The sequence below is a fragment of the Paroedura picta genome, chromosome 2 (genome assembly GCF_049243985.1).
Source record: "Paroedura picta isolate Pp20150507F chromosome 2, Ppicta_v3.0, whole genome shotgun sequence".
Classification (NCBI taxonomy): domain Eukaryota; kingdom Metazoa; phylum Chordata; class Lepidosauria; order Squamata; family Gekkonidae; genus Paroedura; species Paroedura picta.
In genome coordinates, this window is record NC_135370.1 from 32704542 (window position 1) to 32848720 (window position 144179).

At 45.2% G+C, this 144179-nt stretch overlaps 3 long non-coding RNA genes across 3 annotated transcripts; 1 reads left to right on the forward strand and 2 right to left on the reverse strand.

Moving 5' to 3' along the window:
* Positions 1-30398: 30398 nt before the first annotated feature.
* On the reverse strand, positions 30399-100045 carry LOC143829174 (uncharacterized). Its single transcript, XR_013228019.1, has 3 exons — positions 99967-100045; positions 42569-42659; positions 30399-30525 (listed from the first exon to the last, which is right to left on the reverse strand). It is a non-coding gene; the product is annotated as an uncharacterized LOC143829174 (long non-coding RNA).
* Positions 97259-116836, forward strand: LOC143829173 (uncharacterized). Its single transcript, XR_013228018.1, has 3 exons — positions 97259-97372; positions 106033-106261; positions 114972-116836. It is a non-coding gene; the product is annotated as an uncharacterized LOC143829173 (long non-coding RNA).
* Positions 116837-123994: 7158 nt separating this feature from the next.
* Positions 123995-136839, reverse strand: LOC143828630 (uncharacterized). The gene is made up of 3 exons (XR_013227776.1): positions 136795-136839; positions 127909-128110; positions 123995-126918 (listed from the first exon to the last, which is right to left on the reverse strand). It is a non-coding gene; the product is annotated as an uncharacterized LOC143828630 (long non-coding RNA).
* Between the last annotated feature and the right edge of the window lie 7340 nt (positions 136840-144179).

Consider the following 144179-nt stretch of genomic DNA (forward strand, 5'->3'; position numbering starts at 1 on the left):
ATAATAATAATAATAATAATAATAATAATAATAATAATAATACTGGCTTTTGCCCTAAAAATCTTGTATGTGTGCAGATCTGGGCTTTCTGAGAATACATTAGGAATGCTTGAACTGGTTCAGTTTGTGTCCTGTTCACCAGTTGCAGTCAGAGACCTGATAGTTTGTTGATCACGTTGCAGATGTTCAGTAAGTTGGTTCTAGAGATGTGTGCTATGGTTTCGATAAGCTGGAACGTGCCCAAATCAATGCTGATTTGGGTACTTTTTGTCTGATTTGGCAATTTGGATGTGATTTGGCTAGTAGCTACTCTATTATAGCCTATGCAGCCGTTAAAGTCAATGGGAAATGCCCTTTTGTCTGTTTCGTGGTCTAGGACAGTGGTCCCCAACCCATGGTCCGAAGACCAGCATCGGTTCGAAGACCAGCACCGGTCTGCAGATCCGTCGGTACCAGGCCGCAGCTCCTCCTCGTCCTCCTCCTTGGGGGCTGCCCTGCCACTCTGCCGCTGCCTCGCCTTTGGTGCTCTCTGGCGGCCACCGTGGCTGGGGCTCCCCCTCGGCGTGGCACTGCGCAGCTGCTGCTGGCAGCGCCCTCCAGTGGGCGGCAGGGGCAAGTCAGGGGCAAGTGGAGCAGGGGCTCAGGCAGCGGCATGCCCCTTGGCAAAAGACTACCCCCTCCCGGTCCACAGTTAAATTGTCAAGGGTTGACCTGTCCCTGGTGATTAAAAGGTTGGGGACCACTGGTCTAGGAGGTAGGAGTTTCAGGCAGAGACACCAAATTTGCAGGACAGCTGCAGGAATCTTTCCATACAAGAACCCCCAAGTTTCAAAAAGATTGGACCAGGGGGGTCTAATTCTGCGGGCACCCAAAGAGGGTGCCCCCACCCAACCACCATTGTTTCCTATGATGGGAAAGGAAGAACAGAGAATCCCTTTCCCCCCTGCGCACATCCCTGTTTCATTATATTCCTTACTAACCATATGCTACAGAGTGACTGTCTTTTTGTGTGTGCGCATTCTGGCCCCGCCCAATTGAGTCTTCCTAACCCTCCCCATCCTTGCTGTGTAACCGCTCTGCTCAGCAGGCAATTGTTTAAATAGGCAATTTGATCACTCTCAAATCATATGAATCAGTCGTAAATAAATGCAATATTAATAAAATCCTACCCTTCAGTGTTCATCTAAGTAGTCCTCAGTGATGCTAATGGCTGTAGATCAGTTTGAATTGGCAGCATCTTTGTGTGTGTGTGCGTTTGTGCGCGCGTGTGCACATTGGGGGAAACCTGATGCAAACTGGTTCGTGGATGCTCAGCGCAAAATGAACAGACTGAGTGATTGGTTCACACCTGATTGCCACCTTTGAATACAGTAGGTTTGATAGCTGATCGTATGCGTGGTGAAATTTGCAGCACCTCAGAAATAGATATTATTTATGGTAATGTTCACAGCAGAAAGAAACAGGCAGGAGGTAAGCCTGCATTTTGGCAGGCTGCCAGCATTCGAATGAAAGTATTTAAGATTTCTTTTTGAATTTCAGGATTTAAACTTTATCAGTATGGACTGGTGGGGTTTCTCTGTTGGGAATATTATGCTGTTGGAAAATCTAATTGGTCTTGGTTGATTTAAAGAATATCGTCAGTGTCTGTTTGAAAAGGAATATTCAGTTTATTAAGAACTAGAGGTATAAGTAGATGTATAAGAGCCACACGGATACACAAATGTTTAGGCTGATCCTGCATTGAGCAGGGGGTGGCCTGTATGGCCCTTCTCAAACCTATTCTTCTTCTTCTTCTTCTTCTTCTTCTTCTTCTTCTTCTTCTTCTTCTTCTTATTATTATTATTATTATTATTATTATTATTATTATTATTATTATTATTATTCAATTTATTTCCCACCACTCCCTACAGGCTCGTGGCAGGTAACAATAGTCTTAAAATCCCCCGTTAAAAGACTATAAAAATACCCAACATGGCGGAAAATACCACTCTCCCCTAACCGAACAAGGGCATTGGGGGATGGAGAGTGATGATGACTACTTCAAACCCCCCAGGGGGGCAATGTTCTTCCTTGCCAATCCCAGCCTCAACCATAGACCTGGCGGAAGAGCTCCGTTTTACAGGCCCTGCGGAACGCTGACAGCTCCCACAGGGCCCTCAGCTCACCTGGGAGCTCATTCCACCAGGTGGGGGCCAGGACAGAGAAAGCCCAGGCCCTGGTTGAGGCTAGGCGCGCTTCTCTAGGGCCGGGAATGATCAGTAGGTTTTCTCCCGCAGAGCGTAGAGCCCGCAGAGCGTAGAGCGTAGGGGCACATAGGTGACAGGCGGTCCCTCAGGTATGTGGGCCCCAACCCGCGTAAAGCCTTAAAGGTTAAAACCAAAACCTTGAACCAGATCCAGACAGCAATTGGCAACCAGTGCAGCTGCCTCAGCACCGGCTGGATGTTGGCCCTCCAAGGTGTCGCAGTGAGGACCCTAGCAGCTGCATTTTGCACTAGCTGAAGTTTCCGGATCAAGGACAAGGGCAGGCCCGCGTAGAGCAAGTTACAATTATTGTTACAATGTTGTTATATTTATTTTTTATTAGCCTTGCCACTAATGAAACTACTGAGAAAACACTGTTCAGCCCGCTGCACGTTTTGGCAAGTCGTCTCTGTGAATTCTGCAATGGAAAAAGAAAAGGATTTATTAACGGAAATGTGTAATTAACATTTGGTGTAGCTGGCGTTCGGTATTTTCCTCTCAGTAGCACTGGGCTCCAGGCTGTAGCTCTTAAGTTTGAACTGAATTCAGAATTGAAACTCCCCTTCCCGAAAGCGATCATCTGAACATGAGGTCACCCTTTGGAACTAAGCTCTGGGCTTGTCTGGATTCACTGTTGAGGTTTATCTGCAACAAAGACCCTCTTGATCTTTCACACGGCTGCTTTCTCATGAGCTATCTGCACAGGGCACAGGCAGCCACATTGCCCTTCTCCTTTCCAATGCTGGAGCACCTGGATGGTGCAATGGCAACAGCCAAGGTGGAAAGGATCCTGGGAAATGTAGTTCTTCATGGTATTGTGTGCAAAAGATTCTTCTCAGCACCTCTGTTGAGCAATGAGGGAAGGGAGTAAGAGAAGGAGAGGGAGAAGGAGGGAGGGAGGGAGGAGACATAGAGAGGCAGACAGACAGACAGACAGACAGACAGACAGACAGACAGACAGAAGTTATCCTAATTCCCGCCTCGCCACTTGATCGAATGCCATCTTTTAATGTTTTAATGTGTTAAGGGGATTTTGGGGGTTGCGTTGTTTTATTGTTTTATTGTAAACCGCTGTAAGTCTCTTTGAGAGTGGCGGTATACAAGTCCAAAAATAAAATAAAAAATAAATTAAATAAAGAATCTAGCCAATGGACTTGCTAAGCAGTTTGCAGAAGGGGAACAATTGCCATTTACACTTGCATTATTTTGCAAAGTTCTGTGAGTGCTTAGATTTTTTGTTAGTTTTTTTTTTTTTTTTGCTGTTGCTGAGAATTTGCCGAGATAGATCACAGAAAATGGGTGGGAAACGAGACAAGCTGTTAGGATTTATTTATCTCTACTCGTGTTAAATCTGCCCTTTGGCATGCATGTAAAATGCACCTATGACACCTCTTAGAATGGAACTCTTCTACAGACAGGCAATTTCAGAATTTAAAAACAAAAATTGGTTGGAAAATCTGAATAACGATGGTTATGTATGAATAAGTGACTTCCCCCCCCAGCATTCTGCTCTGTTGCACAGAAGATACAAATATATTTGATATTTGTCTGAAACGGTACCCAGTATATCCAGTAAGATTTATCCAGCTACCCTTTAAGAACTTTGTGACTCGTTTCCATTTTCTGTCTGCATGCTTGCCCAAATGCTATTCAAAATTGGCTTAATTCTGCTGTGATTCTAATTAGCAATATCCCCCCTTTCGTTCTAGAAAAGTGCACAGGCAGCCACAAGTTTTAGATTGTAAATTATCCATCCATTAAAAATCCGATTTCCTTGTACTGCCTGTTCAATTCATTTAGAAGCTGGGGCCGGGGGGGGGGGGAGGGGAGAGGAATGGCTGGTGGGGGGGGCATATAAGAGACCTTGGCACAGCACAGAATTATGCAATGTCATGAGCACATTAACATTTGGATCAAAATTTTACATTGTGTCAACTCAGTAAACAGTATAAATGATTCAGATTTGCAATAAATAATTGTCTATTAATACTCTGGCATGGTGTAGCAAATTAAAGTCTCACTCCAGTAAGCACAGTTGTAAGTTGCAGCCGGGGCCGAAAGAAAGCCACCACTTTGCAGCAAAAGGCTGGAAAGAGAGCTCAGAAACATCTCTCTAGCTGCAGACCAGATTTAAACAGGAGAGATTAACAGCAGCTGGGTGCAGAGCCACCGTTGAAGCTGTAGCGCTCAAGTCAGAGACAGCCCAACAAAGGCCTTGTTGAGCAGAATGGGCACAATTGGGAGGACCAAATTGCTGCCAGCTGCAGCATCTTAGATGTGGTTTTGTTTTATTCTTCCTGTCTTATGGATACATGTTGGGCATGGCCAAACTCCTGGTCCTAGACCTATGTAGCTCATGGTCCACAAGGTTCCTGTTTGCTCACTTATGGCAAGAATGGGAACTGGGACCAAAGGAGGGGGTGTGTCATCCTGGAGAGAAAAATCAAAAAGAAAAATAAGGGATTTCTTACAGTTCCTATAACATAGGGATGCCAGGCTCCTACCAGGGGTGGGAGAACCCCTGATTTGGCATCCTTCCCCTGCTTTGTTTCAGAAAGTATGAGGAAATCCCCCCCAACAACCTTGGGGGGGGATTTCCTCATACTTTTATTGTATTCCCACTGTAAGGTAAATTTCTCCTCCAAAATTAAACTCTATCCCACCCAGTCACTGGGAGTGACAGGGAAGGAATAGAGCAGTCTTTTCACTAAAACCCCTTAGTCAGAATGGCACTGAGGCATTTTTATAAGTCATCAAATAAAATATATTATTGACAAAGAGGTGAGGGATGTTGGGACTGAGGAATTGTTTTACTTTTTACAGTTTTTTAGTTCTAATTCTCAGGCTGTTCAAATATTTACAGGCTTTTCTTTCAGATGTTAAAGTCCCTTTTAAACGGAAAGGTTTCTCGACTGTGTTGTATCCCCAAACACATTTATTTTTTCTTCGAACTTTGTTTTCTATAAAGTTCCCCCAGAACTCTCCTTAGTTCCTAGAAAGTGGGCACAACTTTCTCCCTTCCTGGGTGACCCACAACTTTCTCTCCTTTCTGAGGTGATTGAAGCTCACTAGACAATATGAACCAGGACAACAGTTGGATTCTGAGACTGGTCAGACAACTCTTTAGCTGAAAAACTCCTCTGAGGGAAAACTCTAGTGCAGGGGTAGTCAAACTGCGGCCCTCCAGATGTCCATGGACTACAATTCCCAGGAGCGAATGCTGGCAGGGGCTCCTGGGAATTGTAGTCCATGGACATCTGGAGGGCCGCAGTTTGACTACCCCTGCTCTAGTGAGAGTATTTGGTTTTTGTTTGACAGGGCTAATCCACACAGTGACTGGTCATCCTGGACAGTGATTTGGCAGAGGGAATTTGAGTAGACAGGTGTTTGCTCCCCAATTAAGCCAAAGTGTGAGGTAAACTCTTCCAAGAAAGAGAAGGTGGAATTTAACCCCTCATTCACTACTGCTGTTGATTTCAGCACCTCAAACCTCATTTTCTGAGTGCTGTCCATCACAACTGGCATGTTAGATATTTTAAAATATTTACATTATATTTATTTTATTATTTTATTGCATTGTCGTAAGCCAGTTGGGGTCCCATTAGGGAGAAAAGTTGTCAATGGATATACCAACTATTGAAACCATTCAGCCCAATCCTAAGGCATGATGTTCAATGGGATTTAATGGGACACATGCTTAGGACCACATCTATAACCTCCCTTTTATGCCAGCTACACTACACTTGATCTTAGTTAAAAAACTGATAGCCAAATAGTCAAATTAGGGCTTTTTTGCCCAACCCCAGTGAGTCACACTGAGAGAAAAACCTTTTTATATTTTTACTGCAGAAGAAATATAGACACAGGGGAATTCCCAAATCTGTGCAGAGAACAATAGGATTACATCATATTAAATACTGTGGGAAGGCCCTTGGAGGTTGGGCTTACAGGATGAGCCAATAGCCTGGGGTCTCTACCTCCCCACTCTACCTCCCAGGGGAATACCCTGCAGCCCTTACGCCAGCCTTCCAGGAACTGCTGAGAGGTCAAAAAAGCTGCTTGCATGCTTCCCCCCCCCCAACCTCCAATTGTTTATATAAACGGTAGTGATACAATCGTCTTCCATTTCTCTAGCCCTGAGAAGGATAATCTCAGCTATAAAATAAACTTTGGTCTTGTGAGAGAGCTTATAAAAAACTCCATTCCAAAGAAGAACAGGCTGTTTTCTCTGCCAGGTAAGAACCAAAGACTTGAACCAGGACAGGATGTAGAATTATAGCCAATCCCTAATAACTATATGATCAATCAGAAGGTTGCAATCATTTTCTTTGCCACCAGGCCATCAAGAGGAGCAATGGGTGCTTGTACACAAACTAAATAATGCACTTTCAATCCTCTTTGCAACTGGATTTTACTGTGGCTCATTCCACACACATTGGATAATATACTTTCAGTGTGCTTTCACCGCTGGATTTTCCTGTGCAAAACTGGAGAATGATATTGTTAGAATATGCAAGATCTGTACATGATTCTAAAACATATTAAGAATATCCTGCAGGGACATTAGAGGAGATGTGTATGTACCATAGTTAGAATGGGAACTTCCTGATGATTTTCAAATATTCTCCTCCAGCATCCTGATTGGCTCATCTGGAGACTTCCTGCTCCTTTGAGCACACTTCCTTCCTGCTTGCCTCCAGAACAGATTAACTAGAGGACAGTTAGACTCTCCTGTCTCCTGCTCACAAAGTTACTTTCTTTCTTAATAAAACTATTTTATTTCTTAAGCACCCTTTGCGCTGCACTCTCTTGTCTATTTAAACTCTGCTAATAGGTATAAACTATGTTGGGTCCCACTGGGGAGAAAGGTGGAATAGAAATAAATAAATGCATAATACTACGTACATGTGGAAATCTGATGTTTTTGTGCATGTACTGATTACTCCGTAGAGAAAATAAATGCAGATATATACTCATCCGACATATCTATTCCACTATATATTTCTGGTAAGGCCTTGGAGCCTCATGGCTTCAGTGCCACTCAGTGCTTAACAGCCACTCAGGATGGCTGTCCCACCTCTGAGTGCCTCCTCCTCCAACTGGCTTGCCTGTCTGTCCAGCGGCCAGCCAATCACTTCTGTCCCCCCCCCAACCACCCCCTCCTCCTTCCACTTCCCTTCAAGGCTTGGAGGCTGCAGATCCCTGCTGTGTGAGAGCTGCCCCTGCCAGTGAGTTCCATAACAGCTGCCTGTAGCCTTTCCAGGTCCTGGATTAAGGGGGAGGCCGTCCGCAGAGTTCTTCTACTCCACCCCCTAATCTAGCGCCCATTGTATTCCTGAATGCAACGGGCTTGGCCTCTAGTACACAATAAAGCGGATAATATAATCCCAACTTTCTAGCTTTTCCAAGATGTGGAATTACTTTTTGTTCTTCTCTCATGTTAACAAAGCCTGGCTCTCCACTTCATATGTTTCCAGACATTTTGAAAATATAGAGAGGGGAGCAAAACTTTTTTTCCCTCCAGGTTTTTGACAAAAATGGAAATATATGCAATAATTACTTCCTTATCCAACCTGAACGTATTTTTACAACTGGAAGAAAATCATTTAGGACGGCTAACATGTAAAACAGAACTATTTGCCAAGGTTATGAAATTAAGTATAAATGCCTTAGTTTCCTACAAGCTAAACCGTGAATTGACACAGTATCACAGTAAGCTCCACAAATTGTTGCACCGAATGCTGCATTAACAAATGTACTTTCACTTTTGCCATATGAGGGATGGAAAAACATCAAAATCAAAGTTTTGTATTGAACAAAAGAAAATATATGATTAGGGCAGACCAGGGTGTAAACTGCACGGAGCTTTTATTCCAACCTCAGATCGATTCAGTCCCTGCCCTCTACACAGAATGCGATTTCCGTTTGGATTTTGGGCGATTTAAATTTTCCTTTTGCAGCAAGAAGGATTGATCCGGAGTGACCCTACCTTTATTGTGCAATATCTTAGAGTGCTTTTAATGCTCAATATCTGGATTGGGAAAGAAAACTCCATGGTAGAGAACCTCTGATAGGCCACACCTGGTCATGTGACAAACTTGCCTTAAAGGAGAAGCTCCTAATTTCTCTCAACTTCTGTCGGTCCTGGATTTTTCCTCGCTCCTCTGCCTTTTTCGATCTTCTCTCCCCCCCCCTCCAAGAAAAGAAAGAGACTCCCTGCCTGGCTCCTCTCCCCTCCCCTTCAAGAAAAGAAAGAAAGAGGCTTGGCTCTCCCCCCCCTTCTGACCTACCCTAACCACGTGCAGAAGACTTTCCTGTTTCAATGGGGGGGGGGGAGAAAGATCCGAGTTCAAAGCTATCTGAATTCAACAGGATTGACAATGGAATAAAGAAAGTAAGTGCAGACTCTGCCCTAGTCTCATATAAAGAGCCTCTTGTGGCACAGAGTGGAAAGCTCTGCCCATGAGGCTGGGAGTTCAATCCCAGCAGCCGGCTCAAGGTTGATTCAGCCTTCCATCCTTCCGAGGTCAGTAAAATGAGTACCCAGCTTGCAGGGGGGGGGGGTAAACGGTAATGACTGGGGAAGGCACTGGCAAACCACCCCATATTGAGTCTGCCATGAAAACGCTAGAGAGTGTCACCCCAAGGGTCAGACATGACTCGGTACTTGCACAGGGTATACCTTTACTTTTACCTTTAGTCTCATATAGCGACATTAGGATTACAAGCATATCTCAGTATTGTCAAACTTCATAACAACGATCTCTTCAATAGTGAATGATGATCATATATATTGTGACATATTAACGGTGGATAAAGCTGACTACATTAAAACAGTACAGATATAGTTGAAAATACTGATATTTTGAAAATATATGTAAATGCAGGAATTGTGACGTTATGTAATACCCCAAATCTCAAGTGTTATAGATTCTTGAATATAACCTGATATTAAAAGCATTTTTGTTCATTCCAAAAGATAGTATGGTTTATAAGTTTTTTTCAGTTCATCCCTCCTCCCCTCCAATTTTCAGTTTTATGTTGGGAAATTCTCCCCCCCCCCTCCCCACATGCAGCCCGCTGGGTGACATTGGACCAGTCACCGTTCTCTCAGAATTCTCTCAGCCTCACTTGCCTCACAAGGTATCTGTTGTTAGGAAAGGAAGGGAAAAACAATTGGAAGCTGCTTTGACCATTTCTGCACCAGAGACTTTGTGCTGCACTGAAGGCTGGAGTTTGATCTGGGCCCAAATATTGTTAAACCTCATAACAATAAGCTCTTCAATGGTATATGATGATCATATATATTGTGACATATTAGCGTTGGATAAAGCTGGCCCCATTCAAACAGTACAGGTAATGTTGAAAATATTGATACATTGAAAATCTATGTAAATGCAGGAATTGTGACATTCTGTAATGCCCCAATTCTCAAGTGTTATAGATTCTCGAATGCTCTAACTCTTGAATGCTGTAGATTCTCTAAAGATCTACATTCTTCATATTTTGAATGAATATAACCTGATATTAAAAGCATTTTGTAAATTCCAAAAGATAGTATAGTTTATACGTTTTTTTCAGTTTATCCCTCCTCCCCTCCAGTTTCCAGTTTCCAATATTATATTGGAAAATCCCCCCCCCCCACTTCCACATGCAGCCTGCTGGGTGACGTTGGACCAATCACCGTTGTCTCAGAATTCTTTCAACCTCACCTGCCTCACAAGGTGCCTGTTGTAAGGGGAGGAAGGGAAAAAACAATTGTAAGCCGCTGTGATTGTTTCTGCACCAGAGGTTCACGCTGGGGTGCAGGCTGGAGTTTGATCCGGGGCACGTTGCCCCACCTCTTCCTGCTCCCGCATGGGAGAGCATTTGGCTCAGTGCACCTTGTCTGCCCCATATTTGTGCCTCCACATGGGAGCCGGGGCAGTGAAGTTCCCAGTGTGGAAATTTGAGACTCTTTAACATAGAGAAAGGCAGAGTATAAAAATCTACACGTCTTCCTTTTCACTTTTCTTGGGGCAAACTGGAGAATGCACTTTTAAAAAATCCAGTTTGTTGCTGTTTTTTAGGTCTTCACATTGGCCCATTATGCACGGAGTGGAAGGTCCGCATTCGGGGTGGAGTGGTGGTGGCTAAAATCACAAATTATGCACGCTGCAGGCAGCAACCAGGCGCAGAGTCAATGTATGCCGCCAAAAAAGCCGTGTTAGTGAGATGCGGAAGAAAGTGAAGCTTCCCGGGACCAGGGTGCAACCAGAAGCGGCTCCAGAGTAGCCGCGTGCATAATCGGATACTCTGGGTTTTGCCGCCATTGCATTCCGTCTTGTGCGTAAGCGGTTTGCTTCGCTTCTTCCTCCTCTTCATTCTCCATGCCGCCATTTCAGCGGCCGTGCATAATAGGCCGTTTCTACACATATATACATGAGACTACAAAGGGTGTCCAATTTGAAGGGGGATCTCTGGAACTGCACTCCCCATACTTTCTTTTTCTGCTGGGATCTTTTCTATGGAGCATTTGATATATGCACGCACAAAGAGAGTCTATACAGAATGTTTGTTCTGCCCCTTGTGTTGTGATACTCTCCATTCTTGAATTTTAAAATTCACTTATCCAATGTATCTCTATCACACCTCCAAAATACACATGACTCTGAGGCTCGGCCGTGCTTTGCTCCCATTTTTCAATTTTTTTCTTAGCATATTCTTTTGACAGGACTTAATTGCATAGTTGCTGTGCAATAATGCATGTTATTACATGGCTAACTACACAGTAACTTCACTGGGAGCCGTGGTAATTACAGAGTAAATTGTGTTAATGCCCTTGTTTGGTAACTGTGTAATTACCTTGGGTGACCTGTGCAAATCAGATTCCATCTCATTTTCCTTTACTCAGTCCACAGAACAATGGGAAATGCACGTGAACATGCTTGAGGCTCCTTAAAAGTGTATATTTCCCCGTCCCCTGCCTTTTCGATGCCCCTCAGACATGGATTACAGGTTAGTTTTGGAAACAGCAAGCACCGTGAAACCATCCAAGATTTTAAATTCACAAGTCACCCCTTTCTTTGCAAAAGGGTTGCAATGAGGCAGGAAAGAATGCTGGATAATCCACTTCAAAGGCCAGTCTGTAGACCACAGGGATGCTCTGTAATTTGCTATTATTATCAAATTTTGACACGGGTTTAAAAAATAAAATATGAATCAGATATAGTAATGGCTCATCACTATAACTTTAACTTCCTGCCCCTTCCTCTTGCCCACTTTTATTGTTCAAGTTGTTAGCATAGGCCAGGCTTTCTCAACCAGGATTCTGTGAAGCCCTGCAGTTTCTTGATGGCCCTGGAAGGGTTTCCCTAATGGGTGGGAGTTAATTAATTTTTAATATATGTTTTAAACGTTAAATATTTATCAGATGGTATGACTATATACGGTCAAGTTGACTCACGCTCACCTCCCAAAATGGCCAATGCCGGGTCTGGAGGGGGTGGGAAGAGGAGGAGTTCCAGGTGGGCGTGTCCACAGCTATGGTTCCCAGCCATATTTTGCATGATTGCTCCACTTCTGGGGTTTCTTGAAGCCTGAAGAATGTTTCAGGGGTTTTTCAGTGGTAAAGAAGTTGAGAAAGGCTGGCATAGGCATTTGCAGAGATGTAAGTAGCTATTGGATTCAAATCAGACTCTACTATTTTGTTCTGAAAAGAAGATTAAGCAACAATGGAAAGTTATTGTTGAGACTTTTACTAGGCTGATTAAAAATATAAATAAAATTATTTTGACAGGCCATGGTGAAAAGGTAATTGAATTGGCTGCAAACTGTTGTTCCAATATGCAATATGAGGCTATCAAGAAAAAATAAAATTGCTCTGTTCTTCATTGAGCCTCTACAGCTTGATAATTCCTGAAATCTCGAACTTGTATATTTGATTATATGAAATGTTCTTTTAGCATCGCCTTAAAAAAAATCTATTCCCACGAATGGTGTCGCCTAATTGCCTGATGGGTCATAACCCATATATGCCAACTTCCTCAAAACAGTAATTATGCCTGGAAGGATTTACGATTGAACATTTTGCCTGGCAGCAACATCTTCCAAAAGACACAGATTTCAAGGTATCATTTAGGGCATTTCCGCACATTGCAAAAAAATTAAGTTAAGCATGCATTCTTACACTCTACAAGTGTTGCTGGAAATAGTGGAAGACAGCAACACAGTTTATATGCGACTCTCTTTCACCTGTCAGTCCTCTTTTTCCATTTTTTAAAAGTCCCGCAATGCCCAACAATGTTTTTAAAATTAATAGTTCTCTGTTGAAATGCCTATGCATCTAATCATAGATACATAGTGCTTTTATAATGCCACCCCTTATGGAATCACGAGTCTTGAATTGTTTAAAAATTAATCTTGTTCCTGATTTTTTGGGAGGGGCTGTAGGGAGGTATGTTTTGTGTGACAGCTTTGGGAAAAAATTCTTTTTGCCTTTGCCTGCACACTTGGATGTCTATTCGTTGCTCCAGGTTGTTTGCTAAAAAAAAAAAAACATCCCCAGGAGAAGGGAGAGGGAGGCGGGTGCAAGTGCGGGACATTGGAGGCGGAGATAGCGCTTCTTCACCCCCATACATTTCTTTAGCGTGTAGTGTGCTGGTTGTCTGCTGGGGGAAAGTGCTTTTAGTTTGGGGAATTCATTTTATGTGATTCCCCAACTAGTGCTTCAAAATGGCAGATGTAGTGAGCAATTTGCTGGCCAGATGCAGGAGGTTGGCGAAGTTATACGGAATAAAGCGTCTTCACAAGGTAAGCATTTCACTATATCACATGCAGAAAAGCCCTTAGATTTCCGCTCACACCCTTTTTGCTGGCTGAGATCACAGTTTTTCTATGGCCTTTTTGTTTTGCAGTCATTTGTGCCTGTTCAGCAGGTTGAGTCATCACAGTCCTTCCTGAAAACATAGCACAGTGAAATCAGTTTTTCATGCACTGTCATTCTTACGTAAGTTCTGCTCCCCTTGTCTCTCCTTGTTGTACCATTGCTCCACTCGACAGGCAATTTTAAAAATAAATCAGTTAAATTAGTGACAAGTCATATAAATCAGTTATAAATAAAGGCTATGCTTTTTTAAAGAAAGCAAGTGATCCTGAAGGCAAATGAGATGTAGAGCTGGCTGGCCCTTGCCTTCCTCTGCAGTGTCTTCTTTGGTGATTTCCCTTCCAAAAACAGACCTTATTTATTTATTTATCATACTTCTATACCGCCCTCCCCGGAGGGCTTCACTTCCAGGGTTGGATCAGATCCGCCTATGTCATGCTGGAAGGCGAATGCAGAAATTAAAAGATTAAATGAAGCCATACTAAAATGCAAATCCTGTCTTTATTATTTGTCAGCCTTGTAAGGTTTTGCCAATGGTATTAATACTTATACTGTATATATTAATCCAGCTGGGAATTCCTTAGAATTTCACCTCAAATGTGTTTCTCTGCGTTCATTTTAGCTCTGGCTTTTATAAGGAAAAATCTCCCTTTACCATGCTACTTTTAACCTGCAGGAGAAGATGATGGTTTTTTAAAAGATTATTCTTCAACCAGGGCTGATTGTGCACTTATTTGTTTATTCCGTTGTGGATCCAGCTCAATTCAGATTGATTTGAACTCGGGTCTTCCTCTATCCCCCCTCCCCCTTTAACAGAGAGTGTTCTGCATGTGATTAGGGAAGCTCAGAAGGGGGGGAAACAAGCACAGCAGGAGCCTCTTTCTTTTCGTGAAGGGGGGGGGGAGAGAATTGGAGACAGCAAAGGAGGGAGAATAAATCCGAGGAAAATCTATGCCGAGAGAATTTAAGGCTTCTGGAGCTTCTGATGAGAGAAGTTTGGGCTTCCCCTTTAAGGGAAGCCTTTGAACTGATGCCCTGGCCAATCAGGGCTTTTCTACAGTATTGGAGGCTTGAAGCTGCAAGTTAGCTCGGGAAAAGCAGAGAGCTGCACCTTTACTCATGCTGATTTTTCAAATATCGAGGTTTATATCCACTCCAGGATATTGCGGGGAAAAGGTAGGGTCACTACAGATTAATCATGCTTGTTGAAGAGGAAAAATTTACATCGGCTACAATCAAAATGGAAATCGCATTCAGGGCCATTCTGCACTCGTTCAAAATTGCACAATGGTTGCATATTGAAATCGCTATTGTTTTGCTGTTAGGCACAATGTCATTAACAATCTGCAACACTCCTGAAACCGATTCACAAAAAGCGCTTCATTGTAGCACTTTCAGAGAAATCCCAAAAAGTGGATTCACCCTCCGGAAAGCGCTACACTCTTGCAACCAATCTGCAACACTAGCGGGAAAGTTCTGTGCGTTACCATTGTTGCGGTTTCTGCAAAGTCCCTCCCCCTAGCTCTCTCCTCTGATCTTCCGGCGAAGTGATCGCCATTTTTTTTTCTCGGAGCAAGCGGAGATCAACGCATCGGCGAACCTTCGTTTACCCAGCGAGGCTTCCCTGGCTGCAATCCCTCCCCAGAGCTGTTTAAAGTCACCAAGCACCAAGCAACACACAGCCCCGTTTGCTGGTTTATTTTCCCTTTATTTTTCACTCTATTTTCGGCCGAAAATCGCGCCCGTGCGGGGGGTGTATTTTTTTTTTCACTTAGGGGGAGCGTGGCAATGATGAAATGGCAGCTCAAACACCACCTGCTAGCTAGATGGGTCTCTCCGTTGCAACGAATCAACGCAGATTCGTTGCAACGTGTTTTTTTTTTAAACCTTCCTTAAAGCAAAAGGGGCTTTTCGGGAGCATGATAAAGGACGCCCATTGGCTGCTTGACGGCCAGGGGCGGGACAAAGCTCGGCAATATTGCTTCCTGACTAGCGATTTTTGCCGAGACCGGAAACCTGTGGGAAACGATAGAAACACAACTGGATTCCACTACAAAGGCAGGTATGCATAACGACGAATTCCACTATTTAAAATGGTGTATTTTCGTTCCGCAACCAATTTGCTACATAGATCCTGGTGCGGAATGGCCCTCAGTGTAGACGGCAGGGACTGAATCAACCTGGGATTGGAATAAAAGCTCAATGCAGATTCAGCCCAGGTTGTGAAAAGGGAACTGGAATAGGATTATTTTCAACTGGAAAATGACCAGAGAGGCTATTTCTTACTTCTGCCCTAAGATATAGCTTTCCCAAACAAATTGTGGCTTTAAAGAATCCATTTAATGAGTATTTTGAGTCTTCGTTTTCCATTAAAGTCAACACGCTAGATTTGGAATGAGGAATAATGGAGCCAGCTGAAGTTCAAATATTGTCAGGAAGGGTTAATAAACATGGCTAGAAATATTTTAGAAGCAGTGCTGTGTCTGTTCCTCAAAGTGATGTCATTCCCATTCTCTTTGAATACCCACCAAAACTCAGTGGTTAAAAACCATAGAGATTTGGGGAGGTTTCTAGAGTGTTGGACAAATGCAACATCAGCTCTAGTATCAGGGTGCCATTCCCTGCCCCCTTTTCTTGCACCATGACTCTCAGATGGGCAAGCAGGTAAATGCAGTGGCTGATAAATACCTGGAGGGTAGCCAGTTTGCAAACCTATGACTGTGGTCATTTAAAGGTATAGGTATTCCCTCTGCAAGCACTGAGTCATGTCTGACCCTTGGGGTGACGCCCTCCATGGCAGACTCAATACAGGGTGGCCTTGCCAGTGCCTTCCCCAGGCATAACCTTTTATGAGCCACTAATTTATTTATTTGTTTGTCGTATGGCATGTATGTAACATAGCCAGGAGATCTTAAGTTTGTCTGGCAACCAAGAAAGTGACATTTAGAGGTGATTTGCCAATGCCTGCCCCTGTGTCACAACCCTGATATTCCTTGGAGGTCACCCTTCCAATTGCTAGCCAGGGCCAATCCTGTTTAGCTTCTGAGATCTCCTGGGCTATCCAGGTTGGGCTATGAGCCAGTGTCCCCTAACACTGTACCAAGAACAACATGGGTGTGTATGTGTGTGTGTGTGTGTAAATCAGCAAAGAGGGAGATTATATTGGCCTCTTAGGCATGCTCATCTTACTCCTGATTACATCCTCAGCAGTCGATCCACAAGAACTGGATTTGGCTTGGAAGGGTTGTTCCACACATCTGGCTTTTTTGTTATTTATATGAATATCGCCTCTATTTTGGCAGCTTCTGTAATCTCCCTGGAGGAAAGTCCTGTGTAGACTGTGGTACATTCAAACACGGACTCTTTTTGATTGGCCAAAAATGTCACATGGATTTGTTTCTCATGTTTTGTTCCATCAGTCACAGAAATATTCAAATAGCATAAAAATTGGGCCGAAAATTGCATTCTTACATCACTGCACGAGCTACTGCTTTTTGTTTTCCCTGGAATGACAATGAGGCATTCGTCTTTCTAAGAAATGTCAAGTTAGTAATGGCCATATCGAGCCACTAAAAATATTATTATTTGTTAAAGAGGAAAGTTTACTGTTTCCGACAGGAAAAATTTTCACCTTCTAAATACGGCATTATACTAATAGATTAATATTTGTACTCGTTTTAAAGGCTTTTCCCCTTCAGCCATTGCTGTTCCCAATAATATTTATGTGAAATCACTGCCAAACCCCACAAAGACCTTTTAATTTTTTTAAAAAAAAATTGTCAATATAGTCACTGGGGGAAAAGCTCATAAAATTCAGCTTCACCCACAATCTGGACGCTGGTCTGCCAAGCTCCACATAAATAAATCATCGAGTCATTTTTTGGCATCCTGTGGGCCAGGAGGAATATTTTCCTGAGTAGATTTAAAGAAACATTGTTCCCTAAACCATTCCTGCTGCAAAACACGAAACTGAAGCAATGAATTCTTACTCTGACACTTATTAGAATTTCTGTCGACATAGCCTCTGAATAATAAAATAACAAAGAAAGAACTGTTCATTGTAAAACAATTAGTGACATTGTAATTGTCACAAATAACATGCTCAAAATCACTTACCCTGCTTCTATGGCCCGTTTTCTCTCTAACAAAGTGCTCCACATGCTGGCAATGCGGATTGGTTTGAGGTTTTCAAGGTGCGGCATTTTGAGAGGTTAGATGCTGGCTGGAAGCTGTAACCACACACGGCTGAATGTGGTGCTGTTGTTGTGTTGTAGCAGTAATTCATGACATAATCCAGGGGCGAATAACTGTTGCTCTGCAAAAATAGCACAAATAGCAAAAATAGCAAAGACCTGTGTTCAAGTACTGATCATCCATGAAGCTCAGGAGGACAATACTTGGCAAAGCCAGAGTAAGAGATGCTGAGGCCCTCAAGTGTATTATTACTATAGTAAAACCAACACAAAAACAAAAAAGAAAACTCAAAATTTAATCTTAAATTCTGTATTTAGAGGCACATCATAATGTGAGTCCCTAAACTGTAGTTTACTTAGGTTGTGTGTGAATCCAACTCAAGAAGGAATATAGACTCAGCTCAGATCTTAGTGAACTGGGAGGTAATCTGGGTTCCTTCTTGAGTTAAGAACATAAGAGAAGCCATGTTGAATCAGGCCGGTGGCCCATCCAGTCCAACACTATGTCATACAGAGACCAAAACTCAGGTGCCATCAAGAGGTCCACCAGTGGCAAGTACACAGCTATACTTCCAACCATATTCTCCATGATCACACCACTTCTGGGGTTTCTCAAAGCCTGAAAAATGTTTCAGGAGTTTCTCAGTGGAAAAAAAAGTTGAGAAAGGCTGTCTTATCTCATGGCTGCTGTTCATCTAAGTCTATATGTGGCCAGAGACATGAGATTTCTGACCAAAGGGCTCTTGGCCTTGGCTTGTAGCATGTGAGCTTTGTTGAGCTTACCCAGTAGACCCAAGACAAACCCAGGAGGTTGCTTAGTTGATCTTTTTGTCTGTTCTGTTCCTTTAGATTATATTTAATATTTGTGTAAGCCACTTGGGGTTCCCAGCTAGGGAGGAAAGTGGGGTAAGATGCCTAAATAACTGAAAATAAATACTAAAACTTGCTGCAATATTTTATCTTTATCTGCCTCACAGGAAAGATAAAATGGGGAGACACATCAACTGCCCTCAGCTCTATGGGGAAAGGCTGGGATAAAAATGAATAGATGGTATATTTATGCCTGTGTGGTGGCTGATGTTCATTATTGCATGAGTAGCCGGCTAGTAGCCTCTGGAATGGATTAAAATTGCAGTTTCCTTGACCTTCTAATATATTTTTTAATTTAAGTTTAAAAAAAACATTGGTAGTACTTTATATTTGTTACTCAGTGTGCCAAAAATCAGATTTTCATAACAAAAACTTTGGCTTGGACCCAGTCTAGACATTTCCACAGGCATGGGATTTCTGCTCATGAAGCACAGTTTCTTCAACTCTTCTGATCCTCAGCAGCCATAAATTCCTCCTGAAATCTTGTTCCTGGGGGAGACATGGGCATTTCAAGCTACTGTGGGAGAGGGGTGGCCTTTTTGACATTATAGCCAGGGGAAAAACCATAGAGTTTCCAGCAATTCCTAGAAGGCATGATGTCACTTTCAGGTTTCCCCCCTAAGTGATTCCATGTAAACACGATTTTAAATATCAAGATGAGTAGCTATGTCAGTCTGTCTGTAGCAGTAGAAAATAGTAAGAGTCCAGTAGCAACTGAAAAACCAACAAAATTTGTGGCACAGTATGAGCTTTCGGAAGTATATGATTTTCAGGTATCTGAAGTGTTACACAAATTGGATCAAAGGGAATTGTGGGGAATCATGAATATAGCAAGAGGCTGGGTAACCCAAGATCCTTTCTACCAATTTTTATGGAGTCCATTCTTTGGGAGAAACCCTTCTTAAATGAAGATGACAATTCAGCTTAAACTCAAAGGGATTTATTTGGGGAAAATATGGGGGTACATTCAAAACATGCACAAGCAAAAACATACATACACTAAGTTATCCAGTGGAAAAGATTAGGAAAATACTGTACCTGCCTTGGGTCCAAGTAGCAAAGACACGGGGTTGACAACACCAGGGGTGGAAAGGATTCCAGGTGTGGAGGGATAAACACACACACGCTTTAGGGGGTGTGCAGGAATTGATATAGAATTTGAAATTCCTGGGCCAGCCCCAGTGACTACCCACATCAAGGTAAGTGACTGATGATTGGTTGGGAGTTATGGATGACTCTGATAGGGTGGCTGGCATATGAGGTCACTAGAATGGGAGGTATGAAGTAAGCTCATCAAGCGGAACAATACCTCGGCTAGATGTAATGTGTTGCTAATGCCCCCGTATTGTTTAATCTGGAAGGGCGGGGGGGGGGGGAGGAGTACAATGGGAGACATTTAGGGTAAGAGATGCTGCTAGGCAGAAATGGCACTGGACAAAAGAGACAAAAGAAATTGCAGTTAGTACCTGGGAGAATATACCTTTCCTATTGATAGCCTAAATAAATAGTCTTTGGCGGGGAGAGTGTGATTTCTATAATGTGCACTTTTAGCTCAATCAGTTGAGCAAGCAGGAAATGCTTCTAGTCCAGTTTAGACTGGACGGAAATCGGGCCTGGCTTTCCTAGGCAAGAGAAGAAATCTACTGAAGCCCAAACAAGATGGAGACCTGGCCTGGCTTCCTAGGTATGTTGAGGGGCCCTACTGACTCCATAGTCAGTCTCTGCCAGGCTGGTTTCTGCGTGTACTAACCTGCTCAGAGCTCAGTCACGGGCTTCTGTGCATGAAAGTGTCTCTGTGTCAGGCACCCTTCCATTATGGGCTACCTTTATGGTAACAGAAGCAGTGAGCAGTGAGCCACGAAAGCTCATGCACTGCCACAAATTTTGATGGTGTTTTAGGTACTTGTGGACTGCCATAAAAAAATTCTACTGCCATAAAAAAAATTTCTCTGAACAATGGTAGGAAACAAGAGACTGGGACAATAATTCATAGAATCATAGAGTTGGAAGGGTTCGCCAGGGTCCCCCTTTGGGGGACTAGGAACCATAGAACTAGAATCCATAGATATTTTCCCCTGGAATTTTGGTGTCGTTTGGTTGAAAAAGGCACTCCCAGCTGGCTGGAAATAATGAAACCCGGATAATTCTACAATCCATTAAAAACCCAATAACAAATCCCAAAATAGTACTGGGGGACTTGTAGGCCATTGAATACCTGTATTTATATCCTTCCTGAAATCCTAATTTGAAAAATGTTGCACTTTTTTGTGAGGTGTGTATCCCTTAAGGTAAGACGATGTAACATAAGACACATTCTGTGCACAGCATGGTGGGACGCAGGGCAATGTGGTTGTAGAGTTTCATAGGACCAGTACTAGTATTTCTTCAAATATTTATTTCATCTTTGTTTGCTTTAGAGATTGACGGCATCCATCCATTACAAATTGAACAGCCCTGGGACACTAGCACCTCATTGCAATTGGGAGCAGGCTGGCATAGTCTAACATCACCACCACCCTGGGATAATGTTTGTAAGAAACTTCCTACATAGACAATGTATATGCATTGTCTCTGCATGCCTGATTAGGGTCTCTGCCTATGCACATATACTTTGTGAACTCCTAGGCCTTTTCAGATATTTAGTCAACCAGGCACAGGTATTGTAGAATCATAGAATAACAGAGTTGGAAGGGACCTCCTGGGTCATCTAGTGCAACCCCCCATACAATGCTGGACACAATGCTGGACAACCCTATCGCTCATCCACTGTAATCTGCCACCTCCTTGAACCTTCACACAATCAGCCTCTCCGTCAGATGCTATCCAGCCTCTGTTTAAAAGTTTCCAAAGATGGAGAACCCACCACCTCCCAGAGGAAGCCTCTTCCACTGAGAAACCGCTCTGTCAGGAATGTCTTCTGCATGTTTAGACGAGTTGCCAGCTGCCCTCTTCAGTCCATGGGAGCAAAAATGGTGGGATGTGGAGGGGGGCGGAGGGATCATGGTGCTCTAGGAATTCCCCCATCTCTATGGTAAAACCCACAGAGATGTGGAGGATTACAGAGTGATGTGATGTCATTTCCCGCCCATTTTTCCTTGCCCGTAAGAATGGAGGTAGGGGCTAGGGCAGGGAATTTCCAAGGCAGGCAGTCTGGTAAACCGAGGATGTGGAGTGCAGTTTGTTCCAATCCCATGCCCCACCCCATTCTGTGCACATTAACTGTACACCACTGCAGCATGTTTACAGTCCTACTGTGTTATTCTGAGATGTTTTAGTGTTATGGCTTGTTCCTCTTCTTTAGTTTCATCTCTCCAAATTTGCTTAGAGCTGCTGTAAAATGTAATTGATTTTAATGCTAAATGGGTAGCACAGAATGTTGTTAATGCATTTATTTTATTTCACTCATTTTGTGGCAAAGAAAGAAAGAAAGAAAGAAAGAAAGAAAGAAAGAAAGAAAGAAAGAAAGAAAGAAAGAAAGAAAGAAAGAAAGAAAGAACCCTAAACGTACTGAGGTTAAAGGCAACCAAGAGGTTAAAGACTATTTGCATAAATTAGCAAATTTCACAAATGAATTCATTTGCTGAAAAGTAAGACAGGGGACGCCGTGTGTTAATAATTGACATCCTGTATGAAATGCAATGTTCTCTGGGAGGAAATGGAGCTCTGCTTTACTATTAGAACCAGTGAAGCTGCAAACTCCAGGGGGAGGGGTGGGAGAACATTTGGTTCGGCAAGTTACCACTCTGCATAGCAACGATCTTTCATTTTGATGAAGTTCTTTGTAATAAAACAACCAGTCAGATTTTACCCAGATGGAGAATTTGGGGGGGGGGGGGGGCGGGGACGTAAGGGAAATCCAGTTGTTGACAATATTGGACAGGAAATGAAAATGAAAAGAGGCCTTTCTGACAGGGCACCGTAGCGTCCTGCTCGGGAAACAATCCTTCATTACGCTTTGTTGAATTCTTTTGACTGTCCAGTTTTACCATACACTTTCACAAGCTTACGTTAAGTAGAAATTATAAATGTCTTAATTGGGGGGGGGAGCGGATATCCCTTTGACAGTGTGTGTGTGGGGGGGGGTCCCTGTCACTCACAACTGCAAGGGTTATATTGCACAGCAGGGATAAGTCATCCAGTTAGCTGCCTCCTGCTGTCCCGATCAGTTTAGGAATGCACTACATTGCAAATATTGGTTCTGAGAACAGTTTCTGGAAGTATTGGGCAGTTTCGCTGCGTGTGCCATGAGTACAAATGATGCATTCACCAAGTATGGGGCCCAAATCTGTTTTTAATCATGTTCGCTGGCTAGATTTAAAATTAACTCGGACCGCATTAAAGCATTCCACCCGGGATCTACTTGACCGAGTTCACACCGAGTAAATATGCCGTATCAATTAAAGCTCAATGAACTATCAAGTTTCCTCTGGCCTTAGATGATGATCAAGTGTTATTGTCGTTAATCCAAGTAGAAACCCCAAATTGGACAGAGGCTAGATAAACTCATCACATTGCTTAATATTATTAGGTCTTTGCTAATCCCTTCCTTTGGCTGGTCCTTTTAGATACATAACATTTTTGGATGGAAGCACTTTTTTAGCTGTCCTGTGTAGCAGTGTCTGTATCCAACATGGCAGAATGCTAGTAGAGGATAATGGAAGTATGGAATACAAGTTCTTGCCCAGAAGTGGTAATGAACTATCTGTCATATAATGGAGTGCCGGACCACTGAACTGTTCTACCTTTCAGCCTCAGGTAGACGTGACTTGTCTACCAAATGCCCTGATATGGTTTTGTTTGTTTGTTTTGTACAGGGTACTTGCCTGCTGACTTTGTTTCCATGCAAAGTTGCTTCTATTCCACAGCAAGGAACAGGAACAGTTCCTGCAACCATGTTGATTTTTCTGATGGCTACCATGTTTTTAGGGGCAGACGTGTCACCCTATGCCATTTCAGTTTGTTTTGCTAAGCATAAATAGATCAATATATCTTTCCCTCCCCCCTCTAACCCACCCTTCTTATGAGGCTCAGGACAGGTAACATCAATTCATGAATTATTATTTACATTGAAAAGAGTTCAAAATCCAACCCATCTGCCAACTAGCTAAATCTTTTCCTCCTAATAAAGCAGTAAGAGGGGTTGGGGTGGGCCGAGTCCATGATTAAAACTCATGGAGTGGCCCTCTTCCCCCGAACTGACAGGCAGAGAAGCCAATCGGGAAGTGTGAAGAACCTCCTGATTGGCCTCTCTGCTTGTCAGTCTGCCCCGCACGGCCCAATTGGGCGGCGTGCAAAGCGCGCCTTCCAATTCCGCCCTTGCACCTGCCCTCAACACGGAGCCACCATTCGGCCAACCATCGGCCCAACTTCGCCACTGCACTGCACGCCCGCCTCAACTACCACCCCCCTGGATGTCCCCGCTCCCTGGGACCGTGTCCCCGCCCACCGAAAGGACCCGCCATTTGGCCGGGGATTGCCCCTGAATCACTGCCGCACCGTTCGCCCGCCTCCAGAGGCACTCCCAGAATGGCGCTGCTCCCTGGGTCCATGTCTCCGCCCACCTTGCGGGCCCGCCATTCCCCCATGCTTCGTCCCCAACTCGCTGCCGCAGATGGCCGCCACCAGGACTCCGCAGGTAGCTGGGGGAGCCGCGCATGTAATCCCTGCCCTCCCCATCACCTTCCCTCTCTCCTCCGACGGCGCCCTGGCTCCAGTGGCCGCACCAATGCGCAACCCTTGCCACGGCCTGCCCCCACCCCTTCCAGCCCCCTACTAACACCCATTGCATTTCAGAGTACAATGGCCTATATTTCTAGAATTAAATATTAAGGAGGGTATCCTTTTAGGGGCATGTGTATTTTTCCTTGGTGTCCCAATAGATTTCCTCAGGGATGGCCAGCTGGTTGGATGTAGGTGTTATATTCCTGGCCTCAGTCATAAGCCTGGCCGAATAGCTCTGTCTTTACAGGCCCTGCGGAACTAATGTAATCATCTCTTCCTGTGGATGTGTTGGGCTCTATGAAAGGTAGACAACAGGCAGGCGAACAGTTGGAAAGACAGACATATAGATAGATGACAACATGCAGGTCGATGGATGGATAGACAGACATAAAGACAGACAGACAATGCTGGAAGGTAGATCCAGCATGTGCTTCTTAATGTGTAAGGCCCATGAATTACTGGCCAGGCCCATGGTTGTCATGAAGTCCCGAGGGAGATATACTAAGGAGGATACAGCATGTACATTCCAGTCTTCTAGGTCAGTGGTCCCCAACCTTTTTATCACCGGGGACCACTCAACACTGGGGACCACTCACCGGGGACCACTCAACGCCTTTTACTGAGGCCCGGTGGGGGGGTGTAGTTTATTCCTCTACTCTCAGCCACTGCCCTAGCGCTCTCGATCACTATGGTAATGTTTAAACATCCCTTCAAAATAAGATACAGACACACCACAACAATGAAATGTGTTGTAAAGGGCTGGGGGGGATGAAATAAAGGGCCGGGGGGGGGGGAGAAGGCGTCCTTCGGGGCCCACCTCCAATTAGTTGAAGGACCACATGTGGTCTGCGGCCCACAGGTTGGGGATTGCTATTCTAGGTTTCAGTTGGTAGCACACTAGGCCATGGGAGCCAGGGTACATGCCCTCCAGCTTACTCGGTTGGGTGAGGGAGGATCAGGTTGTAGCTTTGCATTTGAAGTGTACTATGAAGTGCGATTCCTCGCTCACTATAAGACCCTTAAGCCCTGTCTAAACTTACCAATGACAGTGCAAGGTTTGGGGATTCAGATTGACACAGTCATGCTTTCAGTGTTGGACCCATACATTAGGAATTCTGATTTGTCATTGAATTTTGTTCTGTGCCTGTTAAACTCACATCTTTGAGTTCTTTTGGTTTGTTCATGTATCAGGAGTATAAACATTGACTGTTGTTGTTAGGTGCGAAGTCATGTCCGACCTATCGCGACCCCATGGACAATGATCCTCCAGGCCTTCCTGTCCTCTACCATTCCCCGGAGTCCATTGGTAAGACACTGTAAAAAAGCAAGCTTGTTGCAAGGACAGACAGAATGCTACACATCCCCAGTTTGGAGTAATAGCACATACTGTGTTTTCAGGATTGTTTGGGTACAGTGATGAGAGGTACACTAAACTGCAAGTATGCACCATTGAAACGGCGCACAAAAAGAGTCTTGAGGCAACAATAGATATGATCTGATTTAGATTGCTTTTTTACAATGTTTGGGACCCCGATCGGTAACATGGGGTGGGTTTGCAAATGAGCAGAAGAAACTGTGAGTTACATATCTCCCATTACTGCATGAATTTCCTTAGTACTTCTAGTTAAACCAGAATATAGCAGAACACCGCACAGAATAAACTCCTGGAATAATGCCGTCTGATGGACCGACGGGAAAATCTATTCATTCCTAAAACTCAACCAAGCCCTCTCCATTATTCATGAGAAATTTTTTTTTTCAAAAAAAAGGAAGTGTATAAGAAAATGAGGACAAACATTGGTCATAAATTTCATTTCATTCCCTTTCTTTTTCAAAAATTGACCTAAGTCTTAATAGGGCCGTTGAAGGGATGTGTTTATGTGAAAAGAACCAGCCACCGTGAACGCAAATGGTTTGATGGCACAGATTCTGACCCACCATGGCTGCTGTAGCAGCCCCAGAGCTTGTCATCGGAGTGTCACAGATGGATGGGCGCCTGCCTTTTCATGTATGCATGTTGCAAACGCGCTCCATTCCTCCATTCTAATAAGAGTGAATGGCATAAATTATCTCCAATTCTGATGCCGCGCGGAAGCCGCCATCTGGTCTAATATCACGCTGACAATGATATAGAGCCGAACATTCCGTGCTTGGTCTGCTGCGCAGAAAAGGACAATAGGACATATTTTAAAATGTCAGGATCCATCAGACCCGTATTCGGGAGAGGATGCATTTATGAAAATGGATCGTATTAGAGATCTAGCTTGATGCCGATCTGATCATGGATGCTGGGGTGGCGAATTAAATTAAGAACCGATCTGAATTTTTTCTAATTATGGGATGGGTTGGGATTGCTCTCGTTGGGTTCCCCCCCCCCCCATTGCTGAGAAGCTTTATGGAACCCTTTGCGGCAAAGCTTGGGAGGAACCTCCAGTGAGTATAATGCTATGGAGTCCTTCCTTCAAAGCAGACATTTTCTCCAGGGAAACCAATCTCTGTTATCTGGAGATGAACTGTAAAACCGGGGGAAGCCCAGGTTCCACCTGGGGACAGGCATCTCTAGGCAACAGCAATACTATTGCTGGCATTCATAGAATCATAGAGTTGGAAGGGACCTCCAGGGCCATCTAGTCCAATCCCTTGCAGAATGCAGGAAATCCACAACCACTTGCACACCCATGGTGACCCCAATTCCATGCCCAGATGATGTCCCCCTGGCCAGTTTGGCATTGATTTCTGTCATTAAAGGCAGGGGAGGGGGCAGGGCCCTTTGGGGGGCTGTTTTGGCCTTCGAGGGAGGCTCCAGATCCAGCAACAACCACTGGCAGACTGGAGAGAAAGAGCCTAGAACCAAAGATATGTTGGGAGTTGTGTTCACATGCATTAACAAGAAAGACGATTGTGTGCGCCTATTCAGTCAACCAAGCAGCTACTGCTGAAACCCCTTCACCAACTCTTTATGTGGTTTCCCTGTCACATGTGTGCATAGCTTGTGGCTCCAAATTCAAAGATGCTGTATTTGCAAGAGTAAGGCACTCTTCCTTAGGCACTTCTTTGAAGCTTTCTCTGCAGTGATTGGGTTGGCTGAAGAGGCAAGCCACTACCCATTTGTTAACAGCTGCTGGCTTCTTCAGTAGTCAGAGTTCAAAGAGAGTTCAGATTGCCCCACCATCCCCCCTTTATTTCAGCCTAATTAATTGCATTGGGATAATCAGTTTTTAAAAACCTGCTGCTTTCTATTAGTAATTTTTCAAATCTCAGAAGAAGTAGGGCAGGCTTTTTCAACCAGGAGTTTCTTGTTGACCCTGGAAGGGTTTCACGAATGGGTAGGAGTTCATTAATTTTGTATATATTTCTTAAATTTTGTTAAGCATTTGTCATGATATGGCCATATATGGTCATGTCGACCTGCCCTTCCCTCTCTAAATGGCCCATAATGGGCCTGGAGGGGGTGGGAAGGGGAGGGGCCCCGGGTGGGCGTGTACACAGCTATGCTTCCCAACCATATTCTGCATGATCGCTCCACTTCTGGGGTTTCTTGAAGCCTGAGAAAGGCTGAAGTAGAGTGTGCCAGCTATAAAGGAGCCGATTTGTTTGAGGTCCTCCTGACCTTCTCTTCTCCTTTCCTCTGTTTTTAAAGGTGCCTCCAGTGCTGCCTGCCTCCTTTCTACATAGCTGAAGATGGTTAAATCTTTGGAGAAAAAGAGGCACTGATTAATGGCCTTCACTACTGCACCTCAGGCTGTGATCCTGCCAGCTCTCTTAGTTAACCAGGGTCAAGCAAGTTTCAACTTGTGCAGGACTCAAATCTCCACAGAGATGGGGGGGGGGGGTAAACCCACAGTAAATCGCACTGAATCAGAACTATTCTGCAGATATGAGGAATTGTTGAAACGCCTGCTTGTTTATGACCTAAAATATGTGTGGTTAAGGATGCCGTGAATCAGGTATTTAAAATGACAGTGCTCCGAAGAGGTAGTCACCATGTGTAGAAGGAGAAGAGGAAGAGGTCTTATACCCTGCTTTTAACTGTCTGAAGGAATCTCAAAGCAGCTTACAATTGCCTTCCCTTCCTATCATAATAACAGACACACGGAGAGGTAAGTGATACTGAGAGAGCTGTGAGAGAAACTGCTCTGTGAGAACAGCTCTAACAGGACTGTGACAAGCCCAAGGTCACCCAGCAGGCTATATATATGGAGGAGTGGGGAATCCTCGCCAGATTAGAAGCTGCCACTCTTAACACTATACCACGCTGGCTCTATCCTTGGGAAGTGATTCAAGCAGGTCTACGTGGAAGTAAATCCCATGGAATGTTTTACGTATGTGGATGCATATTCTTGCAATAGAGTTCACGCATCTGAGCTTGTGCCTGGACCTGGCTCCTCGGTCCTCAATTGTGATTCGGTAGAATGTAGCAAGCCAACAATCAGTGGAGTATGTTTAATAGCTAATCATATGGATGCGTCAATAACCAGCAGTGTGTCTAAGAGGGCGTGGCCTGAAGCAGTTGGATATGTATATAAAGCCTGGGTGTTCTCTGTTAGGTTTGTGGGTTCAATAGACCCAGGCCCATTCCGCACCAGAATCAATGTGGCAAATTGATTACGGAAAGAAAAAACGCAATTTTAAATAGTGGAATTCGGCGTAACGCATACCTGCCTTTGTAGTGGAATCCAGTTGCGTTTCAATCGTTTCCCACAGGTTTCCGGTCTTGGCAAAAATCGCTAGAAAGGAAGCGATATTTGCCATGCGTTGTCCTGCCCCTGGCCGTCAATCAAGCGAGCAGCCAATGGGCGGTTGTTACCATGCTCCGGAAAAGCCCCTTTGCCTTTAAGAACATGTTTTTTTAAAAAAGAAAAACACGTTGCAACAAATATGCCTTGATTCCTTGATTCCTTGCTTCCTCCTAACGTAGAGACCCATCTAGCTGGCCTGTGAGCTGCCGATTCATTGTTGCCACGCTCCCCCGAGTGAAAAAAAATCCCCCCCCGTGCACGGGCGCGATTTTTGGCCGAAAATAAAGGGAACTTGCAAACGGGGCTGTGTTGTGTTTGGTGACTTGATGCGAGCTTTAAAGCAGCTGTATGGAGGGACTGTAGCCGGAGAAGCCTCGCTGGTTCGTTGCTCTCCGCTCGCTCCGAGAAAAAAAAATGGCGATCGCTTCGCCGGAAGATCAGAGGAGAGAACCAGGGGGAGGGACTCTGCTGAAACCGCAACAATGGTAATGCACAGAACTTTTTCACTAGTGTTGCAGATTGGTTGCAAGAGTGTAGCGCTTTCCAGAGGGTGAATCCACTTTTTGGGATTTCCCTGGAAGCGCTACAACGAAGCGCTTCTAGCGGGACTGTTTCAGGAGTGTGGCAGATTGTGTACGACGTTGTGCATAACTGCATTTTAGTAGAAATTACAATTTGCCACACTCCTGCTACATTAAACTTGTGCGGAATGGACCACAGACTCCAAAGTACTTCAAAAGCAATCAGCTCCTTGTTAAATCCAACACCAACTCCAAACAACAAGCAGGGAACATAGGAAAACATGGATTTAAATGCAGTTTGGCTCGCCCGCCAAAAAACCTGATTGGCCCTTAATGGGAGCTGTTCATCTGTTCCACTATATATTTCTGGGAAGGCCTTGGAGGAGGAGCATGTCTCATGGCTTAAGTGCCACTCAGCGCTTAACACCCACTCAGGGCAGCTGTCCCGCCCCTGAGTGCCTCCTCCTCCAACCGGCTTGCCCGTCTGTCCAGTAGCCAGCCAATCACTTTCCATCCCCCACCCCTGACCTCCTTCCACTTCGCTCGGAGGCTGCAGATCCCTTCCACGTGAGAGCTGCCCCTGCTGGTGAGTTCCCTAACAGCTGCCTGCAGCCTTTCCAGGTCCGGGGGGGGGGGGAGAGGGGGAGGTCATCTGCAGAGTTCTTCTACTCCACTCCCCTAATCTAGTGCTTGTTGTATTCCTGACTGCAACAGGCTTGCCCCCCAGTTTGTCCATAAGTTCCTGATTGGCTGGGTTGGCTGCACAGAACGCCCACATACATAACATTCTTAGTATGACGAAGAGAGCTTGCCCTCAAAAGCTCACACCTTGAATCAATCTTTGTTGGTCTTAAAGGTGCTACTGGACTCTGATTTCATTGTGCTACTTCAGACCAACACGGCTACTCATTTGAATCTATTCTTCCTCTTGCCGTTCAGTTCAGTTTCCCTACTGGTTCCTAAAAGCTCTCTCCACGTTGGAGCTGAAATGTCTGTATCCTGGTTGAACCCAGTGATATAACAGAATCCAAGAGGATGTACTCCCAGGGAAGGATGGCAGCCTACATTTCCTTGCCCGAATAATGTCTCAATGCCTTCAAGGACACTGTTTGCCGCTTGCAACCAAGCAGTGAGTCAAACAGAAAGGTGCTTGAGCGTCTTCGCTTGTTAGTCCGGAGAAGTCGAAAGAAAAGACATCTGATGCTGACCGGAGTTTTCACCTTTTTAGACAAGGTGCTCTCCGTCTGATGAAACACTTCCCTCTGAAGGCGCTTCCAGCATGCAGGACAAATTCTGTTCAGGGGACCGTGTGCAATAAATGGCCGACTTTTCATAGACTGCGGTGGAGACCAGGAACGCAGTGAAGTTTACCAGCTGTAATAAGCAAACGAGAGGTTATGAAACACACCAAGGGGGAAGGGGAGAAACGTTGGAACAATGAAATGGAAGCCGGCTGACGCTTGGGAGGTTGCTGCATTCGTCTTTATTAAAAAGGACTGAAATAATATGCTTTTTTTTTTTCTAGGTCACTGATGGGAACCGTGCAATCCGTCTCCACTCGCTCAGTAGCCTGCTAGCAAACATTTTCCAGTTAATCAATCAGTCAAAATCTTTAACCGCATAAAAGTCTATTGAGGACAAGGTTTTTTTTTTATTTACAAGCCCAGCCTGCTCAGGAAGGCTCGAAAACAACAATCGACATTACGACTCACAGCTATGCAGAGAAACGGCTTTGTATATTGCTAGAAAGCTCTGAAACGCATCCCAAGGCATATATCATCCGTTACATGGAATACCATGGGCATCAAGTGAGACAATGAAGCCAGGAGAGGTCAACGCAGCAACAGATACCTTGTGAAGAATCACAACCAGCTCTGGCCAGTGACTAATATATATATAATAAATTAAACAAATAAACAAACAAATAAATGGCGTGGGGAAGAGAAAGCGAAGACGTAGGTGATGTCATGCATCGCCTAAAATAGGCCAACTCAGAAATTTAGGCAAAAAGATTCAATAGTTTATTTCAGGAAAGAACATTAATTGCTTGAAAGTTCAATCTTCGTCAAGGGAAAGAAAAAGAGGTCATGTAATCCATTCTTTTGTGTGTGTTGGAATGAATGCGTTCACGATAAAAACACAAGCACACATGCATCTCTTGGATGAATGTTATCCAAACCTGTCTCGTGTATATATAAGACAAGGTACATCCAGCACAGTTTGTTCACCTTAACTTAGGCCTTCTCTAGCCTAGCTTGCTGTGCTAGTGGCCAGCCTACCGCAGGGGGTCCTGGAACCTGAGAAGAACTCTTTAAAAGGCTGTGGCCAAAAAGCGGTTGAGAATGGATGCCAAACTGTGGCTCTCCAGATATCTATGGACTGCAACTCCCATGAGCCCCTGCCAGCATATGCTGGTGAAAGGTACATCTCAATATGCATGTATACTGGCAGGGGCTCATGAGAATTGTAGTCCATGGACATCTGGAGAGCCACAGTTTGGCTACCCTTTTAATTAATGTCAATATGTAACTGGGCTCAAATGCCAGAAGCATCTAAATCAGCCGTTCTCAACCCCCCTAATGCCACTACCCCTACAAGCAGGGGTGGCAGCGGCACAAGCACATATGTGGGCCCACACGCAGTGGCCCCTTGCTGCAGCGTTTGCCGTCATGTTGGCCTCCTCCGTGCGGCCCTGGTGATCTCCACGGCTTCCATGAACTTCGAGGCAGTGCGGAGGAGGCCAGAGCCATGCCACTGCCGCCGCTGCACAATCCCTCAAGGGGTTGCAGCCCCCGTGTTGAGAGCCACTGATCCAAATGCTTCGCAGAAGTGAAGGTGTAGTTAACAGGTGGATGTATTGGTTGAGGGCTAACATTCATGTGTAAGGCCCATAATGCACGGAGTGGAAAGTCTGCATTCGGGGTGGAATGGTGGCGGCTAAAATCACCAATTATGCACGCTGCAGGCGGCAACCGGGTGCAGAGTCAACGTATGCCGCCAAAAAAGCCACATTAGCGAGATGCGGAAGAAAGTGGAGCTTCCTGGGACCAGGGCGAAACCAGAAGCGACTCTGGAGTATCTGCGTGCATAATCGGATACTCTGGGTTTTGCCGCCGTTGTGTTCCGTCCCGTGCATAATCGGTTTGCTTCGCTTCTTCCTCCTCCTCGTTCTCCATGCCACCGTTTCTGCGGCCGTGCATAATAGGCCTAAGAAGAACTTGTAAGTGCGACTTTTAGATAGGCTTTGTTACGATAAAAATTTGAAAGAATGAACTAATACTTTTGGGTATTTTAAGAAGGTATACAAGTATCGATAACGTTGTATGGTGTTTAGAGTTATAGGATAATGAGTTGATTAGAAAATTAGCCAAGAATGTTTGCCCGTTTTCAAGTGGGGCAGCTAGGAAATTTTCTTTAAAAACTGTAAATATGGGAAGCTTCTTCTTCGGAGAGCCTCCTTGCTTGCGACTTGCTTATCTTTGGGTAAGATAGTTTAATGGGCTCATGGAATCCTTCCTCCTTTAACTACCTACATAGCAATCATGGATTAATTTTCTGTTCAATATGCGAGCAGTTATGGTGTAATAAAAGGATGCAATGGAGGCAAAGAGTCTCTTGATGGTATTACTTGTGTTCTGTACCCATCAGGAGCCAAAAAAAAAAAGTCATTGAGATGTACCTCTGGCCAGGAATTAAACAATCTGAATGTTAGATCAGGAAAGCTAACTACACATTAGGGGCTTCTTAAGTGCATGCTTGTATCTGAATTAAGCCTGCCTAGAGTCATGCAGAATACCCATTCCTATGAAAGGAGCCACGTCCACATGGAGGTGTGCAAATACACTCCACCACAGTAGCCACAGCAAGTAGTGTGGGAACAGGGGAGCATAGCAGCCACACGCCTCCGTTCCTGAGTTATTTGTGGCTATTGCTTATGTCCTCACCCCTGCTCTTTGCCCCCTGTGCCATCATGTCTGCACAGTGGCGCGGACGCAATGACAATTTGGCCAAGATGGCAGCAGCCAGGAAATCTCCCTTCCCCATCTGTTTCCCTTTTACTGCTGAGCCCTTCTATAAAGCTACAAAATCATAAAGCTGGAAAAGAGGGAACGCTTGAAAGGGCTGAAGGGGAGTTGGGAGGTGAAGAGCTTAATTCTGTCACGTTGAAGGTAGAAATTAACTCTATCCCTCCTCCCTGTGGTGGCTACAGGGAAGCATCCAGATGGTCAAGTTGGTCCAGAATGTGGCTACACAGATCCTCATAGACAGGGGTAGCCAAACTGCTGGCAGGAGCTCATGGGAATTGTAGTCCATGAACACCTGCAGGACCACAGGTTGACTACCCCTGCTCATAGGGACCCAGTGGAGAGCACACATTCAACCAGTGCTCTCACAGCTGCACTCACTCCAGATTGGAGACTGGATCACGTTCAAGTTGTTGGTTCTCACCTTTAAAGCCTAAATGGTCTGGAACCTTCGTATCTCCAAAACCACCTCCTCTATGATATCCCCCCACCCCGCAAGAAACTTAAGATCTAGTGAGCAAGACTTACCCTAGATCCCCAGTCCCAAAGAAGTTCAACTGGCCCAGGTCACCGGAGTAACATGCTTGATGTTTACGCACTTATGCCAGGCAAAACTACTAGTACCTTACCTGTCCTCAGATTGCTTAGCCACAGTCATCTATGTCAGTGGTCCCCAACCTTTTTATCACCGGGGACCACTCAATGCTTGACAATTTTACTGAGGCCCACTGCGCTAACGCTCTCTGACTCTGATCGCTATGGTAATGTTTAAACATCCCTTCAAAATAAGATACAGACACGCCACAACAATGAACTTAAGGAACATTTTATTTTCATGGAAATTTTAACTCATGACAATGACAAATCAATGGGAACCCTGAGCTTGTTTCTCTGCAACGAGATAGTCCCATCTGGGAGTGATGGGAGACAATGACACCCGAAGTGTGTTGTAAAGGGCTGGGGGGGGGATGAAGTAAAGGGCCGGGGGGGGGGGAGAAGGCGTCCTTCGCGGCCCACCTCCAATTAGTCGACGGACCACATGTGGTCCGCTGCCCACAGGTTGGGGATCGCTAATCTATGCAACAGTCACCTCCTGACTAGACTTCTGTAACTTGCTCTACATGAGCCTACCCTTGGCCTTGACCTAGAAATTGCAGCTGGTAAAAAATGCGGCAGCTGCGTTGGTTGCCAGTTGTGGCCCGGATCAATTTCAAGGTTTTAGTGTTAATCTTTAAAGTCATTTGTGCTTTGGGCCCCACATACCTGTGGGGCTGCCTGTCTACTTATGCCCCCCACAGGGCTTTACGCTCAGCGGTAATGAATTTATTGGAGGTCCCTGGCCCAAGAAAGGTTCGCCTGGCCCCTACCTAGTCCTGGCCCCTACCTAGTGGAATGAGTTTCTGGGAGTGCTGAGGGCCCTGTTAGAGCTTTCATGGTTCCACAGAGCTCTTCTGCCAGGCTTTTGGTTGAGGCCAGGGCAAGGAAGATCAGGGGCCCTTCACATAGGCCATCAGCTCCTCCTAGGAAGATCTCCCCTGATTTGTGAGCTGGGAAGGGGCAGGGAGTTTCGCTGTTGAGGGGGTTAATTGGGGATTTTAATATTGTTTTTATGGGTTTTTATTGTTGGGGAGTGGTGGTATAAAAATAAATCTGTTCCTAGGTTGTTTTGCTACTGGTGCAGCTGGAGTCTGGCTCTGCCAAGAGAACTGGTGCTGTCCTTCATAGTGCTATCTCTATCAAATTGGATATTATATCTTAGATCAAAAGGTGTCGACTGCCTGTTGGCAGATATGTTCTGACCTTCTTTTGTAGATAAAAGCCTGTTCTCTGTGGGAAAATGTGCATTTGCTTGTAGCAGGATGGATTGCCTGTATCGGGGGTGGCCATACTGTGGCTCTCCAGATGTCCATGGACATCTAGCATGGTGCTGTCAGGGGCTCATGGTAACTGTAGTCCACAAACATCTGGAGAACCACCTATATGAATCTCAGGCATTACTTAGTAACTTGTTCTTAGCAAAGTTTTTCCTTTTCCGATGTGTCCTGATATGCCCACTTTGAATGAAACAAAACAGCTCTCTGAACTCTTCTCTATAAAAAATGTCTCAGCTAGATTTGCATTCTGTGGAAGCTTATTCCAGGTTTGTGACACCTAACACTTTGCTCTGGAAAAAATAAAGTTTTATATTTTCTCCACAATAAAGGGGGCGGCGGGGATCATGAGCTAGACAAATCATGCACAGATTGGCCATGATGTTATTTGGATTCTCCTTTTTACTGCTGTCCATGGAGGTGGGGAAGACACCCCGCTGCGTGGAAGCAAAGCCATGGTTTCATTAGGGGATCTGCCGTTCTAGTTGAGATGTACCAGTTGCAGTTGTTTTCTGATAAAGTATATAGTGGAGTGGAGGCTGAAGTATCTTGATAAATGTGGGCTAGCCACCTTCTAATTTACCGTGCTGACCTAAGCAAACCGATGTCCTTCTAAATCCATTGAAGTTAATCATCTTAGAAGGGCATAATAATCCTGTTTAGGAATGCAGTGTTAATATCCCAATGTAGCAATTATACACCGGTGGTCCCCTTTTTGTAATTACCAATGAACGGTTTATGTTCCTACCCTCCCTCCATCTTTGCCTAGATGCAAATTGTAATGCAAGGTTGCATACCCCCCCCCCACCTGCACTCTCTCTCTCTCTCTCTCTCTCTCTCTCTCTCTCACCAAGAAGGAAGGGCACTGAAAGATCTTGGATGTTTGAGATAGGATGAGAAAGAACGGCTCAGCTCAAGAAGCAACAAGGACAGATTCCAGGGATGTAAATTCCCATTTGTGTGATCTTTGGAAGAGCAGGTTTCCTAATGTAATGTAAGTGAAATCGGTACCTCGAGGGAAAGATCCGAGTGGGGCGGTGGCGGTGGTGCTTACTTAGCTACCATTTCAGCAAAGAGTACCTTCCCTGCTACACTTCCATGAACTGGAAAATTGCAACTTACAATGTTACCGAAGGGAGGAGCGCTCTGCTGTGCGTCTGTCGCACCAATATTACACTGCTCCATCTGAGCGGGCTGTTTGCATGAACAGTTTGTGTGCGTAGGCGGGGGGGGGTTAAAGGGGCTGGTTTATGATAGCTGGAGCCAACTCTGAGACAGATTAAGTGCTTTGTAGATTGCATTTGAAGCCTTTTTTCTAAAATCGTGGCAGGCATGCTCTCAATGTGATGTCAGTCCTCTGTGGTTGGGTTGCCAAGATTTGTCTGATAAGAAGCCACAGTTCTTTTCACAATGCAGGCAGGCTTCCTTCTTAAACGAGACATTTATTGCAAGGCAGCAATGAGAAAGTATACAAATCATTTGCTTGAAAGGACAAGAGACCCTCGGGGTACCCTGGGTATTGGGTTTTTTGGAGGAAAATCATGCAGCGCTATATGTCATTTGATGCAGTGGCTGCCCCATGCTCACTGGATGGCCCATTCGCCTTGGCCAAGGAAGCTGTTTTGGAAAGGGAGACACTTGAAGAAAGGAAACAAGAAGTTGTCTCTATCTCTTTAGCCGGAAGTGGATGAGAAACAGCTTCATTTTCTTCCTTCCTGTTTAGAAATTGTATATGACGCTAGAGCAGTAATGGACAGTAATGAGAATTAAATGGAAATTAGAATTTTGTTTTTCCCCAGTTTCAAATTTCCTTTATTTCCGTATATTTCATAATACATTAAATTCTATATAAGATAAACAAACAAAAATCCAGTATAAATTTCTATAACAAATTCCTGTTATATAGAGCAGTGGTCCCCAACCATTTTATCACCGGGGACCGGTCAATGCTTGACAATTTTACTGAGGCCCGGGGGGTGGGGGGGTAGTCTTTTGCAGAGGGACGTCGCCGTCTGAGGCCCTGCTTCACTTGCTTTCCCATCGGTGCCCCAGACTTCCCGTCGCCCGCTGTGCAGTGCCATGCTGAGGGGGATGCTGGAGAGCACCATAGGTGAGCCGGCAGCAGAGTGGCAGGGCATTCCCAAGGCATTCCCAAGGCAGCAGTGCCGAGGAGGAGTAGCATCGGATCGGTGCCGACTGACTCACGGACCAGTACCGGTCCCCGGACCGGGGGTTGGGGACCACTGATATAGAGTATGAATGCAGAATAGAAAAGGGGGAATTTATATAATATCGAAAACCTAGGTATGACCTCCGCCTCCTCTAAGTCTTCAGTGTTTGATCTTTATTAAATATTAGTAGTGCTTTGATTGCAAAGAAAGAATAACAGCTTCATAAATCTATGTAAAACATTGGGGTGGGGAGAATAGAATACAATATTCTTTCAAATCAGTCTTTGCTAACTCATAATCTGCAGTCTAAAAGCTGCTGAAACCGTTCCAGACATAGTTAGTTCCATATACTTTAATAATGGACTCCAACCAGGTTGGAAATTTGAATGGGTAGTAATAATCATAGTATTTTATTTATAGCCCACCCATCCCCAAGGGCTCAGGGTGGGTAACAAAATTTTTAAAACAAAATAATTCAGTAAAGCATTATGGGTTTTTGTTGGGACTCTTGCGCTTGGCTTGCATCCCTCCAGAAAATTAGAGCTGCAGACTCAGAGCATTTTGAAAGTATGCAGTTATTAGTTGCCTTTCTGGATGAGGCACAGATCCAGACTGATAGCGCTTTGAGGTTTAAAAAGGAGTAATCTTTAATGGAAAGATTATTTATAAATATATATTATACTAGTAGTAAAACCCATTGCATATTGTAATACAACAGGTGCTAGCTCATGGTTTGGTGTGGGTTTTGTGCCTCACTTGGAAGCTGGCAACCCTAAGAGGAGGTCTCTCTGTGCATGACAATCCTGATCCAAATCAGGTTTATGCACACCTAGGTAGTGTGGCATTCCAGAACATGAACCTACACCTATCTGACAATCTTACCTCCTCTCTGAAATGTGTTCCTGACCCGAAATAGGCCAGGGGCATTATGAGGCTGGTTGGGTGGCTGTGAAAGCATTATACCCTTTTGAGGACTCACTTTCACACCTCAAGGAATTTTTCCAATCCAGGGATAGCCAACCTCCAGGTGGGGCCTGGAGATCCCCTGGAGTTCTTGCTTATCTCCACACTATAAAAATCAGCTCTTCAGGCAGAAAGGGCTGCTTTGGAGGATGGACTCTGAGGCATGATGCCTGTTTGAAGCCTCGCTTCCAAACTTCACTCTCACTGGGCTTAGCTAACATAGTCTGTTGCTTGGCTGGTGATGTCTGCCCTTCTGAAGCCTGAGGCCTACTGCTGGCAACTACAGTCTCTGTTGTTGTCTGAAAGACCAAGTTGTTGCCTAATAAAAAAGTTCCCCCCAAAGTCTTACTGTCTACTTTCCTGTAAAGCTTGAAATCCTGTAAAACTTGAAATTCTGGACCACCTATGCCTTTGATTTCATAGGATCTTCCTGGCAAATACTGATTTTTATTTATCAGTCCAGGTTTGAGCAAAGTCACTTCAGCCCCTATGTCTCTCCAGCCAGTTACTTGTTCCCCATTTACAGTTACAGGGTCTAAATAGTCCTTATTTAGATCTTCCTGCACTTTCCAGACTCACAGGACCCTTGTACCACTCCATCCCAACCTCAGCCTGCAAGCCTCTACCATCGTCTTTATTATCCAGTTGGTCTATCAGTCTGTTTGCTCCAAAAATACAAACTATTGCTGCTCATCTCTAGACTATTTTGATCAGCTCTACAGGCAAAAAAATCTGCCTCTGCAGGAGGCTAGGACTCTGAGGCATTGTACCGTTATGAGGCCCCACCTCCAAACCTCAAGGAATATTTCCAACCCAGGGGTAGCCAACCTCCAGGTGGGGCCTGGAGATCTTCTATAATTACAGCTCATCTCCAGACTATAAATATCAGCTCTCCAGGCAGAAATGTCTACTTTGGAGGATGGACAGGCTGTTGTGCAAAAGAAACATTTGAGCCTCCCACACAGGTTGTTGTGGAGATGAAACACTTGAGGCCCTACACACAGGGTTATTGTGCAGGTGAAACAGGAGGTAAAATAACCCCTGCAACAGCATCCAGTTTTATCTGCACAACAATCCTGCATGGTAGGCCTCAGAGGTTCAGAGAGTGGAGAAGAGACGTGCATGGCTTGTCTCCAGCAGTGAGGCCAGCCACAGCAGTATAGTGTGAGGGGGCTTGTCTGTGGCCTCCCTGTTAGCCAATGGTTAGGCAGAAGGGGAAAGCTTTCCCCCCTCAAAAGGAATGCCCATGCATGCCCTCAGACTCCCCTGCATTGCTCTTGGAAACGCCTCCCTCCCCTAAGTCAGGGGCTGTTAGAGGCTCCCTTCACAGCAGGCCTGAAGGGAGGGGGGGCGCAGAATCCTGAGCAAGAGCAGCAATTGGCCCTGAGTGGGGGAGATTCCACCAACAGGAAGCTTCAGAACCTTCAGCATTTTGTCAGGGTGTATGGTCACGATTTTATGTATAGAGATTTGTCTGCTTCAATCTCTTTACTGAAGCAGAATACAAAAACAGTGTTGTGAAACATCTAAAAAACAGGAACAAAACCAAATTTGCCCGAATCCCTCTCCAACGATGAGATGTTTTCTTGCATCGCTACACTGGTAATCGAGATAGACTTAACTGCCTTCAATGAAGCATCAGCAATGACCCAATTAATCTTTAAACTATGTGCAAAATAGATGTTATAGACACGTGATTATAATGATAAAAGTAGGAGACATTAAAAGGTCATAAACCATAGTTATAAGCATCCTATTGAAAGGCTGGACTCCGTCGTGATCTAGTGCAATTGATTAACTATTTTTCACACCATCTATAAACCATTAATCAGTCTTTTATAAACTATTTATTAGAAGTGTCTCTGTGCAAGATCTCCAAAGGACACAACCCTACAGTGCTGCTAGCAGCACTCATAACAGGGAAGCAGTTCTGATACTGGGGCCGGCATTGGACTCAGATGCCTCTTTAGAGGTTGTCCCATTATAGCACCACCCCTCTACATTGTATTCATAGAAATCATAGAACGATAGAATTGGAAGGGGCCACGCAGGTCATCTAGTCCAACCCTCTACTCCAGTGGTCTCCAACCCCCGGTCCGGGGACCGGTACCGGTCCGCAGATCAGTCGGTACTGGGCCGCAGCTCCTACTTGTCCGCTCCGGCTGCTGCCTCGGGGGCTGCCCTGCCACTCTACCGCCGGCTCACCTTTGGTGCTCTCCAGCGGCCGCCATGGCTGGGGCTCCCCCTCGGCGTAGCACTGTGCAGTTGCTGCTGGCAGCGCCCCCCAGTGAGCAGCAGGAAATCAGGTGCACTGGCTGGAAAGCAAGTGGAGCAGGGGCCCAGGAGGCAGCGACATCCCTCGGCAAAAGACTACCCCCCGGGCCTCAGTAAAATTGTCAAGCGTTGACCGGTCCCCGGTGATAAAAAGGTTGGGGACCACTGCTCTACTCAATGCAGGATTAGCCTAAAGCATCCAGGATAAGTATCTGTCCATCCACTGCTTGAAGACAGCCAGTGAGGTGGAACGTACCACCTCCTTAGGCAGCACATTCCACTGCTGATCTATTCTGACTGTGTGTGTGTGTGGGGGGGATCCTGTTATCTAGACACTATTGTTCTACATATAGTTTAAACCCATTAGTGCTGGTCCTATCCTCTGCTGCCAACAGGAACTCCTCCCTGCCCTCCTCTAAGTGACCTTTCAAATACTTAAAAGAGAGCAATCATGTCCCTTCTCAACCTCCTTTTCTCCAGGCCTTTCCTCATAGGGCTTGGTCCCCAGGCCATGGATCACCACCATGGAAAAAGGGGAGGGGGTTGTCTGGTCTTCCCTGGGCAGTGGTGCCAGAGGGTGCTCTCCTTATACACTCCATGCCACCCTGGCTTCTCCTTCATCTCCTTCCCAATTGTTGTGCCCACCCTCCCACTGACTCCCCTCCAACTCTGCCCACCCCCTTCCCCACTTTTCTGGCCTACCATCCATTCCCGCCTGCTGCTGCTCTGCCCTCATCTTCTGCTTTCTTGCCCAACCATCTGCTTTCTTGCCCAACCAGGTCAATGGCTCCCATAGTCCCTCCCCCAGTCACCTGCAGTGCTACCATCTCAGACTTTCTTGGCAGACCCATAGAGGCACTTGTGGAGACAAATCTCAATCTTTGGGTGATTTTAGCTCCCCTCTATTTTTTAAGTTTTTTATCTTTTCCATTTTTTACACAAACTGAGTTTGCTGTGGAGGCAATCTCCCGTTGGTCTACAGAACCCCAGTCCACAGATTTTAGTATCTACAGATGGGGGCATGTTGACTATGGGATGTATTGATATTTTAAAATGCAATAACTGGTTTAAATTGTGTGAAATTAAAAAATATATAGTCACAATAAGTTAATCTACTTCAGACGATCACTCTTCCAACCCTTTTCCAGTAACATACTTATACACAAACATTACCATATCAAAGAAGACAAGAAAAACAGAATTAATCCTTACAAAAGATAACAGAGAAGCTGGGATGACCAACAGCCTCCAAAAAAGATAATTGCAGCTTTATCAGCCTGTTCTCAAGTAAGTGCTGTCACTGCCTGAATCTTGTGATAAATTGTGTTGATCATATAGGTTACTGAACCCCTATCAGTATCAGAGAGAAGACATTATGTTTTGACAGTGGTCTGGCACCACTGTTGTCAGCCTATGCTAGAGCCAGACTCTACTGCTTTTACTGGCTCATTGAAAGCCTGTTAATAGATTTAAACCAAGCAGACCAAATTCTTATGGATTTAGAGCCCCTCAACGAAATTTCTGGATAAGAAAGGTTTTCTGTTGTTTTGTTGTCTTCTTCCTTTACACGGACGATTATTTTAAATATCTGAAAGTAGAAAACCCCAGTGTGTCAACAAACTGGGAGTTCCTTCTGGCCCATAAACTGGAATTCTATATCAGGATTAAATCACGGTTCAGACGTTTGGTTTGCAGTAAGGTGACAGAATGCAATTTATTGATGTTTAGGAAGGGGCCTCATCTGCATACCTAGGAGGAACTAGGAGGAGGAAGCATGCATGTACAACTGTAACTCAGACCAGAGGCCAACAGAAGGCTTGGCAGAGCCTCTCTAGCAGGCATGGATCTTGTTCACAGGATCGTAGCTAATTAATGTCTCATAGGCAGCAGCAGATGTTTTGGACTGTTTCAGTTTTCGGTACTGAGGATGGCACTCGGGAGCTTTTCTTCCTCTCATTTTTTAATCCTAATATAACTTCTTTGGAAGATCATCGACAAGGCTGTTGAACTTGGCCCTTGACTAGATTCATTAAAAAAAAAAAAGAAACGAGTTTGGGATTCAACACAAATATATCCTGCAAGAGAGACACATTTCCACCAATTGACATCATACCAGTTCATTTGCAGAGAATAAGTGTTGATTGATTTCAGAAGGACGACTCCACAGTCCAGGGCTCTTCTTTAAACCACTGGATTCTGGCTACCTGTTTGGGAGATACAATGGAAACATTCCGGCTTGGCCCATTCTCAAAGCAGTTGGGAGCAAGGTCTTTCATCCTTATCCCCTCACCCCCCACTACTAATTACGGAGCAGCAGGAGTACAAAGCAGACTTAGCAAATCATTCTTTCCATTAGGGAGGTGTTGGGATCAATGCCACTGAGCGTCTCCCCGCCTCTTTATGCAGCTGTTTTCCCCTTGGGAGGTGGCCATTACAGTCCTGGCTGCAACATGGGGCTTCTGTTCTCTTTCCACAAGCACTTGGAAGAAAAACAAAATCGGGTAATGAAAAACACACACGGGAAATGCTTTATTATTTCATCAACCTCACCTACAGAGATCTGGCAGCCCTCTGTGGTTAGGAAGAACTTCTCTCCTCCCCCCCCCCCCCGCTTTCGTTCTCTTCCAGAATATGGTGACTGCTTTGTCATTTCCTGTCAGAACGTTTCCTTTTATTTTCTTCAAACTCCATCCCCTGCTCTCGGCCTCGGGGCCAGCTGTGTGTCTCGACAGCCAAGGGATATCTGTTCAGCAGCGTAGGAAAGCTGGGCGCACTCGGACACCGACACCAAGTACCTCAGATGGTCGCCCTCCAACCTGTCCCTGGATGCGTAAACAGAAAATGTGCAACAGACCAAGGTTTTTAGGCTTCATTCCTAGTACTGTTGAATCGAGAGCTGACATTTTTATTGAAAACATTGTTCCAGACTATGAGTAGTGTAGGATTGATGATGATGATTGGATAGGATTGGATGATGACGACTTAAATCAGCCTGTCATGCTGATTTTTTTGGTGCCCAAGACAGCGAATCCAAGAAAGCGAATTGGTAGTATCAAATCGTACCAGACAGTAGCCTGGGCCCAATGCACCATCCAGCTCCTTATGGCCTTCTGAAAGCTCTTTGCTCTGCAAATTCCAACAGGTTGGTGATCACTGAATCACGTGAAGTACGTCTGGCCTCAGCCAGGGCCTTTTTGGTCCTGGCCCCCACCTGGTGGAATGGGCTCCCAGAAGAGCTAAGGGCCCTGTTGGAGCTATCGCAGTTCTTAGGGCCTGCAAGATAGAGCTCTTTGGCCAGGTGTTTGGATGAGGCCAGGAGAGGAAGATCTGTTGGGCTCCTCTTCCAAGCATCAGCCCTGAGGCATTGGGCTGGGACGGGTCTGTTAAGCTGACTTGCGATTTAGAGGGATTAGTTTTGGTAATTGTATTATTACTACTTTATGGTGCTTTTATGGTTTTCTTTTGTTGTAAACCACTGGCTGAGGGTGGCGGTCAATAAATCTAACAAATAAATGAATAATGCCAGCATCCCAAACCACAGTCACTGGCAAACCACAGCCCTGCCATGGGCAGCTTTAAGAGAGGACCAGGACAGCTGCCTGCAGCCTTTCCAGAGGTCCCGAGGGAGGAGGGAGTGGCCACAGAGTTCTTCCACCCCATCCCAATCTAGCACCCGTTGTATTCCTGAATGCAACAGGCTTGGCCCCTAGTAACATAATATTTATTATATCTTAATATTTATTTACGATATTCCAGCTCTTAACATTAAAAATTCTTTGGTTCTGTGGTTATTAGCTATATATTTCTACTGCACGTACGTATTGTCCTGGCCCACCCCAGCAAAAAAAAAATATTGGCTGATATCCCCTCCACTCCCTAGAGTTGGGGTAGACTAGTATTGTCTTCTGAAAAACAGAGGAGAAACGACGTTATTGTGCAAGGTCATGACTCAGTGTTACCCAACAAATCGTGCATTATAAATTCCCAGTGGATTTAACACTATCAGTCTAGTCCTAAAGAGAGTTACACCTTTAAAGTATACTGAAGTTTGAATTGAGTTCCTAATTGGTCAGCATGACCTATCCTGTACTGATGTTAATTAGCTCTGCTTATCTGGTCTCACACTGCACCTTCCTTGATTAGATCTGGTTCTGTTCTACTCTGCCCATCCATCTTGAGTTGGGAGTGGCCCTCAATGGATTGGATTATCTTGAATTGTTTAAGGGAGTTGTCAAGGGAGCAACCGCGAGCCGCGGCAAGGGAGGCATGGCGGGAGGCACGGCATGCCGGTGGCCTGATGCATCGGAGGTGCTTCGCTGCGCGCAGCTCGTGGTAGCTCCCTTGCCGGCAGGCGGCCAATCGGAGGGCCCAATCGGCAGGCACTTCGCCCCTCCGATTGTCAGTCCGGAGGAAGGGGCCAATAGGCACCCTTCCTCATCACGGACAGAGCCCGCCCTAACTCCTCCCCCCAGCTCTTAGCACATTATTTAGTCCGCGACGCCGTGGATGCCGCGGGCGGTGTTAAGATATATCACCTACTTGTGGCGCAGAGAGCCTCTTGTGGCGCAGAGTGGTAAGCAGCAGAAATGCTGTCTGAAGCGATGTCCATGAGGTTGGGAGTTTGATCCCAGCAGCCGACTCAAGGTTGACTCAGCCTTCCATCCTTCCGAGGTCGGTAAATGAGTACCCAGCTTGCTGGGGGGTAAAACGGTAATGACTGGGGAAGGCACTGGCAATCCACCCCGTATTGAGTCTGCCATGAAAACGCCAGAGGGCATCACCCCGAGGGTCAGACATGACTTGGTGCTTGCACACTTTACCTTTACCTTATATCACCTACTTAAGAAGTTACAGCAAAGCGGATTGGAGATACATTGCAAAGAGAGGCCAGATCTAATAACTAATTAAAGCTAGTAAGTATGAACAAAGATAAATATGAATATCTCCTAGCAGCTGTAATAACCTTGATCTCCTGAGAGCTTGGAACCTAAGCAGGGCCATCCAAAGTTAGGACTTGGATGGAAGATGGGGAGTGTCATGCAGAGGATGGTAATGGTCAACATCTCTCTTCATCTCTTGTCTTGAAAGTCCCATGAGGTGGGATTGTGTGGAGTTGCCATGAGCTGGCTGCCATTCCACAGTAGGCTTTCCCATTCTATCTTGTACTGATGTACACTTCATGCCCCTGATGAGGCGAGGTCACCAAAGCTCAATTTGTTTATTCATCAATGTTTATTTATCTTCAAGATGCCGTAAGGCAGAGAATCTACTTAATATGCAAATGGTCCCAGGATCCATCTCCACCACCTCCAGGTAGCAGGTGATATAAAAGTCTTTAGAATGAGACCCTGTCAGTCTGTTTAGCCCAGGGGTAGTCAAACTGCTGCCCTCCAGATGTCCATGGACTACAATTCCCATAAGCCCCTGCCAGCGAACGGTTTCTCAGTGGAACAGGCTTCCTTAGAAGGTGGTGTGTTCTCCATCTTTGGAAATTTTTAAACAGAGGCTAGATAACCATCTGACAGCTGAATCTGCGAAGGTTTAAGGGGGTGGCAGATTACAGTGGATGAGCGATTGGGATGTGAGTGTCCTGCATAGTGCAGGGGGTTGGACTAGGTGACCCAGGAGGTCCCTTCCAACTCTATGATTCTATGACTTTTCCCCTTCTACCTTAATGGATTCAGCTACAAACTAGGGAACCAGTTGCTACCATTGCTCCCCCCCTCGTGAGCGTGAGTGACCTCTCTAGTGGTTTCTGCACCTGGGAGGGAGTGGAGCGTGCACGCCCACTCATAAACCACTCATACTCCTCTCTTAAACCACATTCTGTCTCTCTCCCCTCCAGTTCTCCTTGAGCCTGCCTGTTAACACAGGTGGTGCTGTCACTTCTGGTGACATGCAATTTCTGAGGAGCGTGGTAGGGAGGCATGGCCAGCTGGCATCACTTCTGGATCTCCCCGAAGCCTGAAAAATTATTTCAGGGGCTCCTCCTTGGTCAAAAGGTTGAAAAAGGCTGGTTAGCAATATACAACTGGTTCGATAGTGGTGGTCTGTAAATCTGTTCCACTTAATATTTCTGGTAAGGCCTAGGAGGAGGAGCTGGTCTCATGGCTTAAGTGCCACTCAGTGCTTAACACCTACTCAGGCAGCTGTCCCACCCCTAAGTGCTTCCTCCTCGAACCAGCTTGCCCATCTGTCCAGCACCCAGCCAATCACCTTCCACCCCCATCACTGACCACGCCCTCCTCCTTCCACTTCCCTCCAAGGCTCAGAGGCTGCTGATCCCTGCCATGTGAAAGCTGCCCCTGGCGGTGAGTTCCCTTCCCAGGGGCCTCCAGCCTGCAGCCTTTCAAGGTCCCAAGGGGAGGGAGAGGCCATCTGCAGAGTTCTTCCATCCACCCCCAATCTAGTGCCCCTTGTATTCCTGAATGCCATTGGCTTTGTCCCTAGTGTAAATAATAAACAAACAAACAGATAATTAAGGCAGCATCGCAGTTAAATGCTAGCATAGTCCCTAGCTGAAAGGCGGCAGTGGGCAGTGTGGTACAAACACAACTTCACTTTACACATGTCATTGGCTGACAATTAATTGTTTTGCTGAGCACTAATAGCAGCACCTGGTTTTACCTGGCCCAGGAGAGTCTTGTAGATGCGGGTCAGACATTCAGTTGCACAATCCCACAATGGAACAGAGGAGGAGAGGCGTATGGATGTTTACGTCTCGAGATATTCTGCATCCTTCCGAAAACCATTTGACAAAGTGCTATTAGTTCACAACACACCACCATTATTGCTCATGACCCGAAGCCCAAATGATTCTCTCCAGGAAGGAAAAGTTGTGAGCACCATAAATGCCTGGGGGTTAGAATGGAGGTGGGGGGGGGGGTTCTTTCCATTAGAGATGGCTTAATACCATTGGCTCTCTTTTTCTTGTCCTTCCTTCCTGTGCTTAACTAGTCCTTTTGCAGGGGGAAAGTGGCCCTCACTTTTGCGGTGGTCTTCGCCACCGTGGAATGCTTTTAAATTTAATGAGGACTCGTCGTAAATAAGGGCACTTTGCTCTGCTTTCTGTCACGGACACCCGCATTTGTATAAAGTATTAAACTCCGAGATAGCCACCAGTCAGGGGGGCAAGCCACTGGTGTTAGCTTGTAAGACAATGAGCAGTCATGCCTTCCTTACTGCTGTCCTTTGAGCTCCAGTGGGACTTGGGGAAGCGATCGATCCTGCTTTTCCACCCTCGTCAGTGGCTATATTTTGAAGAGGATAGATTCAAATGAGTAGCTGTGTTGGTCTGAAGGAGCACAATAAAATCAGAGCCTAGTAGCACCTTTAAGACCAACAAAGATTTATTCAAGGCATGAGCTTTCGAGCGCAAGCACTCTTCGTCTGACGAAGAGTGCTTGCGCTCGAAAGCTCACGCCTTGAATAAATCTTTGTTGGTCTTAAAGGTGCTACTAGGCTCTGATTTTATTGTGCATTTGAAGAAGTTTCTTGCAGCACAGCAGGACACTGCTAGGGTTCATCCAGAAGCTTCTCCTGTTGGGAATCGGGAATATTTATAATATTTATTTATATGTTTAGAATTTTTATACCGCCACTCACGACAAACCGTCTCGGGGCGGTTCACAAAACGAAATCAATAAAATACAATATAAAACCCGTAAAACCTCTTAGTTACACAAATAACCATAGAGAATCGAGACCAGGAACCAGATGGCAGCATAATCTCTCCAACCCAAAAACTGTTCCAGCCAGGCCAGCTTAGATGATCCTATTTATCCTGTCCATCCAGGGGGCGGGTCGTACACACAGGGCGGGATCCACAGATGCCATCTCTGGTCACCGCCCTATCCTCAACCAAGTGCCTATCCCAAGGCTACTAAGAATATTAACAAAATAAATACAAGATATAAAGAAAAGAAAAGTAAAAAGTCTCTTCTTATTATGTTGGTTTATTGTAGCATCCAACCAGAACAGGTTCCAGATATCTCCCGTTTTCAAAGGGAATTTTCCTCATTGGTTGTTCCTCTATTCAGTCTCAAAATGTTAAGTTGTTCCTCTATTCAATTTCAAAATTAAGACTATACCCTGGCCTTTGGCTCTGTACTGTAGGGATGCTGGTAATCCAACTGCTCCCTGTGCCGACAGCAAGAAAGGTTCCTTTGAGATATGGTATTGGAGGAGAGTTTTGCAGATCTCATGGACTGACCAAAAGACAAATAAGGAGGTTCTAAACTAACTCCTCCCTGCGTTGATTTAAACTAGATCAAGCCTGAACTCTCCCTACAAGCCAAAATGACTAACTGAGGCAACTGAACTTTGGTCACATTCTGCGAAGACACTGGAAAAGATAATTGTGCTAGGAAAAGTTGAAGGCAGCAGGAAAAGGGAAACACCCGACTCAGTTGGGTTTGACTCAGTCAAGGAAGCTGTGGCCTTCATTGTGCAAAATTGGAGAAGGGCTGTTAACAATACGATGTTTGGGAGGACATTAAATCACTGGGTCACAACACATTAGAAGCAGATTAAGCGCACAGACGTGGACATTTGATGCTACCTCTTCTTCCTGAGGCGGCTCACAACTTCAAAGAGTACAATAACATTACACAGCCATTAAAAACAGCCCAGAACATAAAAACAATTAAAACATGCCGAAACATAAAAACAAGCAATTAAAAACAGGCCAGAGAACAAAAGCAGTCCTGAAAATAAAAGCAAGCCATTATAAACATGCCCGAGCATTAAAATAAGCCATTAATACAATGTCAGCAAAGAAAAACAGGCCAGAATTTAAAAACAAGCCATTCAGAACAAGGCAGAGCATAAAAAAACCCCGAAGCCCTGAAGAACAAACTAGAGCATTAAAACAAGCAATTTGCAACAATCAAACAGCAACCCATTGCTCAAGCACAGAAAAATGTCAGAATGATTTAGTGTTTGCTTTTCTGCTTGTTCATGCAGCTTGCCAGTTCTGTACAGCATTTGGCAGTGTTCTCCAGGAGAAGATATGTTCTTTCTGTGGGATGATCCTACGCTGTGGCTTCTATGCGGCCGAACCTGCTTCAGGCATCAGGATGCAAAAAGTGTTCGCTGGACACCCTGAATGGCTCAAGCTGCTATGTGCTATCCCACCTCTTCCTTCCTCCCCCAAGAAGGTTGTATTAGTGGACTGGGTATAGTGAGTTCCCTGAATCTGGCATGTATTATACTTTTTATCTTATTGTGATTGTATTTCTTGTGCTTTTAAGGGATAGTTTTAGGGGTTTGCTATGGAGTTTTATGCACTTTTGTAACCCGCCATGAGCCTGGTGGCAGGTAATAAATATAACAACAACAACAACAACAACAACAATAACAATAATAAAGTGCTGATGTGGATGTGGCATAGCGGAACTGCAGAGCAGGAAGTACAATTAAAAACATCGGAGACTAGTTTGCATTGGCCAACAAACAGGATCCATCCTGGGTCGTTTAGATGGTCCAATCAGATTGAACCTGGGGAACTCACATGGGCCAATCATAGGCCTTGGCGGGAACTCTGGACTATACATAGCAGGGGTAGCCAGACTGTGGGTCTCCAGATGTCTGGCCACCCATGGTATATAAGTTGCGGTGGTGGGCTGTTGAGGTTAATTCTCTGGTGGGATGTTAATAAAGAGCTGCTGTTTCAGTCCACGAGTGACTCCGCACCTTATTGATCCCCCTGTTCAATAGATATCATGCTCCCTTTGGAGATGTGGGGGGAGAGGCGGTGGGGGCTGTGCATGTCAACTCTGCCAGGCTAGAAGTGAAGGAGCAGCCCTCCCTGATGGGGACCCCACGAATTTCTGGGGTCACCGCAGGAGGGGATAAACCAGGCTTTCTCAACCAGAGTTTTGCAAAACCCTGGGGTTTCCTGAAGGCCCTGGAAGGGTTTCTCAAATGGATATATATATGGATATATATATATTTTAAATGTTTATTGGGTGATATGACCATATGTAGTCATGTCACTCCAACCATCTCCCTCCCAAAATGGCCGACGATGGGCCTGGAGGAGGTGGGGAGGGGAGGAGCCCTGGGTGGGCGTGTACACTGCTATGCTTCCCAGCCATATTCTGCGTGATCACTCCACTTCTGGGGTTCCTCAATGCCTGAAGAATGTTTCAAGGGTCTGTCAATGGTAAAAACGTTGAGAAAGGCTGCAGCAGAGCCACCGTAGCAAGCAGACCTGGGGCAGTAGGGAAGTAAATGATTCGTCTCTAAGAGCTCACAGAAAGGCCACAGGGGGGCTGGAGTATAGACAGCCCCAACGAGAGCCAGACAGCAGAAGATCCCCATTACTTGGCCCTAATGAAAGGTACTCCATAGATATTGCCTTGTTTTAGGATTTGCAAGGAATTTTAGGATCTTAGAGGCCCAGGCTAGCATCTCTACTTTCCAGGGAAGCATGCTGGGTAACCTTGGGCCTCTCTTTCAGTTTAACCTACCTCACAGGGGTGGTGTGAGGATAAAATAGAGGAAGGGCTAATGATGCTGTGCCCTGCTTTGGGTCTCCGTTAATTAGGTGGGGAAGTGGGGTATAAATAAGTCATCAAGAATGTAAATAAATGTCCTTCTGCAATATAAGCAGAGTTCAGCTCCATCCACATCTTGCTGGCTGTTGTTCTGTCGTCGTGCTGTGGTAACCATTCGCAACTGGGTAGCCGTGTTGTTCTGAAGCATCACAACAAAACAAAATCAGAGTCCAGTGGCACCTTTCAGACCAACAAAGATTTATTCAAGGCGTGAGCTTTCGAAAGCTCACGCCTTGAATAAATCGTTGATGGTCTTAAAGGTGCCACTGGACTGTGATTCACAACTTTGTTTTCCTCTGTGGACAAGGCAAACCAGTTGCAAACTATGGCTAAAGGTAAAGGTATCCCCTGTGCAAGCACCGGGTCATGTCTGACTCTTGGGGTGACGCCCTCCAGCGTTTTCATGGCAGACTCAATACGGGGTGGTTTGCCAGTGCCTTCCCCAGTCATTACCGTTTACCCCCCAGCAAGCTGGGTACTCATTTTCCCGACCTCGGAAGGATGGAAGGCTGAGTCAACCTTGAGCCAGCTGCTGGGACTGAACCCCCAGCCTCATGGGCAGAGTTTCAGACAGCATGTCTGCTGCCTTACCACTCTGCGCCACAAGAGGTTCTCTAAACTATGGCTAGAGGGAAATAATAGCACAAGACCCATGATGTGGTTGCCGGTTTCCCAACCACCAGGTGGGGCCTGGAGATCCCCCAGAATGGCAGCTGATCTCCACATTTCCCTTGGAGATAATGGCTGCTTTGGAGGATAGATGGCACCAAACTATACGGATGTCCCTCCACAGACTCCGCATCCAAATCCCCAGCAATTTCCCAACCAAGAGTCGGCAACCCACGATGTGGGCTACTTATGCGCAAGGATCCCATCAGAGGTTTTAGGAGTCTGAACCAGCAGCCTTCGCTTTGGAGTTCTCCTGCTTCATGCTGCAAATCACCTCCCCCCCCCCCCCCGAGAGCCCTTGGGAAGGAGAAAGTTGGAAATCCAAAGGGGCTGATCATGAAACTCCACTTGTTTAATCAAAGATCTGAACGCTGGAAGGGAACTAAGCAAGCTTGCAGTTTGGGCCTTCTGTGAAGGTAAGGAACAGTTTATGCTTTGCTCCAGGCGAAACTCATTTTCTGTCAGATCAAACCAAGGCACGGAGCCAAACGCAAGTTCATTCTGGGGCTATGGAGTTTACATTTCGTTCATGCTAATGCACGGAAGCAAACTTGGTGTGGGAATTCTGCAGCCGCCCCTGGGTCCCTTTACAGCTCATTGTAAAACCGTTGTAGAACAACGGAGCTGCTCCGTGTGCATGGCTCTTTCCATATTATTCGCTTCTTGTGAAGGCCACACATGCCTGGTATCTACTCCCTCTATCGACCACTGAGCCATGGCCCCTCCCGGGTCGCAGAAGGGAGTAAGGCTGCTTAGGATGTCACAAGGTGCTGGATGGTAGCCGAAGGGTCATGAGGGAGCCGAAGGGTCATGCTGGTGGTAAAAACTGCAGTCTTGTTGTGCTTAAGCTGTTTGGGCACAATATTCCTGAATAGGGAGAAAAATAGATTTGTAGTATTCGGGCCTAGTTAGTCTGGGGCGGGAGAGGAACCCTGTCTTTGTGTATGCCCTGATTTCATGAGCGCATCAGAATTTCTTGACGGCCTGAAAGAAGGGGACTGCTATCTGATAAATGGACATTTTCCATCTGCTCCATCTCGATTTGTTTTGTTACCCTAAAAAATATGTTCTCATAATTTGTTTATTTATTTTACTGGTTGCTCGATGTATTTTGTTTTTTGTCGATGTCTGTGTGTCAAAATTAGACCTCCGAGGAAGACCCAGTGAGGGTCGAAATGCGCCGGGTCTAAAAGGTAAAATTGTACAGTCAATATGATACTTTTCCAGTCACGGTCTGTGGGCTTTGTGTGTGTTTTTAACCTTAAAGAAGAAGAGTTGGTACTTATACTCGCTTTTCTCTACCCAAAGGAGTCTCAAGGCGGCTTACAGTCGCCTTCCCATTCCTCTCCCCACAACAGACACCCTGTGGGGTGGGTGATGCTGAGAGAGCCCTGAGATTCCTGCTCAGTCAGAACAGCTTTATCAGGGCTGTGGCGAGCCCAAGGTCACCCAGCTGGCTGCATGTGGGGGAGCAAGGAAACAAACCTGGCTTGCAAGATTAGAAGTCCACACTCTTAACCACTACACCAAGCTGCGCACAATAAATGTTTATTGAATTTTGTAATCTGTTGTCCACTTTGCACAGACCTCCAACCTTTCAAGTCCTAACTCATTTCAGTTAGGTTTTGTTGTTTTCTGTTCCATCTAACATTTCTCCCCTCCTTGTTCTTTGTGTCAGAAACAAAACCAGAATTGGGAGGGGAGGAGGGTTCCGCATGAGATTGTGTCTATGGGACAGGGCTGTGGATACAGATGGATGGGATATGCTTCAAGCATGTTCAACATACATTTGTTTGTGTGTTTTGACAGCTTTTCTCTGACTTCTCTCCAATGGTATCAAGGATTCTTCCAAAAATACAATTAAATGAATAATAAATTCAGGGGAGGGGGGGAGAAGCATGCTAAATTGCAGTAAACTGCAAGTATAGTTGATTAGAGTAGCGATCCCCAACCTGTGGGCCATGGACCACTTGTGGTCCTTCTACTAATTGGAGGTGGGCCCCGAAGGACGCCTTCTCCCCCCCCCCCGCCCTTTACAACACACTTCGGGTGTCATTGTCTCCCATCACTCGTTACAGAGAAACAAGCTCAGGGTTCCCATTGATTTGTCATTGTCATGAGTTAAAATTTCCATGAAAATAAAATGTTCCTTATGTTCATTGTTGTGGCGTGTCTGTATCTTATTTTGAAGGGATGTTTAAACATTACCATTGCGATCATAGAGCGTTAGGGCAGTGGTTGAGAGTAGAGGAGTAAACTACCCCCCCCCCACCGGGCCTCAGTAAAATTGTCAAGCGTTGAGTGCTCCCCGGTGATAAAAAGGTTGGGGACCACTGAATTAGAGGACTACATCCACCAGGACTGACCCTGGTTTCCAGAGCCGCCTCCTTCAGGGTCATGATCATGAGCTATGATCCAAAGGCTAGGAGCTGAGCTCTTGAACGCTTACCCTTAGGTTCATGGCAGATGGCTGAGTCTTACACATGACTAAAGAAACAGAAAGTCTACCCAGATCTTATTACTGGGCAGAGACATTCCCAAGAATCCTCACCTTTTCTAATACTCATTCTCTTTTCTCGTCTTGATGTGGTTTACACATCACCGTAATCAATGATACTATGTTGATCCAAGGATTGTCTGGCAGGCAAGTGAAGGACTTTGGAGGCAATTTGCCATTGTCTACCTCTGCATCATGACCCCTAGTGCTCCTTGGAGGAACTCCATTCAAATCCTTGAAGGTCTCGCATCCAACTGCTAGCCAGTCCTGTTTAACTTCTGATCTCTGATGGGCTTGGGTTTGCCTGAGGTGTCCAGGTCAGTGCGGTGTGATTGGTTGCAGCCAAAGACAGAGCATTCTCAGTGGTGTCCCTCGGCTTGTAGAATGCCCTGCTCTTTAAGCCTTTCCTGGCAACCATCTTGCTTTCCTGTTGGAATCTACCAAAGCATTTCATTTTACTCATGGTGCATTTCATGACGTTGCTCCATCTTCCAGAACTGTTCTTGTGAATCACTTCTAGCCTGAAGACCTTTTTAGACTGCTCCGTGTTTCATTTACGCTGTAGGTTTTTAAATATTTTTTTACAATTGCTTTGGTTTTAACTATTATTTTAGTCATGAGCCACCACATATAAACTTTCTGAGTAAGCCAAGAAGAAATAGGGCCCAGATTTAATCTTCGGCATTGCTGGCTGAAGGATCTTGAGTAGTACTGCGAAAGAGCTTTCTTTGCCCGAAACTGTGGTGAATGGCTCCTATCAGTCTCTGTAGACGACACCAAAGTAGGTAAATAAATGGTCTGATTCAATATAAGCAAGCTTCATATTTATTTGTCAGCCTTCAAGTCCACATTGGCCAAGTGTGCAGAAATAATGAGATCTGCATTCAATACATCAGGGGTAGTCAACCTGTGGTCCTCCAGATGTTCATGGACTACAATTCCCACAAGCCCCTGCTAGCATATGCTCGTGGGAATTGTAGTTCATGAACATCTGGAGGACCACAGGTTGACTACCCCTGCATTACATCATCAGGCATGAAACCCAAGAATAAAAAACTATATCATGCAGGCTTTTACAAAGAAAGGTGTACATGAGGTATAGGCGCCAAGCTTCTCAGAGATTGTTAATAATAACTGTTAATACTGTTAATTAGTTCATCATGTTGTTTATAGAAGAAGGAGTTGGTTTTTTATACCCCTCCTTTCACCACCTGAAGGAGTCTCAAAATGGCTTCCCATCGTCTTCCCTTCTTCTTCCCTCAACAGACACCCTGTGAAGTCGGTGGGGCTGAGAGAGCTCTGACAGAACTGCTCTGTGAGAACAACTCTAACATGTCTGTGGCTAGTCCAAGGTTACCCAGATGGGTGCATATGGAGCAGCAGGGAATCAAATCCAGCTCATCAGATTAGAAGCCAACCACTCAGAAGAAGAAGAAGAAGAAGAAGAAGAAGAAGAAGAAGAAGAAGAAGAAGAAGAAGAAGAGTTGGTTCTTATAATCCGCTTTTCTCTACCCGAAGGAGGCTCAGATCAGCTTACGGTCACCTTCCCTTTCCTCTCCCCACACCACGCTGTAGATTGCTCAACCTAAATACCCTTGCTTTCATCAAGCACTGACCAATCTGTAGGCAACACAGGTTTCTCAAGGTGGCAGTGATGATAATTCGCCAGCCAGGTCACCAACGCCCAAATTTCCATGCCAAGAAGGTTTTGAGGCAAAGTACAATATAGGCCAGCCAATCTGAATGTTGAAATTCAAGTTTACTTAGTGTAAGCAGAAGTGGTCTAATTAAAACAAATGAATAAGGGAATTAAATGTATCGTATTGAATTTTTTGTCAGGCCCATAAATTATCCTCTCTGCTAGTGAAATTATTAACTGACAGGATCTTCTGGGTGGGTGATGTGTCAACTTAAATTTATTTGATTTCCCCCCCCCCCCTTACTGGAGCAGGTATGGGAACGAAAGTATACAAAGATAGATCAAGGAAACAGTGGAGATAAAAATCCAACAAAGGAGTCTTTCTTCCTAATCCCAGGCGGTTCATGAACACTCATTTTTAAGTGGGATGTAACTACACCATGCATTTGACGTGGCAAATGTTTCATCTGCCTGCTATGAAGTGAGAAGAATATCCACACCTAAACAGAAACCTAAAAAAGCAGGAAAACAGAATTCTGCCTCTAAAATAATCAAATTATTATAGTAATGTCATTAGGGTATTTATGGGGTTTTATTGTGTTTTTATCCTTTTATTGTGTAAACCGCCGTGAGCCCAATTGGGAACGGCGGTATATAAACTCAAATAATAAATAATAAACTCAAATAATAATATTTGGCAGCATGTTACAAAGGACTGGTTTACCATGCAGTTACCTGATCACTAAGGTCAAATTGCCCCAACATGCCAGATTTGCTGGGCAGTCCTAAACCAGATTTACATCCATGTAAGCCCATTGATTGACTGTCTAGGACTGTGTTGTGAATATGAAGTTCTTCATAGGATGAGCTGATATGGGTATTCCTGGGCTTTTGATTCCTTAGGCTGGCATTGCTGCCTTGCGTTTCAGTTGGTTTCATTTTCATTGCTGTCGTCATTAGATTCCTTTATGGTATTGATATGCCATATGTGTGTGTATTTATTTGTTTGTTATTTATTTATTTATTATAATTATATACCGCCTTCCCCAAAGGCTCAGGGTGGTTCACACAAAACAGAACAATACAGAATACTTAGATTAACAATAATGAAAGAAGTGAAACAACGAGCAACACGGAACAGTAGAAAAATGTGGGAAAGAAAAAACAGTGTGAAAATAGTGACCGACAAGTTTGCTTCCAGGGATTGTTGAAGTGGGTATTGTGAGAGTCTCTCCCCATTCAAACAGTTTGCCTAGTACTCTTTACACCTCTCTCTCTCAGGTTCAGGTTACAGGTCAGGTGCCACATGTTGCTGCCCTTCTCATATATCTTATAAAATAGAGAGAGAGCCGTGACCATATCACACCACAGGTCTTCACTCTCACTCAGGCCGATTCTGCACGTGGCCGCAGCGCTGGGCCGATGCTGGTGTGTAGCTGCATAGCTGCATGCTCTGAAGCTTTTTGTGTCACACATTTCAGTGTCGGGTACTCTTGTTTGTGTTGTAATGGTTTTGCTTTACAATGCAATCGTGGTAATTCTAAATAAATAAATAAATAAATATGTATATGTATATGTGTGTGTGTGTGTGTGTGTGTGTGTGTGTGTGATGTGGAGGGGGCGCTCAAATTGTGCTGGAAGGTGATTGGGGAGTTTTCATCACATGGCAATGATTACCAAGTAAAACAAATGGCGGGAAGTTTCGATTTCCTGCCCCTGGGGGCAAACGGAGGAGAACGAGCCAAAGGTTCCCCATGCGGGCAACTACCCCCAGGCCAATAATCAGGGAGAGTTGGAACCTAACCTGTCAATTGCAGGTATATTCATACTGAAGAAGAAGAGTTGGTTTTTATACCCCACTTTTCACTACCCGAAGGAGGCTCAGAGTGGTTTACAATTCCCTTCCCTTCCTGTCCCTACATCAGACACCCTGTGAGGTAGGTGGGGCTGAGAGAGCTCTGTGACCAGCTGGCTGCAGATAGAGGAGGACTGGGGAATTAAACCCAGTTCTCCAGATTAGAGGCCGATGCTCTCAATGACTGTACCACGCTGGCTGGAACAGCAAGCATGCAACTTTTAACCCTTCCTGATTTTTTCTTGTGCACCCACCTGGAAAAAAAAGAAAAGGTGAGGAATAGGTAAAAGCAAATTATTTCAAAATTCCTGATGTCACGACCTCCATTGTGCTATGCATTCCTTTTGCATGAATCCTTGCAGCCTGCCTATCCCATAATGCTTTGTTCACAACATTCTTAGAATGGCACAGACCATCTGTTATCTGCATCGTCCTGTAGAGTTCTGTGGATGCTGCTTTTGGCCAACGTGGAATTGACCTTTAAACAACAGATCTTCTGTAGCAATGACGTTAAATTACATAGGAAGGATACCCCATGTGGTTTGCCTGCCTTACAGATGTTTTCTGAGATGTGTTTTTTGTTAAGGCATTCTTACTTAATCGAATTCGTATCCAGTCCATAGAGCCACTGGCTCTTCTCCAGCCATCCCCCTAACCCAAATACTGACATCCAAAACTGCCTGAATATGGAATAATCAGCATTGCACCTAAGATGCTACAGTTGTTCAATAAATCTGGTACACAGTGTGAAAATGAGCAGAACTTTAGGGGCTGCAAGCTGATCGCTTAAAGGGTTGCAAAGTCCTCATTTGCTATACTATAGATCTAGCTCAGCCTTTCTCGATGTTTTTTAACATTGAGAAACCCTGAAACATTCTTCAGGCTTTGAGGAACCCCAGAAGTGGCACAATCATGCAGAATATGGTTGGGAAGTATAGTTGTGGACACGCCCACCCAGAGCCCCTCCCCTTCCCACCCCCTCCACGCTCCTCATTGGCCAATTTGGGGGGGGGGGCGGTCAACATGACCATATATGGTCATATCACCCAATAAATAGTTAATACATTTTAAAAATATATTAAAAATGAATTAACGCCCACCCATTTGAGAAACCTGTCCATGGCCATCAAGAAACCCCAGGGTTGCCCGAAACCCTTGCTGAGAAAGCTCAACTCGGTCAGTATTCATGCTTTCCACTTATTGCATTTATTTTCCTGTTTTTACATGTTACTAGAAATAGAGAGAACAAAGTCCTTTTTAGAGGTCCTCACTCTCTGTGATGGGAGAAGTGATGGAGAAAGAGTCAAACTGGGAGATAAGGCAAGGCCTCCAGGAGTATTGTAAAAGATGAAGGGGATCCTGGAATCCTGGGAAGGAATTTTTCACCCCAACAAATGTTCCAGCAGAAAAAAGCTCTATGTGTCAGACACTTAGGCCACACTGACGTATGCCCCTTAAAATGTTCTTTTAGGCCTCCTCGTGTGGTGGGTATGCATGTGTGAAAAGCAGAGAGCTTGTTTTAAATGTGCCTTTGGATCGATTCATGGCCAGGCCGGAAGATTGATTTACAATTGCATTTCAGCCTTTCTGTGCTTTACAAGGTACTTGTGATTTCAATCTTAGAAGAGACCGATTGCAGTAGATTCTACAGATCCAGTGAAATTATTACTTCCAGTAGAAACTGGACAATTATGTCAAAAAATATACGGTTCACAATTTGTATAGGGCAGCCTTCTCCCAGGCATCATTTATTTTATTGTCATTATCTACATAGGTGAGATATTTCATGTTTGCAGCATCATACTGAGACATGGATATACATTTGATAGACATTTAAGGATATTTGATTAATTACCTGTGTTTGTTTCAGGGGGTTTTTTTTGGTTGCCTTTACCCACAGTTCTTCTCTTTTATATAAAAAAGCAACCTTTAGCTTAATTTGCTTGATAGATGGTCCTAATTAGGTTTTGGGAAATTATTTATATGCCTTTCATTTATATTAAAGTCACATCTCCTTCTAATGCCCCTTTTCATTCAACCTCACCTAATTCTTAGTCCAGGCTTTCTCAACCAGAGTTTTTCTTGAGAGCCCTGGAAGGGTTTCTCAAATGGGTGGGAGTTAATTATTATTTTTTATATATTTTTTTACATTTGTGAACTATTTATCAGGCAATATGACCAATATTCTGCACGATCCTTCCACTTCTGGGGTTTCTTGAAGCCTGAAGAATGTTTCAGGAGTTTCATAACGAATTTGATGGGCAATAGATTTGAGATAGATGAGAGGAAGTACTTCATTCAACCACATATTCTATTGTGGGGAGGATGTAGCCATGGCCACAAGCTTAGATTTAAGAGGGGATTAGATGGATTCATGGAGGGAAGGTCCATCAGCGGCTAGTAGCCATGGTGAAAAATGGAATTCATACACCTGGATATTCATGTGAAGAGGCAGAATCAGGGGAAGGCCTTGTCTCCTAAGTGCTGTTTGTTCAACCGGAGAGCCAACCTGTGTGAAACAAGTTGGTGGACCAGTAACCTGTGTTAGCAGAGTTCAAATCTGCAAAGAGGAGCAGAGCACCAAACTGCTTGAAAGAATAAAGTAGTTTTATTTAGAAGAGAAACAACTTTGTATAGAAAGAGAGGAGAGAGAGAAGGTCTTAGCTAACTTTTCGGATGGCTTCATTCAGTCTGTTTGGTTGACAAGGAGGAAGACAGTGTACTCAAAGGAGCAGGAAATCTTCAAGCGAGCGAATCTTCAAGCCAATCAGGACACTGTAGGAAAGTATTTGAAAAACATGAGGATGTTCCAATTCTAACTATGCTCCGACGCCCCCTGTAGGATATTCCTAATATGCTCTTGAAACATGCTCACTACAGATCTTGCATATTCCAACAGCCTGATCCAGCAGGACTCTTCTTATATTCTCCGGTCTTTCATTAATACATATCCGATGATAATTAGCATAGGTTATTGCCTCTCTTTTCATCACAGAAGAGCTGGCTTGACCCAACTCATGTTATTCTAAGAACCAAAGTTACTCTGAATTAAAATATTTATAACTTTTTAAAAAGCTTTTGATTTAATTGATATTTGCCCACTACGATGTTGTGCTTGAAGTGACTGTACAATGGACTCTTGGATCCTATTCACTGGTAGACTCAACTGTTAGACTTAACAGTTAAGTAGCTGTACTGGTGTTTATTACTAGTGGCATATTGTGCATTGTGTAGTCCTCGTTAATGTACAGAGCACCGTAGTGATATGACAGGTACATGGCAGAGTTATAGTCATATGGGTTGTGAATGGTGCAGTTGTTGGCCACTGAAAACAATTTCAGCATGGTGAGGACTCCAATGGCTGGCATGCAATATGTGTAAGCCGATTAGCTTGAAATTGTCTCTTGATCCTAGGAGTATCAGGTTACTGTGAGGGAAAGGAGGACAGATCCTTTCTGTTCGCTTCAAGCTATGGTAGATGGGCCTCAAGACGTTAAGAATTTTTTCTGACTTCTCTGTTAATCGATCTAGAATTAATTCTGGATCTACTTTAGAGGAGGTCTAAAGGCCAGGCATCTTTTAAGGGGGCGAGAGCTTTGGGTTTCCCCTGGGGGTGTTTCAAAGTGTTGTTGTCGGCTGCCTTGAACCATGAGGAAAGGCAGGATTATAAAGGTTGTAATGAATAAATAAATACACAAATTTCCAGCTTCAAGTAGCTTTAGACAAGCCATCTTCGGGATACCAACAGAGAATAAGTGACTTTCTGAAGCGGGAAGTAATTTAATTCTGTTCATGTCCAGGTGATTTGTGAGGTAATTATAGCATCACGAAGGTGACAGGAGGCATTTCTTAAGCAAGAACTGGCTCCCATGCTCGGTAGAACTTAGATGTCAACGGGCTCTTTGCGGCCTGATTGGAAAAGACAGCTGAGAGGATTCATTACCTCCATGACTTGCATTCTACTTGAGGGTGGATGGGGTGGGACCGGAGGCCGAGCGATACGGAGCAGAATATGACAGAAGAATCCTTCAGCTTCAAAAAAAGAATATGAAAAGCATTCACTCTAAATAAATCTAAGAGTGTTGCCGCTGGGGTTGCGAGCTAGTGTTGCTAAACAAAGCCATAGGGTTTCTGCTGAATCCTATGCCCACCTTTACGTCGCTTTGAGTTTTTTTAATGGAAGTCATGCCTGTTTTTAAAATTTTTGCTGCTGTTCAGAGCAAGTGTGGGCAAGGGAAATTGGGGCTGTGGGATCCCCAGCTCTACTGGGGGCCTGGTTTGATGGACTCCAGCATTTATTTATTTATTGTTATTTATAGGGTGGATTACACATAATGAGTCGATGAAATGGGTTTTCCCTGATCGGCTGTGGCTCTCCAGGATCTCATGTAGATGTCTTTCCCATCATCTATGACTTGATCCTTTCGACTGGTGATACCAGTGATTAAACTCAGAACCTTCTGCATGCCAAGCAGATGCTCTACTGTTGACTACAGCCCCTCCCTGATCTTCTATTGCCCCTTGCCTGAGGATATACCAAGTGTACCTCTGGCTGTAACTCAGAACATTAATCCACTATCTTTGGTAGGTGCAAAAGCGTCACCACAAACTTGAAAGGAACTCTTAGTATCCAGATAAAACTGAAAATCAGAAACACAGGGCCATACCGCACCTGATTAATATAGTGAAATGTTCACCTTATGCAGATGCCATATTTTTGGTATTTTGCATGATGTTGCCAGCATCCAAGCAACAAACCGGTAGCTACATCCTCTGTTTTAAAGCACTAGATGGGGAATCGCATAAAGTGGATTTCCCAGCCTAAAAAGCACAAGTTACAGGAGAGCAACCAGCAAGCCACACACTAAGGAGATGTGTGGAGCCACCTCCAATTCCCGCCCTCTTGGGGGGGGGAGGGTTGCTTTGCCTGCATGATTTAACGCCTATTCATTGCACCATGCAGTTTGCTTTAAAAAAAAAAGTCCCCAGGAGAAGGGAGAGGGAACTGGCTGCAAGGGCGGGAATTGGAGGTGGAGATAGCACTACTTCAACTCCACACATTTCCTTAGTGTGTGGCTTGCTAGTTTCTGATTTTCAATTTTATCTGTTTTTTTATTAGATTAAGTTTGTTAAAGATTCAAGGCTCATGATTCCATAAGGGGTGGCATTATAAAAAACACTATGCATCTATGATTAGATGCATAAACGTTTCAGTGGAGAAGTTTGCTTAAAAAAAAATTACCTGGCATCGCGGGCCCTTTAAAACTTTGCAAAAGGTGATTGGCTGCCTGGCTTGATTTACAGGTAGAAGAGCGTCACGTGTAAAGCGCATTGTTCTCTTCCGCCATTTCAAGCAGGCATGTGGAGTGCAAGAAGGTGGCCGACAAAAGCAAGAGAACCAGAAGATGACGAATGGCCAGAGGCGAGATAATTTTTAGCGTTACACCATTTTGCTGGCGTAATGCAATTTTTTTTCAATGTGCGGAAATGCCCACAGTTTATTAAAGAGGCCTTGTATGCCACATACATTGTTTATCGGGCTGCAAAATTCTGCCCACTCTCAAGTTCACCCCAAGGTCTCCATGTATTTCCCAATCTAGAACTGGCAACCTTATATACAGGAATCAAAATAAGATCTACCTCAGAGAGTTGTGGTAAGGTATCCTAAGAGAATGGATTTTGAATCATTAGCTTACAGGTAATTCTTAATTTTTATTAATAATAATAATAATAATAATCATCATCATCAGTGTAGAGTTGTTTTTGAAGTCTCCAGGCCTTTTAGGTCCTGGCCCCAACCTGGTGGAATGAGCTCCCGGAGGAGCTGCGGGCCCTATTGGAGCTGTCAGCAAACAGAGCACTTCCGCCAAGTCTATGGTTGAGGCCAGGCAGCAAGGAAGATCAGGGCACCCCCTTAGGAGTAGCAGTAACGAACTCTTATCAGCACCCTCTTGCACTTTCCCCTCTAGGTGGGGTTTTAGGTCCAGGAGGAATTTTTTTTTGCCACAGCATCTTGGTTTTAAGGGGTTGTTTGTATTGTATGTATTGTGGTTTTTATATCGGTTTTAATGGATTGTACTGGGGTTTTTAACTGAGTGTTGTAATCCGCCTCGAGCCTTCAGGGGGAGGTGGGTAATAAATAAAACAACAACAACTTGTGGGCCTTATTCAACTTTCAAAAGCAGACAGTGAGCACCACAACAATACTGTGCGGAACAGGACCAGTCACAAAATGGCGGCCTTGGGGATACAGTTCAGAAGGCTGAGAGTGCCCGCCTCAAAAGCATCCTGGTTCCAAGTTGGTGCTCCCTGCAGATATAAAGATGATGCTTGCTAGGCTTTTCCCACTTGAATAAATTCATAGGAATAGTGTTGGATCTGGGTGGGGAGGAGAGCTACTGGTGGTTATTGGCGTCCTGGTTTGGAAGGACCAGGGGGAGAAAAGGCAGGAAGAGTTGCTTCTGCTTTCCTTTCTTTACGGGATGCTTCTGTAGCTATTTTTCACTCACCGCACTCCCTCCCCTTCCCCAAGCACTACCTCTAAATAAATGTATTGTGTTTTGTTTGTAAAAAGTCATGTGGTTGTCAAATAAACAATGAATTAAAGGACAATGGCCAAGATGAAAGTGTTACATTGAAAGGGCAACTTCCTTTAGAAATCTAAAAATCAATATTGATTATTAGCCGTAAAAGTGCCATAACTCTGAGTCTTTTTCCATGCAAAATGGGGGGAAGTTCCAGTAAAACTACAATAAATTGCGCCTAAGTAATATTTTCATTGAATTCACCATTACTATATTAGGCTTTCAGTTTTTTTTTTAAAGTCATAACTAATTTCACCTAGAATGTAATATTAAGAATAGTATCGGCATAGTGTTATTTTGGCAAATTAGCTTTTACAACCAATATTTCATTAGGCTTTGTAGCAAACCACTTAAAGAATCCCCATGCTTTTAAGGTATTTCTGCTTGTTATCAGTATTTTCCCCCCTTGGCTGTCAAAGCACACATAATCCTGCTCATATTCTACACAGTAGAATCAAGTAGTTTTGATTTACGGCAGGTCCCCATTTCGATAATTAAAGACCAGTGTAAATAGTAAATTCTTTTAGTGACAGTTTTTAGAATAAGTGGGACTTTAATTTTTATTATCAGCCGCCCAGCAACTTGCAGACCTGAGAAATCTTCTATTTTTAGGAACTACAAGGATCACATTTTTTTAAGGAGGAAGTATTTCTGAGGTAAAGCTATGAGTTGAATACCTACATGAGGGGGGAGAGCCTCTTGTGGCACAGAGTGGTAAGGCAGCCGTCTGAAAGCTTTGCCCATGAGGCTGGGAGTTCAATCCCAGCAGCCGGCTCAAGGTTGACTCAGCCTTCCATCCTTCCAAGGTCGGCAAAATGAGTACCCAGCTTGCTGGGGGGTCAACGGTAATGACTGGGGAAGGCACTGGCAAACCACCCCGTATTGAGTCTGCCATGAAAATGCTGGAGGGTGTCACCCCGACGGTCAGACATGACTTGGTGCTTGCACAGGGGATACCTTTACCTTTATGAGGGGGGAAAGTTCCATCAAGCTGCAGCTGACTTATGGCAAAGCTCTGGGATTTTCAAGGCAAAAGACGAATCAAGGTAGTTTTGCCACCTCATAGCAACTTCCTTGGCGGACTTTTTGTGCCCAAGTCAGGTGCCATTTCTGTATCACAAACTCCATTTGTACCATATTTACCCTCTGCTAAGATGGGGGGGGGGGATGGGTTGGAACTCACAGATGTGGTCCTCCACATTAAGTCACTTTCCATGAAGATAGAAAGCATTCCCACCAGCAAGAAGAACAGGTCCCTCGTGCCACCATTCCAGAACAGACCTATGAGATTCAACCCATTGTGTTTAATCGCGAAAATCAGGAAACTTAAAATGAAGATTTGCAGATCCAGTTCCCTAAATGGAGAAGGACGATTAAAATGAGATTTTGCGGTTAAAAATCACAGGGCATCCCTGCACTTAAGCCTTATGTTAGATTACCAAGGGCTGGATCCACTTGAACTGGATCTGACCTTTCATCTTCAGAGACTTTTGAGTACTCTTGCAATATTCAGATAAGGCACCCCGCCTCCATCTGGCACTTTTGATGTCTGTTTCGGGATATTTGGATTCAGTGGGGGAACTCCAAATGCAACTGAGGGATTGTATTAAATAAATTTGCAGAAACCTTCTGTCATTTAACTCTTTCCACCTGGAGCCGGGCTTTTCATCTCTCTACCAAGCAGTGGATCTAATCATAAGGACTTTCATGTATTACCCCCTTTTCATCAAGACTAAAAGATTACTCTTTTGGGGAAGTGGGAAAGTATTAGCTCTTGATTTAAGACAGCTTTTAAGGGGTGAAATTTCCCCCTATTAAACCAGACTTGCAATTCCTGAATGTCCTGTGCTATGTGTGTTTTAGAGCAGGGGTTGTCAACCTGTGGTCTCGAGATGTTCATGGACTACAATTCCCATGAGCCCCCTGCCAGCAAATGCTGGCAGGGGCTCATGGGAATTGTAGTCCATGGACATCTGGAGGACCACAGGTTGACTACCCCTGTTTTAGAGCTTCTCTTGTGCCTCCCCTACCCTGGTCTGAGTAACCCAATCTAACCCGATCACCTCAAATCTTGGAAGCAAAGAAGGGTGAGGCCTGCTCAGTATTTGGAAGGGAGACCACTCAGGCAGGCAACAGCAAGCCACCTCTTAATATCTCTTGCCTTGGAAATCCAGTGAGGTGTCGGCATAAGTCAGTTTTGACTTGACAACGGTTAAATCCGTGGTTTCAGAGATCAGGACACTGGGAGTTCATTTCAGCTCTTTATTGACCCCAGCTCTAGAGTACAGAGAACGAAAACTGAACGGAGGAACCCCCTCCCCGAAAACACCATACAGGTGAGAACAATAGCCGATTCCTGCCAGTGGGCGCTATTGGTCAATTACAGTTTGGCCATGAGCTATTGGCCCACTGCCTCGCTGGTTGGCCCACTCGCTGGTTGGCCCACTGCCTTCAATGGTTGTGCTCCTTTCTCTAGAACCGGACACAGAGGGTGGCTGTGGGGGAGATGTTACCGCATCCTTACCAACTCCCTTGTGTGGTCACACAGGAAGAGGTAGTCTCCCCCACATTATTTAACATCTTTATGTGCCCTGTAGGTCAGCTGGTCCAGAGCTATGGGCTGGGGTGTCATCAATACGCAGATGACACCCAGCTCTATATCCTCATGGATGGCTACCTGGACTTGCTTCCGGATACATTTGCCAGATGTTTGGAAGTTATTGTTAGGTGGTTAGAGCAGAGCTGCCTGAAATTCAATCCCTTCAAGACGGAGGTCCAGTGGCTGAACAGGAAAGGGACAGGATAGGAAGCGCACCTCCCCACCTTTGCCAGGCTTGGCTTAACATCTCTTCCATGGCTAGGAATTTGGGGGTGATTTTGAATGCTTCCCTTTCGATGGAGGCCCAGGTCACAGAAGTAGCGTGCATAGCATTTTTCCACCTTCGCCAAGCACGGCTACTAGTACCCTCCTTGCCCCTGGACTGTCTACCCACACTGATCCATGTGACGGTCACCTCCAGACTGGACTTCTGTAACTTGCTCTGTGCTGGCCTACCCTTGTCCTTGACCTGTAAAATCCATCTGGTACAGAATGCAGTGGCTAGGGTCCTCACTGGCACATCTTGGAGGGCCCATATCCAGCCAGTTCTGAGGCAGCTGCATTGGTTACCAGTTGTGTTCTGGATCAAGGTTTTGGTGTTAACCTTTCAGGCCATTCATGGCTTGGGCCCTGCCTATGTGAAGGACTGATTGTGTCCTTATGCTCCCCGCAGGGCTATTTGCTCTGTGGGTACCAATCTGTTAGAGGTCCCTGGCCCCAGAGAAATACACTTGGCCTCGACCTGGGCCAAGGCTTTTTCTGGCCTGACCCTGACCTAGTGGAAGGAACTTCTGGGAGAGTTCCTGATGGAACTGTTAGCATTCTACAGGGCCTGTAAAAATGGAGCTCTTCCACCAGGTCTTTGGTTGAGGCCGAGTTCTTAAGATCACTGAGCCCCCTCGGGCTACGCTATGTCATCGAGCAAATCCCTCTGATGGTTGACGGGGGTTGGGGGGGGGACTTCACTGTCTTGATGGTTGATTGGGGTTGTTGGTTATAGGGAAGGGGTTTTAATGGGGTATGCTTTTATGTAACCCGCCTTGATCTCTGGAATAATGTGGACTATAAATTGAATAAATAATAATAATGCTAACTCACTGGATCTGGCAATTGGGATCCAGCCACGCATTGACCAGTTGCAGTAGCTGGATTGCAATCCTCAAGCTCAGGTTCTTGGCAGGTCTACAGACACAAAAACAGTTTCCTCTTGCAAGAAGTGCCATTTTCCACCAAATTAGCCTGAGCTCTTGTGGAAGATTCATGGAGCACCCGCAGAAAATGTGTATTTTTATACAATGGAAGTGACTGTAAAGAGTTCAGATCTCGAGAGACCAAAGGTCTGAGAACCAGGCAGATTTGTACGTGACACAGGAGTAGCGACCGAAGAAACTTTTCTCGTGTTCTAGCGTTGCCTATTTGCTGAGCTGATTTCCACAGCGTTTGGAATGGGAATAATGCTAAGAATAAAGGGCACACACCGGGTTGGGGCACTGTCTGAGCTAGGATTGAGAGAGAGAGAGACAGAGAGAGCAGCCCTGTCCTCCTGGTGGTTATACAAAGCAAAACAGGAAGAAAAGAGCGGTCAGCCAGGAAGGAAGGATGTTCCCCTGAGAACAGTGATCTTGGGTAAACAATGGAATAGCATCAGAGCAAACAACAGGACAGATACACAGATTCCTAACATGTCTGTTTTTCTAGTTCTATTGCTGTCTCCGAAATCCTGGTGGTGGCTAGTACCCTTGTGCAGACCATTCTCACTAGCATTTAGAGCTCTCCCCTGATTCCCAACAACAAGTGTGTTCATGTTCTGGCACTACTCCCTAGCATTTGCCATTTGGAACAAACGCCAGCATGATGAATGCTCCTGAGTGACGAATATCACCAATTGTTAGGGCTGCCCCACCACACCACACCCCGGCTGCCAGTCAGCTAGTCAGCAGGAGAAAGAGGAAAGCCCAGGCGATGTCACCAGCAATGTGGTGGTTTATTTTCAGTGCTCACAGGAAGTGACATCATCACATTGGTAATGTCCAGATGACAGTCTGGTATTTGAGTCAAAACTCTATGGTCAAAGACCATTTTACCATGGAGTTTTTAACTAAATGCCAGAGTATCACTGCAATGTCTCATCATGATGATGCCAATTCTGATTCAAGATGAAAGTGACATAGACCTGCTGCTGACAATGTTACCTCCCTCCTACTCCTGGTAAGTCCTCCTATCCCCCCACAGATTGCCAGGATAACCCTGCTAGCTGTGCAGATGCAAAAGCAGCGCATTTACAATCAATGCCTGATCTCATCAGATCTTAGAAGTTAACCAGGCTTGCCCCTGGTTCATACTTGGATGGCATCCCGCCGAGAAGTGCCGACAGTGGCAAACCAACTCTGAGCATCTCTGTTTTAAAACCCTACAGAGTCATCATAAGTCAGCTGTGGCTTGACAGCAAGGCAAAACAATGAGATGATGGTGAACCTGGGGGCTTACACTGTCCATTCAAGCCAGCAATGGCAAGCATGTGTCCTCAATAGCTACCTAGCCAGTGGTCAGGCTGAACGTTCCCCCTGCACCCAAATTGTGATTGGCAAGGAAACGAGGTATTCAACCTGGCACCCAGGGTATTGTCCCAGTCATCCAGCCAGCTTTTCTACTCAGTTTCACCTAATCCCCCTCTTGACTACTGTTCCACAGGCCTCTTGTCTAGATAGACACCACAATCCCACCATAGCCTTTTTGGGTGACCCCTCCTCTATTTTTCATCAGCAGAAAAGCTGGTTGGGTTCAACCCAAGATAGCTTGTAGGGTTGGGTGCTCTGGCACACTCCGGCCGCTTCGGTGAGCACCACAGCCTGAGGCAACCAGCACCACGGAGGAGAGGGGAGGGTCAGTGCCGGCAGCGGCACGCCAGTCAGCACCTGCATGCAGGCGGAGAACTCTGCGCCTGGAGGTGCAGAACTCTGCACCTGCGTGCAGGTGCCAGCTGGCGCGCCGCTTTTGCCCCTCCCCTCTTTGGGCTGCGGTGCTCGCCGAAGCAACCGGAGTAACTTGGAATGCTACCGCCTGTGGGTTTTGTTTTCTTGTTGCAGAAATCGCAGCCCATCTGATTTCCACTCTTCCTGAAATCCAAATGAACCCTGACACAGCTCTGATAATGAATCTTCTGTTTATAGCTGATATCACTCCAAGTCACTAAAACGCTTCCACAGGGAACGATTTTAAGAATCGTACATCCCATTCGGAATGTCGCACAGGACAGTGTAGGGCAGTGATTGCCTCCCTGCCTACTTTGAAGAGCTATTGCTACTTTCATTCAATAAAGATTTCCATTCAACATTTTCATGTTAACATCATTTTAATAGCTCTTTGCTTGTTGTAGCATGATTATTGTATCCATTATGCTTGCATTTGTAATGATCACAGTAACTGTATTTGTAGCCCAAATGAGCTTATAAAATCTATAACTATTATTTATCTAGGAAGCAATGGCCAATATTCATCGCAATTAATATTTCTTTTTTTTTTTACATCAGTAATAGCAACTGGAATTACATATGGATCAGTTATCAGAGACCCACACAGCTGTTCTTTATCCATCAAGATAATCTATGTGTTGAATCATGTTTCTGTGCAGGGAACTCTTTCCTTTTTTGAGCAGGATATATAGAATTCTTCGGAGTCTATCTAATAGTAAAGCCAGAATGTTAGCATTAGCTTTGACTTCATGCCGGTGTTATGGTCCCCACGCTGTAGCACTAAAAATAAAAATCGTTCTGAAGGTGAATAAGGATAGTCATAGATATAGATATAGAGATATATAAAACAATGCAGTAATACCTTCATAGGTTACCAAAGGGAGTCTCAGAACATCCTGACTACTCAGTCTCTGTGCAACTTTAAGACTACAAAACCCATGATGCACAGTGACAGTGAGAAAACAAGTGACTGAAAGCATGTACGGATTTGAATTAAAATGGCCAGCTGATGACGTATTAATGGAATATAAGGTACAAGCACTGGTGAATTATTTCATGGTACAGCTGAGCTGAAAAGAAAGCTGTTTTCAGAAGGGAAATTTAATTGGTGTCAAGGGTTGTTCTAATCTCCCTTTTGGTGTATTTTTCAAGGAACATTGTGAAGGAGATGAAAGTGTTTACTTATTAAGGGAATGCCGTTTCCTTTGCCCTCACAAGCCTTTCCTGGTTAGTTAAGATTACAGTCCTGGGCCGAATCTGCACGGAGCTTTTATTGCAATCCCAGGTCGATTCAGTCCCTGCTGTCTTCACAGAATGAGATTTCCGTTTCGATTTTGGGCAGTTTAAATTTTTCATCTGCAACAAGCATCATAGATCCGGAGTGACCCTACCTTTCCCCCGCAATATCCAGGAGTGGATACAAACCTCGATATTTGGAAAATCAGCATCAGTAAAGGTGTAGCTGTCTGCTTTCCCCGAAATAACTTGTTGCTGCCTCGTGGCTCCAACGCTGTAACAAGGAAATCTGTCCCTGATTGGCTGGGCGCCTAGTTCCTGGTTGTAAGATTTATTTCTTTTTAAAACTTTAATGTGACTGTGCTCCACAATCCACACTTCTTGCAGCAGAAATTTGCCTCATTCTGTGAGAGGCTGCTGCTGTCTCGTCTCTGCTCATCTCGGCTCCCCTGGCCGCCCGCAGATTCAATCCCTGTGAGGTAGGAGAGGCTGAGAGATCAGGGAGGAAGTTCTCTTAATTCTGGGTCCTCCGCTCATCTTGCCCCCCCCCCCCGCTCACATGCAGCCTCGTGCAGATGGGTTTCTGTTTCAAGTCAGTGGGGGGGGGGGGAGTGCAGGAGTGCAGATTCAGTCCTGGAAGCATTGCCTGCTTTCCTTTGCGTTCGACATGAGGGCAAGTTGAATTGGTGGAATATAGGGTTGCCAACTCAGGGTTGGAAAATACTGGGAGACTTTGGGGGTGAAGGCAGGGGTGGGTGGGATTTGGGGAGGGGCTTCAGTAGAGTATAATGCTATGGAGTCCACCTTCCAAAACAGCCATTTTCTCAAGGGGAATTGATGAGCTATAATTCCAGGGGATCCCCAGGTCCTACCTGGGGATGGTATTCCTAGTGGAACAGGATCATGGTGTCATGACTATGACTTCATGATCTCTGGTTTGTAGATGATCCTAGAAATATCATTTTTGGCTCACTGGCCCCCCAGGTCATTCTAAATGTGAAACCCCTTGTGGTGGAAATGATATTTCTAGACTTGGAAGATTAGAGTATTGAAAAGAACACAGGATATTGAAAGAGACCCACCTTGGTGTAGAGAGACCCAGCTTGGTGCAGTGGTTAGGAGTGCAGACTTCTAATCTGGCAAACCGGGTTTGATTCCCCGGTCCTCTGCATGCAGCCCGCTGGGTGATCTTGGGCTCTCCAGTGCACTGATAAAGCTGTTCTGACCCGCAGCCTCACCTACCTCACAGCCTCTCTCAGCCTCACCCACCTCACAGGGTGTCTGTTTGTGGGGAGAGGAATGGGAAGGCTACTGTAAGCTGCTTTGAGACTCCTTCAGATAGATATAAGCGGCATATAAGAACCAACTCTTCTCCTTCTCCTCCTCCTCCTCCTCCTCCTCCTTGTTCTTCTTCTAACAATATGTGTACTTTGGAAATGGTCACTGAAGAAGAGACTCGTAAACTAGCAGCTTACCTGGGAGCTCATTTTGACTGACTGGATTGAATTGTCCGTGATGCCTACCAATACAATTTTTCGAAATAAGAGTAATCGCCATCATCAGCTTCCTTCTTTTCCTCTCTGCATTGCCGGGCTGACGGGTCACCCCCTTTGCTTTGATTTCGAACTCTAAAGCTCAGCAGAGTGTGTTTAAAAGAAGCCCAATGAATTCTGAAATCAGGCTAATGCAGCGCGGCATGAACGCACATACCCCACAGACCTCCCTTCACTGCCATGTTTCACAGAGCGTTGTTCACCGCATGGTTTGTGAGATGCGAAATTGTAATTCATCCCTCGACAGTAACTAATTATTACTGATTACTGAAGAATAAGTCAACAAAGATATTTTCCTGTTTACATTCCTAGCAGAGTGTATCAGAACCATCTGCACTTCCAAGTCCCTTATCCCAAGGGATGAATACTTCACGTTGTTCACTGGGTAGAAGCTTGCAAATCTGCCAGCTCCCTTTGATGCATAGATGCAAAACCGTTCCAGAAACGTGTGGGTGAGTTTAAAGCAAAAGAAACCCAGGATCGTATACAGTGGTCATACACGAGAAAGTAATTTACCCCCGTGGGCAAAGGTTCTCAGAGTACAATATGGGCCTCCCTGGGAAGGTGTGAATTTGAAGAGCAAGGTTGCTTCCCCCACTCCTACTATCAGGTATTTCTTTTTTTTTTTAGACACAAAGCAGAGAATTGGGCCACTGCTTATTTCCTTTAGACCAGTGGTTCTCAACCTTGGGGTCGGGACCCCATTTGGGGTTGCCTGGTCCCTCCCCCGGGGTCACCAGGTTTCCCGCCACCGCGGTGGCAGGCAGCAGCGTGTGGAGGTGTGTGGTGGCAGAGGCGGGTGGAGGCGGCGACCGGTGGCCAGCGGAGCTGGGTGGAGGCGGTGGAGCCATGGCAATGGCTGCCTACACGCCGCTGCGATTGTTGTGCGCATGCATGCGCGCATGTGTTTCCAGCACCCCACTGGCTCCTTCTGCAGCTGCCCAGCCTGCCCAGAGGGTCGCACCGGCACCTGCCGAGGAACGCTTCATTCAGCTCTTTCAGAGCTGGCAAGAAAGCGACCCCCTCCCCCCCGGTTCCGAAGTCGCTCCATCCCACCCGACTCCATCCGGCAAGCCCCACGTGCTCTGCAGCAGGGCCGCTGAGGAACCCCCTGTGGTTAAAAGAAGGGAGAAAGGAGAGAAGCAGTGAGCCAAGGGAGCAGGACAGCGAGCAATGTGGATGTGGTGGTGGCGGCAGCAGCAGCAGCCCCCTCCCCCGGGCAGGGCCCTTGCCCACCTCCAGTCACCTCCTGGCCGGGCAGCCATTTTGTGATTGGTACCGCCAGCTAATGGCAGTTATTTTGTAATGGTGGCCATTGGCTGTTTGCAAAATTCCAAAAGCGTCCACAGGGCAAAGTTGGGAGGCCTTGCTATAGTGTTTCCCATGTTTTGTTATTGGTTCGGTTTGATTTCTGCTCTGTTCTCAGACTGAGAAATGTGTCTTTTGTGTGGCCTGTTTTGGGACCCGTTATGCTTTGGAAGGTTTTCCTGACCTAAAGAGTGTCTCTGTGGCTATATTTGACCACTGCTGTTTACAGTTAAAGATAAAGCTGAGCCAGGCAGATACTTGGAGGCCAGGCCTATCATAGGTATTAGGCATGGTGGTTAAATGGACATAGAGTCCATTTAAAGTTATAAAATGCCATTTTTGGGGACAACAGCTTTGGCCTCTGTACCACACTCCTAAACCTTCCATGGACACCTAGTTGTCCACTGTGAGTATCAATTCCACCTGCTTCACAGGGATGAAAACAGCTGAAGGAGATGACCCATCAGATGACTCAGAGCTGGCAACCCCAGCTGAAAGGCAGAAACAAATGAAAACTCTTCTGCTGTGGAGGCAACAGAAATTAAATGTTTTCTACTATGGAAGCAACAAGCAGTAAGTTCTTCCCCCCAGCTAGTAGATATGAATAGGAGAGAGGCCTCCTTGAGAACTTCAGGTTCCTCATGATCAGAGGCCTTGGTGGCTACAGATGAGAGGAAGGAGGTTATGCTGCCTCTTGTGGCTTTATGATATTAAGGAGTTGATTATTGGTTTTATTGAGGTTTTACTCAGTTTAATGTAACCCACCATGAGTCCATGAGTCCATGGTGGGTTACATAAAATTAAATTGAAATAATAATAATAATAATATAATAATAGTAGTAGTAGTAGTAGTAGTATAATGCCTACTCATGAGTCAAGGAGGCAAAAAGTGGGTATGATTGGAAAATGATAGCTTAATTGTAGACAAAAGTGCAAAAGGGAGATTATTTAGAGCAGCCTTTCTCAACTTTTTTACCATTGTGAAGCCCCTGAAACATTCTTCAGGCTTTGAGAGACCCCAGAAGTGGCACAATCGTGCAGGATATGGTTGGGAAGCAGAGCTGTCTACATGCCCACCTGGGGCCTCTCCCCTTCCCACCCCCTCCAGGCCCATCATCGGCCATTTTGGGAGGGGGGCATGACCATATATAGTCATATCATCTGACAAATGTTTCACACATTTTAATATATATATTAAAAAAGTATTCACTCCCATCCATTCAGGAAACCCTGGTTGAGAAATTCTGAGTTAGACCCAAGCTAGATGTGACAGTATCCTTGTGTCTGATATGAGAACACTGCTGCCATTTTAAAACCTAAACTGGGAGATTTAAAAATACTATGAAAACCTGATCCTTATCAGGCCCACAACCTGATTGGACAAGGAGCTCTTGTCTGCCCCCTCCTCCAAATACACACATAAAACCTTTTTTTCAGGTCTTAAAATAGCCACAGGGAAGGCATGAACAACTGTTCTGAACCCTAAAAACAAAGATACAAGTGTCTTATTTATTAATTACATCCCTTTATGCCCCAAAGCAGCTCACACCCTTCTCCTCTCTTCCATTTTAGACTACAAAATAATCTCTGAGGAAAGGGAGTAATCTACATGGCTCTTGTGGCTGATGGTAACTAGGCATGTTTCAACGCTGTCCATCTGGATTAATTTTCCCCGGGCAGGGAGCTAGTACAGAATGGTCAGGAGCATCCAGATCAGGCAGGGGGCAGAAAGGAGACTACACAGAGAGAGGAGGAAATGGCTTAATTTCCTCATGATGTGTGGAGGGACAGACGGCGTGTCGAGGGGCCAACTGGGGGATTGACAGATGAAGTGAGGCAAGCATCATGGCCGGAGGGGTCTGGCAGGCAGGGCAGAGGAAGAGGCTGAGGGGACACACGAGGAGAGGCGAAAGGCCCATTTCAGCACAAGCGGTTGGGCCTAGCCTTGAAAGGGCTTTGATGTCAGAGGTGGGAAGAGAGAAGCCCAACAGGCAAGAGCCATAAAACCAGCAAGGAGCCTTATACGGCCATGACCCTCCTCTTCCCCTTCCCTGGGCACTTGGATGGCCTCAGAAACAGGCCATAAAGCTAATTTATCTCAGGCCTCAATAAGGAGGCCGTGGTTTGAGAAAGCCTGCTTTTTGGAAGTCCAGTCGGCCCTACACACACTTCTGCACTAGTAGGAAGCCGGATTTCACTGACCCACCAAGCAACTCCCTTCCTGTTCTGGAGCTTTTAATTTACAAAACAAGCCTGACTTAACGGCTTAGTCCCTGGTTCAAACAGCAGCTCAGTTATCGACTCCTAGGCAGTTGTTATCTCTTAGCATCTTCCGTGTTCAACACTGAGGATACTGGCCTACCTTCCAGGGCTTCTGGAAGAATTATTCCAACAATGCATGTGAAGTAACTAGAACGCCCTCAAAATGTTGTTGTTGTTATTGTTATTGTTGTTATTTAGATTTATTGGCTGCCCCTCCCTAGGGACATGCTCAGGGCAGCTAACAACAACAGAAAATATAGAAAACAGGCTAAAAAAACAGTTACGAAACAGCGATACAAAATTTAACTGAATTGTTAATTGTGATTTGCTGTTACACTTTTCTTTTTCAAAGCTCAGCTGCTCCCTTTTTGTCCATGTTTGTCCATGTGGTGCAAAGCATTCAAGACAGACTAGGGAATACATTTTAAGGGGGGGTAATATGTTGTCGGTTGTCCGGGTTGCCGAGCTTCCAGGTGGGGCCTGGAGTTCTAGAATGACTGTTGATCTGCAGACCACATAAGTCAGCTTCCCTCGAGAAAATGGCCGCTTAGGAGGGCGGTACTCTATGACATCACATCCCGACTGAGGCCTTTGCCCTCTCCCTACTCAACAGCTCCAAGCTTCTCCCTGAGATCTCTAGTTATGTCCCTCCCTGGAGTGGTAAGCCCTATGTTTTATCCAATAGTTGCAGCCCACTAAGTCAGGAGTAGTTTTTGTCTGATCTGCATGTGACTTAGAGGCCGTTTCCCTGCCCCCAATTATTCTGGGTTGTCAGGAACTGTTCATATCACAAAGAAGTCAGATGAGCATTCAAAAATCTAAGCATGTTTATTTCTTTTTCTCCTATCCATTTCTGTTATATATAAAATAAAAACGTAAAAAAAGAGGTCAGATGTGATAGATAATTAATACATGGAATCTGCTGCTGTAAGATGGCTACTAGCATAGATAATATTAAAAGCAAACTAAAGTTTACAGCTATTTACCATGATGGCTCAATAAAACCTCCATATCCAGAGGCAGTATACCACTCAATAACCAGTTGCTGGGGAAGCCGCAGCAAGCAAGTGCTGTTCCTTCATGTTTTGCAATCTTTCTTCCCAGTTGCATGTTTGTGCATCAGGAGAAACCAGCTGTTGGACTATGTGGAGTAGGGGTAGTCAAACTGCGGCCCTCCAGATATCCATGGACTACAATTCCCAGGAGCCCCTGCCAGCGAATGCTAGCAGGGACTCATGGGAATTGTAGTCCATGGACATTTGGAGGGCCGCAGTTTGACTATCCCTGATGTGGAGCTTTGGCCTGATCCAATGGGTCTCCTCTTCATCTTGGTGGTTGGATTTCACACATGCACAAGAACAGCTTGGTAGGTTGCATTGATGATGAGTGATAGGTGTACATATGCACCATCCTCTCTAGGAAGAAGAGCTGTTTTTTTATACTCTACTTTTCACTACCTTTTCACTTCCTAGAGGAAGCTACAAAACCTTGCCTTCTCTCCACAACAGACGCCAGGTGCTTGCAAAGGGGCAGTTTGCCCCGCCACTTCCTATATCCTTATGGGGAAGGATTTTCCCCACCGGACCTGGTCCGCCCCAGATCTCTGCCTCTTCACAAAGCACCTAGGGCAGAAAGGTTCTGTCATATGGGGGGGGGGGGAGGCAGCAGCAGCCAGGTTGTTTCTGTTTCATATAATTATAGGATCATAGAGTTGGAAGGTACCTCTAGGGTCATCTAGTCTAACCTATGCAACATTCAGAAAATTCACCTGCCCACCCACAGTGACCCCAATCCCATGCCCCCCCCCAAAAAAACCCAGAATCCCTGGCCAGTCTGGCCTGGAGGAAATTCGCCTCCCAACGAACCCCAAAGTGGTGATCAGCATTTCTCTGGGCATGCAGGAAAGAGCCACAAGAACCAAACATGGGCACAATCCTTCCTGCCCACCCAGTTATAATCTACCTGAATTCACAGAATCAGCATTTCTGTCAGGTGCCTATCTAGCCTTTGCTGGAAAACATCCAAGGAAGGAGAACCCAGCACCTCCTGAAGAAGCCTGTTTCACTGAGGAAATGCTCTGTCAGGAACTTCTGATTTTCCGGATGTTTAGTCAAAAATTATTTTGAATTAATTTCATCCCATTGGTTCTGGTCCGACCCCCTGGGTCAACAGAAAACAACTCTGCACCATCCTCTATGTCAGGAGTAGTCAACCTGTGGTCCTCCAGGTGTTCATGGACTGCAATTCCCATGAGCCCCTGCCATGAAATGCTGGCAGGGGCTCATGGGAATTGTAGTCCATGAACATCTGGAGGACCACAGGTTGACTACCCCTGCTCTATGTGACAGCCCTTCAAGTACTTGAAGATGTCTATCATATCGCCTCTTAGTCATCTTCTCTCATAGTTAAACAGACCAAGCTCCCTCAACTGTTCCTCATCCATCTTGGTCTCCAAACCCCTCACCATCTTTGTTGCCCTCTTCTGAACACGCTCCAGTTTGTCTACTTCCTTCTTCAACTGGAGTGCCCAAAACTGAACACAGTACTCCAGGTGAGCCCGAATCAGAGCAGAGTAAAGCGGTACCATCACCTCCCGTGATCTGGACACGAGACTCCGTTTGATACAGCCCCAAATCCCATTTGCCTTTTTAAGAACACGTTCCTAAACAAAACAAAAAATGCCCCAGGTGGCTGTACTTTACTAGCACCCCACAAATCCTTAAATTGGCTCTGGTACTACCGGCCTTGCAAATCCTGAAACCACTCCTGGACATAAGCTAGGTCCATAGCTGCCTGAGCATGAAAACGGAGGCTTAAAACTAGGCATGCCATGTTGAAAAACCCATGGAACATTTGCACAAATGTTTCAAAGTAACAGCACTCAAAAATGTGCCCGTTTTTTAATTGCACAACAACATCTCCTTGGAAATTAATTTCTCCCTTCAGCTCATCGGTATAAATTCTTCCTTGGAATCTTAACAACAGCGTCGGGTCTGTTATGAATTGCTATCAACACACCTTGCCCCAAAGTGAGCAGGCATGGTGTACAGCAGGGGTAGTCAACCTGTGGTCCTCCAGATGTCCGTGGACTACAATTCCCATGAGCCCCTGCCAGCGTTTGCTGGCAGGGGCTCATGGGAATTGTAGTCCATGGACATCTGGAGGACCACAGGTTGACTACCCCTGCTGTACAGGAAACATCTGGCCACCCCCTCTCAGTATTGTGTTTAAAGAGTGGGGCAGGAGAGGGAACTTCTCCCTCAGTCCACCAGAGGGTAGCCCCTTCCACATCAACGCCCGGAGAATCCCTATTTCCGTGAACTCTCTTTAGCTTAGCTTTCCGCACCTGACTGAGTCCAACCAAGAGGACAGCGATAGAAAAAACGAAGATGGGCTGCACACGTGTGACTGTAAAAAACCTATTTTCTCCTCGCCTTACGTCCGCTTTCATGGAGTTTAATTTCTTAATTTAATATAGAAGATAAAAGAATCGGAGGTCAGTAATTACCTTGGTTATAGCAGAAGAGGAAATTAGCATGCAAAAGCGAAGCGTGAATCTGAAATGACATTCATCCGAGCGGTTTCTCCTCCCCCCACCTCCTTTGCAAAAATGGTGATAGGTTTCCTGCGTAAGCAGAATGAAAAAAGGCCCCTCGGTTGCCGTGCCCTGCAAAAGCATGTCTATTCCGAACAAGTAGCTACATTTCTCTCTCTCTCTCTTTTTAAGATCATGCATAAAGACAGCTACAAAGGCATGGAGCTCGCCAGCTGTTGTTGTTTATGAGACAGAGCGATCTGCAGAATCCGAGAGGATATTTGGCACTAAAACACCCTCGTACCTGATTGTTTCCCCGAACGATTTGCATTGTCTGTCTACCTGCCTCAGACATTAGGGGGAAGGGGAGGATCCGGTCCAGCACCATGCAGAGAATCCCACTCATTAAATGCTTTCTGCCTAGAAGGGAAACTGAAGGCATGGGGGCTCACTAGGGCTGTAGAAGGGCTGCTGGAGAGGGGGGGGAATCCACCACCACCATCACCAGAAAGATGGCTTCGCTCTTTCCCGTCTTGCTCAGGCTTGCAAGACGCTTTTTATCTGGGTACCGCTGGGAAAGCGGCATACTTTAAAGGCAAGGAACGGCAGTGGCGTTATAGGAAAACAGCGGCAGGGTAGGGGAAAGATCTGGTTTCCACGCAGCCACGTCTCTTGGAGATTTAGCCACAGCTGTGTATTGACACCAGTATTCAAGCCAAAAAGAAAGCATTTTAAAGGCCCGTTGATTGCGCTGAGACGGCTTGGCACGCTGCCCTCTTCTGCACCGAAATCCGCGGGACTGGGAAGAATTACATTTTGACTGGCTTGTGGGCTCTCACCACTGTACGTGGGTGGGTGAAAGAGCACAGAAGATCGTAGAAAGAAATAGGTTAAACAGGCCATGGAGATCTTAACCGCAGCTTGTACCATGTATGCATTGTATCCGAGAGCAAATATTATGTATGCTGTGTGTGCGCATTTAAAAAATGTTAAGATGCATTGTAGGGGAGGGGTTTCTATGTTTTTATTCGGTCTGTTTAAAAAAGGGCATGTCCTACAACTATAGTATATCGTATCTTAATTTTTTCCTATAGATGTTAGAGAATTGTCTTGCAGTGTGTTTTCTTAGATTCTGACCCACAAAGGGACTGACTCCTGATTCTTTTGTCAAACAATTTTGTCATTTCCCCCACCTCGCTAGACAACTACAAAAATCTAAGATGGTTGTTTTCAGTTTAGATTACAGGTTAAGACTCTGCAATTTCCATTGAGCGGGTCCCCCCCCCGCCCCCCGCCCTGCACGCGCTTGTTCCTGGCAAGACCACAATATGATGCATATATCTGGAAATCAAATTATTTAGAAATATGACCATGTCATCAAAATAAACCATTTTGAAATGCGCAGCCAGCTCACAAAACAGATTGCATGTGAAAATTGGATAATACTTGGCTGGAGACCCAGCAAGCCGGTGAAATCTAAACTCCAGGGGATTGTTTCATTTTATTCGCCTTGAAATATAAATCTATCTCAACATGATATTTAAAGCTGCTCACAGTGTGAACTCCCAAGCGGCTAAATTTCTTCGCTGACTTTATGAGTCAGCAACAGAGTCTTTGGGCTGACCACCAGGTGGCGCTCTTTGGTAATGGACATCTGTCCATTTCCTCTTGGCCAAAGACTCAGTGGAGAGATGAATAATAGACTGCACCCAGATTTCCGATTCAAGCAGGGAATCTAAGACACAAAGATTAAAAAGAAAAGATAAAGCTTTTACCTGCACTGGTATAATAAAACGGGCTTTAAGAGCCTTGTTACTGCTAGATTTAATAGCGTTCCCATTTTTTTTTACAACCCTTAGACGCCAAAGAGCAGAACATAATATTGTTGTTGAAGCTGTAAATAGCGTTGCAGCCGATCTCTTTTGCACATCGCACACTGTACACTGCCTTTAATCTCTTGTCATCTTCCTCGGTTGACAGGCACTAGGAGCTTGGGGTATGGCTGCTCTTTCCAGAGCTTAGGACAACAACTACGGTTGAGGAATGAAACGAAATTGGAGTCCAATAGCACCTTTAAGACCAACAAAGATTTATTCAAGGCGTGAGCTTTCAAGTGCATGCAATCCTCCTCAGAAAAATGAATGAATCATGTTCATTGGGTTCTGAACAACTGGACACGTTTCTATTTGATTTGCTCTGAGGTGAAACTCTCGGTTCCAAGGGAGCCCCTGAGAGAGAGTGTAAGTCCTTGGGGTTATTTTGAATGATGCTCCGTTCCAATTCCAGCCCTACAAGCGAATGCCGACAGACAGGTGGCCATTTCAAAAACCAACCCGCCATTTGTGAAACAGGCAGAAAGGTTCTTTCTGTTCCCTAGGCTGGCGTTTGAATGAAGACTCTGCTCTACCAGATATCTTCTTATACTGTTTTGTATATAACAGGAAAATACCAATTTCCTTAGAATTCAAAGTCTCCCCTGATGCACAAGTTCTTTTCGGTATTTTAAAATAAAATGTATTTCATAAAACATGAAACAAGTCACAACTTGTTGGACAGGATAAAAAATACTGATTCTGATATGTTAACAAACAGATCACGATCAGTTTAGAATCGGTACTACTCACCCAACTTCAGACTTAAAAACCTCCCACACATGACGGTCTCCATCACTGTCAAATTTATCCTGTCTCCTCCTCAATATCGATCACCACAAGCAAATAATACACAGTATTACACCACATAACTTTGACTGCGATCTCTTGGGGATTAATTCACTTGCAGTGGTTCCACGTTTCTTTCCAGCCAAACCTCTGTGACATTTGGGGCTCTGGCCCAGGTTCAGATCCTCTCTGCTGTGGAAGTTCACTGGATGACCTTGGGCTAAGTCACATTTTCTCAGCCTAACTTACCCCATGGTGGTGTTGTGAGGATAAAATGGAGGAGAGGAGAACAATGCAAGATACTTTGGGTCCCTGCTGGGGAGAAGGGCAGGGTATAAATGAATAAATAAATATATTCATATGAGGGTTCACCATAATTTGGGTGAAACTAGATAGCACTTTGTACCCCCACCATGTGTTACAATTCACTGTCCTTATTGGGGAGATGTGACCCAGAACTACGTGCTTTTTTGGTGATCCAAAAATTCCAAAAAAGAGGATCTACTCCATTGGCTCTGGCCATTCACAGGCGGGGGTAGAGACGGGACTATAGGATAGTTCTAGCTAGCTAATTCTGTGATGGGAGACAGAATGAAAGCCGGCCTTGTGTGTCGGCCGGCGAAACGGCAGGCTGAATGTTCGGGCCGTCTTCATTTTCTAACGCCTTTGGAGTCACCATTTTACCATCTGCCCCGGAAAGCAATAAAATGGTGGCAGTGGAGAAAGAGACATCTGACGTCCCCTACCGTCCTGAATGGCGGCAAGATAGAGGTCCCCCCCCTCCAAAAATGTTGGTGGCGACTTGCAATTAAATGGCAATGAAATTGAAATTCAGCGCGCACGTATACACACACAAAAAGACAAGGAAATGAGGACACAGTTCAGAGGTGCCTCAGCAAAATGCACTGGCTAAAAATTAACCTTGAAATTGAGGGGGAAGAATGTGTCTGTTCGGCTGTAAAAGAAAACCCTCCTGTGAAATACTTCTTAGAACCATCTTAATGTGCTCCCACTATGCTAGCTGTAAATGTGGAGGAAATTTAGACATCCAGTCCTCAATGAGATGACGCTAAACAAGTAAGGGATACATTCCTTTCTTTTATTTCTTTATTTAAAAAATTACACCTGTTTTGTTGAATAAGATGCGCATGCACATTCACGGACAGAAATAAGAATCTGGGGGGGGGGGTACGTTTCACATTTAGACTTCCCAGGTATGGAATTTTCTATGGGATAAATCTGTATATCTGAAGTATAGTTTGTCCAAAATTGTAGCACTCCTCTGGGCTATAACGAAGACACAATTGTCTATGTATGTGTGTTTGTTTATGTGTGTGTGTGGGGGGGGGGTCACTGTCTTTAGAACAAAAACTTTATGCTACCTTGAATGAATCAGGACACCAATATAACATTGGCATCTTTTATCTTTTACACTTTTCAAGGCAGCTTTGCAGACAATAGATGTAAATTAAATACTCCCCTCCAAATATATAAATACATAGCTCAAGAGTAGAAGTGAAACTGCAAATACCTCCTCCTTATGCTCCCCTCACCCCCAAAGGCATTTTGGAACCTGTAAGTAAACATGTCGGACTGATTCCATCACGGGTACAAGCGATGTGCCACCTGGTCATTGATAACCCATTTTATGTCTATCACAGCTAGTTCTGGGGATACTCAGGATAGACCAATGTGTCAGTCCCTGGCATGGGTTATGCATGAAATTAATCATGATTAAAGGGTGTTAGGTAGACTTCGAATCTCGTCGTGCAATCTAACACACCCACGTGAGTGTAAGAACTGCAACAACTTCAGGAGATGTTCCAGAGCAACTGTGGCCTGAAATTAAATAAATTACAATCTAGAGTAAGGTGACCAGATTTTAACATTGGTAAAGCGGGACACCATTGATCGGGGGGGGGGGGTTCTTGAGTAAAGGTTTGGTCTACATGGAGCAACAAAAAGTTTTATAGAACGCATAGAACGCAAAAATAGTATTGTAATATATATTTTTAAATTTCAACATAAGTACAATTTGCCAGGTGCCCCCAGATGTCCCTCCAAAAGTGGGACAATCTGGTCACCTTATTCTAGAGCAATGTGAAATAAGGGATGATTTCTATTTAAGTAGGGCATTTTAAAAAATAAATCGAGTCACGTGATCCTGTAATTTAAAAAAAATATATATATATATATAGTGTAGTATATTATTCTGTAGAAGTAAATCCTTTTCAATTGTTATGGTTTTGAGGATCCTCCTTTGCATAATGGGAGCGTAATAGAAATCCGTTTCAGAGGGTATCTCTCTTGGTCTGCAGTAAAACCATTAGATTCGAGTCTAGGAGCACTCTAGACACCAATTTTGCATTTGATGGAGAGAGTTTTGACTCTCAAAAGCTGATCCCTTGAAACTCTTATTGGTCTCCGCGACGCAGCTAGACTCAAATCTATCCGATGGAAATCTGCCTTTATGTAACTATATTGTGTGGATCTGTACTCTGAAGCGTCATTGTGTACAAACGCACGACAAGTCTGGGTTTTGGATCACGCACACTGAAGCCAGGGGGAAAAAGGTGTTGCCCTGTCTTCACAAAATGGCAGCTACGAATATCGAGAGGCCTGAGCATGGGCCCTTCTTGCAATAAATGCAATGGGAGTGCTAACAATGTAAGGAATGAACGTACGTCTATTTGGCATTAAAGCACAGCTCAAATTGAAGCTTCCTAAGCAGAGATTGGGAATGACATTGGTTGGCTGAGCTTGCCCTCCTGTGTACGCGTACTTGGGCGGAAACGCTATTGAATTTCGCAGCCTATTGTCTACCTAGACTCCAGCCGCCTACGTAGGAGTGGCTTAGTCTGCAAAAGACACCTTTTATGTAGATTTGTTTTATTTATTTATTTATACTTGGATTTGTTTTATGTCGATGGGAGGCAGATCTGATTTTAGTTCTGACATTTTGGATTTCTTTAGACTTGGTCACAAAAGAGATAGTTTATGGTACAGAAGAGGGTGGGGGAAATGGGAGACATCTGGGCAAATCGAATAGAGTGCTTTGCTTTATGCTGAAATGTTCAAACGTGATGAACGTCAGAATTCCTGGGCAAATGCTTTCCGTCTCAGACAAATGTTACAAATGCCTGAAGTCAGAGATACGTCAATCAGTGACTGTTAGTATTCACTGGCCAGGGTCTGAAAAGGGAAGGGATGAGTATTTCTTTTCAAATATCTGCCAGATGTTTGTATGGGACATTCATAAAATTGTGACCATTCAGGTCCAAGAAGTCAGATTTCAACCCTCCTGTCTCAGTGGTGAGACTAAAAAAACCCCACAAAACCAGTCCGGGAGAGTTTTTAGGGGAGTCTGCATCTGCTCAGAATCAAATATTTTAGATTGATTGTTTTAATGTTTCCTTTGCGTTTTAGATGGCTGCTTTTCATGCAGTTCAGACATATTTCCTATTGATGCTTTTAATGTTTATTGGGCTTTCACTCTGCGATTATACGTGGGGACGTATTATTGCTGTAGCCTGCCTTGGGTTCTGGGTTGATCAGGAGAACGGTGGGTTTATAATTATTAGTATAAACAAACAAACAACGGCATAATATTATATAAGGCTGGCAGCAGCCGATAAGAAAGCAAGCAGCTAGTAGGACGCTTAGAGAACAGATGCAGGGGGTTGGAACCAGCCAGAGTCAAAGCACTTCCAAGTCTCACTGGTTTCAATGGGGAAAGTTAAACACGTGTGTAAATCTCTCCTGATAAGATCAACGTGCCGTGTTGATAGGGCTGTTCCCGTATTGTGTTTACCATCCAACGAACGTCCGTTGAAAGTTTCTCTTTTTTTGAAAAAAATTCAGAACTTCATTTTTGCTTTTGAGCAAGGTCTGCCTCTCCACGTTGCCCAGCCGACTTCTCTTATTCCCTGGAAAATATTTGCGGCACCTCTTTGCCTCAATCAAAAGATTTACCAGTGATTTATCAGGGATTTCTGGTCAAGGGACAAATGTGGTGTCAGTAACACGCTAAGCCGGGTAACAAAACCGGGGATTATGGTTATTATTCCGTACAAAAATTAGCCCTCGTGTTCTTAATTGGTGGCATATCCTGTCCAGAGTCTGCCAAGTTTAAATCACGGCCCTTCTCATGTCACCCGGGAGAAGAGGAAGTCTTAAAAAGCCGAGTCTTTCATCCAGCTGTTGTGGCTTTTCTAAGAAAAGACAACAGGAAACAGTAAACACAGCGACACCATGAAAATAATTTTCTGATCCACTATTTCTTTTGGGGTGTTCAAAGAATATGTCGTAGGGCCAGAGAGGAAGCTGTCGTGCCATTAAAAAAAACAGGCCGTCTCAAAGAGCTACCCTTTTGTAAAATGAGCACCCCTTTCCCCCCCTTCCTCCCTCCTTGGCTGCCCGATCTCATAAATCTTCTCTTCCAACCCGGCTCCATCCAAAGGCTGGTTGTGCCTCTCGCATTAATGGCTGGAAACTGTTGTGCATCATGTTCAAAGAGGACACCGAGTAATTTCCTCCCCCCTCCCCAAAAAAAACAACAACTCCTGGTTGCAGGATGCCATTAGAACTGACATCCAGATGTCTGCGGTGTCTGGTACTACGACAGAGCTTGCAAATGGTTCTTCAGGCCCCCTTGGATCTAAACAGCGACCGATAACTTAGATAAACAGCCCTGCCACAAATCTCCAGCGCAAAACAGAGGACTTGTTTTGGGTGGACAAAGGTTTTAAACTTCGGAGCTGGCCAATCATCCCCAGACTTCCAGCTCTCTGGCTCTGTTTTACTACGCCACAAACAAAACAACACAGACAATCAAATGCCCAATCGATCGCATCTCTACCCTTCTCCCATCACTTTAGAGCAGACTTGTTCAACGTTTTTAGCATTGAGAACCCCCTGAAGCATTCTTCGGCCTTTGAGAAGCAGCACAATCGTGCAAAATATGGATGGGGAAGCATAGCTGTAGACACACCCACCCGGGGCCCTTCCCCTTCCCACCCCCTCTAGGCCTGACATTGCCCATTGGGGGTCAACAAGACCATATATGGTCATCCAATAAATGATTAACAAATGTAAAAAAAATATAAACATCAATTAATTCCAACCCATTCAGTAAACGCTTCCAAGGCCATCAAGAAACCCCTGATTGAGAAAACCAGGGCCCATTCTGCACACATAGGATAATGCACTTTCAATGTGCTTTGGCAGCGGATTTTCCTGTGCGGAACAGGGACATCAACTTCTAAAGAGCACTGAAACTGCATTATCTATTGTGTGCAGACTAGGCCCAGGACCGCTGGGACCTCAATCAGTGCTTTATTTTGATCTCAGCAGAATGGTATACGAGGCAAAACTGAACTGAGAACCTCCCCCCCCCCCCGGAAAACCCCAACTTATATACATGAGCAGTCAATGGATCTTCATGCCAGGTCACACTAGTTTCGTGTTTAGACTGACTGGGTCCAGCAGATGGGATCTCACCGCACATTGGTCAAGTTCGGTCCTCGGCAGGTCTACAAACACAACACCGAGGACGCAAGTTGGCTGAGGTGGTTTCTCTCTTGTTGTGTGTATCCTTACCACAAACCTTTATATCTGAGGAAATGTGTGTGCACACAAAAGCTCATACCTTGAACAAAGATTTGTTGGTCTTAAAGGGTGCCATGGGACTCTAACTTTGTTCATACCACAACCCTGTGAGATAGATTAGGCCAAGAGTGGGTGACTGGCCCAAGGCTAGAACACGAGAAGAGCCCTGCTGGATCAGACCAATGGTCCATCTAGTCCCGCATCCTGTTCTACAATGGGGCCAGTCAGTTCCCCTGGGAAGCCAGCATTCACGCTTCCACAGCAAGGTACCAGTAATGATCGACTCAGTAAATCGTACTGCTTGCTTCCTTCTATTGTTGAGAATAGTTCATTTACTCCTGCTTCTGCTTCCTGTTGTTGAACGAATAACTAACCCACAAGGAAGACGATTCCTTTCATTCCGCGACTGTTAAGTCAGGAGTCTTTGCTGAGAGACTTCAACAGAACAGGGACAGGCTACCAGCCCATCACCTTTACCCACATGCTTATTGAGGAAGAACTCCCAAAGCCTTATGGGAAAGGTGTGTTGACGCTATTGCAGAAGGGATGTTCTTCTATTCTCAACGAAGGTCCAGCAATTTGGGTAACAGTTTCATGACAGCCCTGGAAGGGTTTCCCAATTGGGTGGGAGTCAATTCATTTTGAATATATTTTTAAACTTTGTTAAACCTTTATCGAGTGATATGACCATATATGACCATGCCAACTCACCCTCCCCTCCCAAAATGGCCCATGATGGGCCTGGAGGGGGTGAGAAGGGGAGGGGGCCCGAGTGCTTCCCAACCATATTCTGCACGATTGCACCACTTCTTGAAGCCTGAAGAATTTTTCAGGGGCTTCTCAAAGGTAAAAAATTTGAGAAAGGCAGTTCTACACATTTAATCCTTCTAACTTTGTCATTTGTACTGATTTAGCCAGATCAGCCATTAGGAGAGCTGGCTAGCAATTTTCCTAGATCCTCTTGTGTTCTGTCTTTTTTTTTTTTTTAAAGAAGTACACCTGTGTTATTTTTGCTGCTTTCCAGCCCACCAAAAGGGAGTGCAATTTTTGTGAAAAGCTGCACATTACAATTTGGGGATCTGTTATCTTCTAGAATCATAGAATCATAGAAAAATAGAATTGGAAGAGACCTCATGGGTCAGCTAGCATTAAAACAGGGTTCCTCAATGTCGTGGTTCATGGGCAATAGTGGTTGCTTTTTTACAAGGGCTAATGGGGGGGGGGGCAGAATCAGCTACTTCGTTCCATATTTGAAATGCTGAGCCCACAGAGGTGTTTGTTTTTGCTGCCCCCATGACACCCAGCAGATGTTTTTAGGGAGTGGATGGGGCCAGGTAAGGCTTTGCCCTGAAACTCACCTGACTGGCTATTTGAGATTTGGTTGGTTGTGTAGATTTTTTTAGAACGTTGCTTTGGCAGCAGGTACCACCACAGCATGAGGATTTACACCGTGTTACTGCCATGGGAATTATTTTACAGCTGGCTCCACCTCCTGTGGCAGCCATTTTGTTGTTGTGCCTACCATGCTGTGTCCGTATTCCAAATGTGCCTGCAGGCTCAAAAAGGTTGAGGGCCACTGCCTTAGAACATTGGATGAGCAATAGGGTTGTGAGTGGCCTGCATAGTGCAGGGGATTGGACTGGATGACCCAGGAGACCCATTTCTGAAATGCTTGTAAAGCTCAGTAAGTGTTTCTTGTTTCTTTTCTGTAATTTTCTGTTGGAAAATTTTAAAAATTGTGTGAGGAACCTGGTGAACTAGCTATGACGGCTAAATTAACCAACATGGTAAATCAAAGGCCATTTGAGGACTTTCAGACATTGAGACGAATTTCTGAAATGCTTGTAAAGCTCAGTAACTGTTTCTTGTTTCTTTTCTGTAACTTTCTGTTTATTGGGGGAATAATTAAATTCTTAAAAAAAAGAAAAGAAAAAAGAAATACACATGTGTGCATTTATACCTCACTTTCCACGCCAAGGCAGACCCAAAGCAGCTTACAACATTCTCCCCGCATTCATAGTGTGCTCACGACAACCCCATATGATTGGTTGGGCTGGGCACATGCAACTGGCCTGAGCAAACTTCCGTGGCAGTGTGGGAATTTGAGCCCGGGTGTCCCAGAGCCTAGTTCAACAAAGGACTTCACTGTCCCAGCATGCATTTCTGTTATCTCCTTCAGCTCGGTGTCAGGGGAAATGTCACCCTCTGCCTCCCCATTTGCTAAACGAAACTGGGATGAGTCTGGTGACGGCCTCTGGGCTCCAGGAAGGCCTATGACACTGCAAATTCCTGTCACTCCTTGTTGAATTTGGATCTGTTTGGGAGAGGGGGAAAGAAACCCGAGCGAGTGCCATTTGACAGACATGGCTGCATTATTCTTTTTTGACAGAAATTGTATCCTCTGCCTCCCTGCAACAAGTGTTTCCTGTCGCTCAGTTGGCATTCGCCCTCTGTGGAGGCACTTCCGTTTCCATTGACGTCACTGGGAGTTCCCCGTGCGGAACAAGTTGCCAAGTTGACTTTTCAGCTGCAGGCAGAGCCGCGAGAGTGGAAGGGAGAGGCCTTTTGGAGAAGCACTGGTGTTGGTCCTAGATCAGACTACACCCCAGGGAGAACGGAAGGCCATGTCTTTGGCTTTAGGAAGTGAGTCTGCGGAACAACTTGGGAGGGGACGGGACAGCGGCTGTGCTTCCGCACCTGGTGAAAGGATGCATGATGAGAGCCAGCCAGGCATAGTGGTTAAAAGGGGTGGCTTCCAATCAAATCTAATCCCCCACTTCTCCACATGCAGCCAGGTAAGTGACCTTAGACTAGTCACTGTTCTCATAGAGCTATCCTGTCAGGGCTCTCTCAGCCCCACCTTCCTCACAGGGTGTCTGTTGCGGGGAGAGGAAAGGGAAGGCGATTAAGCTGCTTTGAGTCTCCTTCAGTTAGAGAAAAGCGGCATATAAGAACCAAGTCTTCTTCTTCAGTAATATCAGGACTCTCAGCCTCACCACCTCACAGAGTGTCTGTTGTGGGGAGAGGAAAGGGAAGGCGACTGTAAGCTGTTTTGAGACTCCTTCAGTTAGAGAAAAGTGGCATATAAGAACCAACTCTGCTGCTTCAGTAATATCAGGGCTCTCTCAGCCTCACCCACCTCACAGGGTGTCTGTTGTGGGGAGAGGAAAGGGAGGGCGAATGTAAGCCGCTTTGAGACACCTTCGAGGAGAGAAAAGCAGCATATAAGAACCAACTCTTCTTCTTCAGTAATATCAGGGCTCTCTCAGCCTCACCCACCTCACAGGGTGTCTGTTGTGGGGAGAGGAAAGGGAAGGCGACTGTAAGCCGCTTTGAGTCTCCTTCGGGGAGAGAAAAGCGGCATATAAGAACCAACTCTTCTTCTTCTTCAGTAATATCAGGGCTCTCTCAGCCTCACCTCCCTCACAGGGTGTCTGTTGCGGGGAGAGGGAGAGGAGGCAATTAAGCTGCTTCGAGACTCCTTTGGGTAGTGAAATGCAGGGACCAAAAAACAATTCTTTTCCTTTGTAGTCAATGGGATTCCCATGCATGGGCAGGAAATAAGGAAGGTCCAGTCAAGGTACTGCCTCACCACCAGCATAATTTTGCCATCTCTCCAAGAGTCTCTAAGCAGCTTCACATGCTTCATAGTAAATAGTCTAACAGTGGTTCTAATAACACAATTTCAGTGATCTTAAACAACAATACGACACGAACGGTAACTTAACTAAGGCCCTTATAGAGGCCAGACTGGTTCAGGTCATGGAGGGGATGTCTGAGGGGGACCTGTGGTTGGTCTCAGGCAGATGCCTGGTAGAGGAACTCCATTTTGCAGGCCCTGCGGAATCGTGGGAGTTTGGGCAGGGCCCTGATCTCTTCAGGGAGCTCATTCCACCAGGTGAGGATGAGGATAGAAAAAGCCCTGGCCCTTGTTGAGGACCAACGTGCTTCTTTGGGGCCAGGGATCACCAGCCAGTTGGCAGTGGCAGGGCATAGTGCTCTTTTGGGGGCATAGGCGGAGAGACGGTCTCTCAGGTACACTGGGCTCAGTCTGCTTATGGCCTTGAAGGTAAGAACCAAAACCTTAAGCCTAATCCAGAATTCAATTGGGAGCCAGTTGAGTTGTTGAAGTATAGGACCGAAATGGAAGAAAACCCCTGATGCAGAACGCCAGCTGCTGTTTTGGATTGTCACGGTGGCATTCCACACAAAGAAGAAAAAAAGTGACAATCAGTCTTGTGGAAAGGGTCTCTCTCCTCTTTTGCCAACTTAAAACTTCATTAACAGACGTTGAAAAAAGACAAAAGAAACCCTTAGCAGAACAGTGGGAAAAGGCCTGCAGGTCAGGCTCCCTGGGGGGCTTTCAGGAAACAAAATGATGCTTATTTTTGTCAGGACTTTGGAAATATTTTGTTCTCCTTTTGGGCACTTTTAATTATTTGTGAGCTGTCATATAGACATTTCCCACCAGGAAATATATATGCACGTTCCACCAGGCTGATGCCAGGGAAGACAAAGTCCTGGCTCCAGTTAAGGCTAGCAGGTGCTTTTTAACTTTAGTGTTGTAAGCCAATAAAAATAAAAATGAAGGTACCTGGGGCATGCCCACCCCAGGAGGGCCACCGTCAGCCCCCAAGACAGGAAGAATGCTACTGGTGAACACTGAGCAGCCCCAGATCTCAAAAGTGCCTATGGCAACAGTGCTTTTTTGGACTTGAGCGGGTCCCAAATTGTTCTGTGTCTGAACAAAGATCCATTGTGCAAGGCCTGCTGGATCCCCAAACCACAGACACTGCTAATTTCATGCAAATGGTCAAACATATCATGTTCATTTCTGGCAATCCAAAGTGAGCCGTTCTGGGGCTGTCCATCCCTGAATGATTTGGATGCCTGGCGAGCAGGTACTAGGTTGTGTAAGACTGCACCTGTGCAAAAACACAGCAAAACCAAACAGATCAGCAGCTGTTTACTTCGATAAGGACTACTTGGGTGGAAGATGGAGTCAAGACGCAACCAACTTACAACAAAACCCCATAGAGAAAGCAGCCTTTCACAACTTTTTGACCATTGTGATGGCCCAGGGTCTGGTCTGGGCCTTTTAGGATCGTTTGCCTGGTGTGCAGTACCCAAATAGAATGAACACTAGACTGGAAAACCTTTTATGATTTTATTCAACTGCAGATGAACAAAATGACACAGGGGGGTTGGTCCCGAAAGAGCCTGTGTATAGAACAAAGGATTGCATGAGACTGTATAATATTCCATTGAAGGCAGGGAAAGATGATGCTTTTTGGGTCAAACCAATAATCTGGGGTCTCCACCTCCTTGCACATCCCACAGGACCACCCATTGCCATTATGCTAAGTCACCAGGAAAAGGTTACAAAAGTTCTCTGGTTAATATAAACAATTGCATCCGGCTGTGAGAATGGAACATATCAGCCTTGGTAACATTTCAAAATACATTCAAGAACAAGTTTCTGGGCCTTCTGTAACAAAACAGTCTGGTACACCAAGCTTTTCTTTACAGAACAATAATTAAGAAAATATTATTTCACCCCCTACTCCAGGGGTAGTCAAACTGCGGCCCTCCAGATGTCCATGGACTACAATTCCCAGGAGGCCCTGCCAGCGAATAATGGCAGGGGGCTCCTGGGAATTGTAGTCCATGGACATCTGGAGGGCCGTAGTTTGACTACCCCTGCCCTACTCCATCAATTGGGAAACCTCTGAAACATTCTTCAGGCTTTGAGAAACCCCGGAAGTGGAACAACAATGCAGAATATGGATGGGAAGCATGGCTGTGTACCCGCCCACCTGGGGTCCCTCCCCTTCTCACCCCCTTCAGGCCCCTCATTGGCCATTTTGGGAGGAGAGGGCGGGTTGACATGCCCATATAGGGTCATGTCACCCAACAAATGTTTTACAAATTTAAAAAATATATAACAATTAATTAACTTCCACCCATTCAGGTAACCCTTCCAGGGCCATCCAGAAACCCCAGGGTTTCACTCTGGTTTAGATTAACACAGGGTGGTAAGACTTTGTGGAGGGCCACAACCAGTGTGTGGTTATGACCAATTTATATCATTTGTGATTTAACTATCTACTGAGACCTCCGCTGGGGGGAATATGCAGTTTGGTGTAGTGGTTAGGAGTGCAGACTTCTAATCTGGCACGCCGGGTTCAATTCTGCACTCCCCCACATGCAGCCAGCTGGGTGACCTTGGGCTCCCCCCACAGCACTGTTAAAGTTGTTCTGGCCAAGCAGTAATATCAGGGTTCTCTCAGCCTCACCCACCTCACAAGGTGTCTATTGTGGGGAGAGGAAAGGGAAGGGGATTATAAACTGCATTGAGACTCATTCAGGTAGAGAAAAGCGGCATATAAGAAACAACTCTTCTTCCTTCTTCCTCTTCCTCTTCTTCTTCTTCTTCTTCTTCTTCGTGAAAACGGATTCTGCTTCACACCACGCATTACTGTTAGGAAACAATGCGCTGAAACAACCTAACAGGCCACTAACAGGAAGAACAACTGACAAACAGTCTGTCAAAAGCTCAACTGCCTGATTACAACTAGTTTGACAGGGCATTGACCTGAGTGTCTGAGTCTTCCTAATCCCAAATGACCTTGTCTAATTCCTCCCTGCCACCCCCTCCAAAAAAAAAAACTCCTGCACAACTGCATCCATTTCTAGGTTCTCAGTTGCTGGCACTTTCCCAGTTCTAGAAGCCCCGTAGCCCCACTAAAAGTGATCTGGGCTCTGCCAGGGATGGGAATTTGCACTTCCATACCAGAGCCCAAATCTCCGTTCGGAGACGTTTTCTCATACACTGGAGAGTTATGTGTTTCATTATACTATGGGGGACAAGTCCCCTGTCGTTAACTGCAGCAGGCATTTGGAAAAACAGCGCAGGCATGATTTATAGACTCCCACAGGTGTGGTCCGAATAGTTTTAAGGGGACATTGCTGGTGTAAGTTCTGAGTCACAGAAGGGCCTGTTTGCTTCCACTATGCCAGTGAGGATGTTCATAAAAACATCAGGACATCAGAAAGTGCCTTTCCATCAGGACATCTAATGGGGTTTACAATTCAACTTCTGAAAACAAAAAAAACAGTGAGAATCATCACCAGCTATCTCAGGAGTTGAAGGTCCTGACCTGGGTCCTGTCTTCCCCTACAGCAGCCTTTCCCAGATTTTACCATCGAGAAACCCTGGAAAGATTCTTCAGGCTTTGAGAAAGCCCAGAAGTGGTGCCATCGTGCAGAATATGGTGGGGAAGCATAGCTGCGCATACATCCCCTGGGACCCCTCCCCTTCCCACCCCCTCGAGGCCCATCATTGGCCATTTTGGGGGGTCAACATGTCCATATATGGTCATATCACTGATAAATGTTTAACAAAATTCCATAGTCGTTTTTTCCCAAGGGACACCTCTAAATTTCAAAGTGAATTGGGCATCTCTTTAAACCCCAAGTAGTCACCTAACTGTTAGGCATTGATCTTTGTCTATTTAAGGGGGCAAATAAACAGGTAAATAAACTTTTTATTTAAAAAGTTTTTCTGCCGGGCCCTAATGCAGTTGAAAAATTAAAACCACGCGTGCTCGAAAGAATACAGTGAAAAGAGACCAACACGACCCATTCCTTGGATCGCTTTTGAAAAGGAAACATCCAAGGGGGAAAAAAATGAAATTGAAAAAGATTAATTCCATTCCAAACCAAAGCCTCCCCCCTCTCCCCCTTCAGAGTCAGGGGAATATTATTGCCTCCTCTTGGCACAAGCATGAGTTTCGCCACATATGTTCAATGAATAATTATTTAAAATAAAAGGAAGTGACCTTAATAGCAGCTGCAGTAGCCTAGGCCTCAGAACAGCAAGCCAACGGAGGGACGGGGTGGGGAGGGAAGGGAAGGGCAGGGCAGAGGAGGACAGTTGCTCATTGTGGAGAAATGCGGCCCACACCTCAAAACAGACTACTGCGATAGCCACTGGGGGGGGAATAAACAGAACTGGACTACAGCTCGCCTCTTCTCCATTTTCTTTACAATAGCCAGTTCCCTGCCTCCAACACATGTCATTTCTAGTTGTGAATTAATGCACTGAGCAATAAAAGGAAGAAAGTTTGAAAAGGCCAAGGCAAAAAAAAAAAAAAGAGAAAAGAATGCTGTTTGTAAACAGATGTGCCTATTGCACACGTCATCCAAATCTTTTTGACAGCATCCTCCCAGCGTCACCTGACCACCTTCCCAACAATAGCGAGGCCCGTCCACAAAGGAACGAACCAATCCGGCCTCCTTCCCGCACGGCTCTTTCGACACCTCTCGCGTCGTCCGTATCCTGCGCCGCGCATCTGTATGCCTATTAAACTGGATAATCCCTCTGGCCTTTGATACATTTCTGGACATGATTATTTCATTACTCGCCATATATCAGTCGGATCATCATAAAAAAAAGAAGGGGGCCTCGTGACAACCTGCCAAGAGTTTTGTGGCCTTGTAAACACAAAAGTGCTCTAATAAAATTTTATTAAGTGTTAAAAAGTCATAAAAAGTGAAATAACATAAACTACAAAATTTACTGTCCTCAGCAAATGCTGAAAATATTGTCCATAGTAAAATTAAATTAGCATGTAATACGGAGAGAGAGAGAGAGAGAGAGAGAGAGAGAGAATGAGCGAAGAGAGAAAGAGCGAAGCAGCCCGGCTTGGCTTCAAAGATCCGGAGAAATAATAGCATTGCAACTGGTGCGGGGTTTTTTTGGCCTTGCGCTTCCTGAAATTCTTCCCCCTCGTTTTTTTATTTATTTATTTAATTGGGAAAGTCACGTCTCGGTAAATAGGAAGGCTCAGGACGCTGAGTTCCGGGGCCGTTTATGCCCTGCGGCCTGTCGGTGCTTCTTTGAGAGAGAAATAATAATAGTATATTGCAGGCCGGGAATGGAAAGGAAGGCGAGCGAGCCTTCCTCTGGCGCCCACTAGGGTGCGCTGCGTGACTAAGAATCCCCGCGAGGAGGCCCGGCGGAGCTCCTGCCCGGGAAACGGAGCCTACATAGCCCAATGTCGCCTTCAAAGAAATGCTACTTACTATATATATATATATATATATATAAATATATATATATTATTTTTTCCCCTTTTGCGATTTCTTGCAAAGCGAGGGGAGGAGGGGGGGGGGAGACTGAAGTAGGGAAAAGAAAGCCGCGGCGCGCACAGCTCCCTGCTCCTGGGGCAAGGCGTGCAAGGCGAGCGACCCCCGTTGCACAGCCTCCCCCCCCCCCCGCCCGCCCGCCCCCCGTGAGCCACAACTTGAACTCCGCAGGGCGAAGGAGAAGGCGCCGCCGCCTCGCCCCACGCGGACAGGCCGGAGCCCGCCGGGCCAGGTAAGTGGGGCGGCCAGGAGGGCTGGCGCGGGCTTGGGGGCTTGCGGCGGCCCCTGGACTCGACCTGGCTCAGGGGGGCTTGCGGCGGGAGCGGACCCGGCCCGAGGCTCGGACGCCGGGCAGGGGGCGGAGATGCGCGGCTCAGGGGGATGCGACGGCCTGGCGCGGCCGCGGGCTCCCTGGCGCTGTCGACGGGGTTTCTCCCGCGGAAGGCGCCCCCGGGCGAGGGGGAAGCGCGCTCTGCAGCCCGGCGCGCCAGTCGGAGCGGCCCTTTCCACGGCCAGCACCCCGTTCCGCTCAGGGACAAGCACCGTGCAAAGGCACGACCCGACGGGGGCGGCATGGGCGCCGGTGGCCTCCCCGGAAAGGGACCTGGGCCTGCGGAGAGGAGGCTGCGCCGGGCTGGGCCGTGGCGAGGGGCCTGGACGGATGCGCCGCCGTGCATCGGAAATCCGCCCGCGCAGCCCCGCCGGGCCCGAGGCGTGAATGCTGGGAAGCCGGGCGGGCCCGGCGGGGCGCAGCGGCCTTTCCGGCCGGCACATCCTCCGATTGTGTGCGGCGCGCACGGCTGCTCCGCCTGGGCCCTGGCGCAGGACATCCTCTTGGCCCCGGCCCCGGCCCCGGCCTCCCCGCACCTGCTGGGCAAGCCGCCGGGCGCCCCTGGGCCCTGCCCCGAAGCCGGGGACCGGCTGGTCTCTTGGCTGATGTTCAAGGCCAAGAGGGGCCCGGGCGAGCGCCTGCCTCCCGGGGAAGACCTGGCCTCCCCTCCACTCCCCTCCCCTCCTGGGCTCTTCCAGGGCGCAGAGGCAGGAGAGGGACTGTCCCTTGGAGGCCTGCCTGCCTGCCTGCCTCAACTCAGGCGCTGTTTTCAAAAGAAACCTGTGGGGCGCATGCAGGGCTCCAGTTTTTATTTTCAATTTCTGAAGCGTTCCTGAAAGTGAACTTTCTAGGCAAAGCGGAGCCATATGCCCCGATGCAGGTATTTTAGTTGGGAGAACCGATTTCTCTGTCCCCCACCCACCACCACCACCACCACCGTCAAAAGTGTAGCTGTGCTCCAGAGCTCAAGGTTGCCAAGGCCGCATATTGAAACACGTGGGGGGAAAGAGCTTAGTTATGGCTTGCCGAATTGGTCCGGGGAAGCTTCCACACAATGGATTTTAGCCATGTGGGAAGCGCTGGAGTTTTGTCCAAGAAGCTTTAAAAAATTGGGGAAAGGCTGCACAAACTGGAAGCATTGTTTTCATTATGTGCTGAAGACCGATCCTTTGCGTTTGGTTTCGAAAAGGGAGTTCGGAATTGTCCAAAATTGTCCAAAAGTTGCTGGTGGGTTGAAAGACTGGAATCATTCTCATTGGAAGCCTTATTCAATCCTACACAGACTTCTTTACTTGGCAGTTAGCTCCAGTGAAACTCACTTCTGAACTGAGACACATATTAGAACTGGGACATGTGGCAAACATACCAGCTGTTGCAACCTAATCAAAGCTAGATTTTTTTTAAAGAATCACCTCTCTGGATTTCTCTTTTTCTTTCAGTTAAACCAGTCTTGCTTTATGACTTCAGTTGTAGCTTCATAGAACTGAAAGCCGAGTTAAACTTTTTTTGGAGTACTGTTGGTGGATTTTTCAGGCCTGTTTTGAAGAAAGTCCATTCCTGAAAATGTTTTCCTGGGAGTAAGCCCCACTGCATAGACCTTAGTAAGACTCTGAGTAAAATTACTTAGGATGGCCCTGCAGCAATTTGCTAGCTGTTGTTGAGGACCCTGATCCTAAAATCTGTATTTGGATGGAAAGCTGACCAAGTTGCTTCTAAAGTACTTCGATTTTGAGAGCTCTGTTTTTTTAAAAAATGGATGTTTAATAATAATTGAACAAATCGCTGTGAATAAAACTGTTTTCCAAACAGTGGTTCTCTTATTTTAAAAGTTATTTTTGTATTACATAATGCGAAATGAAACTACCAATACCTGCTCATAACAACACTGAGATTGGAGCAGTCGAAGTGTTAGTTTTCCTGCCCCGTCCCAAACAGCATTTTGAAAGAACCCTTACTGAAGTCTTTGGGATTAACATGTAATAGGGGCCAAATATGTGTGCCAGTCTTTGAACACCACAGAGGCATAAAAACCTGGACAAAGTCTTCAAATAAGTGCAGAGAATTTAAAAACTGGCACATCTGATTTCAGAAACGGACTCACCACCTAATCCAGAAACCAGCCAGCCTCTGTTTTGACCTTATTTGTACATACAGGAAATATGCCACCGTCCTTAAAGCTAGTTTAATTTTCTTTGGCTCTGTTGCTTTTTTTTTTCCTTCCCCAATTAACCGATTTGCTGATTGCTTTGCAGCCGGTTTATGGCCCCAAAGCCAAGTGTTTAACATCAGCCATAAGGCCATTGTGTTTATACCAGAGCCATATCTTAGAATGATGCTCTTTGTTTTAAATGGGGAAGCAGAGTTTGTCTGTAACATCCCCAAGAATCCGTTACTTTGGTCAAAGCAGTTTATGCAATATGCCGGGAAAGTTCCCCACCATATTGGACTTTGTAAGAGTCTTTGAGCACTTTACAGATATTGAAAACAAATCTCACCTTGTGGATCCCAGCAGCAAAGTCAATGGCGCCCACGGTCCAGACGAAATTCCCAAGAACTCATTCCAGTGCGCCAATCAAGCACAGAATGGCTGGCTGATCTTGAGGGAGGATGTGCAACTTGTGTGTGGTGGTGGGATGTGTGTGTGTGTTGTTATTTTTTTTACAGAACTACCAGAGAATCCTTTTCTTTGGAAGTGTTGTTAATTCTGTTTGGTAGCACTGGAAAATACGCCAGATGTTTTTAACAATGGCGCCAAAAGGCCAAGTTGACTGTCAATTGTATAAATCTAGTTGAACCCAGAACTGAGAAAGGAAAGGAAGAGGCAGAGGGAAGAAAATAGTCCCAGCCAGAATGAGCAGCTACAGATTTTTACTGGGGTGGGGACTCATATCTCCACATACTAACCTACAGTCCACGTACTAACCTAGAGTCATTTTTCCAAGATCCTTTTAGACTGTAGACTGTTCTCTTTTAAAATCTCACTAAAGCATGCACCATGTTTCTGCAGTAATACAATAGTTACGTTGTTTTTGGATTTTACACCAGTTGTCCCATCCCCCCCTTGCTAAATCCACTAGAATACTTTAGGTCAACAGCATGGTTTTTAGGTTCTGTTTAAAAGATCCATTCCAGACAGATATTTGCCAAATTATTTGTGTTTTTTTCCCCTGCTGAGTAACAATAAGGTCACAGAATGATCAGTCCTCTAAAACAAACAGACTGTGTAAGGTATTTTATGGGTCAGGAAGTGACGCCTGTTTACTGTACAGGTTTGCAACTGTGGAATGCACAGGTTGCATTTGATAAACTGTTTACATTAGAGTACTTGAGGGTATACAAAGTGGAAATCAGTCTTCCTTTAGAAGGAAGGGTGTGCTTGGGATCGCAGCATCGGCTACATGGACCTCGATGAGTGCTAGCCCAATTTAAACAGAGACCTCCAGTTTAGTGGGTTTGAAAACTAGGCAGATAGATCACCAAAAAAGACAGACCTCAATTTTCACCAATTTTGTTTTTAAAAAAGGAATGTCCTTGTGTATTCTTGTTTTTTGTTTTGTTTTTGTTCTGTGAATTTAGAACTATCAAGAATTATACGGAAATAGCAGAATGCCTCTTCCTTTTTTTAAAAAGTGATTTTAATCCAGGCAAACAACTGGGCCTGAAAAACCTTTTGGACTCAGCTGAGAAACTGAACTCACCAAGGATAAAACCACAGAGTTGGAGGGGGGCCATACAGTCCAACTCCCTGCTCAATGCAGGATCAACCTAAAGCATCCATGATCAGTATCTGTCCAGACCACCTGTGTGGAGAACTTTATGAACTTCTGTTTGCTCTGATGGCCAGTTGGGAGCCTCCATGTTTAAAAATGCTTTTGATCACTAAATACTAACCAAATCCTTCTATAAGGGAGTCCCATTGCTTGGGGATTATATGGAAACATTTGGCTTCTCATTGCGGGAGGCTTAGCTGAACTAAGTGGGCCTTGTACTGATCCAGAGAGAGAGTTCTTGTGAGCTATTTTGCCAGTTTGGACTGCGATCCTGAGCATGGGCCAAAAGAATACTTGCGGAAAATCAGTGCCTTCCAGGTCAGCCAGAGAGGAAATAGTCTATTATGTTGGCACTCCACCCTCTCCCCAAGGCCTTGCTTCTCCCATCTTTCCTTTTATCTTCATAGCAACGCCGCAAACTAGGCAGGGTTAGCAGCTGGCTTAGGATCACCCAGGGAGCTTCATGACAAGGTCTGAACTTGGTGTCCTCATTCAGTGTTCTAACCCCCACTGTGCCACCCCGGTAGAAAGCAGAAAGCAGAGTCCTCCATACCTGAATCTCTCTTGGTTGCATGTCAGTTTTTAATTTGACCTCTAGTCCACAATCACAAGGAGGGGAAAATTGACTTTTTAAAATGTCTTCTTGCTTTCCTACTCACTGTTGTCTTCCTTCTCTGTAACCTTCTAACCCCCTCACCCCCCGACTGTTTTTTGTTGGGTTATAAGAGCAAACGTGTTCTTCGTAGCATTGCACAATTTGATTTCCGTGTTTTCTCCTCCCTAAGTCCAGAGTATCCCCCCCCCATGCAAGCAAGCACAGCAGCCATTTAGCATTAAGCAAGCCATAAATCTTTCTGCATAAAGAATACCTTCCAGGACTCTTAGAAGATAGGTTTTTACTGCCATATTCATCCCTAGTGTCAGTCAGGTAACTCCCATGGCATTAAACAGGGCCAAAATGTGAGAACATTATAGAGGCATGTTTGCAGAATAACCGAAGGTCAGGTTTTCCAGCTGTTCTCGCCTTAAACAAGAAACAGACATTTCTGTGGGAATTTAGCCTTTCCTTATGTTGCCAGTTTAGCATATAGCAGGGGTGGCCAAGCTGTGACTCTCCAGATGTCCATGGTCTACAATTCCCATGAGCCTCTGCCAGCACCATGCTGGCAGGAACTCAAGGGAATCGTAGTCCATGGACATCTGGAGAGTCAGAGTTTGGCCACCCCTGGTATATAGAACCCAGGTTCCAATCCACACTCCACCATAAAACTCACTCAGTGGCCATGGGCCAGTCATACTACCATGGAGAGTAGTTGTGAACATAAAAGGGAAACACTGTATGTCCCCCCAACACTGTGGGAGGTGGGTTGGGGGAAAATGTAGCATATAGGTCAAAATAAAGGGCAGCTAAAATAAGTCCATTCAACTCCCATTGGCTTTAATGGAACAGGGTAATCCAGGCTTTTTCAACCAGGATTTTGTGAAAACATGGCGTTTCTTGATGGCCCTGGAAGGGTTTCCCAAATGGGTGGGAGTTAATTTTCCAGATATTTTAAAAATTTGTTAAATATTTATTGGGTGATATCAATATATGGTCATGTTGACCCACCCACTCCTCCCAAAATGGCCAGTGATGGGTCTGGAGGGGGTGGGGAAGGGAGGGGTCCCAGGTGGGCATGTCCACGGCTATGTTTCCCAACCATATTCTGCACCATCGCACCATTTAAGGGGTTTCTCAATGGTAAAAGCACTGAGAAAGTCCAGGTTAAGGACATGCCTGAATTTGTATACCTCCGTATCATATGGGAATGACACCTAGTCTTGCTGACAGATATAACAGGTAATGAGGAGAAGCAGTCATAAGACGTGTATGCACTCTGAGAAGAGTTCACTCTGAACCAAGCCCCTCTGAACACAAAGGCTTTCTTATGTAAATAAAGTGCCAACATGGTGTAGTGCAGGGGTAGTCAATCTGTGGCCCTCCAGAGGGCCATGGACTACAATTCCCACAATCCCCTGCCAGGGTTCGCTGTATGGAAACGGTGGTTAGAGCAGGGATACCCTGCCAGGGGTCTGTGGGACCTCTGGAGAGGATCTGCATCCTTGCAAGAGAGAGCCAGCTTGGTGTAGTGGTTAGGAGTGCGGACTTCTAATCTCGCAAGCTGGGTTTGGTTCCCCACTCTCCCACATGCAGCCAGCTGGATGGACTCGCCACAGCACTGATAAAGCTGTTTTGACCGAGCCTCACCCACCTCACAGGGTGTCTGTTGTGGGGAGAAGACAGGGAAGGCGACTGTAAGCCGCTTTGAGACTCCTTCGGATAGAGAAAAGTGGCATATAAGAAACAACCCTTCTTCTTCTTCGGTAATATCAGGGCTCTCTCAGCCTCACCTCCCTTACAGGGTGTCTGGTGGGGAGAGGAAATGGAAGGCAATTTTAAGCCACTTTGGGACTCCTTCAGGTAGAGAAAAATGGCATATAAGAACCAACTCCTTCTTCCTCCTCTCGTGCATTAATGGATTCACTCAACCACAGACTAGGGAACTGGCCCCTTGTGTTGTTCTCCCTCCCAAGTGTGAGTTCTCTCATAATTTCCGCTCCAGGAAGGGGGCATAACCTGCATATTCCCAGCTTAAGTCGCCACCTGCATTCCCACTTTCTTCTTTGAGCCTGCTCATTAACATAGCTGATGATGTCACTTCCAGTGGCATGTCACTTCCAGGGGGCATGGCAGGGGGCGTGGCCAGCTGACATCACTTCTCAGGCTCCTCAAAGCCTGAAAAAATTATTTCAGGGGATTCTCCATGGTCAATGGTTGAAAAAAGCTGGGTTAGAGAGTCAGCCCAAGATCTGGGAGACCCACGTTCAAATCCTACCTCTTCCTCAGATATTTTGGGATGATCTTGGGACAGTCATACCCTCTCAGAGTTTTTCAGGATAAAATGGAGGCTGGGAGGGATTTGTAAGCCACTTTCAGTCCCTGCTGTGGACCAGAGTGCGATATAAATAAGTAACATGTTTAGGATACAATCAAGTTCTCCACAATCCTTTCAATTAATAACCCTACAACCCGTGTGGGTATAGACGTGAGCTGCGCAAATGGGCACAAGGTTCACCAATAACCAGTTGCTTGTTTTAATGTGAAGTTTTTCCAATTGGGACCCATCCTTTTCTCGTCCTCAAGGGTTTCTCATGCACTAATAGACTGCAAACGGAAGCCTCTTAACCAGTCCTGTGTGCATTTCTTACATAATGCACCATTTTCCCTCCGAGATCAATTTTCACATTGCAGTCACAGGAACGCATCCTGGAGCATAAGTTATTTATCTGCTGAAATCAGTGGAGATTTCCCCCAGATCCGTTTAGTATTAAGGTGCCAAGCAAAATCTTAGATTACTGAAACTCCCCGGAGTAAAAGATCCTCAGCTGATACTAGCATCTGGTTGGGAGTGGGTGGGATGGGTTTTTATCAGGCATAACATTTGCTAATTTGGGGCTTGGTGTGGTTTTAGAGTTAGATGGCTGAGTGATATCCTCCTGTCAGGAAGGGGAATACACAGTGTAAAAGGAGTGACCTTCCTGAATGGTTCCTGGCTCCTGTTTTGATCAGTTCCAGATAGAGTGTGTTAAAGGGGAATAATACTAATTTGCTTCCCTTTTTGCCCAGAGAGAGGCTGTCACCAGGGCATCCCAGGTTCAAGCCTCAACTAAGCCACACTAAGTGGTCTTTGGCAAGGGCACAACTTTTGGGAGCACGTAACACACTGGCCTTTTATGTATTTGTATCCCCCTTTTCTCGCCAACAGGGATCCCAAGTGGCTTGAACCACACACCCCTCAAAAGTGCAATAATGTTGGGCAAGAGAAGGGAAAGGCGGGGAACATGGAATGGACCTTCCTGTCTGGTCTTCCTGGCTGCACCAGGCTGTGACCCTGTGCTGAAAAACCCTTCAGTGAATGTAATGCCTCTGGGTACTCCCAGGCCTTAAAAATGCATGGAGCAGCAGGGGAACAAAATCAGCTTAGATTTCCTCCAGTGGTCACCGGCTAGCCAGCAGGGTCTTCCCCATTTCCTCCCCTCCCGGGTAAATTAGAGCTACTGTTGTTGGTTTGTTTTTTCACAGAGTCACTGGGATGGGGGTGGGATACCATAGGAGTTTTAGTGGAAAAGGAGAGTTGGTTTTTATGCCCTGCTTTTCTCTCCCCAAAGGAGTTTCAAGGCAGCACACAAACACTTTTCCCTTCCTCTCCCCACAACTGACACCCTGGGAGGAAGGTGGGGCTGAGGGAGCCCTGACAGGACTGCTGTGTGAGGACAAACCCGAATCTCCAGATCAGACACTGCCACTCTTAACCACCACACCAAGTTGGCTCTCAGATAGCCTCTTCCCCCCCCAAAAAAGTCGGAGAGGCAGATTCTGTGAAGAATCAAGGGGGTGGCAGGTTACAGTGGGTGAGCAATAGGGTTGTAGGTGTCCTGCATAGTGCAGGGGGTTGGACTAGATGAGCCAGGTATCCCCTTCCAACTCTATGATTTTATGATTCTAAGTCCCAGGTAGCCTCTTCTCTACTCCAATTGCACTTCCTTTCTTTTTTTAGCCCACATCTGCAATGTGAGATCGTAACACTGGCCTGCCTTACAGGGTTGTTGTGACAGCGACTTAGAAAAGTTGCGCAAAGCTTTTTGAGTATTACGGGAAGGGGGGAAGCATTATATAAATACTTTAGTGCTATTGGTTTCCTTGATGATGCATCCTTGTTGTTTGTTCAATTCCCATGCTCTCTTTTCCAGAAACCAATTCCTTAGTTCCCGGCTCTGAAGTCGAAATACATCATCCACGTCAAGGGATTGCTTGGCTCCCACGGCCCCCTCCGTGGCGGGAAGTTACCTTGCTGTGCATTCCGACACCTATAGCCGAGCTGGTTTGCTGGAGCCGTTTTTGAGATCGGGGCTTGGAATGGTATCTGCAGCTGCGTAATCGCCCCATTTGCAAGTCACTGCCTGCAGATATCCAGGCCTTGTGAGTACAGTATGTCTTGGCTTAGAGCTCACAAATGAAGGCCTGGAGCCATGCATCCACCTGGGTGCGACTATCGAGAAGAATGAGGCTTTCATAATGAAAAGCTATTTATCAAAATTTCATAGCTTTTCAAGACAATGCTTAGCGTAAGCCTTAAAGATGCAGGCCCACGTCCAGGGTGAGAATTTTGCATGTTGCTATGCTTTTCCCTGGGGAAGGGAATAGGTGTGTGTGTGTGTGGGGGGGTATTTCTAGTACCAAAAAGGCACCTGTTCTGCAGTCCTAAATGTGTGGCCAAGCAACCCCTAAGAATGTTTGCAGCAAATTTGCATCTACCCAATGTTGTTACTCAAATGTCCATTTGTGTGTGTGTGTGTGTGAATATGGCTTTGTGCTATTCGAAATTGTCGAAATTGTGCTATTCGAAACCTTGGGGTTGGTACAGGAAACAGCATGGTCCAGTACAGCCATTCTCATTTTTTTTTAATCCCCCCCCCCCAAAAAAAAAAACATTCTTCAGGCTTTGAGAACCCCCAGAAGTGGTCCAATCGTGCAGAGTATGGTTGAGAAGCAGAGCTGTGACCACGCCCACCTGGGGGCCCTCCCCTTCCCATCCTCTCCAGGCCCATATTGGGAGGAGGTTGACATGACCATATATGGCCATATTACCGGATACATGTTTAGCAGATTTTTAAAATGCATTAAAATTAATTAACTCCCACTCATTTGGGAAACCCGGGGCCATCAAGAAATCCCAGGATTTCACAGACCCTTGGTTGAGAAACATTGGTCTGGTGGTTAGAGTCTTAGGCTAGGATCCGGACAATCTGGGTTCAGATCCTGTTTCTGTCGTGTAAGTTTGCCAGGTGGCCAAACCTACCTCACAGGGTTATTGTGATAACACAATGAAGAAGAGGAGAACAATGTCAGCTGCTTTGGGTCGCCTTTGAAGAGAAAGGTGGGAATATAAATGACGTTAAATAAATAATGTCCTCCTAAAGAATTTTGGGTAATTGAAAAATCAGCATATATTTTGGTTGCCAAAAAAAGGTTCCAATAAAAATAAATAATTGTTCATCCTCTGCAGATGACAGTTGTCTAAAACAGTGGTCCCCAACCTTTTTATCACCGGGGACCACTCAACGCCGGGGACCACTCACCAGGGACCACTCAACGCCTTTTACTGAGGCCCAGTGGGGGGGGGGGTAGTTTACTCCTCTACTCTCAACCACTGCCCTAACGCTCTCTGATCGCTATGGTAATGTTTAAACATCCCTTCAAAATAAGATACAGACACGCCACAACAATGAAGTGTGTTGTAAAGGGCTGGGGGGGATGAAGTAAAGGGCCAGGGGAGGAGAGAAGGTGTCCTTCGGGGCCCACCTCCAATTAGTCGAAGGACCACATATGGTCCGCGGCTCACAGGTTGGGGATCGCTAGTCTAAAACATATTCAAATTGCATGTGTTTTCCTGGGACGGAACTTACTTCTGAGTATATATGTACTGCAGGCTTTCTCAACCAGAGTTTTGTGAAACCTTGGGGTTTCTTGATGGCCCTGGGAGGCTCTCCCAAATGGATGGAAGTTAATTAATTTTTTAAATATTTTGTTTCGTTTTTAAAAACATTTATTAGGTGATATGACCACATGTGCACATGTAAACCCACCCCCCTTCTCCCAAAATGGCCAGTGATGGGCCTGGAGTGGGTGGGAAGGGGAGAGGCCCCAGGTGGGGGTGTACACAGCTATGCTTCCCAACCGTATTCTGCATGATCGTGCCCCTTCTGGGGTTTCTCAAAGCCTGAAGAATGTTTAAGGGGTTTCTGAGCAGTATAAAAAGTTGAGAAAGGCTGATGCAGCAGACCAGCTCCTGACATATTTGGAAGAAGCTTCGGTGCTCAATCTATAACAGTCAGTCTTCTGTCCTGGCCATGGGGTGAAGACTGTGCTAGTCACCTTGGTGGATGATCTCTGGCGCGAAGGCAGAGGTCCTGTGGCTGGGCAGAAAGGCAGCAGACCAGGAAGCACACCTACCCACCCTGGCTGGGGTGCAACTTAACATCTCGTCCTCAGCCAGGAATCTGTGGGTGATTCTGGATACCCCCCTCTCTATGGAGTCTCAAAGCGGCTTACAATCACCTTCCCTTCCCTCTCCCCACAACAGACACCCTGTGAGGTCGGTGAGGCTGAAAGAGCCCTGATATTACTGAAGAAGAAGAGTTGGTGCTCATATGCTGCTTTTCTCTCCCTGAAGGAGTCTCAAAGCGGCTTACAGTCGCGCTCCCTTTCCTCTCCCCACAACAGACACCCTGTGTGGTGGGTGAGGCTGAGAGAGCCCCGATATTCTTGCTCGGTCAGCTTTTTCAGCTTCGTGGCAAGCCCAAGGTCACCCCGCTGGCTGCACGTGGGGGAGCAGGGAATCGAACTCAGTTCGCCAGATTAGAAGTCCACACTCCTAACCGCTACACCAAGCTGGCTCTCAAAGCCGGAGGTTGGAAATGAAGTCTGCGAATACACTTGCCAAAACACAATATCATCATCATCATCATATTTATTTCCCGCCACTCCCTACATAGGCTCGTGTTGGGTAACAGCAGTCTTAAAACCCCACATTAAAACTCCTATTAAAAGACTTTTAAAAATTCCCAACATGGCGGAAAATACCACTCTCCCCCTGCCCAACCAAGGCGATGGAGAATGGACAGTAGTGATGTATACTTCGAACTCTGGGGGGGGGGGGGGGGCAATGCTCTACCTTGCAGATCGCAGCCTCAACCATAGACCTGGCGGAAGAGCTCCGTTTTACAGGCCCTGCAGAACGCTGAAAGATCCCGCAGGGCCCGCAGCTCACCCGGGAGCTCATTCCACCAGGTAGGGGGCCAGGACAGAGAAAGCCCTGGCCCTGGTTGAGGCTAGGCGTGCTTCTCTGGGGCCGGGAATGACCAATAGATTTCTCCCTGCAAAAATACTTCCGCATGGAGGCTTTGCAAATATTGCACCCCCTTTTTTAGTTCCCGCTGCTATTCTTCATTAGCACTTAATTGTGTGTGTGTGTGTGTGTGTGTGTGTGAGACTCAAGATTGTTTGTTTTGTCAGCAAAGGAGCATGTGATAGCTTGAAGAAAAACATCCGTGAAAGGCTACAGCAATTGTGAGATTTATTTTCCCCTCTCTGGAATGAAAGGATGAAATCCTGACACCGTCAAAGCCAATGCTTGCTCACAATTACACTCCTTCTTTCTCCCGCAATGGCTGTGGTCCAGAAATCATTTGTACAAAGGAAGATTTCAGCCAGCTTCAATATCACTACCGAGGAGTAAATGTTCTAACACTGGGATCCCACGTGTGTTCTTTTACAAAAAAGCCCTTTGGATTTGAGTGTGCAATTGCTGTTGCTGAAGTATCCTTAGGTTTTGCACGGCAGCATTACACAAAGAGATCACAGGGTCCTTTCCTTTGTGTGGGGTGGGGACACCAGTTAGGCAGCATTGGAAATCCATGCGCCAGCATCCTATAGCAAGTCATGCGGACTGCATAACCTCATCCTCTTTATTATCTCCATCAAAGATCAGGTTGAAATAAAACAGACTGGCATAACGTAAAATAAGCTCCATTATTATTTAAGGCTACTGACCAGTTAAACTTGGACTAAAATATTGTCAATATGACAACTTGTACCATTTTAAAAATCATGTTAGGGCACGTTTCTCTGTCTTGTTAGGGAAGCAACGGCACAGAATCTTGCGACTTTGCAAGTAATATCTTTGTGTTAGTCAACAATTTGTTCTGCTTTGTTGTCTGCCCAGTATTGGTGTTAATATATAATGAATGGGTTCAGATGGCTTGAGCATGAGCGTAGAGTAGCCTTTTTCATTCATTCATTCATTCATTCATTCATTCATTCATTCATTCATTCATTCATTCATTCATTCATTCATTCATTCTTGAATTTCTAGACCGCCCCTGTCATCACAGCCATTTTGGGGCGGTTTACAGCATAGATTAAATAAAATAGCAGTTAAAACATTAAAACAATTAACAATTAATCTGTTAACCAGTTTTTGATCCCCAATTAGTTTTTCTGGTTAGGGCAGGCAGTGAGCTGTTGGGTTGCAGTGGAGGAGGCTCGTTTTGACCATGCGGGAGCCCCTGAAATAATTTGACAAGCTTCGAGGAGCGCCAGAATAATGTTGCCTGGCCACGCCTCCTGACCAAGCCCTCAGTTAATACTGCTGAAGAAAGTCATGAAACAGGTTGTACTATACCGGAACCCTGTTCAGCAAGCATTATAAAGAATTTTTCTTTTGGCTTCCAAAGATTGGACTATAAGTAGGACTTAGAATGTTTTGATTTATACATTATTATTGTATATACTTATGAACACACAAACTATTTTTGCTGTTATCTTCTTTGTGGGCCTCTGTTGTTTGAAGACACACCCCCAGAAGTGGCATCAGCACCTGTACAATACAATACCTTTATTGGCATAAAGCAGATAAGCAGGATAAACAAAGTTAGTCAGGATACGTCAGACAGTTTAAATTTAAAAACTGAGGACAGAAATTCAGCCGTAATAAAAGTGACGTCGGCATCCTTATCACTCAGTAAAAATTGGCAAATCAGGTCTCTTGAATGGTTTCTCCGTTTTGGTATGAGAGGTATGATATGCCTTCTCTGTTCAGTGAACAAGGGACAATCCAGTAGGATATGTTGGATGGTGTCAGGAGAACTTGATTCTCCTTAATACAGCACCTGTATTAACAGGCAGGCTCGAGGAGGACTGAGTGGGGGAGAGACAGAAGGCGGTTTAAGGCGGAGGAGGCCTGCAGGCAGAAACCATGAGAGAACTAACATTCAGGAGGGGGAGCACTGGAAGCGACCAGTTCCCTAGCTTGTGGCCATTAAGGCAGGAAGGGAAAGGCCATGGACCCCCTCCAGATACCCCTGGGGGTACATGGATCCCTGGTTGGCATTGAGAGTCCGGTGATTATATCTTCTTTTAGTGCAGAAGGGAAAGTGTTGGATCGAGCTAGGGTGAGACGGCATAACCTAAATAGCCCTCTTGTCCACAACTAAAAATTCCTGGCCCCAGGGAAGTTCGTTTGGCCTCGACCAGAGCCAGGACCTTTTCGATCCTGGCCCTGACCTGGTGGAATGAGCTCCCGGAGGAGCTGAGGGCCCTGTGGGAGCTTCCGGCATCCCACAGGGCTTGCAAGACGGAGCTATTCCACCAGGTCTACACTTGAGGCTGAACCTGGAAGGTCTGGTGGCCTCCCCGGTAGTTGGGCAGATGAGTAGAGAGGAGATCTAGAGACTGATAGAGTTTCTATCAGCCGACCATCACTGTGTGTGGTGAACCATCACTCTAAGCCCCCTTGGCACCAGATAACAGCTATTTGGAATTGTCGCTGCCATGGAGGGGGGGTTCATTTTTGTTTTAATGGGGTAATCAATTGTATGTTTTACTGGGGTTTTATCTGTAACCCACTGCGAGACAGCTTGCTGGAAGCGGTAGGATAAAAATTAAATAATAATAAATATGCAAATCTGAGAGAAATGAAAGAAGGGAAGAAAAACCCATGTTTGCTACCCAAGCCCAATAAATACACCTGTTAGCCCACTTACAAGCAGTATCTTGCACCTGATTACCCCAAATGCTTGAGTCGTCAGCATCAAGCACCACCTTCCACAGCCACCATACCCCTGAGTTTTCAGATCATGTGCTCACTCCAGCCGACCAGCTTGTTGCCTTCAGCCTTGGTGGGCCTTCTGAAAGATGGCGCAACCATCTGACATTCGGTGTCTCCTTTCTCCTCAGTGTGCCTCGAGCTGTCGGGAGCCATCTCTGCTTGAAGGAGCCTGGGAAGCTGACCTGCTTGTCTGCCTGCTAGGCAGCATGGTTCCATATCTCATGGGGGAAGGGAAGGACCCTGCAAATATGGTAGTTGCTACGGCGCCCCCAGTACAGTGGCCGTTTGGCTACTGTGGACTCAGCTGGTTAGGAGGCAGGAAAGAGTAATCCACTTGAGCATCTAGCATGTTTGATTAACCAGGAGTTCCTGTTCCCACCAGTTCCACAGATAACAAAACTGGTACTGAACTTCCCCTCCTGTTTTCCCAACGAAACTAGAAATGGCGCCTTTAGCCAACTGTTAAAGGTTAGGGTTGGGAAATACCTGGATTTTTCAGGAAGGGGGCCTGCAGAGGGCAGGGTTTGGTAAACAAAGAGACTTCAGCAGAGTATAATGCCAAAGGTTCCGCCCTCTAAAGCCGCCATTTTCTCCGGGGAACTGATCTCTGCAGTCTGGAGACCACTTGCAATACTGGAAGCCCTCCTGGCCCCACCTGGAGGTTATAACACAAGCAGTAGGCCTTCTGCACCTAGACTGAAACTCCCACAAACAACGCACCTATCCTGCTGCGAAGTAAGCTTGCCACTGCTGGAAAATAGCACAACAGTATTGTGTGTTGAATTTTCTTCCTCCTCTTTGCTAGGCAAAGTAACCGTATCCATGGCCCCTACAATAAGAACAGGCCCGATTCCATTATCCCTTTCTGGAAGGAGGAAGGTCAAAATGGAAGATTTGTGCCTAACACACACACCCCGAACATTCCCCTCCCCCTGCCCCGGAGATGTCATGTGGCATATGTAATCCATTGCACTACAGGAGGAGGTAGGTGGGGTAGATTAGTTTTCTGTTGTTTTAATTGTATTTTTCTTTTGATGTCCTCTGCCTCGAGCTGGCTGGCCAGGCGTGGCGGTTTACAAGCCCAATTGGGCAATCAGTCAATCAGTCATTTATTTGAAGCAGGGGTAGTCAAACTGCGGCCCTCCAGATGTCCGTGGACTACAATTCCCAGGAGCCCCTGCCAGCGAATGCTGGCAGGGGCTCCTGGGAATTGTAGTCCACGGACATCTGGAGGGCCGCAGTTTGACTACCCCTGATTTGAAGAATGGAATTGGGTCTGTTCTTACTCCAGGGGTCATGGATCCATATACTTTGTCTAGCAAACATGAGGAAGAAAATTCAGAGCAGAATCCTGTTGTACAATATCCCACCTGGAGGTTGGCACCCACAAGTGTCTGTTTAATTAATAACTTCCTTCTATTTTGTAAAGACAGTTCTCCCTACCCCTAAGCAAAAGCCTTCGGATGTATCTCCAGGCGCACCTCTCCAGTTCCGATAGGATCGCTAGACGCTCGGTTGCGCTTCGGAAACGCCGACATATCTGTACATATCGCTGTGTGATTGGTATCTCTGTCAAGTTGAAACAAGCATGCAAATAAGTTTATAATTACTACATAGTTTGAACAACGCTGGAATTGTCATAACTTTTATATATGGCCCCATTACAACCTTGAAATGAATGGCTCGGTGGAGAGCGGCAGAGCAAGGCCAATCCATTCTTGTCTTTCTTTAAAAAGACCTTAGGAAAAAAAAATGTAATCCTTTCCCATCAAACATCCACAAAGAGACATCTTTCTGAAACACCTGTTCATTATGAATAACTGTAGGATAAGAACACGCCCGTTTATCATGATGAGACGGTAACAATATCTGAAACGCCTGCAAGAAATCTCGTTTTTTTTATTTAACTGCAAATTGGGGAGCCGAAATTGTGTAAACATCTTTTTGGTCCAGAGATTGTCTGGGTGGTTTTTTTTTTTTGCATGTTTCTTTCCAGTGCTAATGTATCTTCCTTTTCTCTCATTCTCCCCTGCAGCTTCCTGAACCAACGTGCTAGATTTCAGTGTGATTACCCTTTTAATTATTATAGGCTTATTTTTAAGTATTTGCCCCCCCAAATAGCAAACCTAACTAGCTATGTATTATTAACCCCCTTATTAAGTGCTGTGGAATTTGTATTGTGTGAAAACTGTGTTATACAGATGCTCCAAATGCATAGAATTGTAGTGTTCTCAAAAATTATGCAACCAAGGATTCCCAATATGGGGTCCGTGGACCTCTGCGGGTCCACAGGAGCTCTGGGCGGGGGGGGGGGTCCATGGCCTTTCCCTTCCTGCCTTAATGGACTCACCCACACATTAGGGAACTATCTGTTCCCCCCCAATCATGACTTCTATCATGGTTTCTGCACCTGGGAGGGGGTGGATCCTGCATGCCTACCCTCACTTTAAACCACCTTCAGTCTCTCCCCCCTCAGTCCTCCTCAAGCCTGCCTTGTTAACGTGGATGATGATGTCACTTCCTGTGGTGTTCCATTTTTGAAGGCGTAGCAGGGACGTGTGGCCTGAAAAATTTATTTCAGGGGCTCCTCCACAGTCAAAAAGTTGAAAAGGGCTGGCTCAGACAGGTACTTTCCACACAAAGACTTGCGTAGTTTCCCCATTGCTGCTGCCACTGTTGTTACGGCACTGTTAGGCCATCTACATTGCTGGTTTCCCTGTAGTTTTGTGGGGAGGGGGTTGATTTGTTTCTACCTAGCCCATTCCCTTTCCCTGGGAAAATCCAAACACTCCCACCCCCACAGCAGCCATCCAGGATGTGCTTCCATCTTCCCCAAAATGTTGCGCCAAAGTTGGCTTGTGCAAAATGGGAGAAAACTGAGACAACCATGGGAAGTACATGAATGCACCACATGATGCAGTGGGGAAGCGGGAAAAGAACCCACTTCCCATCAGTCCAGGGCAAGTAACCCATTGGCCATAACCAATTCACTACTCTCAAAACAAATCTTCCTCTTCACAGCTGCGGAAGGTGCCCTGTGAAAACAATGGCTGGAGGTCCAGATGACCTTGACCACCCAGCTGGCCTGACCTCATCAGATCACAAGCTAAGCAGGGCTGGCCTTGGTTTAGTGCTGGGAAGGGAAGACCGCTGAGGAAGTTCTGGATAGCTATCCACGAGGCAGGCCATGGCAAACCATCTCTGAACTTCTCTTGCCGTGGACTACCAAGGAGTCGCGAATTGATACTTTCCACCCCAACCACCATTTTGAAATGAAGAGGGAGGGATGTCTCTTTCTGAATATGGGACGGATCATCCTGTCCACAGCATGATTTAGAGTTGGCCGGGATCAGACTGGTCTTGGAAGGAGAAGAAAGTAGGCGCTGGAAGGAAATCAAAGGCAGCAGCAGAGAGGAAGAAAGGATGGCAACAAACAGAACCCATGAAGAGAAATATTCTCACAGGTAAAGATTCCAAGGGATCTGTGACCGCCCCACTATGGATCTGAAAGTCTGCTCTATTTTGTCCTCACAGCCATCCTCTGAGATAGCTTAGTGGAGTGTGCATGAATCGACCAAGGGTGGGAATGCAAACCTCCATCCCCCTAGATCTTAAAGCAAAAAATCAAGCCATGACACCACCTTGACTTTCCATGGGGTCTTCCCAGAATGGAAAAGAAACCCAAGCAGGTCAGCTCAGATTTTTGATTTTGTACCTCCAAGATGGAGAAGAGTGGGTTGTTATATCCTGCTTTTCACTACCCAGAGGAGTCTCAGAGCGGCTTACAATCCCTTCCCTTCCTCTCCCCATAACAGACACCCTGTGAGGTGGGTGAGGATGAGAGAGCCCTGATATTACTGAAGAAGAAGAAGAATTGTTTCTTCTATGCCACTTTACTTGAAGGAGTCTCAAAGCAGCTTACAGTTGCCTTCCCTTTCCTCTCCCCATAACAGGCACCCTGTGAGGTAGGTGGGACTGCCAGAGCCCTGACAGGAGTGCTCTGTGAGAACACATACCTTATTGATATGGACATTGACCGGTAAGTTTCCAACATAACATAAGAAAAATAGCAAATTATAATTCTGGCATGGCACCCCTCGTCTAAGTAAATACTATGCAAAGCATCATGTATAGAAAAACGACATCATAATTGTAAGAACAAAAAGTATAAAAACCCAATGCAACGTAGGCATAAAAAGTAGATTATAAGGAATGCATCATCATGAGCTCATATGCAATAGCTGCTCATGTAAGAACAGCATTATCAGGACTATGACAAGCCCAAGGTCACCCAGCCGACTGCATCTGGAGGAGCACGGAATCAAATCCGCTTCTTCAAATTAGAGGCCTCTGCTTTTAACCACTACACTAAGCTGATGTTTTTAGGACTGCAGCCAGAATTTCCGACCAAATGAGTCACTTGCGGTGTAAGCTTAAAAACACCTCCCTGGGAGGTAGATCTGAGTAGGATTTTGCATAGACCAATTTAGGATTGGTTATTTGTAGAAGGTGAGACACTTCACTTACATGTCCCACTCAAGATAGATTCAGGTGGGTCACCATGTTGTTCTAAAGCAGCAGAACAAAGTCTGAGTCCAGACTTTAAGACCAACCAAGTTTGATTCAAGGACCCTAAATTTGTTCTGCTGCTTCAGACCCACACAGCTACCCACTTGAATCTGATTCAAGGCATAAGCCTTCATGCACACAAATATGTCACCCTACTCAAGCTTACACTCTTCTTAAAGACGAGGGGATTCCTGTCACTACAAAGGTTCACTCTTGTCAAGATGCCTTTCACACTTTTTCATGTTCATTAACTGGGGTTTTTTTTAGCCCAAAAAGAAATAAACTTTGTTTTCAATAAAAATGTTTGAAAATTGAAATGAATGGTGTGTTGTTTTTTAATTGGCATTTACATGTGAATTGGTGGCGGTGTCTAAAAATCTTTAAATAAATAGCTGTTGTTGTTTTTGAAAGGACTTTGTTATTTATTAAACCAGACCTGCCAAGTGGCACCACAGGCCTCATCTTTAACCATGGCTATAACCTATAGAGCAGTGGTCCCCAACCCTCTACTGAGGGACGTTGCCGCTGCTTGAGCCCCTGCTCCGCTTGCTTTCCCGCCAGCGCCCCTGACTTCCCACTGCCCACTGGGGGGTGCTGCCAGCAGCAGGTGCGCAGTACCATGCCAAGGGGGAACCCTAGCCATGCCGGCCGCCAGAGAACACCAAAGGTAAGCCAGCAGAAGAGTGGCAGGGCAGTCCCCAAGGCAGCAGCCGGGGAGGAGGACGAGGAGGAACCGTGGCCCGGTACCGACTGATCTACGGACTGGTCCTGGTCCCCAGACCGGGGGTTGGGGACAACTACTACAGAGCACAAATCCATAACATGGTTTCCATGGAAGCTATGGTGCCTGATGACACCTTTCCTGACACCTGCCAGGTAGTTTTAGAAATTATGGGACCAGATGAGGCTTTGCCCAGCAGTGATTGGCTATGCAGATTTAAAAACATCCTGCTAATGAGAGCTTCTGCCCAAAATGTCCTTGCTATTATTAGAGTTATGCATACTATTAGAGTTACACATAATCTCACTCCCTGGCATTTTGTGCTTAGCTAGATCTGGAGCAGCCATTTTGTTGTTATGCTCACGACCTTTTATCTAAATTCCAGGGATGCCCTCAGGGACCCCTGCTATAGAGGACCGCTTTCTAGAAGACCAACATTAGGGACCTAACTGTTCAGTGTTTCGGTATGAGAACAATGCTGATTTTTTTTTTCCAAAATGGATCATTACCTGTAATCTCAAAATCAGTGTGATATATTTGTCCAAATACTTTCCCATTTATGTCTGCTAGCCTACAGGGGACCATTTTCTTCTCTGTTAAAGACAAAGCAATTTCGTTATTAACTTTGAATGACAATAGGGATGCCAACTTCCAGATGGGACCTGGGTGTCCCCCAGAATTACAGCTCACCTCCAAACTATGGATATCAGTTGCTTTGGGGGGGGGATGCTTTGTAGGTTGGACTCTGGCATTGTACTCCACTGAGGTCTCTGCCCTCCCCAGGCTTTGTCCCGAAATCTTCAGGAGTTTCCCTGGTTTGGATGGGACGGAATCCAACATTTATGAGTGACTGTACTATGGCAAAAGCCATTTGTCTCCTCTAAATGTTGGCTGTCAGGAAATTTCAGTCAAGCAGCATTCTGTGTGTCAGGAAACAGTAATCGCTTACAAAATTATGGCAGATCTTATTGGCTGCCAAAGCAGGCAGTGGTACCTCATGTGTGGCATATCTATGAGGAGAAAAAGGCACAGCTGTGTACCTCCACATGAAGCAGTGGCTCCTAGAGTAATGTTTGTGGAAGGAATCTATGATATCTTTTTCAGAGTACAATATGTGCCATCATATATAATATCTTGAGTTGTCCCCTGGCTACAGATGCACAAATAAAATTGACAGGGCAGATTTTAAGAGTATCTCGGTGAAATCTTTTCTTTGGGTGGGGGCACATAGGAAAGGATTCTTTCATAAGATGTTGACTTGGGAGCCAAGGAATGAAGTGCCTGAACACAAGCCATGGTCTCCCTGTTCACTCTCACAAAGTAGACAAGTCATTTAGGACACACACCAACGTGTTCTATGCGCTCACACATCTGGCTTGGGCTTTTGGTATGGAGCATCACATTCATCACCCGCTGACATGCTTACTGTGCAACCCGTATTCCATCAACATGTCACAAAACAACTTTTCTTTCCTCCGTGCCATGCTCTTGATATGTTCACACAGGCGTCGAAAGAATGGCATCATTCATGGGGCCTAACAACAGCACTTACACAAATTCGGCTTTGCAACGAGGGGAAATTTATTTAAGTTGCTAAGAGGTATGTGAGTCAGTTTATATACATAACAAAACCTGCTCTGTGCATTGTTGACTAGTAAAGTCTTGACCTTTGCCACAGTGCCATGCTTTTGCAAGAAACAAAAATAAAATATAATTTTTATCATTTATAGAGGTGTTTGATTGCATGCCTCTTGGAGTGCATAAAATGGATTCATAACTCCTATCACACATATGTAGGTATAAAGAATATATTGAGTATATTTATGTGTGCTTTCACAGCAATCTCCTCTGCTATGGATGGGTTGCTATAAAAGACAGATTAAGAATTCAAATTATAAAGGAAAACCAGAGGGATGAAGGGCAGCAACAATGTGTAAATCAGTCTAGGCATTCATACCAGAGCTTATTCAATTAACAATGCAAGTCAATAAAATGAACTAAAAACGCAATAAAAGTTGGGGGGTGTCATTCTAGGGCAATAAGTGAATGTATACATGGTACAGAGTATCTTATTTTATGATCTAGGCATTAATTGTAGTAGGTCTTTTTAGTTCCCCATGATGGACTTACAAGACATTTGTCAGAAAATAATAAATGAGTTATCAAACTAGCAGACTCTGAGTTCCATACAATGTCTTACTGGTAACGTCAAGAAAATTGCTAAAAGGTCAAGGGGAATTGGAACTCCCAGGAAGTAACTTGAACTTTAGTGCAAAGATGTCAAAAATTGCTTTGGAAACATTCATTAATCTTCATGACACATTTTGAACATCACAAGAGTTCACAGACGGTTAAAAACTGAGGCACCCAAGTGACCTCCTTCAAGGTCACACCAAGTCAGTGGCAGAACCTAGGAGTCAAGATTCCTAAATTTTTCACTTGGCCACAAGAACACCCAATGATCACTTTTTAATAAATTTCTATTTTTATATAGATATAGAAGAAGAGTTGGTTCTTATATGCCACTTTTCCCTACCCGAAGGAGGCTCAAAGCGGCTTACAGTCGCCTTCCCTTTCCTCTCCCCACAACAGACACCCTGTGGGGTGGGTGAGGCTGAGAGAGCCCTGATATCACTGCCCGGTCAGAACAGATTTATCAGGGCTGTGGCGAGCCCAAGGTCACCCAGCTGGCTGCATGTGGGGGAGTGCAGAATTGAACCCAGCATGCCAGATTAGAAGTCCACACTCCTAACCACTACACCAAACTGGCTCTATAGAAAAAGTACAAAAAATAATACTATTAGTTACAATATCACCCCTCCCTCTACCCCCCCCCGAGTCCCCATTTGCTTGAAGTTTCATTTTGCCGAATGCTCCAGAGAAGAATTCCACTATTCTTGAAATTCTTCAGTTGGTTTTCTGTTGCCTATAGATGTCAATTTTACCTTTTTTAAATAGCTCAGCAATTTTTATTAATACTTCACCACATATGAAAAACAAAACAACAAAACAGTATAAACTTTAGGCCAGTATCTATAAAAAGAAAGGGGAAAAAAGGAAAAACTCACTTGGACATTTCCAGCACTTACAATTGAATCACATTGAAATCTGTGGTGGTCCCTCACCTTGAAAAACCCCTTAGCTCACCATAAGTCAGCTGTGATTTGAGGATACTTTCCACCACCACCACCAGGCCCTCTTGAAGGTACCTGCGTAGGCCTCTGTCTGCTAAGTGCCCACTGAAAGGTCGGCCACAAACATTCCTGCCTCTCTGATGATATGGTTGACAACTTTGTGTTGGGAAATTCTTGGAAATTAAAAGGTAAAGGTAAAGGTATCCCCTGTGCAAGCACCGAGTCATGTCTGACCCTTGGGGTGACGCCCTCCAGCGTTTTCATGGCAGACTCAATACGGGGTGGTTTGCCAGTGCCTTCCCCAGTCATTACCGTTTACCCCCCAGCAAGCTGGGCACTCATTTTACTGACCTCGGAAGGATGGAAGGCTGAGTCAACCTTGAGCCGGCTGCTGGGATTGAACTCCCAGCCTCATGGGCAAAGCTTTCAGACGGCTGCCTTACCACTCTGTGCCACAAGAGGCTCTTTCTTGGAAATTAGGAGTGGGAAAGCCAGAGAGGATGGAATTTGAGGGGAAAATGGAACTGGGCAGGGCAGTGATACATAGTGTCCACCATCCAAAGCTGCCATTTTCTCTAGGGCAGTCTCCAACTACAGGCTGACAGGTCCTATCTGACAAGCATAGCTATGTTCAGACCCCTGATTTTCTCATGCATTTTTAGGCCTCAAAGCATTTTACAGCGATGCTGAATGGCGAAAGGGCTTCTACGTTCCAGTGTTTAAGCCAAGGCTGTTGACATGATGTATTTCTATATTTCTGTACTAATGCACTTTTGGAAAGCATGGAATTGGTATAATAGCCATCTGTATGGTTCAGCGAGCACCATGTAACTTGGTCTGTTTTAAAACCTGACCTTTCCTTTGAAAGTAAACTCTGTGAAACTTTAAGAAAAAGTTGTTTTGTTTTTGTTTTTGTTTTTGCTTTGCTTGAGACATGATTCTTTATTCTTTTTTGTGTGGTTTTTATATATTTTATTTTATTAGATTTTTATACCACCCTTCCATACTATGCTACGCTTGTCATAATTTTTAAGTAGCAACAGAAACAATGTCATTTATATTTGTTGCATCTTGCTTTCTGGCACTGGGTGAGAAGCAGTAAGGTTCATAAATTCCAAAATGTGGTACACCCAAGATATTGAAGGCTGGGCATGTGTACACCCAAGCAAATGCTCCCATTGAAATGTACCAGGCTATCTGTTGTCATGCGTGTTCCAGGGTGAATTGTTCAAGATTCATTAAAAAGTGACAACATATCAGGTATTTGTTTTTTTCGGTTTTGTTTTTTTGCCACCTGGGTGCCATCTTTGTGTGCCAGAGTATGCTGGGATATTAGGAAAGTGTGAAAGGGCTTCCACTGAATTCATCAGTGGTCCCAAAATAATTGCCATTCTGCGATGCAAGAATTTCTGTCTTCATGACAAAAGACATTGAGATGAGACTCCTTGGATGAGGGTGGGTAGGTAGGCTATGAGTCTCCAGCAGAAATTTCTCAGCTACTCAACAAACTAGAATGTCTCGAATGCTCCGAAGGACATTGTGACAGTTAAAGCAGTGTAAAATTTAGGACCGAATTACATTTGTTGTCACTGGATCCCAGCTTGGTATAATGGTTAAAAGTTCATTGTGAGTGATGCTCCCATCAGAATATAACGTAGGCTCATCAGAATGAATAATCTACAGTTACGGCTTTCCATCCCCAGATATGGGCTTTGTGCAGGATCAAGATTGCGGGATCAAGCCCATAGATTATGTGACCTTGCATTTTCATTTAAAAGGACTTGTAAATATTATATGGGCTTTATTGATCCAAGGTACCCGGCCATTTCGTCATTATTAAAGGGCGATGAAAGCAGGTATTGTAAAATATGTAAAATAAGGCATTAGCATATTAACATAAATAACACTAATAAATCGCAGGAAGTGCCGGAGAAAATGGAAACTTGCTAATGGAATAATGTGCAGCTTGTTTGTTTTGATCGAGCATCAGACATTTATCAAGCCAGACTGAAACTCTAAATAAATGCTGCCAGCAAGATGGCTTAAACTTCTGGTGACCTCATCTGAACAGCACAAGGATCCTTAGGAATCGCTTCACTCTTGTCGGCTCTCAGAGTCTACCTCCACCGGTTTACCTGTGGCCATGGAACACTAACCCATATGAAAACATGGAAAATACAATATATCCAGAAGGTATTATGCCTTAGGTTTAGAAGAAGAAGAAGAAGAGTTGGTTCTTATATGCCGCTTTTCCCTACCCGAAGGAGGCTCAAAGCGGCTTACAGTCGCCTTCCCATTCCTCTCCCCACAACAGACACCCTGTGAGGTAGGAAAGGCTGAGAGAGCCCTGATATCACTGCCCGGTCAGAACAGTTTTATCAGTGCTGTGGCTAGCCCAAGGTCACCCAGCTGGTTGCATGTGGGGGAGCACAGAATCGAACCTGGCATGCCAGATTAGAAGTCCGCACTCCTAACCACTACACCAAACTGGCTCTCTTTACATAAGTTTCCATTTGTCAGAGACCATACCTTCACAGGCACTTGTTTCCTGAATTATACCCTTGCAGAATCAGAGTCATAATGTCCTTACAGTGCCGTATTGACAGTACAGGACTAAGTCATGTTCTCCCAATATGTTTCCCAAATGTAGCACATTAACTTATTGGTGATCCCTACCCCTGGAGAGATCTGGCTGGCCTCAACTAGAGCCAGGGCCTTTTCAGCCTAGAGCAAGGGCCTAAATCAGCCTTTCTCAACTTTCTTACCACTGAGAAAACCCTGAAACGTTCTTCAGGCTTTGAGAAACCCCAGAAGTGGCTCAATCGTGCAGAAGATGGTTGAGAAGTATAGCTGTGTACCACCCCTTCCTACCCCTCCCAGGCCCATCATTGGCCATTTCAGGGGGAGGCTGACATGAGCATATATGGTCATATCACCTAATAAATGTTTAACAAATTTTCGATGGATAGATGGAGAGAGAGAGAGAGAGAGAAAGAGAGAGAGAGAGAGAGAGAGAGAATTCCACCCATTCAGGAAATTCTTCCAGGGCCATCAAGAAACCCTGGTTGAGAAAGCTTGACCTCCCTCCTCTCCATTTCTGCCCTCCCTCTAGGACACTCCCCCTGTCCAGGGACATTTTACCGTCGCAATCACCAAACTTGCCAACTAAACTATGGTGGCTAAGGAACTTATTATGTTTTATTATGGTTTTGAATTTATCATGTTTTTATATTTTATATTCAGGAAGGGGCAGTCAAGACATTGAATCATAAATAAAATTAATAAACATATGTGCATATTTATTAGTTTATTTTATTAAAGTGTTTATTAGCCGTTTTTCTTCCTTACAGAATTCAAGGCAGCTGACAGCATAAAATAAAACACATAAAATACAATACATTAAAAATGTAAAACCCAAAATTTAAATTACAACTCAGAACTTAAATTCAGCCCTAAATAAAACCATCTTCAACTACCTACGAAATATTGAAAGGGAAGGTCCAGCCATACCTCCCTGGGAAGGTTGATCCATTATCTTGGGGCTGCCACTGAAAAGATCCTCCAAACGAGGTTCTTCGATTGATGGGACAGCCAGGAGAGATTCTCAGTGTGATCTTAATTCCTGGGCAGGAACATATGGGAGGAGACAGGTCTTCAAATATATCCTGGTCCCAGTCGTTGTAGGGAATTAAGATGGCACAGGCATTTGCAAGCAATCAGCATCCCTCCTTGTTGGGCCTGCCAAATCCAGCTTGGGAAATTGCCCTTCAAAGGCACTGCTCCTATCCAAGAATTTCCCAAGCCAGCATTCAAGTGGGTAGCCGTCTTGGTCTGAAGTAGTGCGACAAAATTTGAGTCCAATAGCACCTTTAAGAGCAACAAAGATTTATTCAAGATGTGAGTTTTCGAGTGCCATCTGAAGATCAAAGACAGCAGTTTGTCAAAATCCACCTATTAAGCGGATGATTGTGCTGAGAACTGCAAAATTCCCATGAGCTAGCTGTCAGGATCTGAGCCTGCAGCAGGGCCCGAACCTTACACCTGAGGAATGTTGGGCTGGGCCTCAGTATGTGCATCTCTGTGCAGCCTGGGCAAATTAAAGAACCTTAAGGAAGCTAGTAAGCTAGTCCTAGTTGCTTCCATTGTGGAGTTATGGGAAATGTGCTGGGGCTTCAGTGATTAGTGAAACAATGAGTATTATGATTTTTTTTAAACTCTCCAAAAGCCTTCCAATGACACAGCAGGGATAACGGCGGCCATGGCTGCAGGAAAAGCCAGTTACATTAAGGAGTACAATTAGGAATGCAGATAAGCAGGATGTTGAACAAGGACAGGCAGACTAAATAGTTGAACCAATAATTGAAAAACTGGCTCTTTGTTTGTGACTGGTGAACAGGGTGTTAGCCAAACTAGCTAGTATTTCAGCATCCCTAGATAAAGTAAGTTCCATCTATTGAAGTAAGAAGTCTTGTGAAGAAAGCCATCTTGTTCAAGAGGAAGGAAATTTGCCCCAATCAAGGATATTTCCTCCATCAAACCATGAATCTTTCCTCCAAAATTAAGACCCTTCATTTGGCAGAAGGGTGTATCCCTTTGTTGCTCTGTTGCTATGGAAGGCATTACATTTTTAAATGTCTCACACAGACTCTAGGCTCTCATCTACCATTTAACAAACTGAAATGTTTTGAAAACAAGACCAAAATATTGCTTCCTTAATGAGATTCCTGAGATTTCGATGTTGTTGATACCAGTTACAAAATCACTTCTGATATAAGGAGGAATGGAACCTCTGATTCTCCAGCATATTAATTTATTGTCTGCATTGTACAAAGCATTTTACCACTTTGGCACCAAATGAGCTTTTAAACCGAGTGAATTTTCACGCTAAAATAATAGTAAAAAAGAACCCAGGAAAACAAGACCACAAATTAACAAGAACAAACAATTTCACCCAGGAAAAAAAAATGATTCATTAACTTCTTTTTCCTTATTGGAGAATAACCCATTTTGGGCAAATCCTCTGAGACTCGAAGGATGCTTATAAATACAAGCAGCATTTGGAAACATTTCATTACAGAGAAAATTCCAGACTTCCATTTTTCTTCTTGAGAGGGTTCACCGGTTGCTCCATTCGGTGTGTTCGTGTGCCTTTTATACACAAAATTAAGTTCCAGCGAAGGGAAAGTGCATTTATGCAAAAGCAATTCATCAACTACTCCTGTGCTCAGAATACACTGAGGTAATTTAGATACTTTAATGGCGAGGTAGTTTAGGTAGGTATGCAAATAAGTGTTTTCTCCACAATATTACCTCCTAATCTTCTCCGTCAAACCCTAGCAACTTCCAGATTAGTTCAAAATGTTTCCCCTCAATTAATCTTTCTTGGAAAGTAATGCCCTGTTAGCAAATACGCAATATAACCACATTACAGACTTCCTTTGATATATATTTTCATACCATGGAAGCTTTCTTTTATGACGCATTGTTATACTGGATGCGACTAAAGGGGCTCACGTAATTTGGTGCGGAACGCTAATATGGTTTTCATAATGCTAACCGTCTACCAATAAAAAGAAGAGCCTTTGAATCCATTACGTGGCTTTCCCCCCCCCACACACACACACACACACCGTGGCCTTGACCTTTGTAGGGATGTGAGCCCTCCACCCTCAGCTTCACCATAATTTACAATTGACATCGTGGATTAAATTTGTTGTTTCAGCTAATGCAACCGAGCAAGTTGAGGTGGATTGTGAAACAAAGCCAGCCCCTGAAATACGAGGCTTGTCAAGTATAAATTTACAAAAGATATTCAGACGGAGAGCACAAGACACAAATAAATGGTCGGAGAAGCCATTTTTGACAGACTGCAAGGGGCTAGAGACTTAAACTTGAACGTTGTAAATCCAAGTGTCACAAAGTGGTGCAACGACTGAAAGACGTATCTATTCTTCAGGAATATAAATGGGGAAACGAAAACAAACTTTCAGGATGCAGGGGCATTTTGGCCGGGAGCAGGAAAGTACATTAGGGCTACCTTATAACGCATTCCTCACGTCCCCCTTGCCTAACCAACTCTCCCCCAGCCCAGCTTAGAAAAATAAATATTCATCAGTTAAAAGAGGAACAGAATTGGAGGCCTGGAAGCCACTAATTTTTGCAGAGGAATGTGCAAAAAAAAAAAAGAAAAAAAGAAAAGAAAAGAAAAGAAAATGAGATTTGTTTCTGATTCATTTTCTATTTAAAATCAACTGGATGTAGCTAATTAGTGGGTCTCATGGCATCGAATCGACTGAATTGTCCAGTCCACGTCTGCCTCAAAGGTTCAGCCTGAGTCATCTAGCAGGATACAAGCATCTTAAAATATATAATCCTATAAATGGAGTGACACCTTTCCGACCCCTTTTGCACACACTCAGCTTTCTCTTGATTTTCTTGGGAGTCGATCTCAAGCATCGGAGCCAGTTTGGGCCCAGTTCTTGTGCACACCCACCTCCCTGCAGTTTCATAGTTGTGGAGTCAGATTATTTTCTTCCACATGTTCCTATAATAAAGAAGATTTTGAAGACGGGGTGCTAATAAGGTGGCATCACAGCACTTTCCTTTTTATAAAAGGCATTAAAATATTGCCATATCGCTAGAGCATTATTGTACCAATAGGTTTAGCAGGTTCTCTGAATTTCTAGCTTCCATCTTTTTTAAAAAAATAAATCTCCATCCCCTTTTAGGGAAAAGACATTTTTTTTTATGTTTAATATACTGTCACAAACCTAAGATAGACAAATATAAACAGGCAAAGTGATTCAGGGAAGTTTATACCCTGGAAAGTTTTTTTGGATCTACTTGACCAACTGAGCTTTGATTGACAAAATATTATACCCTGGAAAAGTTTGTTGGTCTTCAGGCTGGCCTTGAATTTTATTCTGCTACTACAGACCAACGTGGGTACCCACCTGAAACTGTAACTAGCAGTAACAGTTCTGTAAGACCTCAGGGAGGAAAAAAGGTCTTCCCTTATCCATGTTAGTCTTTAGCAAGAGATGGCAGAAATTGAACCTGGGACTTTCAGTGTACAAATTATGTGATCTCCTGTTGAGCAACAACCACTTTTATCTTCCATCTCTGATATTCCTGTTCCTCAGTATACAAAATAGGACTCTTCTTATCCTTTTCCTTATCTTTTGTTCACCTCCCATTCTTCATTCCTTCATTCTGGTACCCTCTCTGGCTCTACCTTTAAATACCTCATTAATGTCAATATTGTCACTCTTTCAAACTGCAGATTTGGCTCACATTTTTCAGCCCCTTGGAAATACCTGTCTGGGAACATGTACATGATTTTGTTTCCCTTTAACGTGAAGCTGTAAAACACCTCTTTGGGCTTTATGACCAAGGTAGAACAGGGATGTATCACTAGCTTGGCTGGAAGCTGGAATTCATTGGAATTTTTACTTTTGTCGACTTTCTGCTGTTCTTTTCATGATATACTTTCTGAGTGCTTACGTCAATGTCAATGAGAAGCAATATTTCTTACCATGAACATACAATGAGAGTCGTAGGTCCTTTCTGTACTGGTGGTTTCCTCCAGTTTCACAGTGAGTTCCCTTCTGGTTATTTTTTTTCACGTCTGCATTTGACAGCACTTTCCAAGCAGATGTCCTTCAGAGTTAACTTTCCCCCTTCTTCAATGGTTTTCCAACCTTTAGTGATCAGCATATATTTAGTTCATGGTTTTTCTGGGATTTTAAAGAGAATGCCATGATTTTTCAGTTTTTTTTTTTAAACCTCCAAACCAAAGTTATCATCACAAGAGTTCACAGAAGGCTCATCCCTCACTTCATGAGCCAATGTCAGGAGGAACACGGAGACATTAAATGGATTATTAATTAGTACATAGTGTGTGTGGGGGGGGGGGCGGTCCATGGAAATAGCTATCTGAGAGTAAATTCAACAAACAATTTGAGGAATTGCTTTCCTCTTACAATGAACACACCTGTGGTGGAACGGATCAACTGGGACGTTTATGCAAAACACAATTTTCCACCCCTGCCCCAAACAAAATCCAATTCTTCTCCTTTTCTGATTGGAATGCAGAGTATATACTCCAGGAATCCGGGCAGAAAAAAATGAAGAAACCAGGTCTGTGTGAAATGATCACATGAAAATCGAATTAAGCCATGCCACCTCAAGCACTGTGAAGCCTGGGAGTAAGTTGTAAGCACAGAAAGGGAGAGGTTTCGCAATTCATCTTGAACACATTTAGTGCCACAAGTGGCCTTCAAGTGACCACTAAAGTCTGGCATATTCTAAATCAGGGGCAGTCAACCTGTGGTCCTCCAGATGTCCATGGACTGCAATTCCCATGAGCCCCTGGCAGCAAATGCTGGCAGGGGCTCATGGGAATTGTAGTCCATGGAGGACCACAGGTTGACTACCCCTGTTCTAAATTACCTCATGGCATTATCCCCCCCCCCCCGCCGTAGTGTTTTAATCAAAACACCTTGTCAAGAGAGTCATATTCTGATCCATTTAAGCTTGCTTGTGCTGGTTCAGAGGGTAACAGGGATATATATATTAATTGTTGTTTCTTCCGAGTAACATGAATTGGACTCTTCAAATGACCAGCTTTCTGTTGCTCGACAATTATAGCTTGTTTTTATAAATATGCACAAAAGAGAGCAGGCAATATTTGTCACGTAATTTGGCATGGCTTCTCTGGTACAGGATTTACTGCTGTTTCAAGGATGATATAGTACCTGGCTGCCTGTTGATGGGATGCAGTAAAGCATGATGTCCAGGAATTCTGGAAGCGCAAATGAGCTTGTGTGTCTCCCAAATATTCTGTGGGATGCTTTTATTGTAGTTCCTCTGTATCCTAAATACTCAAATCATAAAGAGGATAAATGTGTAGAATTCAGATTCCCTCAGTTTCAGGGTCAACCAAACCACAACAAAGAAACCAAACAACAACAAAAACCTACACACTGGTTCTCTGTTTACTGAGATTTGGGAAATAAATTTGACCTGAGGAAATGAACATACTTTGGCTCTATGGTCCAAATAAGATGTGAACAAGAGATTTAAGAGAAATGTTGTCACACAGGTGCTGAATATAGGCAGAGAGTTAGTGGCTCTTTTGGGGAGAAATGTTTTGGGTCTTGAGTAGGTTTTGGGTCTGCAACAGGATGAGAAGGAAATAAAGTCACCCTCCATTGACAGAAATCCTTCCGGGAGCAGCAATCATCAGCAGGATCTATGATACTATATAAAGAAGGCTATTGAAGGTAATAGCAACAAAGAAAAATTGAATGGGAGAAACTGAAAGGGAACATGCCTTGAATAAATCTTTGTTGGTCTTAAAGGTGCTAAAGGACTCAAATTTTGTTGGGCTACTTCAGACCCACAGGGCTACCCACCTGACTCTATCTATATGGACCTATGTTAGGCTGAATCAGGTCACTGGTCCAGCTAGTTCTCTATGGCCGACTTTGTCTTGCAACATCTTTCCAGGGTCTCAAGTGGCAGGGGTCTTCTCCAGCGGTAGCCACCTGAGATTATTTGGATTTGGGAGTAAGCAGTGAAGTGACTAACTCTGCAGATGACACTAAGTTGTTCAGGGCAATGAGAACCAAGGCGGGCTGTGAGGAGCTCCAAAGGGGCCTGTCAAGCGTCAACATGGCAGATGAGGTTCAAGATGGGCAAGCGCAAAGTAATGCACATTGGCGCAAAATATCCTAATTATATATACGTTAATCATTTGAGAGCTGTTCCATGAGATTTTCGCAGCAAACGTTTTACAAGGTAGTTTTCCCGGTCTTTCCTTCACCCTCCCCATTTATCCAAACTTGGCGCCCGGCATGCTCAGGACCAGCCAGAACATTATACAACTAAAAGAAGCGGTGCAAGATCAAAAATTGTGGCAACAGCAGAGCCATGGGATCACCAAGAGTCGAATTCGACTGAATGGATAACATTATCATAGATGTTGATGTAATCAGAACTGGCAGTAACTGATCAAGAAAGAGACCTTGGACACCTCACTGAAGATGCCGACTCAATGCGTAACCGCAATTAAAAATCAAATGCTAGGCTGGGTGTTATTAGGAATGGGATTGAAAACAAATCAGTCAGTTCCATAATGCCCCTTTATAGGTTTACTAGCAAGAAAGCTCATTGCAACCTGGAAGAAAATGGGTGCTAGGACCCAGGGGACACTGGCAAGTGCAGATCTCTCACACAGCAGGAGTCATATGAGGTAATCCGGGCTCGTTTGTAGTAGGGAATCAAGGCTGGTTTGCAGTTTGGGGCGGCTGTCTCTGTCTGTCTCTCCCTCGCAGCAGGAGCCATAGCAGGTAATCAGGGCTGGTTTGCGGGCTACTCTCAGGTATCTGGGGCAGGGCTCTGTGTCTCTCTGTGTCTCTCTCTTAGGCGTCTGAGAGCAAAATGGCTTACGTCCAGGGAAGGAGGGCGGGAGCTGTAGAGGCAGGGCCAATCAGGGTGCGGCCAGCTGACTCGTTTCACCCCCCAGGCTGTTTCACAAATATTAAGAGGAACAATGGATAAGGATGGTGTGGCCTCATTTGGAATACCATGTACAGTTTTGGTCACTGCCCCTCAAAAAAAGACATTATAGCATTGGATGAAGGGCAAAAAGGGGCAACTAACCTGAGTATGAAGAAAGGTTCAAGAGGTCGGGGCTCTTTTGCTTGGAGAAACAACGACTGAGGGGCAAAATGATAGACGTTTACAAAATTATGCATGAGATGGAGAAGGTAGGGAAAGAAGTTCTTTTCTCCCTTTCTCACAATGCAAGAACTCATGGGCACACCATGAAATTCAGGAGCAAAAGACTTAGAACAGATAAAAGGAAGTACTGCTTCACCCAAAGAGTAATTAACACATGGAATTCACTGCCGCAGGAAGTGGTGGCAGCTACAAGCATTGACATCTTCAAGAGGGGATTGGAGAGACATATGGAGCAGAGGGCCATCACTGGCTATTTGTCAGAGTGTCAAATACATGATTTGGGGCCAGCTCGGGGGTATCAAACATATGACCTGGGGCCAGAACCGGCCCATCCAGGCTTCTTACCTCGCTTATGAATAACTGGTGTGAAGGAGGGAAGGCAGGAGGATCTGGGGGTGGGGGATGGGCACACAGGGTGAGGTGTGTGTGATTGAAGCTGTCAGGAAATAGAAAAGTAAATGGGTAGGGGACAGGACTATGAGTGTGAGATAGGTTGGGGGGAATAGATGCAAAGGTGGAGAGAGAGGAAGTCTCATGTAGAGATACCCACACCCACACCAGCCAAAGGCTAAGTACAGTCCGGGTCAAAGCTGAAAGTCCCAAAAGAGTTTCAGTAAGCAAACCTGAATGGCTAAGCAGCAGACAATTTTTATTTTATTTATTTTTATTTATATTGGATTTATATCCCGCCCCTTCTGAGAATATCGGCTTGGAGCGGCTTACAGAATAAAACAGGGAACAACCCCATAAACCCCCAAAACAATAAAATCAACCATCTCATCAACCCCAGCAATTCAAAATGACAAGCCTAGGTCAAGACGGTGACACCAAACACAGGGACACGGTCAGTGGCACTGGAGTACAAGCGCAACGTTGCTGCTATGCTGCAGCTGTCTCCAGTACCTATTCAAGCCAGAGGCCCCACCTGTCGTTTTCGGCTACTTTCCTTCACCACCAATAAAGGGGAAAAGTTCACTGAACTTGAGAATCTACCTTTTGGGGACAGGCCCAAGTTGCTTGCTCGCCTTTTCAGGGCATAACCTATGAGAACAAACTCGGAACTGGAGAATCTACCCTTTCAGGGCAGATCCTAATTACTGGTTAGCCTTTTCAAGGCATAATTTATGAGAACATAGGCAAAACCTATGAGGATGTGGTTGGCCTTTTCGAGGCTAAACCTAGGCAATATGTCTGCATAATCAAGGCAGAACTTTAGTTTTCAGGAGGCTACCGTTCTGGGCAGTCCCTGCTTCGCTCAAAACTAGCCTTTTTTGGTCTAGCCTAGCCTTTTGGGACGGGTCCTAATTGGTGGAATCTAGCTTTCAGGGTCTCGTTCCTAAGAAAGGGGAGTCTAACCTTTTGGGGTCAGTCCCTATTGTGGCTGGAAAGATGCCGAAGTGTCTAAATGTGAGAGAATGAGAATGAAAGTAGAAAACCCACCCTGAGAGAATCGCCACTAGGTACAAAACACACATTGTTTTGAATCCAAGTTTCATTTTGAGGATTTCTTTTAGGAATTCTTCTCCTAGCTCTGGAATTTTGTGGATCTTGGCCACATGACCAGAAGTACAGGAATTGCCCACATGATCCATCAAAAGCTGTCACTGCCTCCACATTCTCTGCCAAATCTGTTACCCAAAATGCTTATTAAATATTATTTCATAGGGGAAATTAGCCTAAAAGGTAAAGGTCTCCCCTGTGCAAGCAGCGAGTCATGTCTGACCCTTGGGGTGACGCCCTCTAGCATTTTCATGGCAGACTCAATACGGGGTGGTTTGCCAGTGCCTTCCCCAATTAGCCTAGTGCAGCCTTTTTTCAACCTTTGGACGGTGGAGGAGCCCCTGAAATAAATTGTCAAGCTTCAAGGACCTCCGGAAGTGATGTCAGCTAGTCATGCCACCCTGTCATGGCCCCTGGAATTGACATGTCATCAGAAGTGATATCACCACCCACACCCTTTGCCCTCCTGTCCCTCCCCTCCACACCTTTACTACTACTACGGAGGCTCCACCTCATGTTGGCTTGAAAGAATGGCAGGAGCTGAGAAGACAGCCCAGATCCCCCATACCATGACACAACCAACTTTCTGCCCTTTGATTTTCGGTTTACCCACCAAGTCATCTGGGCAGATGCTGCCAGTTCTGTAGCTTGTGACCAAGTCCATTCATGTAGGAAGGGAAAGGTCACAGATCCCCCCCAGCTCCCAGGGATTCCCAGGGGTCCACGGATCCCTTTTGGGGAATCCCTGGCTCAGTGAGAGGAAGGGTGACTTTCACCATGTGCATATGGGGACCCAATTCCTATAGGAACATCTTGAAACAAGCAGACTTGATTTGGTTCCCAAATCATTAAGAAACACACCGAGAGAACACACCAGAAGTACAGAGGTTGCCCATGTGATCCACCAAAATATGTTAGTGCCTGCACATTCTCCACCAATTCTGTTACCCAAAATTCTTATTATATATTAACTCATAGGGGAAATTAGCTTAGTGAGAGGAAGGTAACTGAGATCTTTTACTGGGTGTATACAAGAGAGCCAGTTTGGTGTAGTGGTTAGGAGTGCGGACTTGTAATCTGGCATGCCAGGTTCGATTCTGCGCTCCCCCACATGCAACCAGCTGGGTGACCTTGGGCTCGCCACGGCACTGATAAAACTGTTCTGACCGAGCAGTGATATCAGTGCTCTCTCAGCCTCACCCACCCCACAGGGTGTCTGTTGTGGGGGGAGGAATGGGAAGGCGACTGTAAGCCGCTTTGAGCCTCCTTCGGGTAGGGAAAAGCGGCATATAAGAACCAACTCTTCTTCTTCTTCTTCTTCAATTCCTATAGGAATACCTTGAAACAAGCAGACCTGATTTGGTTCCCAAAGGATTTTGTATTCATTAAGAAACACAGCAAGAGGACACACACACTAAGTTCTATTGGGAGAAAAGTTCGCTAAATAGGGAAAGAGAAAATGTACTACACCCCTGAATTGGGAGGGGTCCCAGAAAGCGATGACGTTGACAACCTTGAGTGGAGAGAGGGACATTGGGTAAGGAAAGATCACAACACAACTCCAGATAAATGACGTCAGGGGTGGCAAAGATCACACAGCACACATATCAGAGCACAAGCTACGATGGATATAGGGTTTGAAATTCCTGCAGGAGAGTGGTGATTGGCCCAGGGCCACCGGTGTACATGACAGGTGGACTGGGGTATGAGGTCACTTATGTAGGAGGTTCATAGTGTGACACATAGCCAGGAAGCATATGGCATGAGAAAGATGAGCAATACCTCCTGATAAGAACAGAATTGGCGGTGGGGGGGACCTAGGAGAGCCAGGTTTAGACCCTCCCTTCTCCTGAGCCAGGAACTTGTTGTCTGGGTCACCCAGAGCTAGTCAGACTGCACTACCTTACAGGGTTGGTGGTGTGTGGGGGGGAGGGGTGGTGGAGAGGGAGGTCTGGTGTGCCTGCTCAAGATCCTCTGAGGGAGTGGGGGGGGGGAGAAAGAAAACAAAGAGTGAGTGATGGATTGTAGCTGTGTACAGCTGCTGAGGCTGGGCATATGGGGGTTGCTGAAAAACTACCTCATTTACTTGCAAGGCCAATGACTCATCTCCTCAAAGTGCTATATATACAAAAAAAATACCTAATTTGTATGGAAATGTAAGATACCTTCACCTTTTATGTTGTCCCTTGGAAAAAAAAATACCCAGTCTTGCATATGATTAACTACGTTTTTTAGGGCTTTTGTGGATTCCCCAGTAAATCAGTCCTTTTACTCAGAATACAAATAAAATCAATCGCTTTTGTTTGCATTCTGTGTAAAAAAAAATAACATCGTTAATTAGGTTTGCCTTTGTCATTTATAAAGTTTATATCTCCAGCACCTGGCATTGCGGTTTATGGCACACCTTGCCCTGCCCGACAAAGTTCAAACCAGATCCCATCCTTGTAACAAATGAATTTCAGACCTCTGCATGGAATGCTATGTCAAGGGCAGGGATGCTCTGTATTGTTGGTGGCTGGAGGGCAAAAGTGGGTGGGCCTTGGACTTCTGGCCCTGCTTGGTGGATCTCCTTGGTGTAGTAGTGTCATGGTTAAGAGCAGAGGCCTCTAATCTGGAGATCTGGGGTTGATTCCCCACTTCTCCATATGCAGCCAGCTGGGTGACCTTGGGCTAGTTACAGTCCTCTTAGCCTGTTCTCACAAAGCGGTCCTTTCAGAGCTCTCTCAGCCCCACCTGCCTCACAGGATGTCTGTGAGGAAAGGAAGGGAAGGCAATTTCAAGTAGTGAAAATTGGGGCATAAAAACCAACTCTTCTTCTTTGCCTTCTTTGCCTTCTTCTTACAGCACGTGGGTTTGGGGCACTGTGCAATCCAGAGTGCTGGACTGGATGGGCCTTGGCCTGATCCATCATAGCTTTCCTTATGTTCTATGTTTCTGACATCTACATATAGTGCCCTTCTACATTTAGCTTTCAGAACACATTGGCTGGTATCCCTTTCCTGTGTTTACAGCTGCGGCTATTCTCTCTATGATTCTGGCCTTTCAGTATCTGAGTCTTCTTACAAAAATTTGTTTAGTTAAGGAGAAAAGCTATTTAAGTGTTTACTGTTTTAGAATCATAGAAACATAAGAGTAGGAAGGGGTCTCCAGGGTCATCTAGTCTAACACTGCTGAATGCAAGAAACTCACAACTACCTGCCCACCCACAGTGACCCCAATCCCATGCCCAATTCCCCTCCAAGTATCCCAGAATCCCTGGCCAGTCTGGTCTGGAGGAAATTTGCCTTCTGACCCCAAAGTGGCAATTAGCATTTCCCTGGGCATGCAAGAAAGGGCCACAAGAGCCAAGCTCAGACACAGTCCCTCCTGCCCACCCCCTTACAATCTGTCTAAATTCACACAATTAGCATTTCTGTCAGCTGGCAATCTAGCCTCTGCTTAAAAACTTCCAAAGCAGGAGAACCCCCCCCCACCACCTCCCGAGGAAGCCTATTCCACTGAGAATCCACACATTTTCTTGCCGGATCAGACTGGAAACCGATCCGGACGTTCAGAACAGCACGGAGGATTACACAAAACAAAGTACCTCTTAAGGAATGTTCCCCTCCTTCACATGCGGTCCGCATGTTCTGCAAAGCAAGCATGCAAGGTACTCTGATCTCGGGAACCGCACTGTATAGCAATAATAGCAGCCTTGGAATTAGCCATTTATCTGCAGAACGGTTAACCATTTGTGTGCCACGTCAGGACAAGACAGAGGAACGCTCGAAGGTGCTCGCAATAGGGGCTTTTCTGACACCTCCAGAGGTTATCAGCCTGTGCACAGCCTTTGCAGACACAGAAGAAAGTAGCCCTCTCTCTTAATCCCGCCTTGCGGGATCCTAGCCTGAATGTTAGACAAGGACTGTGTTGAGATTCATTTGCCAGACTGTCCCCCCTCCCCCCAAAAAAGTGCTTCCCATTATTAATGGCCAGAGGAGGCCTCTGTGTAATCAAAGGGCCCAGCTGCGGTGATGTACAGCTGGTGACAAACCCAGAGATGGTTCCTTCTCCCTGCGACAAGCTTGCTAGCAAGCAGCGGAGAACTTCCCAGACTGTATATCTGCAAGATAAATAGCCCCGGGTGTGAATATACCCAGTGATCGCGGTCTTGAAAAGTATTGTTATAACCCACCTCGTACAATCATTCTCAGGGTGACTCGGCTGCATTTTTCACCATTTCACAGCTCTTCTCGGTGTTTGTAAATAGCAGGAGATGCGGAGCTGAGATTTAAAGCCTGCACCAGGCGCTCTTCGCTCGGATTCCGAATCCAGCATCTGGGCGATTCCTACAGTGTCAGCAGAGCATCTTCTGTTCGATGCCCTGTCTGCCTCCTCGCAGTGACAAGAGCGGAGCAAGGGAAACAGAGATTTATGTGTGAAGGGGATCTACGGAATGCGGGGGGAAATCATTTTTCATTGTTGCAGGGACTGGGCAAGATCTAAAGCACGAAAGACCAGTGAAATCTTTCCCGTGCGTGGATCTGACAAACAGAAATCAAGATTAGCTTTGTTCGGTTGATACAGTTATGCTAGCATTTTTCTTTTAATGGAAAAGGGATTATTTCCAGCTGAATCCACCCCTTTAGCCTGGTGTGACTATCAATGCATGCACTTGAATGATGCAGCCTAAGTCAAAGGAAATTAAGCGAAAGAGATGCATATCTGACGATATTTAATCCCCTATGTTCAAAAATGGATCCTAGAAAGGATCACTGTATTCTCTTTTGAAGCTTTCCTCTTTGAAAGGGTTCCTCTTATCAAGTCCGTGATTGGGAAACATGCATTAGAGGAAGTCTATTCCGCTCGGTGACCTCTTTGTGAACTTTGCAGAGGAGGCAAAGATCATTGAAGAAGGCAAAGGTCAGCGTTCATGCTGATCGCCAACAAAAATCAAATTGAGCCATGCAGCCCAAGATAGTTATTTGGCTATTTCAATGAAATGCAACTGGCATTTCTTATTTACCTAGCAAGAGCATTATACATTTTTAACCTAGGACTCCCAAAAGCCATGCACTTCTGGGAAAATCCCATGGACAGTCTAATTATTGCAAGTGTATAATTAAAAGGGTGAAACGAACATGATGCATTATATTTGCTTGCACCCATTATGCATCTATTAAAATAGGACCATTGTGCTGGGATGCATGCCTAAGCAGAACGGAATACCAAAATAGGTAAGTATTCCTTAGCGGACATTGCAAAAAAAATAATATGCCTCATGATGAATCAGATGATGTGGTCAGAGGGCTGAGAAGAAGGTAGCTTGGTTTGAGACTGAACGGTGTGTAAAAATAAAAATATGGAATGTCAAAATGGTAACAAGAAAAAGAAATTTTAATAGCTATTGAAGTATTGGCCAAAATAATTTAATTTTCAAATTTAAATTATTATGCAATTAATGATATCTTTAATCTGGAGTTCAGGGAGTTAAAGTAGGATAGGAAAGTGTTGAATTAATAAATAATTTTAAGTAATTAATAATGGAAAACCTAATCCATCTTACGCACCACCACTCGTCCTAAATGTAACAACTGCATCCTACATAACGCATTTGTCCACATGGTAGAGTTTGTGCAGGATTCAGTTGTACTCCAACAAAAAATAAAATATCTACTGTACAAGTAGTTCAAATAATCTTTGGTTAAGAAGGAAATTTTTGAGGCTCTTTTGTGCTGGTTTGGAGTTTGACATTTGAAAACACTTTCACACCAATATTATCTACCACCTGATCCTTCTAGTTCAGTGATTCTCAGTCTGGGGATCGGGACCCTTTGGGGGTCAAATGACCCTTTCACAGGGCAAGCAGCTTGGCCGGGCGGGCACCATCCCTACAACCATCTTGCGGGGTAGATTGAGATAGAGCGTTCGTCTGTCTGGAGCAGCGGAAAACAGCGAGATCGGCATGGTGTGACAAGAGGCAGAACTGAACTGAGAAACTCCAGGGGAAAAAACAATTTATATTCAATCTTGAACCATGGATCTTCATGCCATTGGTCAGTTTTGGTTTAATTTCTGTGAAAGAACACTTGCATAATTTTATGGTTGGGGGTCACCACAACATGAGGAACTGTATTAAAGGGTCGCAGCATTAGGAAGGTTGAGAACCACTGTTCTAGTTGGAGCTTCTTCTGGAGGCTGATCCTGAGATCTTCTGCAGGCAAAGCAGATGTTCTACTTGGGAGTGGATGCTCTACCTGACCGTTTATGCACTAGGAACTTCACTGCCCCAGTTCTCACGCAGGAGTACAAATGGGGGCGGATGAGGTTCACCAGGCCAAATGCTCACCCATGTGGGTGCTGGAAGAGTTGGAGCAACCTGCCACGACTAAAACTCCAGCCTGCAGCCTGGCATGAAACCTCCAGTGCATAAACGGTCCCTCAGAGGACAGAACACTCAGTAATGTTTAAACTACGTGTAGGGCAGTATCAGTTAGATATGAGTAACTGAGCAGTGGAATAGGCTGTCTAAAGAGAGGTGGTGAGCTCCCCCTCACTGGTGGTCTTTAAGCAGCAGCTGGACAGATACTGCAGGCTGATTCTGCATTGAACAGGGGGTTGATGGCCTGGATGACCCCTTCCAACTTTGATTCTATGAACCCCAGCTTCTCTACAAATTATTGTGGAATGCCCTCCAAGGAAAAGACAACCCTTGAGAAAACCTTTTTTATACATTCTTGTTACTCAAACTTGGGGCAGAGACGAAGCTTTAAAGCAAGCAAAAATTTGTCATGAGAATGTCTAAAGGGAAATTGCCAGCCTGAGATTTTGTGAGAACAGTTTCTGTAATTGAAACTATTTGGGTAGCCAGGGCTTTTTGGATCATAGCCTAACATTTACTTCCAGACTCCCATGGTCATTTTTATCACTTCCAGATTTGTGTTTCTCTTCATTCTCCAAGAAGCTATTTGAAAAAGCTCTTTATAACTTTGAAAACGTTTTAGTGGTTCCTAATAGCTGAAGTGTTTGAAAACAAATTCCCCATATTCCAATATTTCAACAAGGGGCCTATTTGGTGGCAACGGTTTCGTTGGTTGGTGTTTTTGTTTATCAATACAGTGGGAGGAAACTTTTTCTCATTTGGCTTCAGAGGGTCTTCATATTGCCAATAAAGCTACAAGAAATTGCTACATAACATATAATGGGATACTTAAAAGTAGAGCTGATAGGGCCTGATCTCCTGAAGAAAATGGCAGCTTCAGAGGGCGGAGTCTATGGCCTCACTTCCCTGTTGAGATTTCTCCCGTCCCCAAATTCAACCCTTCCCATATTCCACTCCTAAATTGCCATGGACTTCCCAACGCAAAACTTAACAACCCTACTTCAAACTCAGATGATAAGCCTATGTCTTACATACCAAAAGAGAGCCAGCTTGGTGTAGTGGTTAGGAGTGCAGACTTCAAATCTGGCTACCCCCACGTGCAGCCAGCTGGGTGACCTTGGGCTCACCACCGCACTGATAAAGCTGTTCTGATTGAGCAGGAATATCAGGGCTCTCTCAGCCTCACCCACCTCACAGGGTGTCTGTTGTGGGGAAAGGAAAGGGAAGGCGACTGTAAGCCGCTTTCAGACTCCTTCGGGTAGAGAAAAGTGGCATATAAGAACCAACTCCTTCTCCTTCTTCGATGCTAAACTAACAGCTCAATCCATTAAGGTTGCCAATATCTTGACCAATCTGACTCTCTGATATATATTGTAATGACAAAATACAAGATGTGATGGATTGTAAATGATCGAGAGCCAGTTTGGTGTAGTGGTTAGGAGTGCGGACTTCTAATCTGGCATGCCGGGTTTGATTCTGCGCTCCCCCACATGCAGCCAGCTGGGTGACCTTGGGCTTGCCTTGGCACTGATAAAGCTGTTCTGACCGAGCAAGAATCTCAGGGCTCTCTCAGCCTTACCAACCTCTCAGGGTGTCTGTTGTAGGGAGAGGAATGGGAAGGCGACTGTAAGCCGCTTTGAGCCTCCTTCAGGTAGGGAAAAGCGGCATATAAGAACCAACTCTTCTTCTTCTTCTTCATCTTTGTGCATTTTCAAAAAATGGCATTGGGAGCCTAGCTTGCCTTTCCAGGGTATTTCCCTTTTAAAAGGCAGCATTTATTGTACTGGAGCTTAAACAGTAAAACAGTAAAAATTTGACTCAGGCTCATCAGCCAGGCAAACTGGGACATTTCTCAACTAGGCTGATGCTGGACAGATAACAAACCAGAGAGCTGACCTGCTGCCATCACAGACACTGCCTTTTGGAGATTGTCCAGTATTCCCCAATACCTGCAACCACTGCCTTTGGGAGATATTATTTCAGTGCCTGTACCCAATATCCTTTGGAGATTATCCAATATTTTCCAGTGCTTGCAGCTTGCCCTGAACTACAATGTCAGTCGCTAAAGCTTCAGAAGAATGCTGTGTGAAACACTCACTCACTGGGTGCCTATGACTGCAAAGAAGTATGAATCTGATTTGAAAGCTATTAATGTCCAGGGTGCAGAGAAACAGTTTACCATTCGGGTTTTGGCTCCCTCTAATGGTGTCCCAGTGAGCTTCCAGTTATAGCCAGTTTGTCAATTATCTTGGAAGAATGTAATGGCCTTCAGATTATCTGTGGAAATAATAATTATTTTGAATGCCACACCCTGAAGCCTGCATATAATCTCCTCCCATAAATCTCTGGAACTAGCATTGTGTTAGACTAACACAATAATTTCAGGACAAAATCAGAGTCCAGTAGCCCCTTTAAGACCAACAGAGATTTATTCAAGGCATGAGCTTTCAAGTGCAAGCACTCTTCCTCAGACAAAAGCACCCGAAAGCTCACGCCTTGAATAAATCTTTGTTGGTCTTAAAGGTGCTACTGGACTCTGATTTTGTTGTGCTGCTTCAGACCAACATGGCTACCCATTTGAATAATTTCAGAAGGAAGGCTGATTTAGTCTGCTGCAGCAAAGTTACACAGGGGTCAGATGTCATGTTGCAATGTATGGCTGCGAAAGTTGGACCATAAGGAAGGCCGAGCGTCAAAGAATTGAGGCTTTTGAACTCTGGTGCTGGAGAAGACTCTTGCGAGTCCCTTGGACTGCAAGGCGAACAAACCGGTCAGTCCTGGAGGAGATCAGCCCTGACTGCTCTTTAGAAGGCCAGATCCTGAAGATGAAACTCAAATACTTTGGCCACCTCATGAGAAGGAAGGACTCCCTGGAGAAGAGCCTAATGCTGGGAGCGATCGAGGGCAAAAGAAGAAGGGGACGACAGAGAATCAGGTGGCTGGATGGAGTCACTGAAGCAGTAGGTGCAAACTTAAATGGACTCCGGGGAATGGTAGAGGACAGGAAGGCCTGGAGGATCATTGTCCATGGGGTCGCGATGGGTCGGACACAACTTCGCACATAACAACAATAACAACAACAGATGTCATCTTGAAGACTGACAACAATTATTTCGACATAATCTTCTGTGAGTTGGAGTTCACTTCTTCAAATGCATAGAAGTCTATGTCCAGAGGCTTGGTTAAATACCCAGCCATTAAACCAAGCCTACAGATGTATGTGCGTCTGAGGAAGCAAGCTATGATTCACAGAAACCCGTGAGGAAATAAATTTTGTTCGGCTTTAAGGTGCCTGATTAGACTTTACAGAGGAGCTGAATGGTTGAAAAAGGACCATTTTTACTAGTTCTGATTCATGAACCGGAGCCAGAAGCTTCCCTCTTTGGGTCTGCTAATATCATTGGGGCTGTAAAACACACCAGTGTGAATTGGCAAGGAAGAGTTAGCACTTCACGGCAAATCCAGAGCCTCGGAAGGGCCTCTCCCAACGAAGAAAGCGGGCCTTGAAATCTGAGCTCCTTCACATCTGCTTCCCCTATGCGATACGGCCTAATCTCCCCGTGACTCTATAATGATCATTCTTTTCGTATGACATGCTAGGATGGAAAGATATTAGCAGCATGTTACATAACAGATCCAAGGCTGACTCCTTACACATTTGGGCTTTCTATCAGACAAATCCATTAACTTCAAACGGCGGAGCCCACGTGACGTTGTAAGCTAAGCAGCTGCAGATGCCCAAAAGCCGGTTTACGTAATTTACTTTGAAGTGTCTTTGAGAGGAGACGATGAACCAGATCGGGAGAGGCACATTTTCCCTGCCTTGTTTTCTTGCCCGACAGACATGTTCATTTAGCGATGGAAGCCTTCGTATTTAAAAGCCCTCTTTCACAGGCTGTTGGTAACATGGATGCTACGTGCGACGTTATTCTGTCGGAGATGTAGGCAGGCTGTCACCAACACTAGGCCTCCTTAGCTTATCTGAGGACAGGCCTGACAAAATGTCTGCTCTTTCGTTCTCCCTCTTCCCCCTTTCTTTGGATGTCCTTTCACATCGAGCAATGCATCATTTTTAAATAAGGATGTTCGTGAAGAAAGAGAATTCAGACACACATGTAGGGGGTGTAGGGAGCTTTAGGGAAGGCGTGTTTATTTGTCAATGGCTTATTAATATTTGATTATAATGCTTTACTAAATGTAATTTGGATATTGCTGATTTGTGAGTTTAGCAGAGGGCAGTTTGTTTGCATGTATTTATTTTCTCTCATCATTGATGGTCATGTCCATTATTCTTGGAAAGAACTGCACTCATAACCCCTGGGGAAGATTGTTATTGAGATATGCGGGGCAATTTTCAGTGGGATTATGTGGAGCAGGGGGGGTACTGATTGCTTTTAAAATGGTTTTTATGACTTTGTTGTGATCCGCCGTGAGCTGGCCTAGCCCAAGAGCCCAGTTAGATGAAAAGGCAAAAACCCAGATAGATAATGGGTAGAATCAATCAAGGTATGAATTATGAGAGTTGTATTTTTTATTTTCTTCTTACTAAATTATCTAAGTTATCTGTATTGTTTCAGTTCTATGTGAACCGCCTTGAGCCTTCAGGGAAGGCGGGATATAAACAAACAAACAAACAAATAAATAAATACAGCCCTGGACACAACAGTATGTCAAAACATGGATACCTATGAATGCAGAAGAAGTTTTTTAAAATTATGAATATGTTTTTTTTAAAAGGAAAGGATGTTGCAAATAACGCGAATAGTTATGTTTTGTTTTAAAGCAGCCCTTCACACACAGAATAAACCCAATAACTCTGTTCTAAAGATTCATCTCCCTTTTACCCCCCCCCCGCCCCCTCTTGATTTCCTGGATGCCTCATGGTAACTTTGCCAATTTTACGGATTCCACCGACACAATTTAACAAGATATTGACAACAGTAAACTGACAGCAAAAGGCTTCAGTGTGGCTACGATTGCAGCCATATAACCTTTGGTGGGTTCTTTTCGAAGCGCTCTTCTTTACAACTGCCAACATGGGAACTGTCTCCTGTCCAATAGAAAACCTTGTATTTGCTCAGGAAATGGCTCAGTTACAACTCTTCACCTGTGTCGTCCCTATGGAAACGCTTTGTCTCCCATTGAAAGCAGGGGCCATTGATTTTACTACCTGCTCGCCGCTAATAAGTAGCTTGAAT